At 63.1% G+C, this 135,093-nt stretch overlaps 6 protein-coding genes and 1 long non-coding RNA gene across 12 annotated transcripts; 4 read left to right on the top strand and 3 right to left on the bottom strand.

Moving 5' to 3' along the window:
- Window positions 1-8,200: 8,200 nt before the first annotated feature.
- TP73 (tumor protein p73) lies at window positions 8,201-28,072 on the top strand (the record flags this gene model as incomplete). Of its 2 annotated transcripts, XM_081085300.1 has the most annotated exons (11): window positions 8,210-8,437; window positions 18,724-18,910; window positions 19,230-19,345; window positions 21,435-21,544; window positions 22,429-22,571; window positions 22,775-22,863; window positions 23,502-23,623; window positions 24,098-24,246; window positions 24,446-24,584; window positions 24,905-24,998; window positions 26,903-28,072. In XM_081085300.1, 11 exons carry the CDS (start codon window positions 8,210-8,212, stop codon window positions 27,236-27,238), a joined length of 1,713 nt encoding a protein of 570 aa, XP_080941426.1. In that variant the 3' UTR covers window positions 27,239-28,072. The 2 variants fall into 2 exon arrangements, with proteins under 2 accessions (XP_080941427.1, XP_080941426.1); XM_081085301.1 differs by lacking the exons at window positions 24,098-24,246; window positions 24,905-24,998 and having other exon boundaries at window positions 8,201-8,437; window positions 26,903-28,057.
- A 6,061-nt stretch (window positions 28,073-34,133) lies between these two features.
- On the top strand, window positions 34,134-48,665 carry CCDC27 (coiled-coil domain containing 27; the record flags this gene model as incomplete). The annotated part of the gene is made up of 12 exons (XM_081086128.1): window positions 34,134-34,319; window positions 35,310-35,442; window positions 36,784-36,894; window positions 37,266-37,420; window positions 41,174-41,344; window positions 42,555-42,647; window positions 42,918-43,263; window positions 43,514-43,644; window positions 45,220-45,297; window positions 45,466-45,678; window positions 47,197-47,301; window positions 48,485-48,665. 12 exons carry the CDS (start codon window positions 34,134-34,136, stop codon window positions 48,605-48,607), a joined length of 1,845 nt encoding a protein of 614 aa, XP_080942254.1. The 3' UTR covers window positions 48,608-48,665.
- Window positions 48,666-52,166: 3,501 nt separating this feature from the next.
- Window positions 52,167-54,168, top strand: LOC308517122. The gene is made up of 3 exons (XR_013995806.1): window positions 52,167-52,229; window positions 52,451-52,526; window positions 54,123-54,168. It is a non-coding gene; the product is annotated as an uncharacterized lncRNA (long non-coding RNA).
- A 2,864-nt stretch (window positions 54,169-57,032) lies between these two features.
- LRRC47 (leucine rich repeat containing 47) lies at window positions 57,033-63,783 on the bottom strand. Its single transcript, XM_081087880.1, has 7 exons — window positions 62,778-63,783; window positions 60,619-61,059; window positions 59,643-59,759; window positions 58,919-59,034; window positions 58,326-58,428; window positions 58,019-58,108; window positions 57,033-57,926 (listed from the first exon to the last, which is right to left on the bottom strand). The coding sequence occupies exons 1-7, from the start codon at window positions 63,390-63,392 to the stop codon at window positions 57,678-57,680; spliced, it is 1,731 nt and encodes a 576-aa protein (XP_080944006.1). The 5' UTR covers window positions 63,393-63,783; the 3' UTR covers window positions 57,033-57,677.
- A 1,578-nt stretch (window positions 63,784-65,361) lies between these two features.
- On the bottom strand, window positions 65,362-88,529 carry CEP104 (centrosomal protein 104). 3 transcript variants are annotated; one of them, XM_081087877.1, is made up of 22 exons: window positions 88,354-88,529; window positions 86,743-86,869; window positions 82,485-82,658; window positions 82,015-82,153; window positions 80,995-81,057; window positions 80,654-80,730; window positions 78,470-78,638; window positions 77,895-78,050; window positions 76,602-76,826; window positions 75,803-75,997; window positions 74,238-74,405; window positions 73,505-73,678; window positions 71,713-71,889; window positions 71,001-71,207; window positions 70,589-70,696; window positions 70,233-70,269; window positions 69,958-70,024; window positions 69,371-69,479; window positions 68,987-69,125; window positions 68,788-68,855; window positions 67,738-67,828; window positions 65,362-67,110 (listed from the first exon to the last, which is right to left on the bottom strand). In XM_081087877.1, the coding sequence occupies exons 2-22, from the start codon at window positions 86,853-86,855 to the stop codon at window positions 66,995-66,997; spliced, it is 2,772 nt and encodes a 923-aa protein (XP_080944003.1). In that variant the 5' UTR covers window positions 86,856-86,869; window positions 88,354-88,529; the 3' UTR covers window positions 65,362-66,994. The 3 variants fall into 3 exon arrangements, with proteins under 3 accessions (XP_080944003.1, XP_080944005.1, XP_080944004.1); XM_081087879.1 differs by having other exon boundaries at window positions 71,713-71,853; XM_081087878.1 differs by having other exon boundaries at window positions 88,253-88,496.
- Window positions 88,530-88,650: 121 nt separating this feature from the next.
- On the top strand, window positions 88,651-97,673 carry DFFB (DNA fragmentation factor subunit beta). Of its 3 annotated transcripts, none has more exons than XM_081088348.1 (7): window positions 88,651-88,870; window positions 91,503-91,629; window positions 93,142-93,330; window positions 94,432-94,511; window positions 95,015-95,185; window positions 95,916-96,016; window positions 96,398-97,673. In XM_081088348.1, exons 1-7 carry the CDS (start codon window positions 88,751-88,753, stop codon window positions 96,630-96,632), a joined length of 1,023 nt encoding a protein of 340 aa, XP_080944474.1. In that variant the 5' UTR covers window positions 88,651-88,750; the 3' UTR covers window positions 96,633-97,673. The 3 variants fall into 3 exon arrangements, with proteins under 3 accessions (XP_080944474.1, XP_080944473.1, XP_080944475.1); XM_081088347.1 differs by having other exon boundaries at window positions 88,654-88,870; window positions 94,393-94,511; XM_081088349.1 differs by lacking the exon at window positions 94,432-94,511 and having other exon boundaries at window positions 88,660-88,870.
- A 1,259-nt stretch (window positions 97,674-98,932) lies between these two features.
- On the bottom strand, window positions 98,933-106,750 carry LOC308516614 (UPF0688 protein C1orf174). The gene is made up of 4 exons (XM_081087651.1): window positions 106,634-106,750; window positions 101,182-101,292; window positions 99,792-100,235; window positions 98,933-99,464 (listed from the first exon to the last, which is right to left on the bottom strand). The coding sequence occupies exons 1-4, from the start codon at window positions 106,646-106,648 to the stop codon at window positions 99,357-99,359; spliced, it is 678 nt and encodes a 225-aa protein (XP_080943777.1). The 5' UTR covers window positions 106,649-106,750; the 3' UTR covers window positions 98,933-99,356.
- Between the last annotated feature and the right edge of the window lie 28,343 nt (window positions 106,751-135,093).

The raw sequence follows: 135,093 nt of genomic DNA, 5'->3' as shown, positions 1-135,093 counted from the left end.
AAAGCAGCACCAGCACCGGCTTCTGAGGGCGAGGGGTCACCCCATCCGCTGGCTGCTGCCCCAAGTCCCAGCACCGACCCCACCCGGCCGCCTGGATGTCTGCTGGGACCTCCACTCCCGCCCAGGCGAGCACCCGCCTGCCCTGGCACGTCCGGCTCAGCGAGGGAGACCCCTGTCTTCCCTCGGCGCTGTTCTTGACCCCCTTCCTGAACCCCACATCCGGCTCACCAGGGCCCTCCCAGCCCCACCCGGTCCCGCAGCGGCATGTTTTCCCTTGAGGGTCACCTCGGAGCCACTGGCCGAGCGCCCCGCCTGCCCCCTCCATTGCTGGCCTCTTTGTGTTGCGGCCACAGAGATAAAGGGAGGGCGTGGGGGCTGCGTCTCCAGCCCCTGGGAGGGCCCGGGAGGGGTTTGCTGAAGGACAGAGCGCCCTCACCTGCCTGTCACCCCAGAGCCCTGAATTGGGGAGCAAACGCCCGAAGCGGGGACCCCGCTCTCACCATGTGCAGAGCTCTCCCAGCCCTGCCCTCCCTCCTCCACCTGCAGTCCCCGCCTCCGGACCCCCGGAGTCCAGATCTCTGAGCTGCTGTGAACTCCCCGCTGCAGAGGCAATCGACCCCCACCTCACCCTCCCGCGCCCTTCACCCTCGTCACCATCGAAGGCTCCTCGAGGGCCCACTCTCTCTGCCCCCAGCGAAGAGGGCACCGCCCAGGCCACCGGCCCCCGTGTCCTGACTCACCTCTGCCAGATGGACAGACGGATGGACAGAGGGACGGGTGGGTGGAGGACGTCAGGGTGACTCCTGGGGCAGCTCTGGGGCAGCAGGCAGGGGTGGGAAGGCTGCGGCGCCGGAGCCGTGCTCGCGGAGGAGGGGGAGCAGCCCCCACACCCGCCGTCCCCCCACGAGCCGCCCTCGCCCATGTGATCAGAGCGCCCACCTTCATCCCAGCCCCCGGCGCCCCGAGAGGCAGGGCAGGCCCAGGCCCATTTCCTGGTGTTAGATAAGATCCATGGTGCCCGGCCGGCGTGGCTCAGGGGCTGAGTGTCGACCTAGGAACGGGGAGGTCAGGGTTCGATTCCTGGTCAGGGCACAGGCCAGGGTTGCGGGCTTGATCCCCAGTGTGGGACGTGCAAGAGGCAGCCGGTCCATGATTCTCTCTCATCATGGATGTTTCTCTCTCTCTCTCTCTCTCTCTCTCTCTCTCTCTCTCTCTCTCTCTCTCTCTCCTTCTCCCTTCCTCTCTGAAATCAATGAACATAAATGCACCCCGTCGGCCTCTTGCCTACTTGTGAGCAGCTCTGAGGAGCCTGGGGGGGCCCAGAGACGCCACCGGCCTGGATACCGGTCCTCACTGTCCCAGCGGCGCTGTCTGCAGGTGGGGGCAGGCAGAGCGCCCTGGCTCAGCCTCGCTCCTGCAGACACACGCCTGGGGGGGCCGGGGCCTCCGGCGCACGTTCGGGGGTGCGAGGGGTGGAAAGTTCCACACGCACTGGCACGGGCCGGGCCGGCTCGCCTCAGCCCGGTGAGAGCGGAGGGTGCGCGGCTTTCCGGGGAGGGAGCCGGTGCGGCACAGGCCGGGTCTTGTCGGCATTTCCATCCGTTTAATCACAGACGCAGCGATGCCGTGGGAAGTACTGGGACGGAGGTCCTGCTCCGAGGGCCGGGTTAGCGGAGCCGCAGCCAGACGGCAGCCAGGCACTCGCGGGGGGCGGGGGGGGGGGGGCGGCCCAAGCCCGGGCACGCCTGCACCCGCTCAGGAGCGGGAAGTTTCCTTCTCCCTTAAAGGTCTGGTCGTTAAAGGTCTGGCCGCAGTGCTCTCCCGGGAGCATGGGGTGCGGGGGTCAGAGCAGACACTGAGGGGTGCCCTGGCTGACCTCCCACGATGCTCCAGGCAGAGCGCTCGGGACTGGAGCCGGCGCCCGCCCTGCGCAGTGCCGCGGCCATAGGACGATCCGCCAGACGGGGCGCCCCCAGAGCTCTGACCGTCCCCAGTCCCCTTGGTCGGTCTCTGGAAGGAGGGCGGGCTCTGACGCCCGGACTGGCAGCCACTGCCCTTCTGGGCGCTCGGGGATCCCTGCCTGGTCCTCCGGACCTGGCTGAGGTCACAGTGACGGGAGCCTAGCAGGAGCCCAGGCGGCTCCCACCTCCGCCTCCGACATCAGGGTTAGTGTGACGCCTGGGAGGAGCTCCCCGCCCCCCGCCCCCCGCCCCCCATGGACGCTGCTCCCCTCCCCTCTGGGGGGTGGGATTCTAGAATTCCGTCCCGTCCCTGCTCACGCTGCCTGTCTGCTGCCTGCCGTCCCTGGGACAGGTCCCCGCTGCTGTTCCAGTGGCTTTGCCACTTCTGTTCCTCACTGAGTCCCTTCCGTCCTTCCCGGTGTGCAGGGCCGGCCACACCCTGACCCACCAGAGCACCCTGTGCCCGCTCACGCAGCCCTGCCGTGGCCAAGCTGCCAGCAGAGGTCAGAGGTCAAGGTCCTTGTGCGGTCAGAGCTCAGGGCCGCCCGGGCCTGGCTGGGCCTCCAGGGAACAGCGGAAACTCGAAGAGCGTGAAGCGTGAAGCGATGCAAACGAGCGCGGGCCTTTCCCGGCGCATCAAAAGGCAACCGGAACCCCTGTTTCCTCGACCGCTGCCCCCCCTCCCCAGGCTGTGCCCACGGGGCCTGCACCCCCTGTCTGCACACAGGCTCTGCGCCCCAGCTGGCCCGGCCTCAGCTGTGGGTGATTCTGGCATGGCCCCCAGGGGCTGTGTCACAAGGGCCACTGCTCCACGCAGAGGAGTGGAGAGCAAGCCCGGGAGCACAGGGCGGTGGAGAAAGCCTGGGGGCTTCCAGGAGGCGGTGAGGAGGGGAACAGTATGAGCCAAGACCGGGTGCAGACGGAGTGCCCAGGGCGGCTGAGAATGGGGCTCCCTGGGGGGCAGTGCTCACTGCCCAGAGGTGCAGGACTCCGCTTCCCATGTGTGTGTCCCGGGGCAGGAGTGGCACCAGCATCCCGGCCGCTCTGCTTTCTCTTCAAGTCCAGTGCCCGGCCTGGCAGTCAGCGGGAGCCGCCTCTGGGACCTGCGCTGAGTCGTGCCCGGGCCACCGGCAGGTGCTTCTGGGCCTGTGGTCACACACAGCTCCTCCGGAGACCCCCAGGGCCCATCGGAGCGGCTCCCTGGGAGTGTGACCCAGAATGACTTGACTCTGCTGGCAGCGTGGCCTGCTTGGGCCCCTAGAAGAATGGTGCCACTCCCAGGCACCGCGGTGGCACCGAAACCCACATCCATTTCGCAGTCAGGACGTCCCGGGGGAGCTGCCGCGGTGGCGTGGACGCTGGGAAGCGGGCCTTCAGGAGGGCCTCGGGGCACAGCGCTAAAAAATTCACTTTCCAGCTCCATCCCCCGAGTCATGTGAGCCGATCTGCACACTCTCCATAGAGAAGCGTGTGTGGGGTCGTTACAGATGCAGCTCCCGGGAGGACCGGCTGGGAGGGAGGGCGCCTGGCAGGGCAGCAGCGGGTGCAGATTGCGCCTCACCCGCACAGGCAGGTGGCCTGGCCCAGGCGCCCAGAGCAGGAGTGGGTGTGGTGGGTCTGCACAGTTTGGGGTCTGTCTGAGTTTGGGGTCTGTTTCATTCCCCCCGAGTTTCTGAGCATCCAGCGGGGTGCTGGGTGCAACAGGACAGGTGGGAAGTGACCTCACTCACCCTTCCCCGTGCCTGGAGCTCGGGGACTGTCCCCTGAGTGAGGGACTGGGGGCGGGGTCTCCCACCTGCTCCTGGGTGTGCAGGCCCAGCCCCAGTTCCCTCATCTGCAGCCTCAGCCATCGGGCTTTTGTGAGAGGTGGGCTCTCTGGGTCGCTGGGTCGGGGAGACCCCAGGCGGGGGGCACAGCTGCAGGGCTGGGAGGGGTGGGAGCTGAGATGGGCCTCGCCCCCTCCCCCTGCTCCTGGGACAGCACCCTCAGTCCCTGGGGCTGGAGTCCTTGGCAGAGGCCAGCCCCCTCCCTGGAGACGGGGGAGGGTTGGAGGGGTATGAGGGGGGCGGGGGAGAGGGGAGGGGGAGGGGCACTGCCCAGACACATGGGTGCAGGGAGCAGCCTCGGCTCACCCTCCCCACGCAGCAGCCCCCCCCTCCCCTCCGCAGACCGTTGGCCGAAGCTGGATCTAAGCCCAGCCCCGTCTGTGTGGCTCTGCCCTGGGCGAGCACCTGGTGCCCGTGGCCCCTGGAGGCGGCTGTGAGCACCAGGCTGCAGGGCGAATGGGACGGCCTGGAGGGGCCCGGGTCCTGGTGGAGGCGGCTCTGGGGCATTGGCTGCTCCACAGGAGGCAGCGAGGACCTGACCGGCCCGGCCCCTCCTGGGCCTCAGGAAGGCCTGGTGCTGGCCCCTCTGGGTCCCTGCGGGGAGGCCACCCCGGCTTCGCCCGCTCCTCTCCTCACGGCCCTCCTGGGCTGGGCCCAGCAGCCTGGCAGCACATGCAGGCACATGTGGGCGCCGCGGGCCGGGCCTGTCCCAATCAGCCCACTCTCCCGAGTGGAGTTCTCGCTGCAAACACAACAAACCAAGAAAGTCCTGGTTCCGCCCAGGTCCCTGCCTGCAGCCAAGTGGGTCTCACCGGGCTGTGGGGCTCCTGGCCCTGCAGGGACCCCGCCCCCGCCTGAGGCTCTCCGCCTGGGGTCCCGCCCAGCCCCCCAGCTGCGAGGAAGGGGATGCAGGGGCCCCCTGTGGGCGGGCAGCCATGCGTAACCACACCTCCTCATGGGGGGGCCACGCAGAGCCCAGCCACACGGCAAACAGGACGGAAACCTGTGCCACCTCAGCATGTGGGCAGAGGCCACCCTGGGGAAGCAGGGCCACCGGGGGCAGTGCCCTCGGACGGAGCGCAGCCAGATGCGTGGTCTGTTCCCTGGGGAGGAGGGCCCACTGCCCGGCACCAGGGCCCAAGGTGCTGCTGAGCCTGCCCCGTCCACGGGCCAGGGGGCGGGGGCCGGGGCCGGGTGCAGGGGGCTGCAGAGGAGGCCAGAGGGGACCCGGGCTGCGGTGCGAGGGTGCTCGCTCGCCTGCCTGCCTGCCTGCGACTCCCGCTGCAGGGCTGCCGGGCGCAGAGATCCTATCAGCCGTCAGGCTCAGTGACTAAGGCCCTGGCACCGCGGCTGGTGAAGAATGTGGACAAGTTAAAATCTGAACAGGGCTGTTGTGGGGCGGCCTCCGTCTCCTGAACAGGCGGCCGGGGCGGGCGCCAGGCCTGGAGCCCCCCTGGGCGTCCCACTCGGGGACACGGGGACACGGGGACGCATCTGAGGCTGCAGCTCTCACGCAGCCCAGAGCACCCCCCGCTGGGCCTCCCGGTCACCTGGAGAGAGGGGAGCATGGGGACGTGGGGGGCCAGGGCAGGAGGGGGCCCCTGCCCTCCCCACCCAGGACCCACCAGGCTCTCAGCCTTGTGCCAGAGGAAGGGGCCAGCTCACACCTGGTCCTCAGTCCTGGTCATTCCTACCTATGGGGCCTGTCCCATCTTCAGCCTCCCTTCCTTCCTTCCTTCCCTCCCTCCCTCCTTCCTTCCTTCTTTCCTTCCTTCCTTCCTTCCTCCCTCCCTCCCTTCCCTCCTTTCCTTCCTTCCTTCCTTCCTTCCTTCCTTCCTTCCTTCCTTCCTTCCTTCCTCCCTCCCTCCCTCCCTTCCTTCCTTCCCATGCCTGCTAGCCCCTGTCCAGCCCACCTCTGGAGTGAGTGCTTTGCAATGAGAAACGCACTATGCCCTGCGCAGAGGGTGCTGGGAGCAGGAACAGGATGAGAGCTTCCCGTCCCCGTGTCCCCGTGTCCCCCTGTCCCCGTGTCCCCGTGTCCCCCGCAGCCACATCAGAAGGGAGGAAGCGCAGGGGAAACCGTGTACTTCATTACCCGCCGTGCTGGTCCCAGAGTGTCCTCAACATGACACGGGGGAGGGGAGTTCCTCACGTCCTTTCGTGGCCTGGAGGCCTGGGCCCCGGGTGCCCTCACGCCCACGGCACGGCTCGCGTCACCCCGGCCGCGCTGAGCGTGCCCGTGTGGCCGTGGCTGCGGGTGGGCCGTCCCAGCCTGGGTGGCTCGGTGAGTGTCTGTCCCTGCGGGGCCCGCAGCCCAGGGCGGACAGAAACCTCGGGCTCACAGAGCCGCGCCCTCCCACTCGGGGGCCCAGCTGCGTCTTCGGGGGGCGCCATGGTCCCCCTCGCGGCAGCCGGGCCGGGAGAGCAGGGCGGGCCTCCACCCGTGTTCCATGGCTGCGTTGAGCTGTGGTTCACGCGACACGCAGTTGGCCTATTTCAACTCGTGCTTTTAGTGTGTTCACGGGTCTGGGTACCCAGCCCGCAGCGGGTTTCAGGGTGTTCCAGCCCCCCCAGGGGAGACCATGCCCCTCAGCCATCAGCCCCCCCCCCGCCCCCCGCAGCCAGAGGCGCCCCCGCCCCCGCCCCCGGGACCGCGGGGCACCTGAGCGAAGGAGCCGCCTTTTCCTGGCGGCTTGGCGCTGCCTCCCGGTCTCAGCACGCGGCGCTCAGCCGTTTGTTTTCCTGGTGGAGAAAGAAGGTTCCTCCGAACCCCCGCCCCGTAGCTTGTTCGCCATTTGCCTGCTGGCGGGTGTGGGCTCCTGGTTTACAAGTGAAGGCGGCGGGTGGGGGGAGGGGGGGCACTGTCAGCCAAGGTGGGAGGCGGGTCCTGCAGGAGTCCCCTATCCCGCTGGGGTGGGTCCCCCGCTCAAGATACACCTGGGAGCTGGGTCAGGAGGAAGGCAGCGGCCTGGCCTCGGGGCGCAGGGTCGTGGCCTCGGGGCGCCCCTGCCTCCTGTGCCCCTCACTCTGTCATCACCTGAGTCCCCGTCAGAGGCTTCAGGGCAGCATCTTCTGGGCAGGAGGGGCCGGGGCTGCAAGGGCCTCATCTTGGGCACCCAGGGGGGGGTGCCCTCGGCGGTCGGAGTAGGGGGTCAGGTCATGCAGCCCCATCCCCCTGGGGGCAGAGAGAGCCGGGGTGCAGCGAGGGCTGAGCCTGGGCATGCGTGTGTTTTTGCACTTGGAGGAGGCAGGGAGACCCTGACAAAAGCCCCCACAATTCCCCGTCCCCACTGACCCCCGAGGTCTGGCTCCACCCCCCATGGACGTCTGGCTGGTCTCCCGTGCCACCCACCAGGGCCACTCTATCGCCCACACGTCACCGCCACTCGTGCCTCAGTTTCCTCATTTGTAAAACGCAGACACTAACAGCGCCCGCCTCGGGTCTGTGGGGAGGGCCCACGCGGACCTGGGAGCCGACCAGGCGCAGGTGGGGCTGTGGCAGCGTTGGAGGCCACCTGCCCAGCCCCCTGGTCCCGCACCACCTGCTCGGAGCCTCCTGGTCAGGGAGGGCCTTCCCTGCCGGCCACCAGGGGGGATCGGATCGGCCCTGGACTTGAGGCACCGTGGCATGGGCAGTGCCCCCTCCCTTGCCCTTAAGCTCCTGGTGGGGGCTGCCCCGTCCCTGGTCCCTGGACCCCACAGAGGGTGGCCCAGGGCCACACCCACAGGAGCTCGGAGCCTGTTCCCCGCTGTGTAGCCTGGGGAGGAGCCGGCCTGGGTGCGGGTGGGCAGAGGGTGTGCCCATGGGGAACTGCCAGCAGGAGACACAGCTGGGGGGGCAGGGTGGGGGGGCGGGGGGGGGGCGGCGGGTGTCCCCGCAGGAGGCAGCCCAGCTCTCAGGGCCCTGGGAGAGGCTTTGGCTCAGCCTCTGGCCTTCAGTCCCCACCCCAGCCCCACCTCCTGCATGCGGACCCAGGGGGCAAACCTGTTCCCCAGCGCCTCCCAGGCACCCCCCGCCCCAGAGCCCGGGGTGTGTCTACCCTGTAGGATGGGGGCCCCGACGGCCTGGTTCCGGGGCGCTGGGGTCTCCCACGTGAGCTGTGACAGGGGGACAGAAGGGAGGACAGCAGGGCTGGTGCCGGGGCTGGGCCACCCCCCAGGCAGCTGCCTCCAGGTGCGCGGGGAGCCCAGGGCCTGGCACCGGAGCGGATGGAGGGGAGGGTGAGGTGAATATGTCAGTTTATCCCCACACAAGTAGTGACCTGTCGGGGGGGGGGGGCCGGGGAAATATTTGGGATGACGGAGCGGCTGGCCCTTTAAGGCTGCTGTAACAGGACACCTCCCAGACGGGACGGGCGCGCTCTCCAGCCTGACGGCGGGCCCCCTCCCTCCTCCGCTTCCCGCCAGGCCCAGTTCAATCTGATGAGCAGCACCATGGACCAGATGAGCGGCCGCGCAGCCCCGGCCAGCCCCTACCCCGCCGAGCACGCGGCCAGCGTGCCCACCCACTCCCCGTACGCGCAGCCCAGCTCCACCTTCGACACCATGTCGCCCGCGCCCGTCATCCCCTCCAACGCCGACTACCCCGGGCCCCACCACTTCGACGTCACCTTCCAGCAGTCCAGCACCGCCAAGTCCGCCACCTGGACCGTGAGTGCCCCGCCCCCAGCGGGCATCGGGGGGCGCGGGGCGGTGGGAGACACGTCCTGGGCGCGAGGGAGGTCGAGCGGGGTGCTGGCGGTCCGGCTGTCCACACAGGTTCCCACCTGGCCCGGGCCGCCCCACGGGAGGAGCGTCGGCAGGAGGCGTGTCTCGGGGCTGGGCAGTGTGGGTGTGCCCACCCCTCGGACGTGCGGCCAGAGCCGGCCAGCCTCCCGAGGGCGGGGGGAGGGGGCATGGATGTGGCTCCCGGGGAGGTCCATGGGGCGGAGGCTGACCGCCCTCGCCGAGACTGTCGAGGCTGTCGGGCCGGCATTCCTGTGCTGAGGTGGGGGCTCTGGTTTGCACCTGTCCGGGATGGGCAGGGGGCATGCGGCTCTGCTGCCAGGAGCCACCTGGGCCGGTGCATGGAGGCTCCTCCTCCGGGCAGTGGGAGGTCGGCACCGGGGAGCTGGTCGTTGGCGGATGTGGGCTTTGCCCGGCGCGTGGCCTCCGGGCTGTCATCTCCACGCACGGCCGTGAGGCAGGGACATCAGGAGAACCCGCTGCCACGGACTCCAGGTCTGACCAGGGGGAGTGAGCCAGAGTGCATACCGTCCCGCGCACCTGACCCCGCAGCTGGGCCCTGGCTGAGCGCCTGAGTTTCCATGAACTCATGAAACCACTCAGCAACCCACAAGGTAGAATCTGCCATTGTCCTGTTTTACAGCCAGGGAAACTGAGTCATGGGGAGGGAAGACGCCTTCCCTGGAGTGTGCAGATGGTAGGTGGGGTGTCGGCCTGGGGAGCCAGGGACTGGGCTCAGCCCTGAGTTCCTCACCACATTGCGGCCGAGACAGGAGGGGCTGCCTGCCAACAGGGATGCCAAGCCCCCAGGCAGACCTCAGGCCCCCCTCCAAGGGCAGGGCACACAGGGCATCGGGGGAGGGGGGAGGCAGCCGCAAGGCCCTCTGGGTCTCCTGTCCACCCCCCAAAAGGGGGAGAATGAGTCGGGCCCTGGCACCCATTCCGGGGACACCTGGCAACGCCACCTCCTCCAGGGAGTAGGCCGTGCTTACACCACCTGGAAACGGGAACCGATCAGGAGGTCTATGCGGGGTGTCTGTCCTGCCCCCCAGGAGCAGTGAGCAGGTGACCCCATGCTCTGCCACTTTAAGAACCCACTGCCCTGAGGGTGAGGCTGTGGTTTTCCCACGCTCCTGGGGGTGGGGGAGACGATGCCGGTGGGGCGGGGCCACAGGGACCCTGGGTCAGGCTCTGTGGGGCCAGTCCCGGGTCTGGTCCCCCTGCCGCTGTTTCTGGCCCCTGCTCGGGCTGTGGCCTCCCCCGGGGGCCAGCCCCTCACTGAGCTCAGGCTCAGGCCGACGCCAGGGCCGCCGTGGGCTGGGAGGGCAGGGCCCGCTGTGCCCGGCTCCTCACCTGTAGATTGTCTCTCCCACGCTCCTTGCAGAGAGGGCGACGAGGCTCAAAGGGGGCTCGGGGCAGGCACAGCTGGGTGCATCCTCACGCTTGCACGCCTCTGGCAAGAAGAGGTTCACTCCCCTCCGGTTCCGAGGTCACCCTTGTTCCCTGAGCCCTTCTCTCCCCTGGGAGGGGCAGCATCCCGGTCCCGTCCGCACTCATTCTGCCATCAGGGCCTGAGCAACTGGTCCCTGGGGTCCCGGCAGGAACGGGGCGGCTGGGGGGGCGGGGGGCCCTGGCTCCCTGCCTGTCCGCTGTCTGAGGATGCGGGAGGGTGTCTCCTGTGTGTGCGGCTTGGAGGGCCGCGAGGTCTGTGCTGGCCCCGGGGGGACAGGTGCTGCCCGTCTGTTGGCTGCCTCCCCATCTGGCCTCTGCCACCCTCCTGGGTGCCGCCACCGCCGCTGCCAGCGGAGTGGCCCCCGGAGGGCATGGCTTGGTCATAGTTCTCTCAGCAGTAAGTGTCCTCAGGGGTGGTCCGCCCAGAATGGAGGCAGCCCCGCCAGCCACACCAGGGGCAGGCAAGGCAACCTGTGCCCACTGCTCTACCTCCGCGCGACAGCCCCTGTCCCCCGTCCCCGTCCCCTGTCCCCCGACTCCCACGCAAGGATGTCACCCCATCCCTCCTGCTGGGCTCGAGGCTCCGCTCTCGCAGCTGAGCTGCTGCTGCTGCCAGGCCCAGGCGCTCCGCCCCCCACCCCCCGGCCTCAGGGGTGCAGGGGCTGTGGGGGGACAAACATTGGTAATGAGATTTTTGGCACCTCGGCCCTCAGGGAGCAGACCCCCCACCGTTCCCTCGCTGGCCCGGGGAGGGGTGGGCAGGCCCACGCACAGTTCAGGGCCGCCAGGCTGGCCGCCTGCTCACAGCTCTGGGGGCTCGCTGAGCGGGCGCTGCCCGGACTTGCTGCCTGGGCCCCGCGCCACGCCGGCCGGCTGGTAACTGATAGATAACTCATATTTTTCTCAAGTGCCATTCCGATTGACTGCTGCCTTCACTCCTCTTCCTGCGCAGGAAACACACCCTCGCCGCCCCAGGGGGCCACAGCTGTGAACCGGGCCTTTGGCCTCTGCCTGGCCCCGGGGGCCGTGGGGGGCATCTGCTCTGAGACTTTATGTCTCACGCCTGTTCCTTAGGCACCAGGGGTCTGGAGCCCGCAGCTCACAGGCATGTGCGTGTGTGCACAAATACAAACAACGCACACGTGTGCACACACGCAAACACCACTCAGGTGCACGCACGTGCAAGCACCGTGCATACATGCAGATGGACACATGCACACGTGCGCAGGCCTCTCCCGGTCGCTGCCCAGGGTTCTGACAAGCCCACCCTCCGCCAAAGGCCGGAAGGAGGTGGTTTCAGGCAACAGCAGCTGGAGAAGGGACTTGTGCTAACAGGGACCAGGGCCAGGGCCAGGGCAGGGCCAGGTGGGAGTTAGGCCGTGGAGGGGGCTGCTCAGTGCAGGGGGAGCACCTGCTCTGAGCCGTTCTGGCTGAGGCTTGTCTGTTTAGGTGCATCTGGGCTGAGGGGTCTTGGACCGGGGGCGGGTGGAGCCAGGTGCCGGTCCCCATTCCCCACCCTCCGCCGGACTCCCCGCGGGTTGGCCGTGATGGGGACAGAGGCGACAGGAGTCACAGGAGCAGAGGGAGGAGCAGCCGTGGGGGGAGGCGTCTGGACGCCGCCCAGCCCTGCTCACCTCTGCCTGCTCCCGGCTGTGCTGATGCTGAGATGCGGGGCGGGGGCTCTGAGGGCAGGCGGGAGCCTGGGTGAGGGTGGAGGCCCCGCCCAGCCTTGGGCCGCCTCCGGGCGGCGAGGGGTCCTGCCTACAGTCTGCAGGGCAGGCAGCCGGGGGCACAGCCGTGAGGTTTGGCACAGTGTGGCCCCTTGGGGGGGGCAGCCTGGAGCAGCCCTCACGTGACCTCCAGCTACCCCAGACCTGGCGCACTTGTGTGTGTGTGAGTGTGCGTGTGTGTGTGCGTGCGTGTGAGTGTACATGCGTGTGAGTGTGCGCACGCGCAAGTGTGCAGTGTGCGCGCGCACGCGTGTGTGTGCACGAGTGTGCGTGTGCGAGTGTATGAGTGTGCATGTGTGTGAGTGTGTGCACGAGTGTGCGCACGCGTGCGTGTGTGAGTGTGCATGTGTGTGCGTGCGCGCGCGCGAGTGTGCAGTGTGTGCACGAGTGTGCATGTGTGTGAGTGTGTGTGCGTGAGTGTGCGTGTGCGTGTGTGCGTGTGCGCATGTCCATCCTTGGGGCAGCACCGCACTCCCAGCCCAGGAGGAGCGTGTGGAAGGCGGCGGGAAGCTGAGGCTGCGGGACTCCGGGGTGGAAGGCGACTGAGTCAACGCTGCTGGATCCGGGAGAACACGTTCCAGCCGCTGGGAGGTTTGCAGGCGGGAAGCGAGCGCGGAGGTGCCCCAACACGACGCGCCCCAGTGCGTTATCCTGGCGTATGGAATGCGCCCGTGGAATTAATCCCTCCTGGCACCGGCGGCGGTTATGCGCACTTGAAGCCAAGGGAAGCGTCCGTTCATGTGGAGACAAACGTGGGTCATTAGGGGGACGAGAGCTCTCGCTGTGGGCGCGGGCTCCCTGCAGGCGGCCCTGGCGGGGATAGGACCCGGCTTGGGGCCTGTGTTGGGGTCACCCCGCCTCTCGGGCAGCTGGGGAGCCCCTGGGCCTGGGGGTCACAGAACTTACAGCCTCCCGCACCCCCTGGTTTTGGCAGGGGACACGCGGGACAGCCCTGGGAGGCAGGCGTCAGCCCCATAGTTTGGGGCTGTGGGTGGGACATGGCACAACGGAGGTCTGATGGAAAAACATCTATTTGCTGGGTCTTTTTGTTGTTGCTGTTGAACCCAAAGATATTTTCCCGTTGATTTTCAGGGAGAGTGGGAGAGAGGGAAGGACAGAGAAACATCGATGTGAGAGACACATCGATGGGTTGCCTCCTGCACGAGCCCTGACCAGGGCAGTGGCCGGGGAGGAGCCTGCAACCAAGGTCCATGCTCTTGATGGAAATCGAACCTGGGACCCTTTGGTCTGCAGGCCGATGCTCTATCCACTGACCCACACTGGCTAGGGCTGCAGGGTCTTGTTTCCCAAGAGCCCCCACGTCACAGGTCCGTGCCACAGGGATGAGGACACCGATGCTCAAAGGTCAGGTCCCTGCTCACAGTCACCTGTCAGCGAAGGCGGGGCCACACCCGGCCCATCAGCACCTGGCTCAGCAGCCAGGGGCCCCCTATTTAGAACACGGAACTCTGCTGGCCCCAGGGCTCCCGGGACCCTGATGAGGTTCAGCGAAAACCTCGGTTGCCTCCACCTGGAATGAAAAGCTGAAAGGACCGCACAGGTCCGGGGTGTGCGGGTCCCCAGGCTCACAGAGACCCCGGGCCTCCCCCGCTGGCCGGGAGTGGGGCTCATCTACTGCTTCCGCACAGAGGGGGGCCCTGAACTAAGGACTGCCCTGCAGCTTCCGGGGCAGGAGGGACAGCGGTGGGAGGGCCCTGCGCATCGGCCACGGCATCGCCATGGCCCGGCCCCCTCCCTCCTCTCCCACAGGCACCTGCCCTGGGCCAGCGCCAGCCCCGGAGCTGCAGGACACGGGAGGGAGCTGGCCCTGTGGTGCCCGCGGGCACCGGGCCCAGCAGCAATCAGAATGGCGCGCCGCAGCCAGAGGCTCCGAGCCTGTCCTGCAGGCAGAGGTGCCCGCCAACCCCAGCACCTGCCCAGGTGGGCCGGCCCTCCCAATCCCCAGGGCAGACGAGGCCAGGCCAGCCAGGGAGCATGTGCGAGGTGGGAATGAGGGCCGGGCGGCAGGGGAGGGCCCAGTCTGCGGCGGGCAGAGCCACTGGCCACCAGCCTCCGCCCCTCTGCACCCAGGGAAGCTCTGGGGCCTGGCCCACAGCCCCCACCGGGTCCCTGCCAGGACGTTTGCCCACGAGGCCCACGGCGGGGAGGGCGGGCACCTGCCTGCCTGCCAGGGCAGCTCTGTGGGCGCTCAGCTGGTGGTCAGAAGGCAATCTGTGGGCAGGGTGACCCCTCTTTGGACCTGGCTGAGCCTGCGGGACACGGCCACCATGTTTGCCTGTGCAGTGGGAGCTCTGGGCTTCCTGCAAGCCCAGCCCTGTCCCTGAGGCCTCGGGACACACCCTGCTCACCCTCGGCCCCCCTCGGGGCCCAGAGGAAGCCAGAGGAGGTGCCTGGCCTACAGGCTAAGGCCGTGGTCGGCAAACTGCGGCTCACGAGCCATATGCGGTTCTTTGGCCCCTTGAGTGTGGCTCTTCCACAAAATACCACGTGCGGGCGCGCACGTACAGTGCGATTAAAACTTCGTGGCCTGTGCGCAGAAATCTCGTGAGCCGCAGTTTGCCGACCACTGGGCTAAGGACAGAGGGAGGCCCAGACCTGCGGCCACCACAGCCCCTCCCCGCCCTGGGCCAGGCCATCTCCTGCTGCCCCAGCTTCTGACGTGGCCTCTGACCTGCTGGTGCCGTGGCCTCTCTCCTGGGTCAGCTCAGCGTCCACCTGCTGCCCCCCCCCCACCCCCAGACCTTAGCCCAGCACTGAGCATCCCAGGCGTCGCTGCTGGCTGAGCCCAGCGGGATGAGCAGGCCTGAGGGTCCCTGAGGCGGGGCATCTGGGCGGGGGGGGGGGAATTTGGGGTCAGGCTGCCAGGCTCCCTCTCCCCAATGGGCAGCTCCTGCCCCTGCCTATGTGGTCTCCCCTGGACAGGGCCCTGCTCACTCAGCGCCTGTGTGTTTCTGTGTCCCACTGACCCTCCTCTGGGCTCTGGTGAGGGGACCCGGCCATCAGCCTGCGTGGGGGTGTGTTAGCATGTCCCCTCCCAGCCCCGTCCTGGGGATCACAGCAGCCTCTGTGAGCTGGCATGTCCGGGGCCAGGCCTGGCTCTACAGGTGATGGGGGTCCCTGCAGGCCCCAGCCACCGGCCCCGGGCACTTTGGGCGCTGCCTGTAGGCTGTCTTGTGCGTGCTCTGAAGCAGGCTGGGTGGTTGTCTCAAGTGGCCCTGCCTCCTCTCAAGGCTGGTGGCTTCCCTGTGACCTTGTCCCAGCTCCTGGCCCCTGTCAGAGCCCAACCTGCACTCCCGCTGAGCAAGACAGAGCTGGGCAGTGAGGCTGGGAGTGAGGCTGGGAGTGAGGCGGGGAGTGAGGCTGGGCAGTGAGGCTGGGAGTGAGGCTGGGAGTGAGGCTGGGTGTGAGGCTGGGAGTGAGGCTGGGAGTGAGGCTGGGCAGTGAGGCTGGGAGTGAGGTGGGGAGTGAGGCTGGGAGTGAGGCTGGGAGTGAGGCTGGGAGTGAGGCTGGGCAGTGAGGCTGGGAGTGAGGCTGGGAGTGAGGCTGGGCAGTGAGGCTGGGCAGTGAGGCTGGGAGTGAGCTGGGCAGTGAGGCTGAGAGTGAGGTGGGCAGTGAGGCTGGGAGTGAGGCTGGGAGTGAGGCTGGGCAGTGAGGCTGGGTGTGAGGCTGGGAGTGAGGCTGGGAGTGAGGCTGGGCAGTGAGGCTGGGAGTGAGCTGGGCAGTGAGGCTGAGAGTGAGGTGGGCAGTGAGGCTGGGAGTGAGGCTGGGAGTGAGCTGGGCAGTGAGGCTGGGAGTGAGGCTGGGAGTGAGGCTGGGTGTGAGGCTGGGAGTGAGGCTGGGTGTGAGGCTGGGAGTGAGGCTGGGAGTGAGGCTGGGCAGTGAGGCTGGGAGTGAGGTGGGGAGTGAGGCTGGGAGTGAGGCTGGGCAGTGAGGTGGGGAGTGAGGCTGGGAGTGAGGCTGGGAGTGAGGCGGGGAGTGAGGCTGGGAGTGAGGCTGGGAGTGAGGCTGGGCAGTGAGGCTGGGAGTGAGGCTGGGAGTGAGGCTGGGCAGTGAGGCTGGGAGTGAGGCTGGGAGTGAGGCTGGGAGTGAGGCTGGGTGTGAGGCTGGGAGTGAGGCTGGGAGTGAGGCTGGGGAGTGAGGCTGGGAGTGAGGCTGGGAGTGAGGCTGGGCAGTGAGGCTGGGCAGTGAGGTGGGGAGTGAGGCTGGGAGTGAGGCGGGGAGTGAGGCTGGGAGTGAGGCTGGGAGTGAGGCTGGGTGTGAGGCTGGGAGTGAGGCTGGGAGTGAGGTGGGTAGTGAGGCTGGGAGTGAGGCTGGGAGTGAGGCTGGGAGTGAGGCTGGGAGTGAGGCTGGGCAGTGAGGCTGGGTGTGAGGCTGGGAGTGAGGCTGGGAGTGAGGCTGGGCAGTGAGGCTGGGAGTGAGCTGGGCAGTGAGGCTGGGAGTGAGCTGGGCAGTGAGGCTGAGAGTGAGGTGGGCAGTGAGGCTGGGAGTGAGGCTGGGAGTGAGGCTGGGAGTGAGGCTGGGCAGTGAGGCTGGGTGTGAGGCTGGGAGTGAGGCTGGGAGTGAGGCTGGGCAGTGAGGCTGGGAGTGAGCTGGGCAGTGAGGCTGAGAGTGAGGTGGACAGTGAGGCTGGGAGTGAGGCTGGGAGTGAGCTGGGCAGTGAGGCTGGGAGTGAGGCTGGGAGTGAGGCTGGGAGTGAGGCTGGGCAGTGAGGCTGGGAGTGAGGCTGGGAGTGAGGCTGGGAGTGAGGCGGGGAGTGAGGCTGGGAGTGAGGCGGGGAGTGAGGCTGGGAGTGAGGCTGGGCGTGAGGCTGGGAGTGAGGCTGGGCAGTGAGGCTGGGAGTGAGGCTGGGAGTGAGGCTGGCAGTGAGGCTGGCAGTGAGCTAGACAGTGAGCTGGGCAGTGAGCCGGGAAGTGCCGGGTGACAGGCCCCATGAGGGCTGGAGCGAGTGTCCTTGGCTTCTGTCACCTTGGAGAGCCCTCCCCACCAGGAAGGAGAGACGATCCCTGACCCCCGCTTGGGTTTGGGAGCTGGTGGCCTGGGCTCCCTGTGGGCCGCGTGCTGCAGCCGTGGGCGTCCCAGGGTGAGAGGGTCTGGGCCCTGGGGAGGGGGGTCCACAAAGGGGCCTCGGCTCCAGAGTGGAGAGAAGCGTGGCTCTGAACACGGGCGCACACGCGCACAGAAAGCAGATAAAAGTGGGCCCTAAAAAACATTAAAAAAACAGCCCCCCCACCCCCCCCACCCCCCGCAGCCCGGTCTTCCAGAATCTGTTGTAACAGATTCGCCCGAGCTGGTTAACGGTATTTGCGGTTTGCAAGATGCTGCATGTCCCTGGGAAATGACAGACAAGTTATTATCACCTCCCCACTCGCCTCCTGCCCGAGCCTGCCCACGGCGGGCGCTGGGCACCCCGCTACTGAGGAGTGGGCGCCAGGAATTAACAGCTCCGTGCCTCGCCCGCCACCCACCACCGCCGCCTTCTGCCCAGGCCCCATCAGCCCTGCCGGACCGACCTCAGCTCCCAGCCAGGCCGGCCCCTGGAGGACTGGGCGTCGGGGAGAGGGGTGGGGTCAGAGGAGGGAAAGGGGGGCGCGGAGAGGGCAGGGTGGGCATACCCCAGCGTGTGGGCACAGCATTTCCTGCCAGCGTGGGGGATGCGCGCCCCACAGCAGGCAAGTCTGGGCGGCTCCGTGTCAACAGCCGAAGATAAATAAGATTTTATCGGCTCCGAATCTGTTGAAACACATCCATCTAGCGGTTCCGGGGAAGGAGCGGAGGGAGGGCGGGCGGGAGGGCGTGTCTCCACGGGACCTTTCCCACAGGCCGGCGGGGACCTGTCCCTTCTGCCCCGTGTCCTCAGCGCCCACCCAAGGCCCGGAGCTCTGGGAGGAGGGGCACCCGGCGCCCGGGTGGGGGCTCCTGCTGGTCACACCGGCTCGACCCCAGGCTTGGCCCTCCAGGCTCCCCTGCTACCCACCCCCGGCCGCCGATGTCACACCTGATGCTGCCAGGTGTGGGGACCAGGGCCGCGTGGCCCTTGTTGGGTGGGCAGGCAGCTGTGTGCCCGAGAGCCCGGTGAGCAGGCGGCAGGGAGCCCAGTGGGGAGTGGGCCGGCCTCGGATTGGCGGTGACCTCACCAGGACGCAGCGGGAGGGAGGGAGAGGTGCTCCCCGCGTTCTGCCTGCGCCTGGCCCACCCGCTGCTTGCCCAGGTGAGGCCCTGCCACCCCTGGCAGCCCCTGCTTTTGCCGGCCCAGCCCCGGGAGGGGCGGGCGCCTGTGGGCCCTGCAGCACCAGGGACAGCTCCCCGCTCCTCCCTGGGACGGGGTGACCATGAGCGCCCCCTGCCCCCCTGACTGCGCCATGGCCAGCTGCCGCAGGTCCCCGTTTCTGGGACTCTGACAGGGAGTCCAGACCCCATGAGCACCACTGGGGCCCCGCCCCCACGAGCTTCCAGGGGGCTTGTGTACGGAGCTGGACTCGGCTGGGAGCGGCCCGAGTCCCATCCTCACGGCCCGCCTGGCCGGACCAGGCTCCTAAGGCGGGAGCCCCTGCGGCTCAGACCCAGGTCTGTCTGGGGGCTGCGCGGATTGGGGGACCATGGGCACGTCACTCAGCTGCGCTTGGAGCCCGGCTGCACCCCCGTAGGCTGGTGAGCCCCGGTGGCCTCCCTCCCTGGCCTCTCCTGCCCCCTGTGCTGGGGCTGCCGAGGCCCGCGGCCCCACAGTCCCCTGTCACTCCTGGCCCGGCACAGAGGTTCACGGCAGGAAAAGCCAGGCGGGCAGACTGGGTGGATCGGCTCCCAGCTCCACTCTCCCCTGCCCCGGCTCCCTTCCTGGCCTCGACTGTCCTCATCCAAGAAAGGGACCCAGTGGGACTTGTCACCCCAGGGTGGGGCCCACATAGAAAGCCCGTCCTCGAGAGCCTGGGGAGGGGGCGCCTCGCGGGCACACAGGGAGGGTGTGGAGCTGGGACTGTGGCCTCATCCCCCCCTCCGCCCCGCCCCGTCCAGTACTCGCCACTGCTGAAGAAGCTGTACTGCCAGATCGCCAAGACGTGCCCCATCCAGATCCAGGTGTCCTCACCGCCGCCGCCGGGCACCACCGTGCGCGCCATGCCCATCTACAAGAAGGCGGAGCACGTGACCGAGGTCGTGAAGCGCTGCCCCAACCACGAGCTCGGGCGGGATTTTAACGAGGGTGAGGCCCCAGCCCCAGCCCGGTGCCCGGGAGCAGCAGGGCTGTGGCGGTGAGGGTGGGGGGTGGGGGATGAGCTGACGGCGGGCTCAGCGTCCCCCCATTTCCTCCCAGCTCGGCCGGCTGGGGCCGCAGGGGCAGGTGCCTGAGCAGAGCCGGGCAGGGCTGCTGGGCCTGGCACCCCCAGGGCACCAGGGCTGCTGGCCTGCGTCCCACCCCCTAGGCCCAGGGGCCAGGCCCTGAGGTGCTGAGTGCGGGACACACCTGGCCTGGGGTGGCCAGACCCGCTGGGCACCTCTGAGGCCGAGTCCCCTCCCGGCAGGACAGTCTGCCCCCGCCAGCCACCTCATCCGCGTGGAGGGCAACAACCTCTCGCAGTACGTGGAAGACCCGGTCACGGGCAGGCAGAGCGTCGTGGTGCCCTACGAGCCCCCGCAGGTAGGCCGGGCAGGTGGGCAGGGCCACGGGCACCTGTGGGGGGCGGGGCAGACACTTGCAGTCACCTCAGCCGGCAGACTCGTTTGTCCTGTGTACCCACATGAAGTCCACGGCACCGAGCGCCCCCCTCACCCCAAGGTCCTGCTCCTGCGGCCCCCTTGCCCTCAGGCCGCTCTGGGCACTGGGTCCCCATCTATGGGGTGGGGGTGGCTAATGATCTCTGAGCTCAGCCCTCCTCTGTCCCCCTTTTTTTAAAAAAATATATTTTTATTGACTTCAGAGAGGAAGGGAGAGGGAGAGAGAGATAGAAACACCAATGAGGAGAGAGAATCATTGATCGGCTGCCTCCTGCCCGCCCTCCACTAGGGATGGAATCCACCCCCGGGCATGTGCCCTGACCGGGAGTCGAACCGTGACCTCCTGGTTCATAGGTCGACGCTCCACCACTGAGCCCCACCTCTCTCCTCTTCCCACCTGTCTGTTCCCACACACAGGACTCAAGGGTGGAAGGGCCGAGGCCGGAGGACGGGGGTTCGTTGGGTACAGTGGGAGGGCAGGGGCATAAGAGAGACCCCAGTCAGGACACAGCACCTGTGGGGCCTGGAGATGAGGGGTGACCGCTGGAAGGTGGGGGGTGGGGGAGGGTCTGCAAGAGATGGGCAGGATGCAGAGACCCTGGGGGGTTGGACCTTGACCTGGAGGCAGCGGTTCTGGGGGTGCCATTTTGGAGCCGATGTGGGGCCTGGCTGGGATGAAAAGCTGGGGGTGGAGAGAAGTGGGGGTGGGGGCCGAGGGTGATGGTGGGATGGGGGCCAGGACGGGGTGGACAGCGAGCCCTCCTTTCCTCTACCTGCTTCTGAAACCAGCCGAGACCCTAAAAGCTGTTCCTGCCCCCCCCCCCCCGCACGCCTTCCAGGCCTAAGAGCAGCACTTCGATTAGTGGGCCCAGGGCCCAGGTTGGGTGTGATTGCCCTGCCCTCTCTCCCCCTTCACCCTGGCCCCACCTTCACCAGCCAGGGCTGGCCTGGCCTGGAAAGCAGGGCTCTCCTGCCCCCTGCTGGCTGTTCTGTGAAAGGCTCAGTTTTCCTAAGCCAGTGACCAGCGGTTAGATTCTGAGCCGGGAAACCATGACAACCTCCCATTTTGTGTTGCCGCATGGTCAGGAGTTCTGGGTTCAAGTCTCAGTCCTCCACACACTCCCTGTCAGCAGCCTGTGTGTCCACTTCCGTTAGGCGGTGTGTGCTGGGGCCGGGGGTCTGCCCGGCAGTGCAGGGCACCCTTGTGCCCAGGAGAGCCCACACCGTGCACATACACACCTGTGCCCACTCGCACCCAGCCTCCAGGACTTGACCTCCAACCTGTGCCAGGAGCGATGGTCAGGCAACCAGACCATAGCACTCTGTGCCTCTTGGCCATGTCTGAGCTCATTTGGTACCCAGAGCCAGCACAGTGCTTGGCATTCACATGAGTGAATAGTTGCATGGATGGGGGAGGGAGGGAGGGATGGATGGATGGAAGGATAGATGCAAGGATGGATGAGTGGATGGATGGATGGATGATGGATGGATGGATGGAAGGATGGATGAGTGGATGGATGGATGGATGGAAGGATGGGTGGGTGGATGGATGGATGGATGGGTGGGTGGATGGGTGGATGGATGGATGGATGAGTGGATGGGTGGATAGAGGGTGAATGTATGGGAGGAAGGAAGAATGCATAAATGGATGATGGATGGATAGATAGATGGATGGATGAGTCGATGGATGGATAGATGAGTGGATGGATGGACGGATGATGGATAGAGGGTGGGTGGATGGATGGATGGATGGGTTAATGGATGGGTGGATGGATGATGAATGGATAGATGATGATGGATGGGTGGATGGATGGATAGGTGGATGGGTGGATGAATGGGTGGGTGGATGGATGGGGGGGTCGATGACAAAGGACCACAGAGCATGCCCCCCTCCCCCAAGCCTCCCCAGGGCCAGGACCAGCTGTGAGGGATGGTGCTTTGAAGGCCAGGAGTCCCCACCCCAGTGGGTGGGGCCCACGTGCTGACACTGAGCCCTTGCCCCACCCCTGTAGGTGGGGACGGAGTTCACCACCATCCTGTACAACTTCATGTGCAACAGCAGCTGCGTGGGGGGCATGAACCGCAGGCCTATCCTCGTCATCATCACCCTGGAGAACCGCGAGTGAGCACACGGGGGCGGGGGGGGGGGGGGGCTAAGGGACGCAGCCCTGCTGCCGGGGCGGGGGGGGGGGAGGTTGGGGGGGGATAGACAGGGAGGCAGAAGAGGTGGGCCCGAGGGGGGGGGAGACAGGGAGGCAGAGGAGGTGGGCCCAAGCTGGGGGGGGGAGACAGGGAGGCAGAGGAGGTGGGCCCGAGGGGTGGGGGAGACAGGGAGGCAGAGGAGGTGGGCCCGAGGGGGGGGGAGACAGGGAGGCAGAGGAGGTGGGCCCGAGGGGGGGGGAGACAGGGAGGCAGAGGAGGTGGGCCCGAGGGGGGGGGGAGACAGGGAGGCAGAGGAGGTGGGCCCGAGGGGGGGGGAGACAGGGAGGCAGAGGAGGTGGGCCCGAGGGGGGGGAGACAGGGAGGCAGAGGAGGTGGGCCCGAGGGGGGGGGGACGGGGAGGCAGAGGCGGTGGGCCCGAGGCGGGGGGAGACAGGGAGGCAGAGGAGGTGGGCCCGAGGGGGGGGGGACGGGGAGGCAGAGGAGGTGGGCCCGAGGGGGGGGAGACGGGGAGGCAGAGGCGGTGGGCCCGAGGGGGGGGGGACGGGGAGGCAGAGGAGGTGGGCCCGAGGGGGGGGGGAGACAGGGAGGCAGAGGAGGTGGGCCCGAGGGGCGTGGAGACAGGGAGGCAGAGGAGGTGGGCCCGAGGGGGTGGACAGGCGCTGGCAGAGGGTGCGCGGGGAGGGAGGGCCTCCGGGGCTGCAGGGGCTGCTGGAGCAGAGCTGGGCCTGGGGAGGGCAGTGGATCGCTCAGTCCCGACCCCTTGGCCCCTCACAGTCCGAGCTGGGCGGGGAGGGCGGGCAGGGCTGGGGCCTGGAGCTCACGGTCCCGGCTGCTCCCCGCCAGTGGCCAGGTGCTGGGCCGCCGGTCCTTCGAGGGCCGCATCTGTGCGTGTCCCGGCCGAGACCGCAAGGCCGACGAGGACCACTACCGGGAGCAGCAGGCCCTGAACGAGAGCGCCGCCAAGAGCGGGGCCGCCAGCAAGCGCGGTGAGCAGGGCTCCGGCCGGGGGGCCAGGGGCGGGCGGCGGGGGCCACCCCGTGTTAGTGCGGCCACCCCCGGGTAAAATGCAGGCCCGGGGGCGTCGTGAGCCTGTGTGGCCGCCGGGTCCAGCTCCATCCAGCGGGGGCGGCGGCGGGGGTCCCATTGGCCGGGTCTGCATTGTCCCGCCTCCTCCCCGCCCGCCCTCCAGCCTTCAAGCAGAGCCCCTCTGCCGTCCCCGCCCTGGGCACGGGCGCCAAGAAGAGGCGGCACGGGGACGAGGACATGTACTACATGCACGTGAGTGTCCCGGCCTGCGGGGCCCAGGCTGGCGGCGGGGGGGACGCTGGGGCCACCGGGCAGCCCGGAGCAGCCTGTCACCCTGGGAGCTGAGACCGGGCTCTGCAGGTGGCAGGGGCATGAGGGGAGAGCAGACGGGCGGACGCAGGGAGAGCGGACTCCGCCAAGTGAGGGTCTGCGCCTGCAGCTCCGAGCTTGGATTCAGCCTGTGGAGAGGCAGCTCCTCGGGGAGGGGGCAGGCATTAGGACCGCCCCCCCCCCCCAGTCTAGGTCTGGCAGGCTGCTCACTGTCACCCACGGCAACACAAGTATCACGTGATCTGAACCATCCAGTTGGCGGATTAGGTCACCACGTGCTGGGCTCGGACTGGCCTTCCGTTAGGCGAGCTTTGCACTTTTGAGTCAAGAAGGAGTCCCTTCTTCTAAAACCCCCTATTCGCTGAGTTCTTTGCCCCTGAACCCCGAGTGTGCTGAGCGCTGGGGAGGGGTGGAGAGAGGCGGGGTGAAGGCTCAGGGGCAGGGGAGGGGCGTGGCTGTGTGGACAGAGGACACCAGCCCACCCTCCTGGGAAGGAGGGAAGGAGGGCCTGAGGGTCCGAGGCGCCCGGGCTCCTGGGCAGAGGCTGCCTCCCGTCGCAGGTGCGGGGCCGGGAGAACTTCGAGATCCTGATGAAGGTGAAGGAGAGCCTGGAGCTGATGGAGCTGGTGCCCCAGCAGGTGGTGGACTCCTACCGGCAGCAGCAGCAGCTCCTGCAGCGGTCGTGAGTGCCACCGCCGCTGGGGGGGGCGGGGGGGCGCTGCCCGTGGCCAGACATCCCTCCCGAACTGCGGCCTCTGCACAGGCAGCGAGGCCCCGCTTGGCATCCCCTCCTCCAGGAAGCCTTCCCTAACTGCAGTGGCCACGGCCGGCACTGATTTCTCTCCCACCAAGGGGCACCCTAAATGCCTGCTGCCTGGAGGGTGAGGAGGGGTGGTCAGAGCAGCACCAACCCACCAACACCGAGGGCGACTCCAGTGGCAGGAGCCGCCCCACCGCCCTCCCCGCGGCCTGGGCCCGTGAGCAGGCACCTCGTCCTGGGCAGGCTGGGTGAGGAGGGAGGTGTCTCTGACCCTCCGCTCGGGGTCAGGGGTCAGGGCCCCCACCCCCGCCCCCTGGCAGGGGCACCAGGCGGAGGTGACTGATGGGCAAGCGGCGGCCTGAGCCCTGGCCCACACGGTTGTCACTTTCCGAGCAGGAGCCACCTGCAGCCTCCCTCCTACGGGCCGGTCCTCTCGCCGGTGAACAAACCCCACGGGGGCGTCAGCAAGCTGCCCTCGGTCAACCAGCTGGTGGGCCAGCCGCCCCCGCACAGCTCTGCGGCCGGGCCCAACCTGGGGCCCATGGGTGAGTCGCTGGGCGGTGGGGCCCCGGGGCGGGTTGGGGAGGCCCAAGGCTTGGCCTGGCTCCGGACAGGACGCTTCCCCCCAGCTCAGGGCCCACACGGGGGCCTCCCGCAGCAGCTCTGGCCACGGGAGCCCCCTTGGCCCAGTCCTGCTCCGGGGAGGCTGTGCCTCGCCTCAGACAGACCCCCGCCTCCCGCCAGGCCCCGGGATCCTCAACAGCCACGGCCACGCCCTGCCGGCCAACGGCGAGATGAACAGCACCCATGGCTCCCAGCCCATGGTCTCCGGGTCCCACTGCACCCCGCCTCCCTCCTACCACGCCGACCCCAGCCTGGTCAGGTATGTGGGCCGCTGCTGGGCCCTGACACTAACCCACTGGCCCTGCCCCTTCGTGGCTCCTGGGCGGCGGGCCTGGACCTGGGCCGGCCTCTGCGTGCTGCCCGCCGTCCGTGTGTCAGTCCCTCTGCCGTGTGGAGAGCAGGCAGAGGCAGAGAACTGTGGGGAGTGGGTCCCCCACAAAAGCTGGGGTTCCCTTGGAGGCTGTGCCTCAGGGGAGCACGGCCATGACGCGGTGGCCGCGTGGCAGGGTGGCCGGTGGGGTGCCCAGGAGTCGCCTGGAGGGGGCAGTGCCCACCCAGCCAGGCGGGTTCTCTCTGCAGTTTTCTCACAGGCCTGGGCTGTCCCAACTGCATCGAGCGTTTCACCTCCCACGGCGTGCACAGCATCTACCAGCTGCAGAACCTGACGCTGGAGGTACTGCCCGCCTGCCCGGCCGCCCGGCCCAGGGCTCTCACCTCCCTCTGGGGTGGGCTCTGGCCAGTTCCTGTTCTTCAAGTGTGGGAAGGGGGCTGTGAAATATGGGAAACCTTTTCCCCAAGTCGGTCCATATCCCCACCTCTGCCTTTGGCTGAAGTCCACTCAGGAGCGTAGGCAAGTCTGGCTGTGCAGGCGGTGGCTGAGGGTGGCACAGGTGGTGGGCTGGGGTGGCACAGGGGTGGGCTGGGGTGGCACAGGGGTGGGCTGAGGGTGGCACAGGGGTGGGCTGAGTGGAACAGGGTGGGCTGGGGTGGCATCGGGTGGGCGGGGGGTGACAGGGGTGGGCTGGGGTGGCACAGGGGTGGGCTGGGGTGGCACAGGGGTGGGCTGGGGTGGCACAGGGGTGGGCTGGGGGTGGCACAGGGGTGGGCTTGGGTGGCACAGGGGTGGGCTGGGGGTGGCACAGGAGTGGACTGGGGTGGCACAGGGGTGGGCTGGGTGGAACAGGGTGGGCTGGGGTGGCACAGGGGTGGGCTGGGGTGGCACAGGGTAGGCTGGGTAGAACAGGGTGGGCTGGGGTGGCATAGGGGTGGGCTGGGGGTGGCACAGGGGTGGGCTGGGATGGCACAGGGGTGGGCTGGGGTGGCACAGGGTAGGCTGGGTAGAACAGGGTGGGCTGGGGTGGCATAGGGGTGGGCTGGGGGTGGCACAGGGGTGGGCTGGGATGGCACAGGGGTGGGCTGGGGTGGCACAGGGTAGGCTGGGTAGAACAGGGTGGGCTGGGGTGGCATAGGGGTGGGCTGGGGGTGGCACAGGGGTGGGCTGGGGTGGCACAGGGGTAGGCTGGGGTGGCACAGGGGTGGGCTGGGGTGGCACAGGGTAGGCTGGGGGTGGTGCAACTGGAGATCACTGGCCCAGCTGCCAGGCTATCCTTGGTTTGGGGAAGAGGGGCTGCCTCTAGGGCTTAGAGTTTCAGACGGCAAAGGCCGGGGGGGGCTGGGCACTGGTCAGCGTCAGCGCCTCGCACATGGGAACGCAGCCTCTCAGGGCTGCCGGCATGCTGAGCTCAGCACAGACGGGCTAACCCCAAAGCCGGCCTCGAGTTTCTCCTAAACCACAAAGGACTGCCCCTGCTCTGGGCGCCGGGCCGGAAGGCGCTTTAGCCAAGGGAAGGGCAGGCTGAGGCCCAGGAGGCTCGGCTGTGGCCGCCGGAGCCCAGCCCAGAGCCACAGGCCAGGCACAGGGTTTGTCAGAGGGACCGGGGCCATTCGCTCGGAGGGCGGCCCTGTCAGCAGCCTGTGTGTCCACTCACGTCCCTGGTGCCCCGCCGTGTTAGCCCTCACGGCATGATGAGCGGGCAGGGGTGGGACACCCGGTGCTCAGCGGTGGTCTCAGCGTCCGGGAGCCAGGAGGTCCTCCAGGGCCCCGCGCATTGGTCACGCGGGTTGTAGATGGGCCCCAGGCCGTGCACAGCTCAGCAGTGACCACACGCTCCGTCCTAGCACATGCCTCACCCCTTAGCTCTCCTGGCACCTCTGTCAGGGCCCCCAAAACAGGGTGTGTCCAGGCCCCCCGCAGGGAAGGGGGGGCCCAGACTCCGGTCCTTGTGGGCCTCGCAGAGCTGCTCTATTGTGCCCCACTGTCCAGTTCCAGGGCGTCTGGGGCCCTTTAGGACAGGGGGTCCCTGGCCTCCTTCCTGGTCTTGGGGGTCCTACAGGTCAGGGGGTCCCTCGTCCCTCCTGGTCCTGGGGGCCCTGCAGGTCAGGGGGTCCCTGGCCACCGTCCTGGTTCTGGGGGCGCTGCAGGAGCAGGGGGTCCCCAGGCAGAGGGCGCGCTGGGAGGGGATGGGCAGGGCCTGCGGCTCCGCCTCCGACCAGGCCGCGCCCCCGCCGCTCTCGCAGGAACTGGGCGCCCTGGAGATCCCGGAGCAGTTCCGGCTGACCATCTGGAGGGGCCTGCAGGACCTGAAGCAGAGCCACGACTGCGGGGCGCAGCCGCTGATCCGCTCCAGCAGCAACGCGGCCGCCTTCGCCCTCGGCGGCGCCGGGGAGCTGCCGCGCCAGCGCGTCATGGAGGCGGTGCACTTCCGCGTGCGCCACACCATCACCATCCCCAACCGCGGCCCCGGCGCGGGCGCGGCGCCCGACGAGTGGGCGGACTTCGGCTTCGACCTCCCGGACTGCAAGGCGCGGAGACAGTCCATCAAGGAGGAGCTCGCGGAGGCGGAGGCCAACTGACCGGCCAGGGCGCGCGGCCCGGGGCCCGCGGAGAGCGCGCCGGGGCCTCTGCGGACCGAGGCGGAGGAGCCTGGCTTTGTCTCCTGCTTCTGCTCAAAACCTGCCCCGGGAGGCCGGACCTGGGGCCGAGCCCGGGACAAAGCCAGGCCCAGCCTCCAGAGCCCGGGAGAGGCCGCCCGTGGGCCGTGGGCCGTGCGCCTGGCCCGGAGGGGCTCGCGGAGCTGCTGCGCGGAGGGTGTGCGGAGCCAGCGATGCCGGAACTGCCAGAACGGCCGGCCGCCTCCTCCCGGCTCCGCAGAGAGTGGTCCTTAGAGATCAAAGGAGCCCAGCGGATGGACGCATGGACGGATGGACGCATGGACGGCCACACAGTCTCCGGGTCGCTGGCCGGGAGCCACCACGCAGGGTTGTGTCTAAAGCATTTCTTTCCAGGAGGTTCTCCAGACTGTGTCCCAGGCTGGGGCCCTCGCTGGACTCGAGGGTCAGCCCCCGCCCCTCGCACACTTGACTGCTCGTCCCACCCCCACTCTGCTGCCCGCCACCTCCTGCCCCCACGAAGGCCAGACTCTCGCTGGACTTGGCGAAGCTGGGAGGGGGCATTGCCAAGCGCACCGTCCCTCCTGGGGGCCCAGGGAGCTCCTGGCGGGGGGGGGGGCACCCCCAAGGCCCTGCTGTCTCCCCCAGGCCCTGCTGCCTCCCCCCCAAGGCCCTGCTGCCCCCCTCCCCCCCCCCCCCCCAGCCTCCTCTCTCGGGGACCATCAGTAGATGAGGAAGGCGGGCTCCTCAGGGCAGGGCGCCGTCGCTGCTTGATAAAACGATACCGTCTACATGGTGGATCGGCCTTCTTTCTTAAAGAAACTCGCTTTTAACATTCCCTGTGGGAGTCAGCCCAGGGGGCCCAGGACCTCGCAACAAGCAGGGCTAGAGGCTGAGGGGCTCCCCCGGGGGCCCTGGTCTGGCTTGAGGGGCTGAAGCCGGATGGAGAGGCCGCCCGGAGGCGCTGGGGCGGGGCGGGGGGAGCCCTCCTGTCCAACAGCACCCCCTCCCCTGGGTGACCATGCAAGTTGGAGGCTGGGTCAGGGAGACCCCCCTCCCCCGTGAGGGAGCCTGACAGGAGGGTCCCTCCTGGTGGCTTCTGCGTGCCCGCCTGATGGGGGCTGCTGGGAGCTGGGCTGCAGGGTAGGGATGAAGCCAGCCCCTTGTTCCAGGCAGGGGTGGGGGGTCCTGACCAGTGGGCACGCTGAGCTGAGACCCCGCTGGGGGCAGGCGTCCGGCGCTTCCCAGTCAGCAGGTCCCTGTCCCTTGCCGGGTCCCTGCGGGTCACTCCGGGCTCAGTGCCCCTGTCACTGATGGCTGCACAGAAGCAGGTGAGGCCCCCGGTGGGGGAGGTGGACACAGCCCTGGTGGCCCTGGCTTTGCTCGTGGCTGGGGACTCCTAGCTGACGCCCTTGGGTCTGGAGCCAGGGCGGCTCCCTCAGGCGCAGGGTCCACTCTGAGGAAGGGAGGTGGGTGTCACCTGCCAATTTCCTTGTAGGTTTCCAGGCGCAGAAGTCCGGGTGGGGAGGGGTGTCAGCAGGGGGGTGGGACCTCCAGTGGCTCAGAGCTCTCCTGACCGGTGAACAAGGCCGCAGGCCTCCGCCCCAAACCCTACCTCAGGGTCCCCTCCAGGCCGCGCCCTCACCCCAGGGGCGTAAGCATCCCGGCCTCCCCCGGGTTAGAAGCAGCTTCCTCCTCCGCCTGGCACCTGGGTGTGAGGCAGTGGGGCCCCCTCCCCTCCCTGCACGCGGCCCAGACCCACACACCAGCCCCTCCCTGCACGTGGCCCAGACCCACACACCACCCCCTCCCTGCATGTGGCCCAGATCCACACACCACCCCCTCCCTGCACACGGCCCCAGACCCACACACCACCCCCTCCCTGCACGTGGCCCCCGGACCCACACACCACCCCCTCCCTGCACGTGGCCCCAGACCCACACACCACCCCCTCCCTACACGTGGCCCCAGACCCACACACCACCCCCTCCCTACACGTGGCCCCAGACCCACACACCACCCCCTCCCTGCACGTGGCCCCAGACCCACACACCACCCCCTCCCTGCACGTGGCCCCAGACCCACACACCAGCCCCTCCCTGCACGCGGCCCCCGGACCACACACCACCCCCTCCCTGCACGTGGCCCCCGGACCCACACACCACCCCCTCCCTGCACGTGGCCCCAGACCCACACACCAGCCCCTCCCTGCACGTGGCCCCAGACCCACACACCACCCCCTCCCTGCACGTGGCCCCAGACCCACACACCAGCCCCTCCCTGCACGCGGCCCCCGGACCACACACCACCCCCTCCCTGCACGCGGCCCCCGGACCACATGTCAGGGTTGTCAGGGCCCCTGGAGGCTCTGACTGGCGGCCAGGGGTGTGAGCCCCAGGTAACAGCACAGCTCACTCCAGCAGGCACCAGCCTTTGCCAGTAGCTGGAGGTGCTCAGCTGGGGGTCTGCAGTCTCCCCAAAACACCCCCCCCCCATCGAAAGTCCAAGGTCGCAGTCACGGTGGAAGCCGCTGGGCTCTGGGCCCCTGGGGGCTGGGCGTGGCGCCGCCCCTTCTCACTCACAAGGCCCTCGCACGTGTTGCTGCCATTTCCCAGATGGGGAAACTGAGGCCCAGCAAAGCGGTGGGAGGGACGCTGCTCACCAGACCTCGAGGACGCCTGCCTGCCGACAGCCAGACACCATCAGGGCCCACACGGGGAGGCCCCAGTCGGCTACCCACCCTCGACCCCGTCCCCGCCCCGAGCCCACCCCGTCCCCCAGCTCCAGCGGCTCCAGGACGGGCTCTGGCTGCGTCCCCGTCGGCCCCCAGGGCTGCGCTGCCGGGAAGCCGGCCTTTCACCTGCCCGGCGGCCAGGTCCCCAGCACGGACCAGGGACAAGCTGGGACGTGGTGTAACTTGTCGCCACACACACGCGCGCGCCTCTCTGTGGCCGGTCAGGCGCCTTCCTGCTCACGTGGGAGAAAACGCCGTCGCTGGTGAACGGCTGCGGGGACAGGCGAAGGGACAGGCGAAGGCCCCGCCCGGCGAGGCGCGCCCGGTGCGTCCTGCGGGAGGCGCGGTGTGTGTAGCGCGTGTTGGTGCGGATTGTGTTTCTGTGACAATAAAGCACGTGTCCCGGTGACTGTCTCTTCCGAGTCAATCTGACCGGAGCCACGCGGGCTCCCGCTGGGCGAGGGAGGCGGCAGCCCCACGCGGGTCGGCACCAGGCGGGCTTCTCCCGTGTCCCCGTCATGCGACTGACCCCGGCGCCCTCCCCGCTGCTCCGCGGACCCCAGACGAGAAGGCCCGGGGGCCGGGCCCCGCGAAGCCAGCCCACCTCCCGGGCTGACCAGGGCTCCGCCCGCGTCCGGCCTCCCGGCCATGCTCTCCCCAGCCCGTGAGGCCGGGTCTCGGCCTTAGGGACGTCCCATGTGGTACCGTGGGGAGCACACCCCCCTCCGTGCGGTGGGAGCCGCGTTCACGGGACTCGGGGTGCTCCCCCCAGGCTGTGCCTGTCCCCGAGGCTGGCTGCTCGGGCCCTCCCGGCTCTGGAGTCACAGCGTTTGCTCTTTCGGGTCTGACCTCCGTCACTGAGCAGAGTCCTCAAGGTTCGTCCCGCTGTGGCGGGCGTTGCAGGGTCCTTCCTTTTATTTATTTTTAAATGTCATTTTATTGATGTCAGAGAGGAAGGGGGAGGGAGAGAGAGAGAAACATCCATGATGAGAGAGAATCATGGACCACCCGCCTCCTGCAGGCCCCGCACACCGGGGATGGAGCCCGCAACCCGGGCCTGTGCCCCGACCGGGAACGGCATGGTGACCTCCTGGTTCGTAGGTGGACGCTCAGCCCCTGAGCCCCGCGGCGGCCTGAGTTTTCTTCCGTCAAGGCTGAGCCGCCCTCCCTGTGCATATGCTCCGCGTGTTGCTCCTCCGCCGTCTGTCCACCGGCACGGCCGCTCCCACTGCCGGGCGAATCCTGCTGCGGTGCACGTGGCTGAGCGGTCCCCGCACGCCTTTCCGGTCCCCCCAACGCGCTCGCACTTCCACCTGGAGCGCTGCCTCGCCAAGCAGCCGGTGCCCGCGTCCGGTGTGTCGCACGATCTCGGGAAGGCGGCCACGAATTCTCCCCGCATCCCAGCGGGAGTGCTGAGCGGCCTGGGGACACACGTGTCCGTCCGTCCATCCGTCAGGGGAAAGGGAGCTTGATGCGGGCTCGCATAGATCAGGAAGAACACGGTGTGTGAATTTGCATGTGTTCTGGTCAGTTTCACTCAAACATCCTTCAGGAGTGCAGGCAACTCAGCAAGTGTCTGGGAGGACACCCCAGAGCAGGAGCCACCACCTGCCCACAGAAGTGCTCAGTGGGCCGGCCGGTGTGGCCCAGTGGAAACCAGGAGGTCACGGTTCGATCCCCGGCCACGTGCGAGGGTTGCAGGCTCGATCCCCAGTGTGGGGTGTGCAGGAGGCAGCCGGTCCATGATTCTCTCTCATCATGGATGCTTCTATCTATCCCTCTGTCTTCCTCTTTGAAATCAATTTAAACATATACATATCCTCCTATATAATAGAAGGGTAATATGCAAATTGTCCCCTCGACTGGGAGTTCCACCTGAGTTTGACCACAGGGCGGGGCCAGCACACCAACCACCCAGGGCCACTCCTCCGAACCAGCCCCACTCTGATTGGCCCCCCACACCCTGATCAGGGGCGGGGCGTGCTCGCCAACCTCCCGTGTCCCCTCCCCCTGGCCAGCCTCTGATAGCTGATCGGCCGTTGGGGCGGGCCAGACCCCACCCGTGCACAGCTTCGTGCGCCAGGCCTCTACGAAGGGAAACGTACAAAAGGCCGCTTCTCTTCTTTTCTTTGAAATACTGCTAAAAGCAAAATGTCTAGCATTGTAGGCGGATGGAATACTTTTGACAACTATAGCTTCTTTATTAAGATAAAAGTCACCATTTTAGATTGTGGCATCAGTGGCAGGTAGCAATGGACCCTACAGGCAGCAGTCACCACTATCTTGTCCCCCCAAAGGGACCTGCCCATGAGCACCCCTCCACCCTCCATCTCCCAGCCCCTACCCCACCCCTCCACCCTCTATCTCCCAGCCCCTACCCCACCCCCATGAGCATCCCTCCACCCTCCATCTCCCAGCCCCTACCCCACCCCCATGAGCACCCCTCCACCCTCCATCTCCCAGCCCCTACCCCACCCCCATGAGCACCCCTCCGCCCTCCATCTCCCAGCCCCTACCCCACCCCCATGAGCACCCCTCCGCCCTCCATCTCCCAGCCCCTACCCCACCCCCATGAGCACCCCTCCGCCCTCCATCTCCCAGCCCCCCACCCCCGCCCCTGCCCCCACCACTGCAGATTTGCCTGTTCTGGACATTTTACATAAATATAATCACACGCCATGGGGCCGTTTATGCCTGTTGTTCCTTTTGTTTCTGTTTTTTTTTTTTAAACTGCAGCTTTAAAACCATGAAATGGCCATAAAGAAACTTCAGCCTGATGCAGAGACTCAACAAGGCCACTTCTTCTCTTTTCTTAATGTTTTTATTGATTTCAGAGAGGAAGGGAGAGGGAGAGGAATAGAAACATCCCTGACAAGAAGCACTGATCAGCCGCACGCTCCCCACTGGGGGTGGAGCTCGCAACCTAGGCATGTGCCCTTGACCACAACTGAACCCCGGACCCTTCAGTCCATGGGCCGATGCTCTATCCACTGAGCCACACCAGCCGGGCCAAGGCCACTTCCTAAAGTCCTCTGTGAGCCCAAGGCCTGGCATCCACGTGTCTGGGACAGTGGCCCAAGCCAGGGTGACTCAGTGAATAGCGCGCCGGCCCATGGACTGAAGGGTCCTGGGTGTGATTCCGGTCAAGGGCACGGACCTTGGTCACAGGCTCATCCCCGGCCCTGGTTGGGGTGCTTGCGGGAGGCGATGAATCGATGTGTCTCTCTCACATCGATGTTTCTCTCTCTGTCTCTCCCTCTCCCTTTCCACTCTCCCTAAAAATCAATGGAAACATACCCCTGGGTGAGGCTTAACAACAACAAACAAGGACCCGGATAGCGAGGTTTTAATAAAACCACAGCGAGCGTTTCCCTAGGCCGCAGCCGCCAGCCAGGGGTCCGCGTCCATTTTTTAAAAAGAACGACATCCGGGTTAAGAAATGCTCCAAACTGTGGATTTGAACCCAGGGCATCCGTTTCCATGTCAGAGCCCCTGAGCCAGTGTCAGGTTTAAATAAGGTGAATTATGGACGATGGGAAAACAAACAGACAAAAATAAAAACCCCAGGAGCCCGGCCGGCCGACGTGGCTCAGGGGCGGAGCGTCGACCTATGAACCAGGAGGTCACAGTTCGATTCCTGGTCAGGGCACACGCCCAGGTTGTGGGCTCCATCCCCAGCAGGGGGCGTGCAGGAGGCAGCCGATGGATGGTTCTCTCTCATCATTGATGTTTCTCTCTCTCCCTCTCCCTTCCTCTCTGAAATCAATAAAAAACATATTTTTTAAAAAAACAAACAAAAGCAGGAGAATGGCCGCCGATGCCTGGGGCCCTTCTCGCTGCTCTGAGCACCCTGAGGCCCAGCCGAGCGGCTTCACGTCCCCGCCCGATAGAAAGCTCCCAAGGGGCTCGGGACATTAAGACAATGACTGCTGTTTCCATGGAGACATCTGTGATGCCACACTCTGCTCCCAGGATCCCACAGGACGGGGAGCTTTGGAGGTGGCCTCGCGTTAGTTAGGTCTCCGGGTCCGCGCCCGCCTCGCCGCCCTGTCTCGGACGAGGGGCACCCCTGCGCTGCTCTGTCAGACAGCAGACAATGCGGCTCGGCCCTCGGCCCTCCCCCAGATGTTGCCCGTGGGACCCAGGAGGCCTCAGAGACAGAACCTGCTGCTCAGCCCAATGGAGAAGGGCCTGACGGTGCTCCGCAGTGTGGCCGGCCACGCCTGCCAGCCCCCAGCGTGGAAGCTGCACGCCAAGCAGCAGCCCCTCTGCAAGTCGGCTCAGGCCATCAACCTCTACTGCAGGAGGAAGGTAGGCGCCCGGGGCCGCCACTCCGCCCACAGGCCGTGCGGCCACCCCAGCTCTCCAAAGAGCTGTGTGTTTCTATAAATATACTAGAGGCCCAGTGCACAAAATTCGTGCACGGGGGAGGGGGGGTTGTCCCTCAGCCCAGCCTGCACCCTCTCCAATCTGGGACCCTTGGGGAATGTCCGACTGCTGGTTTAGGTCCAATCCCATCGGGCCTAAACCGGCAGTCGGATATCCCTCTCACAATCTGGGACTGCTGGCTCCTAACTGCTCACCTGCCTGCCTGCCTGATTGCCCCCTAACTGCTCCCCTGCCAGCCTGATGGCCCCCAACTGCCCTCCCCTGCTGGCCATCTTGTGACAACGTCACTGTGGTCATCTTGTGATGACGTCACGTGAGGGCGTCACGCGATGCCACTTAGGCTTTTATTATATAGGATGTTTATTGATGTCAGAGAGGAAGGGAGAGGGAGAGAGAGAGAGAGAGAAACATCAATGATGAGAGAGAATCATGGATTGGCTGCCTCCTGCATGCCCCACACTGGGGACCGAGCCCACAACCGGAGCATGTGCCCTGACCGGGAATTGAACCATGACCTCCTGGTTCAGAGGTGGACGCTCAGCCACTGAGCCCTGCCGGCTGGGCTCTAAGTAGGTTTTGATGGAGGCGGCGTGAGCCCCAGCCTTTGCTGGGGGCGGGGGGTCTTGGGAAGGAGCAAAAGGGGAGAAGAGAACTTGGGAAGGGCAACGCGGGGTTCAGGCGGCCGCCATGTGCCGAGAGCGACTGGAGCGCCCCCCACCCCGGGGCTCACTACACGGACGGACGGCACCTGGGCTCGGCCCCGCAGTCACTGGAGCAGGTCGCCCGCGTGGCTGTCAGCAAGCGAGTGGCTGGCGGGGAGGGGACAGACGGCTGCCGCGGGCCCGGGCGGGACCAGGCCCCGGCCACCCCGCCTTTCTCTCCGTGACTGTCTCCCTGTCCCCGCTCCCCCAGAGCGAGTGCCTGCCGGACGCCAGCCCCGAGGACAGCACCTTCCTGCTGGAAATGCAGGAGCTGCGCAGCATGTTCCTCCAGCGGCCTGGCTGCCCGCAGTTCTGCACGCGGGCCACCTCCATGTCGCGCTCCGGTGAGAGCCCGCCGGCCCGGCCTTCCTGGCGGCCAGGGGCACAGGGCAGAGTGCGGGGCGTTCAGGGGGAGGGAGTGGGAGATTCGGGAGGGACGCTTCTGGAAAGAGCCCATGAGGCTGAAGACGTGCTGAGGACCAAGCCTGTGGGCCGAGACCGCGGCTGCCGATGGCCGGTGAGGCGCCGGGGCCCCGTCGCGTCCACCCTGTGACTGAGGCCCAGAGGCCGCTGAGTGCGCGGTGGGCACTGCAGGCCTCCGTGCAGCAGGCTTCACCCCGACCTGCGGGCCCCGGGCCCCGGTGGCTCCCCTTCCCCAGGCCCCGTGGCGATGGTGGGTCTCAGCCAGGACCCCACCCGCCGTCCTGGCTCTAGGTGCCCCCTCAGGGCCAGGGCCTCGGAGAGCATGACTTGTGGGCAGGTCATGGGAAGGTCCTGAGGGCGGGTAGGGGGTGGAGGGGGGGTGTGTGCTCACAGGGCCCGTCAATTAGGGCCCCAAAGGCTCAGATGAAGCAGGCTCTGGCGGGAGGGGGGCAGGTTTTGGCGGGACCTTGAGGGGAGCCGTTTCTGCAGAAGGGCACTCGGATCTGCCCTCCCGGGAGGGGGTGCGCCGGTTTGCAGAAATTCCCTTGTGCCCGGCGCGCTGTGGGGGACGCGCTGTGGTGGGCAGCAGCCGCCATTGCGTTTGAATTGATCCCCGGGGTTCAGCCCCTGCGGCCACAGAGACAAGTCGTCTTTCTTCGCAGCTGAGGTTTATAGAGAAATGGCATAGAGCCCGGCCGGCAGGGCTCAGGGGCTGAGCGTCGACCTATGAACCAGGAGGTCACAGTTCCATTCCCGGTCAGGGCACAGGCCCGGGTTGTGGGCTCCATCCCCGGTGTGGGGCGTGCAGGAGGCAGCCGATCCACGATTCCGCTCATCATTGATGTTTCTCTCTCTCTCCCTCTCCCTTTCTCTCTGTAATTAATTTAAAAAGGATGAAAAGAAAGAGAGAGAGAAGTGGCATAAGGCCCTAGCCAGTGTGGCTCAATGGATAGAGCATCGGTCTGCGGACCGAAGGGTCCTGGGTTTGATTCCTGTCAAGGGCACGTACCTCGGTTGCAGGCTCCTCCATGGCCCAGATCCTGGTCAGGGGCGCGTGCAGGAGGCAACCCATCGATGTGTTTCTCTCACATTGATATTTCTCTCTGTCTTTCCCTCTCTCTTCCACTCTCTCTAAAATGAATGGAAAAATACCCTCGGGTGAGGATTAACAAGAAAAGAAAGGGCATAAAAGGCCTGCACCCCCCGCCCGCCCCCCCCCCCCCAGGGCCTGGGGAAGCCGTCAGCGCGCTCTCACCCTGCAGGGATGACCTCCACCATGACCTTGCCCGTGGAGAGCTGCCTGGGCTCCAAGGCCTGGAAGCCGACCAAGGGCTCAGTCTCCAGCCAGCAGGACTTGGACAAGAAGGCGGACGGTGAGGGCAGCGCCTCCTGGTCACAGGGGTCCTCCCCTTGGGCCCCCAGCCCCAGGGCCTCTGCCTGCACCTGCTGGGCCCCTGCTCCCCAGCGCACCTGCTCCCGTGCCAGGGAACGCCCTTCCCGTCCCCCATCCCCTGCCACCACCTGCCCGGCCATCCCCTGCGTAGGGGCCCAGCAGTCTGCAGGCTGCTCTGTGCCTCCCCCCACTTCCTCAGTGACACACGGCTGGGGCGGGGGGCGGGGTTGGGGTGGGGACAGCAGCCCGGGCCCTGCAGGCCTGGGGAGCCCAGCTGGGCCAGGAAGGGTGTCTCAGGGGTCGTGAAAGGTCGCACCGCCCGGGAAGAGCCCAACGCCTGCCTCCCCGCAGGGCCCCTGCTGCCTGGTAGCCAGAGCGCCGGGGAGCTCGAGTACCTTCGGAAGAGCCAGTCCCAGCAGCTGAGCCCGGCCGGCAGCAGCCCGGCGCTGGACCAGAGCCACCTGAGGAAGCGGGTGCCCTGGTACATCTCGGTCATCCACGAGAAGGTACCGCCCGCGAGCAGCTGGCCTGGTGCCGCCCAGCTCCGTGCCCCTGTCACCCGTGGCTGCGCAGGACAGCTCCGCTCCTGCCGGAGGCTGCTCCGCCGCGCCCCAGGCTCCCTTCTAGAATCTGTCAGCTGTGCGCGCAGGTCCCCAGACGTGTTCCCGCCGACCCCCAGGCCCCTTCTTTGGCATCTGGGACTCAGAGGCTCCCCACATGGGCTGGCCCCTGCGCCTCCACAGCCCAGAGGGTGGCTCAGAGCCTCGCCCTCACCAACGTGCAGGCAGCGTGCCAACACACAGCGTCCCCCTCACCCGGCGGCACAACCTTGGCCCAGTCCTTCCGCTCCGGAGAAGATGCGCTCAGAAACCGCTGGGGGCGCAGCGTCGGCCTGCGCCCAGCTCCTGGCGGAGTCGTTATTTCCCACTCGACTGGGAGGGAGGCTGGCCCGGGCCTTGTCGGTCTCGTAATTCCTTTGTTTGAATTTGGTGGCAGAGTTCATCTGATCTCAAATTCAGAGGCGGGATGCGCTCTCCTCTTTCCTTTCCCCGTTCTCTGAAAGAGCTTGCTAAGACTGGAGTCCTTTCTCTGAGAAATTCTGGAGTTCGTCACTGAGAACGTCTGTGTGGAGATCTGACAGGGTGGGTGTCAGTCCGGCCGGTGTGGCTCAGTGGTTGGGTGTCGGCCCATGAACCAAGAGGCCACAGGTTTGATCCCCAGTAGGGGGCACGCACGCGGCAACTGATACACGATTCTCTCTCATCATCGATGTTTCTCTCCCTCCCTCTCCCTCCTTCTCTCTCTAAAATCAATAAATAAAACGTGTGTTAAAACAAGGAATTCAATTCCTCTTAGGATGTTCAGATTTCCTTTTCCCCTGGCTTCAGGTTGGGTGAGCTATGGTTTTCTAGGAATGTGCCCCTTTCCTGGCAATTTTCAAATGTATTCACCTGACCCCTGCGTCATGTCTCTCGTTTTCCTCCCCACGCAGGCGGGAGATTGTGGGGGAGCGGCCTCTGTCGGTACTGACACCGCGGACCCAGGCCCGCTCTCATCTCTCCGTCGGTCCTGTTAGAAGTTTGACCGTCTTTTCTTAGAATCCACTTCTGTTTGGTTTTTTAAGGTGGTGACGCGTTGATGATGGTCATGGCCGTGAGCAACAGGAAGTGTTGGGTAGTGGGCGGGTCCACAGGGGGGCCTGGCCGGGTCTGTTAGCGAGGGCCCAGGAGGACTCACTTTACATGGATTCCCTAAATTCTGCCTCTACATTTCAGGAGAGCTTTCACCACTCAGGAAGTGTTGCTACCCCTTGACCAAGCCATCCCACTCCCGGGAAGTAGCCCGAGGATATAATTAGATAGAGTCGCACAGATGCAGTGAAAGGATGTCCTTCTCAGTGTGGTTATTCATCCCAACTGGGGAAGGAAATGACCAGCACATGCATGTGAGCTGGCCCAGGAAGGGCTGCAGGCTTGGCTATCTCTAGGAGCTCCATCGGACCTCTTGGGGTCTCCTCCTCTCATCTCTGCCTTCCTCTGAGCTGTCACAGGTGAGTCTGCCTCTTCTGGAGGCAAGACAGCCACGTGCAGCAATCCACGCCTGTGTGCAAACTCAGCGGCCCCAGTGGAAGGAGCACCTCCTTCCTGTATCAGTGTCTGATGTGGGACACGTGTGTGTGTCTAAGTCACCCTGTTGTAGAAGACCGGAGAAAAACCAAGCCACGCTTTAGAGAAATGGAGTTACACCGTTTATTCTGCCAGCGGACTCAGAGGAGTCATTTCCCAAGTCTGAGCAAAGAAACATGCAGGGAGCTTCTCCTTTATATCTTTCTGGTGTCTTTGTCCCCCAGATATGGATTATGCCTCCGGTCCTTTCGCGGGCTTTGCAAAGAAGGCCCCAGGTGTTGGGGGTCTTGAGACCATATCTAATGGTCTGGCCTGGCACCAGCACTAATAACCCCCCTCTCTGGGGCTGTGCACTGTTCATAGTTTATGGCCTCTGTATTTAGGCAACAGGTCTTGCAAGACCAGTTTCTGGGAAAGAGGCAGTGAGTTAATTATAGGTTATCAAGAATGAACACTGGACTTGCTGGCACAGATTCAGATTGCTTGCCCCCCCCCCCCCCCCCGCCCCAAATATCAGGGTTACATTGGAATTAGCCTTTTAGACTTCTCAACCAGGGCCAGGGTGAAGACACGATTTCTGTATGACTACTTGCCCCTCTAACCTAATAGGACCAATGATTCCCACATGCCCTTCAGATTCTCCAAGTGTTAAAATGCTGCCATGTTTGCTTCGTCCTCTCCTCCCTCTCCCTCGTTATCATTCATTCTTGTACTTGATTTACATCCTTCCTTTCCCTCTTCATTCTTTAATTTGCAGTTCTTTTTCAAATTCTAGAGATGGATACTTAGTACCTAATTGCCTTCCATTATTTTCTCTAATGGATGTATTTTAAGGCTATACATTTGTCCTTAATTACAGCTTTAGCTGCACCCCACCAGTCTCAATATGTCCAAGTGTTCATTATTGTTCAGTTTAAGATGTTTTCTAGCTTCCTCTGTGACTTTCTCTTTGACTCGTGGGTTGTGTGGAAGCCTACCACCTTGTTTCCAAACATTGGAGGATTTTCTAGTTCCCTTTCCTTCCAGAATCCTGTCTGGAAGAATGCTCTCTAGTGTCTCTAAATTCATACACTGTGACCTGCGTGGCGGGTTTCAGGATGACCTGCAGGAGGGCCGACGCACCATGAAGAGACTACACAAGAAAGATGAATTTTTAAGGCACGGGAGGCCAGGTGGAGCCTCTTGCAAGAAGAGGAGCCCACAAGTCCGGGTCCTGCCTGCTTTTATTCAGTTTGGTTACACACTTGCTCTTTAGCAACGCATGCAGGCAGAACAGAGAGAATGGAAGGCCAGTAAAGCTCAGTGAAGTTTAGGAAGCAACGTAAAGACAATCAGGTCAGGAAATCGCCCCGAGCCATCGCCATCGCCGTCGCCGTAGCCAGAGCAGCCGGAGTGACCTATGCCGGTGGCAGCCCTGCTTTTATGCTAACGCGGCTGTGGGGGCCCCGCACTCATATCTGCTGGGGACCAGATCTTTCTGTCCCCGCGTGTCCCAAACACCCCATCCGTATTGCGTCTCCAATGTTGAAGAATCTAGGGCATTGGGGTGTAGAGACGGGAAGTTGAGGGGCGGAGGAGCCCTGGGGTGGCCTGTGGAGAGAGTTTCTGGTCGAGTGTGGGCTGCACAGAGGATGTGTCCGCAGTCACAGTGGGCGGCTGGCCAGGAGCCAGGATGACTCTCCCCGGGAAAGCCTGTGGGCAGGACCCGGCTGCAGTAAAAGGCACACGTCTTGGGCTCAGGGTCTTGGGGCCCCAGAACAGCAGGCCGGCTCTACCTGGGCCCGGAGCTGCTGTCCTGCTGATGGCTGGAAGGGGTGAGGAAGAGTGTGGTTGTGGCCCTGGCTGGTGTGGTTCAGTGGATAGAGCATCGGCCTGTGGACTGAAGGGTCCTGGATTCGAGCCTGGTCAGGGCACCAGCCCAGGTTGCAGGCTCAATCCTCAGTAGGCGACGTGCAGGAGGCAGTCGATCAATGATTCTCTCTCATCATTGATGTTTCTCTCTCTCTCTCTCTCTCTCTCTCTCTCTCTCTCTCTCCCTCCCTCTCCCTTCCTCTCTGAAATCAATGAAAATATATTTAATTTTTTAAAAAGCGTGTGATTGGTGGGCACTCAGGGCTGCCGTTCTCTGCCCAGGACTACTGCCTGTCCACGCTGGTGGAGGAGGTGCAGCGCCTCGCCAAGCTGCAGGGGGAGGTGCAGCGGAGGGACGAGGAGATCCTGGCGCTGCAGGGGGAGCGGGAGGCGCTGAAGAAGCAGCTGAGGTACCTCCTCAAGAGCAGAGGCCGGGAGCTGTCCGTGTGCCAGGTGAGCGGGGCCGGGGGCCGTCCCTGTGCCAGGTGAGCGGGGCCGGGGCCGTCCACGTGCCAGGTGAGCGGGGCCGGGGCCGTCCGTGTGCCAGGTGAGCGGGGCCGGGGCCGTCCGTGTGCCAGGTGAGCGGGGCCGGGGCCGTCCCTGTGCCAGGTGAGCGGGGCCGGGGCCGTCCACGTGCCAGGTGAGCGGGGCCGGGGCCGTCCGTGTGACAGGTGAGCGGGGCCGGGGCCGTCCGTGTGCCAGGTGAGCGGGGCCGGGGCCGTCCGTGTGCCAGGTGAGCGGGGCTGGGGCCGTCCCTGTGCCAGGTGAGCGGGGCCAGGGCTGCCACAGCGTCCACACCTCCCGGGACCCTCAGGACCCTCGCCCCGCCCATCCTGCTTGTCCTGGACGGTGGCCAGGTCCTGGGGGCACTCAGGCTGGGGCTCAGGGTTTGAGCCAGAATCTGAGGCGAGGCGATGGGAACACGACGCAGAGGAAGAGCCACGCGCTGCACAGGGCCCTGCGCTCGGCCGCCCGTCTCTCCAGGGACAGGCCGCGGCGCTCGCTGGACTCAGGTCCGTCCCTGTGGGGTGAGGGCCGGCTCCTCTCATCAGGAGGGAGGGCGCCCTGCAGGCGGGGCCCCCAGACTGGCCTGGCCGTGCCCTGAGGCCGCGTGACTGGGGTTGCCCTGACCTGTCCTGACTGTGGGATGGGAACACCAGTGTCCTGCCTGTCCAGTGGGCTTGGGGGTGCTGCCTCCCAGGTCGGGCCGAGGGCTGACCAGGGCAGGTCCAGGGGGGGCCGGGTAAGCAGCCCCTCCCTTTCTAAGACCTCATTTATCTCATGCCCGAGGCTGCAGCCCCACTTGACGCCGGGGCACACATGAGTGGGGAAGGGGGTGTTCAGACCATCGCCAAATCCCACGAATGTCGCCAGAGAAAACTGCCCAGACGCCGATGGTGGGGTGGCCGGGAGGGGGCGCAGGAGTCCAGGGAGGCCTGGCAGCATGGCCCCGCCTCCTGGGGCTGGGAGGGGGTGCGAGTGGAGAGCTGCAGGGGAGATGTCCAAGGCTGCACCTCCATCCTCCAGCTGCTCCCTGGCTGCTGGCGCGGCCCCTCCTCCGACACGCAGGGGCTGCGGCCGCCTCCGGGAGGGCGGGCTGTGGGTGCATCACCTGGGAGCGGAGGGGCGTGTGCGGCCCTGAGGCCCGTGGCGTGTCCTGCAGGAGTGGCCCCCGGAGTCCGGCTCGCGGCCCCTGGGCAGGCTCAGCATCCTGCAGGACTTCTGCAGGGAGGACGAGCTGCAGAGCTGGCGGCAGGTGCGGGCGGCGCCCGGGTGTGTGACCCCGGCCTCACCTCCAGTCGCGGGGTCCCACCTGAAGCCCCACCTGGTCCCCCCCTGCTCCCCCCCCCCCCCCCCCGGTGCAGCCCTCAGTCACCCTGTAAGGGAGCAGGTGAGGGTGGCGGGCAGCTCCCACCTGGAAGAGCAACTCCAGCCCCCGCCCGGGGTGCGGGTCCCTTGCAGTCCCCCCAGGCGGTGAGACCAGGGCCTCCCCCACGGCCCTGCCTAGTGGCCCCTCCGTCCCCAGTTGCAGGAGGAGTTCGTCCTGGAGGACAGGGCCGGGGGCCTGGAGTCTGGAGGCGAGGAGGAAGAGGCGGGCCTGGAGGGGGAAGGCCAGAGGGCGGACCAGGGCGCTGTGGGCAGGAAGGAGGCTGAGGGTGAGGAGGGTGAGGAGGAGGAGCCGCAGGGGCTGGAGCTGGACGAGGAGCGGGAGGCGCAGCAGGCCCAGGAGGGCGGCGGCCTGAAGAGGTTCAGCTGCGCGGACGACGCCTTCGAGGAGGAGCTGATAGCGCAGCTGGAGGAGTACGAGCAGGTGATCCAGGAGTTCCAGCTGGAGCTGGGGGTCGCCAGGACCAGATACAACCTGGCCACAGGTGGGCGTGCGGGCGCCAGGCCGGCCAGCCCCGGCCGAGGTGGGGTGTCCTGCCCCCCACCCCCCGCCCGCAGGCAGGAGGGGCTCAGCTCCCACCCCCGCCCGCAGGCAGGACGGGCTCAGCACCCACAGGAAGTCCCTGAGCCGGGAGCCCCGTGGGGAAGGGCGGGTGGGGTGGGGAGTTGGACGCCCGGATCAGGGTCAGGCCCCCCACTGGCCCCGTGACCCCGGCCCCCCCCCGCCCCCCGCAGGAGCCTGCATCTCTCTGCAGCGGCAAGTGGACCGCCTGGAGTCGCAGCAGCAGAGGGTCAACATGGAGCACGAGCTGCTGCAGAAGGAGCTGCGGGAGCGGAAGCGTCAGCTGCAGGCCATGACCGACAAGGTGCGTCTTGCCTCCCACCGGCGCCCCCACAGCCCGGGGCAGCAGCTCCCGGGGAGACACGGAACTTAGGGGGCCGATGGGACTCTCCCGGGGCTCCGGGGCGGGTAGGTGCGGTGGCGGCGGGGGCGGGGGGGGGGAGCGCCCAGCAGGCCCCTGCCTCCCCTGCCGCCCTCCGGCCCCAGCAGCCACCCTTCTCCTGGCCTCTTGGCCCCCAGCCGTTCCGCAAGCACCTGCAGGCCGCGTCCCGGGGGAGCCCCGCCGCGCTCAGCGAGGTCGCCCCCTTGCTCAGCGCTTTGAGTTTTGTAGTTTTTCACCCGCGTCGCTTAGAGCACCCGAGTCCCAGCCTCCTGACGGGAGCAGGAGTGTCCCGGCCCCCCGCTCCCACTGCTCTCCCGCGAGGCGACCACCTTCACCGCCGGTTTCTTGGGGACCCTCCCCGCGTCCCAGGTGAGGTGGCTGCACACCCATGGCCCAGGGCCCACCTCTCAGCATCGCCCGGCCCCCGCCCCCTCCCGGCTCCTCGCTGTCGGTCAGAGTTGACTCGGCGCTGACACCTGTGGGCAGTTACTGGTCGCGCAACGAAACGGGTATCACCATGATTCATAAAGCGTGTTAAGGCGGCTGCATCCTCACTTCCCCCTCTTTTCTCTGGGGCACATCCTGCTGTCATTTTTAAAAATATACATTTTATCAATTTCAGAGAGGAAGGCAGAGGGAGGGAGAGAAACATCCATGATGAGAGAGAATCATGGATCGGCTGCCTCCCGCACGCCCCACGCTGGGATCGAGCCCCCAGCCCCAGGCCTGTGCCCTTGACCGGAGTCAAACCCAGGCCCTTCAGTCCGCAGGCCGACGCTCTATCCGCTGAGCCACACCCGCCGGGGCCCTGCAGTCCTTTGAGAAAAGATGGGGGTGCGGGGGATCGGGGAGGGCCTGTCTGGAATCTCTTATTCTCCCATCAGCAGTTCCGTTGGCTCCGGGGCCGGTTTGGGAAGGGCCTTCCCTGGGGCGGCTCAGATGCCCCTGGACACAGGAAATTGGGGGCTTCGTGCCTGGGACGGGAAGGCCTCGCGGGAGCCCAGTGAGGAGGAGGGTGTGGCTCCACCGTCAGCACCCCCACCCCCATCTGGAGTCTGGGGTCTCTGCCCCTAACCGAGCCCCGCATCTCCCAGGCCAGACCCCCGCTGGACCCACACATCTGGGCTCCCGCCGGGTGGGGAAGGGGCGGGCACCTGGCAGCTCACAGCTGGGGGTGTTTCTGAAACTTCCTCCCTCCAAGCTCCAAAGGAACCGGCTCCCCCACTTCCCGAGACTTTTAGGGGCTTGGGAGGGCAGACGGGCTTGTGCTCGGCTCTCCCTGCCATGGTCTTAGGGTTCCGTGTTTTGGGGTTCGCTTTCCAACACCCTCGTGTTATAGTCCTCTCCTCCTCCTCCTCCTCCTCCTCCTCCTCTCCTTCCTCATCAGAAACCCTCCTGCTCTCACCTTCCTGAGGCTCAGGGAGGGAGAAGCCAGAAGTGGGGTTCCATCCACCATCTCCTCCCGGAGCCCCCTGAGCCACCCACTCTGCCTTGCAGTTCTCCAACCTCCGGGAAGAGAAGAAGCAGAAAGAGGTGATGGGGCTCATCGAGAAGGACAACCTCCTCCTGCGACAGGTGACCGCGGGGGGGGGGACCCCTCCCGGGGGAGGCAGCACCCCACTCGACACACTCAGGGCGCAGGGGCACACAGAGGCCGCGCCAGCCCTGGGTCCCGATTTGTCTTTGGGGGAGGCGGGGTGGGGATGAGTGGGCCTACTCCTCCGCCCCCGGCCCCGCCCCCAGCAAGTGTGGGAGCTGGAGCATGAGCTCGCCACGCGGGAGCACGCCATCGCGGAGGCCGAGGCCAAGGCGGGCCAGCTGCAGGCCCAGGTGAGCCAGTGCCAGGACCACCTGGAGCGGCGGAAGCAGCTGCAGGAGCAGGCGCAGAGTAAGATCGAGGCGGCGCAGCAGGCGGAGCAGCAGGTCCGGGTGGCGCTGGAGAGCGCGCAGTCCAGGGTACGCCGCTCCCTCGCCCCCGCCAGCAGCAGGGCCCCGAGCTCCAGGGCCCCTGCCCACCTCATCCACCGTGGGGACCCCAGGGGCTTGTGATGTCCACAGCGAGAGGGTGGAGTTCGCAGGAGGGTCAGGGGTCAGGGAGTCTCCCCGGGTCAGAAGGGAGCTCCTCTGGGGAAGGAGGTGGCTTGGGGTCCTTCTCAGTTTTATGATGTTTTATTTATTTATAAATATACTAGAGGCCTGGTGCATGAAATTTGTGCACTGGGCGGGGGCGGGGGCGGGGGGGTGTCCCTCAGCTCGGCCTGAGCCCTCTCGCAGTCGGGGAGCCCTCGGGGGATGTCTGACTGACGGCTTAGGCCCACCCCCTGCCATCAGTCAGACATCCTTAGTGATGCTGGGGCTTCTGGCTGAGCCATGCTCCCCCTGTGGGAGCACACTGACCACCACGGGGCAGCTCCTGCATTGAGCGCCTGCCCCCGGTGGCCCCATGATGCACATGGGACCGGTAGTTCTGCCATTTGGTCAATTTGCATATTAGCATTTTATTATTTATAAATATATAGTTTTATTGATTTCAGAGAGGAAGGGAGAGGGAGAGAGAGACAGAAACATCAACAATGAGAGAGAATTATTGATCAGCTGCCTCCTGCACGCCCCCCACTGGGGATTGAACCTGCAATCGGGCATGTGCCCTGACCAGGAATCGAACCATGACCTCCTGGTTCATAGGCCAGCGCTCCACCACTGAGCCACGCTGGCCGGGCTGATTTTATTTTTTAATCATGTGCAGGTTTTACTTGTTTAATTAAAAAAGTTGATGAGGTCCTGGCCAGTTGGGCTCAGTCGGCCTGCAAACTGAAAGGTCCTAGGGTCGATCCTGGTCAGGGCACAGGCCCGGGTTGCAGGCTCGAACCCCAGCAGGGGGCGTGCAGGAGGCAGCGATCCATGATTCTCTCTCATCATGGATGTTTCTCTCTCTCTCCCTTCCTCTCTGAAGTCAATAAAAAAATATATATTTTTTTAAAAAAGGGGCCCCTTTAAAAGAAAAAGGTTGGCGAGGCCCTGGCTGGTTGCTCAGTGGTTAGAGCGTCAGCCTGCACACCCAAAGGGTTGGGAGTTTGATTCCCAGTCAAGGGCACGTACCTGGATTGCAGGTTCAGTCCTCAGCCCTGCCTGGTCTGGGCACGTGCAGGAGGCAACCAGTCAGTATCTCACATCACTGTCTCTCTCGTCCACCCTCTCTAAAAATCACCTCCACTCTCTCTATAAATCAACGGGAAAAATATCCTCAGGGGATGATTAACAAACAAACAAACAAACAAACAAACAAACCAACCAAAAGCTGGTGAGGTAGAGGGTCCTTGCGTGAGGCCACCCCAGGCCTGTCTAGCTCGCAGGTAGACGCTGTCCCTCCAGCCTCAGTTTCCGGTTCCTAAGCTGGGAAGGAGGGGGTCCCGGCGGTGGGCGGCCCCTCCGCCCCCCAAGGCCAGCGGTGACTGTCCCTTCGCTCGCCCGCAGCTGGAAAGACTGAGGAACAAGGTCATCCAGGCCGCCTTCAGCACCCCCGGGATCAGGTCCTTCGCCTCCGAGATCTCTGACAACGACATCCTGGAGGCCTTGCAGGTAGGACAGCTCCGCTGCAGCCGGGCGGAGGGAGAGGTCGGGACGGGCGCTGGTGGCCCTGCTGGTCCCGCAGGGTCTCTGTTCTGGGATGGGGACTGTCCAGGCAGAAGGGACCAGGTCTCCCAGGGGTTGCTGGTGTCCTGAGCCTGAGGCGGGGCTGCTCTCAGCATTGAATGGGCAGCAAGCCCTCCGGGCATCGGGCAGGGCAGGCGCGGGGCCCGGAGGGTTCTGGAAGCAGGAGCCGCCAGGCCACGCCCCGCTCAGCCTCCTCCGGACGCTTCTTAGCACCTCAGTGGGGTCTCCATCTGCCGAGCCAAGGCCCTGACCCGGACCCCCTTCCATGGCTTGGGCCCAGGCTATCCCTCATCCACCCCCACCCCCCACCCCAGGACTCGGAGGCGGGCTGGGCCTCAGGGAGCCACCCCCCCGCCTGCCTGGCTGGAGGAGCTGAGGGCTGGTCACCGCCCCGGGAGGGAGCGCCTACCTCAGGTGCAGGGCCAGACGGGGCGAAGAGCCCCCGGCTGACTCAGCTCTGGGGAGCTGGGCACCTGTCCCTAGGTGGCTGCGCCCCAGGCTCTGCGGGCTGAGCAGGTGCCGTCGGCCTTGGCCTTCTAGCACCCTCAGTTCCCGGAGACCTGGCTCCTCCCCTCCGATTGTGGGGGGGCGGTGAGGGGACGCTGGCCAATGGTGCTCCTGTCAGGTGGCAACAGGCCTCAGGGGAGAGGGAGACCCTGTGTGGGGCCTGGGCAGGGGCCTCTGGGGCCTGGGTACTGTTTGGACTAAGGGAAGGGGGGTGGGGAGGGGAGAGGATGAATAGAGGAGGGAGGGAGGGAGAAAAAGAAAGGGGGAGGGAGAGGGTGGGAGGGGGAAGGGGAGGATGGGAAGGGTCACCAGCACCACCCAGGAGCCGGGGAGCCTTTCCTTGGTCCCCGGGCCAGAGGAGGCCTTGGGAGGGGGTGGGGCCGCCTCCGTGGGGGACGGACCCGAGGCCCCAGGGCGGTCCCTGCGTCACCAGCTCCAGGGCCCCTGGAGCCCGTCATGGCTTCTCCTCCCGGTCAGCCAGGAGGAGGGTTTCCCCCGAATAGACTGATGCTGCCCCCAGAGCTGCCCCCCTCGGAGGCCGTGGGGGTGGGGGGGGAGGGGGGGCGAGGAGCAGCCTGGGCAGCGGTGCGTCCTTCCCCAGCGGATCATCTCGGAGCGGATGGACTACTACAACCAGCTGAAGCACAAGGGCGTCAAGGTGCCGCCGCTGCTGATGGCGGAGGTGTTCTCGTCCAGCAAGTCCAAGAAGGTGACCTCCAAGTAGCTGGGCGGGCCCCCCGCTTCGGCTCCGGTTCAGAATTAAACTCTGTTGTTGGCCACGGGCTCCGCTTCCTCTCCCGGCACTCACACGGGGCTTGGGCTCCGGCGACACCCCCAGTCCAAAGCCCACTCTCCGGCGACACCCCCAGTCCAAAAGCCCACTCTCTGGCGACACCCCCAGTCCAAAGCCCACTCTCCGGGAGTCCGCACCGCAGCCGGCACCGCCCTGGAGACACCCGCACCGAGCAGGGGCCCCGTGGCCCAGCTTTCGGAGCCACCGGCCCATGCAGTTCGGACCCGCAGGGCTCCTTCTGGTTGTGGGCGTGGGAGCGGCACCGGGTGTCTGACCCGAGGGGTCTGCCCGGACCTGGGTTCGGCAACCCCGGTTCTCGGGTTCTGGCTGGGGCAGAATTAGCCCAGACGCAAACCGTAAGGGACCATCCCCTTGGGAAACCACAGGAGAAATGGGCTCAGGAAACAAGCTATGGAGGCGAAGGAAGGGCCCTGGGGCTTGGGATGCGGACGCTGAGGGTAAACGCCCGGTGGGAGGAGGGAGAGGGAACGGCTGGGGGGAGGGGGTCCTCCTGAGGGTTTAGCGTTAGGGGGGTCCTGGGGGACGGTCTCAGGAGGACATTCGCAGCCTCCCAGGGCCTCGGTCTCCACTTGGGGTTGCAGTGAGGCTGACGGGAGCAGAGCCAGGACAATGGGCCAGCTGGAAGGTCGCCAGGGCGGACGGGCCGGACCGCTGGCCAAGGAAGGGAGAGGGAGAGCAAGTCCTGGGGACACTGCTCATCAGGACCCGGCCCCTGAGACCCTCCCCCCGGGCACGCCCCGGCACGCAGGTGGGGTCCTTCTGACCTCTCCTCCCCGCCTCGGGGTGTCCTGTGCACACCCCACCCTTCCAGAACCGGGGCTGGAGGGGAGGACCCGGCAGACCCATGGGTCAGTCTGCAGGAGAAAGCAGTCACCCCTCCGAGGGGTTAGGGAGCCCTGCCCACGCCCTGAAATCTCTCTTCAGGGGTCCTTTCTCTCTGCGCGCCCAGGAACCCTTCCAGCTTGAGTCTCGGCTCTGAATTCTTTTCTCAGCCAGAACTCAGGTAGGTCAGACACCTGGTGCCGTGCCTTCCGGGTCACCAGTCCGGCCACTGGTCTGGTTTTACTGCTTTTCTGGGCCTGGAGCTGAAATACAACTGCGGCGTACATGTTGTTAACATAAAACCATGGAAACCTGTAAAGAATTGTTGTGAGTTTATTTGAGCCAAACTGTCGACATATGCCGGGAGGCAGAACCTCAAGGGATTGAGATAATGCTCCGGAGAATGGCGGGTTACATCTGTATTTATACATTTTAATCAAAGGAGGGACATAGGTGGGTTACATGGAATCTATTGGTGATAGACTAGAGAGGCGGGAGAAAGCCAAGTGGGAAACCCCTGGGATTGGATACAAAGTAAAATGATGGACACATGCTTAGGTGGGTGCAGGATCAATTAACATGATAGTGAAGGGATTGGTGGTCTCTGTCCTGGCGTCCTGCACATGTGGTTGTGCCCCAGGGGCTCCAGAAAAAGGGAAGTTACAAGTTACCCAGACATTTCAAGGGTGTGTTATCATAGATGCAAAAAGACAGGTAGGCTCAGTGAAGGTCAAGCTTGACCTTGACAGTGAAGATACCGGCCTAGGACATAACTGCCCACTGTTAGGTTAGGTGGCTCAGGAGGCGGCATAGGAAATAAAGAGAGTTGATCAGAAAAGGGAAGAGAGGTTTTATTCTGTGACCCACGAACCCCAAAGACAGGGCACGTGGATCCACGCCAACAGGGAGGGGGGCGCTTTTTTTATACAGCTGTTCAGTGAGGGCGGGGGAGCATGGGCTGTGGGAGTTCCCGCCACGGGGGTCGTCACGGTTTTTCCAGGTGTCCTCATCTGTCTGGTAGCTGACCTGTTAGGAATTCCAGGGCGGGACCGGCATCTGCGTCACCATCTACCTGGTGCCCTGGCCTGTTACGGATTCTAGGAAGGGCCCAGTATCTGCGTCACCATCTGCCTGGCGGAGGCTGCATCCGCTCCTGGACCCCCTTTCAACCTAACACCCACCATCACTGCTTTAGTTTAAGTTTAATGTCAGACCATCCTTTGTGGTCACGTAGGTCTGAGTTTGCAGGGCCGCCATGCAGGCCTTCCCTGAGCTGTCAGGTCAGCACGTGGCCCCTTCCGTCCACCATGTCATCTGTAGGGAGACAGGTCAGGGGGTCCCACCCTCAGGCCCAGGGAGATGCTAGGGGAGGAGAGGTCCCCTGGGGGCGAGGTCCCGCCCTACGGGCTACCACAGGGAGCTTTCCACCTGGTGACCTTCTGACCTTCGCCCTTGCTCTGCCCACCACACTTCCCTCCCCTGCCCCAGCCCCAGCCCCAGGGGCTCCCTGCCTGGGGCCGTTGTCTTGCAAGGGCGACTCCTTCGGAGGAAGGTGGCCGGGCTGGGTACTCTGTTCCCACCGTGGCTGAAAAGGGGCCACAACTAAACCCCACAAGCTCGCGGGAGGCCTGCGGGGCAGCCTTACAATCCCAGACGGAAAGCCACCCCATGGGAGGGTGTGGAATGGAAACTTGGTAACTGAAAGCTGTCCATGGCCGGTCGTCCAGTCCCAGGCTAGAATCCCCCTGCAAAGGTCAATCTTGACCTTCACCGGCCAGTTCATTGCCTTTTGCATCTCAGATAACGTGCCTTCGAAATGTCAAGGTAACTCCTCATTTTCCAGACCCCAGGGCCAACCCACACACCGGCCGAGACCCGGAACCCTCTCGCTGCTGCGTTAATTGCCGGCCTCACCCAGACCCACTCGTGCGGAAGGTGCATGTGTCAGTCATCTTACTTTCATCCGATCCCAGAGGCCCCGCCCCCTGACCGACCCCCGGGGGTTCCATGCAGCCCCCCTCGATTGTAATGAGGGAAATAAGGGGCACGACTGCGCTCTCCCGAGAGAACGTCCACCCGGTGAGACGCTGCTCCTCAGCTGGGCTCAGATGACCGCGCACACGGTCCCCGGGTTTGACGGGGCGGCAGGCTCCTCCCAGAGGCCCCAAGTCCAGGCGCCTGAGCACGTGCGGACGCGGGAGGCGCTGGGGCGTCGCTCTGCCCCGCGCCCGCCCGCCCGCCCGGCCGGCCCTGCACCCGCGCTGAGGTCCGGCTCCCCGGCCTCTGGTTCCAGCAGCCCGCAGCCCGGACGGCCGACCGCAACCGCGCCGGCGCGGGGAGACCCAGCCCAGCGCCGCGCCTTTGGGTGCAAACCCAGGCGCCCCGGGGGCTCCGGGGGCCCCGCTCTGAGTTCGGCTCCCCGAGTCTCCCCGCTCCCGCGGGGTCGGGGTCCTGGGGAGACGCGCCCAGCCGCCCCAGTCCCGGAGGCCCGTCACCCCAGCAGCCCCGACCTGGGGGCCGCCCCCCGCTGGCCCCGCCCCTGTCCCGCCCTCGGGCACGGTCCCGCCTCCAGGTCCCTCCGGGCTCGGACCTCCCCGTCCGCTCCCCACTCCCGCCCCGCCCCCGCCCCCGGGCCCCGCCCCCGGCTCCGCGCCCTCTGGCCACTTGGACGGTCCGCGCCAGGTGATGCGAGGTCGTGTGCAGCCTCCTCGTGCGTCCGGGGCTGGGGGGGGGGGGGGTTGGAGCGGGTGTGGGGGGCCTTGGCGGCGGCAGCCCCCGTCCCTCCGAGGCCGCGGCCTCCCCGGCCTGAGACCGGTCTGCGCGGTGCGGGTCGGGGCCCATGCGCTGTCCCGGTCCCACGGGTTCTGGCCTGACCCCTGGGGAGCCGCGGGAGGCCCGGGGCCGCCCGTCACCTTCTCTTTCCTATTTAAGGTTGAGCTCCGCCGCAGGCTCCGCCCAGCTCCCTGGACCGCGGGCTGCAGTCGGCCCCCCTGGCCAGGACCCCTTTGTAAGTTGTGGGCTGCCCAGAGGTGCTTCGGGGTGAAGGGGGCTAAGGTACGTGGAGCTGCCTCAGGCTCCCAGGAGCTGGTGGTTGGTACCCGGGCTCCCAGGGCTTGGCATGTCGCCGCCAGGTGGCACGGCCCCAGGCCTCTGGGACACGGTGTGCCCGGTGTGTGGGCTGGACAGCCGATTCCGAGCAGGCGCCGCCCGGCTCTGAGCACCTCACCCGCTCCTGGGGCTTGGTCCAGCGGGACGGCTGAGCCACGGCGCCTGTTTGGAACGCGTCCTGCTGAGTGACAAGAACCCCCTGGCCGGCCGCGCGAGGTTGGGGCGACTCTCCTGGCATCAGAAGCCCCCAGTGGGCAGTGGGTGTGGCTTCGGGGAAGCGCCCCTCGGGTTGCTGTGGCATCCAGGTCACAAGGCAGCTGCCAGCGCTCCGGCCCTCACATGAGGGCAGCAGGAAGGAGGTGGCTGCCTTTCAGGAAAGCAGAAGCTCCCCACTGCCCCCCCCCCCCCCCCCGCACCCCTGGCCCAGGAGAGCGCCGGCCCACCCCTGGTGACGGGACGGCAGGGGCAGGGGATGGGGATGAAGCTGGCCTGAGCCCGGTGTCACTGGGCGGCAGCAGGCACAGTGCTGCAGGGAAGATGAGGATTCTGCCCACAGGAGGGAGGGTGGTGTGAAGCCCTCCCTCAGGCCTCCCTTCCTCCCATGCCTGGGCCCTAGAAAGGGTGACTACCAGCGAGCCGGGGGTTAACCGCCTGGGGCTGGCTTCTCCCAGCAAAGGGCCCTCTGTGCTTTTTTTAAATCCTCACCTGAGGATAGGTTTTTCCTTGTTTTTTCAGAAAGAGTGGAAGGGAGGGAGGGGGAGGGAGAGAGGGAAAAATGGATGCGACACGTTGACTGGTTGCCTCCCACACGTACCCGTACCCTGACCAGGTCCCATTCGAAACCATGACCCTTCAGTCCTGGGGCCTGTGCTCAAACCACTGAGCACACGGGCCAGGGTGCCCTCTGTGTCCAAGACTAGCTGGGACCCAGTCAGCGTCTCCCAGGCTGGTGGGGGCTGAGCCAAGTCTCAGCCCCTAGAAGTGAGGGGCCAACTGCTGCAGCCTCCCCAGCAGGCCCGGGCGCCCCCAAGCCCTGGCTCCTCCCGCAGGCAGTGCTGGGGGAGGGACTAGAGAGCTACAGGCCAGAGCGTAGCCACTGTGGGGCCCGCCGGGGCGCCCCCACCCCCCACAGGGCCGAGCTCGCCAGCCACAGCCCCCTCCCTTTCCTTCCCGACCTCCAGAGACGGCCGGGCCTTATCTGTCAGGGACGGGCAGCAGGAAGTGGTCATCGGCCCTGGCCCGCGCCGGAGGCCCAGGGCTGGGTGGATGCGCGCATTCCTGAGCACAGCGTTCTTGGACTTGCAGCCTCCGGGGCAGGAATGTCCACTTTGCCCCTCCCACGTGACTGGGCCAGTGGCATAGCACTCTGGCCCTGGTCACCTCGTAAGGCGGGTGGGGGGTGTGGGTAGAGCCGCCACCCACCTTAGTGTCTCTCCCCCCTCCCCGCGCCCAGGGAGACTCCCCCTGAAAGCACCCCTCCCCTCACTGTCCGCAGGGTCCTGCCCTACAGTGAGCCCAGCGAGGCTGCCACGCCCCCAGCCACATCAGCTCCCCACCCAGCATGGAGCCCCAGGACCCCAGTGTGCAGTACAGCAGGTGGGATGAGGTCAGTGTGGGGGCTGCGTCCAGCCCGGAAGAGGCCCCCTGCTGCGAGAGGTGAGTGGGGGCAGCCTCCGCTCCACACCCCGGGTGCCTCCCTCCCCTGGCCTCTGAGCACACCTGGGCCCTCGGCCTCTGCTCCTTCCCCGCGGGCTCCCTCCTGTTGCCCACATCAGCAGAGCGCCCCAGCACCCCCACTTCCTTTGGGGCCCACCTGCCCTGGGGCTCCCCCCACCCAGGGGCTCACTGCTGCCCTCTCACCCTAGGCTCTCCCGGAAGCTGTGCTCGGGCCGGCTGGGGGTCACCATGAGGATGCTGGGAGGAGTGGCCCTCTTCTGGGTCATCTTCATCTTGGGCTACGTGGCCGGCTACCTAGTCCACAAGTGCAAATAGTGCTGCCGGGGCCACGGCCACGGGCACAGGCCAGGGGCCTTCATGCAGACCCCGCAACACACATCCTATACAGACTCCCCCATACATGCATCTGTACAGGCTCCCCCCTTATACACACCCCCCCATAGGCCCTCCCATGTACATGCATCTGTATACAGACCCTCCCACAAACATGCATCTGTATGGACTCCCCCCATAAACACGCATCCCCCTATAGACCCTCCTATACACACGCATCTGTATACAGACCCACACATATGCATCTGTACAGATTCCCCCATATACACGCATCCCTATATAGATTCCCCCAACACACATCCTATACAGACTCTCCCCACAGACATGCATCTATATACTGGCCCCTACATACATGCATCCCTATACAGACCCCCACATACACGCATCTGTATAGACTCCCCCCAGATACACGCATCCCTATACAGACCCTCCCCTATATACGTGCATCGGTATACAGACACCACCCCCCATACAGAGGCCCCCAAGCGCGCTGAGGGGAGCTGTGTGTGCCCCTCTGCCCGCCCTCCCAGGGGCCGAGACCTGTTCCTGGAAGACACTTCCGAGGCAGAGCAGGGAGCGGCCTCCACTCTCACCCCTGGTCTGTCCGCTTCTTTCCTTCCGCTGGGGAAGAGTGTGTTAGTCATTAAATTAAATGTCTGTTGAATGAAAGATGCTGGTGGCCATGTTCCCCCAGGCCAGGTGTGACTAGTGCCTGGACAGCTGTGAGGGGGCCTGTGGTGAGGCTGCCTGGCTCAGGGCCTTGGGATGTGCCCTCCTGGCTGGGCCTGAGGGCCGGGGTGTGGCCAGACCTGCTCCTGTCCCAGGGCAGGCATCTCAGGACGAGGGTGGGAGATGAGGAGTCACTGTCCTCGCGGGCCCTGTGTTAAGTCCCCCTTGTCAGGCCAAGCTGCCTACAGGGGCACCCGTGGCTGGTGGGGGGACGTCAGGAGTCTGCATCCAGGTGGTGTCCGGCTCTGACCCCAAGGCGGGCAGGGACCGGGTCCTGTGGGCCTGCTGGAGGGGCCTCAGGGAGGGTCCTGTCCAGCTCTGGTCTTGGCCTCCGCACCCTTCTGGCCCCATCAGGGGAGGGAGGGGGTGCAGCTGGCGCACCTCTCCCAGCCTCACCCTCTGGCGCCGATCCAGGAAAGGCCGTGGGGTGGGGGCTGCGGGGAGGTGGGCAGGGGCATGGGCCTTCATGGGGCCAGTCTGCCCTGGGGGTACCGGGACTGGCAGAGGGTGAGGATGGAAGGGGTCCTGGTAGCCCTTGCCCAATCCTCCCCGACTTCCCAGGTGCACTGCAGGCTCCGGCCTTGCTGATGGATAGGTATGAGTGGCCTGGGGCAAGGCCGACAGTCCGGGGCAGGTATCCAGGGCAGGGAGGGGCGAGCAGGTGGCAGGTGACCCACGCTGAGGGCACTGCTGGGAGCCAGCACTGCCTGGACACGGAGGACCTCCTCCAGCCTCCTCCTGGGCTGACCAGATGTCAGGCCAACACGATGCCTGCTCGAGCCGGGCACATGCACGCACCCCGCGGGTCTCAGGAGCCAGTGTCCCTGCCCCGGGGGCATGAGGCCTCTGAGACTGATCCCCCAGGGTCCCCAGCGTACAGGGAAGTCCTTAGGGCCCCTGCTGAGTCGGTGCCCAGCCTCCCGACAACAGGCACAGGAGAGTGGGCAGGCCCGGGAGGCAGGGCTGCAGGTGGGCCGAGCAGCCTGGGGTCTGTTTTGCAGACCTGCCAACCCCCACTGAGAGCGGCCGGGGAGGAGCAGGCGCTCCCACTAAGGTCGCTGGAGATGCAGGATGGGGAGAGTGGCACCAGGAGCAGCAGGTGGGGGCGGCCTCGTCAACGTGGAGGTCGCACCAGGTGCGCTGAGCCAGGGGCCTGGAGGACAGCTGGGCTCTGGCCCCCCTTCATGCTCCACTGTGACCCGCAGACCCCACGCCTGCCAGTGTCAGCGCTGACTGCCCGAGGCCCTGTGTGTGAGCCAGGCACCAGCAGACACTGCACAGGAGGCTCGAGGGTGGGGTGGGGGGAGCAGGGCAGCAAGGAGTGCCTTTGGCGGCTCACCCACGTCAGCCCAGGGACAACGGTGGGAAGGCCTGGTGATCGAGAGCCAGGTCGGGGTCTCAGCCACCCACCCCGTCCCGCAGAGCAGGCTGGCTGAGCTCCCAGGCCCCGTGCGGCTGCTTCCGATGGCTAAGCGCCCCTCCCCCAGACGGACATGGGCCTCTGCAGGTTGGGGCCGTGGAATCAACGGCCGCGAAACACGGAAGCTGAGGAGGCCCTCCCCGCTCCAGCCAGAGCCTGACGGCAGTCGGCCCCGCGGCCGCTCCTGAACCCAAGCACCTGGCCCTGGGAGGGCACATGCGTGTGCTCACACAACACACGCAGACACAGGCTTCCTGCCGAGACATTTAACACCAGAAACACCTACAGTAAGATGCTGCAGCCCCATCCACCTGCATGTCCCCCTGAGACTGGGGTCTGCCATCTGCTCGTCACCACAGGCTCACTCACCAGCGGCTCTAAGTCCCGCTGACTCCTCCCCCGGCAGGCACCCCTCTGAATCGCCACCCCTAAGCGCCCACCAGCAATGCGTTCAGCGCAGGCTGAGGAGGAGGCTGCGCGCTCAGTGCCCCGGCAGCGGTGGGAGAGGCGATGCCCGCGGCGCAGGCTCCGGCTGGGACGGAACGCCACGTCCACGGAGTCTCCCGGGAGCAGCTGGCTGTGCCCACATGACCCCAGCGCGTTCTCACAGTGCAGTGCGCTGAGGAACGCCGTCCAAAGCCTTAGTGAAAGCTGGAGGCAGGAGAGTGTAAGCACGTGACAGCGTGGCACACGTGACAGCGTGGCACACGTGACAGCGTGGCACACGTGACAGCGTGGCACGTCTTCAAGGCAGGATCTTCTGCAAACTGGACAAAGACTGCAGACAGCTTCAAAACCGCCAGGGGGCAGGGCAGCCAGTAACTCAGTGCCCCCACGCGTGAGCCCCACGGGGGCAGAGCTGTCCAGGTGGCTGGAGGCGCTGGCGGCGTCTCAGCGGATGACCGTCACGTGGGCAGCGGTGATGTCCAGGTCCGTCTTGGACGGGTACACCACCTTCAGGTGCCCCTCCTCGTCCACCACCCGCACCTGCTCCACCAGCAGGGGGGCGCTCCCATCTCGCTCAGGGCTGGGGTGCCTTCCAGGCTCCGAGAGGTGTCCGGAAGCGGCGTCCGCTTCAGTGTCGGAGACAGAGCCCTCCTCCTTGTTTTCTAAGGTGTACTTGTTGATTTCTGCCATTTTCTGCAAATGACCCAGAGATCAGAGGCAGCCCTGGGAGGCGCCCGGAGACCCACGCGGCCCTCTGCCCGTCGCCTGGAGGCGGGGCTACTCACCAGAACGAGGGCGTCCATGATGTCTTTGCAGATCTGCAGACTGGTCGCACTTGTCACTTCCAGAAACAAATCGCAGGTTGTTTTCTTAATCTTAAAGAGAAACCAGGAACATGTCAGAAAAGAGTCAAGTTACCAACAGCGACACCAGCAACTGCAACACTGAATCTGGGGAAGCCTCACACACGTGCCACTCAAGCCGACAGACACAGACCGCGGGCTGCGCGCACCCTGACATGGTGTGGCCCAGGCTGGGCCGTGCGCGCCTGACGTCGCATGGAAGACGCAGGGACGCCTACTCTCAGCCCACCTTGGTCTTCTCGCTGTTGGTTATCGGCGGGAAGGAAATGACGTCGCCATCGGCGTCCAGGAGGCAGGGGTACTGCTCCTTCCCGTCCAGCAGGTGGAGGTATCTGTGCAGAGAAGCCGTTAACAGTGAAGCTGCCACAGCGCCCGCACGTTAAACCAGGCAAATCAAAGCCCTTGGCCCCAAGAAAGACCTAGGCACGTCCCACAGCTCAAGGCACAGAGTGTCCCGAAACCGTGTTTGCGGGGACGGCATCTGGGCTAAGGAGGCAGGGCCAAGGCCCGCGGTCATTCCCAGCTGTGAGACCTGGGAAACTGCTGGGGGTGTGAGGGTTCGTCTCCCTCGGGCTGTGGGTGACTTGGTTCCCCCACTACCTGCGTCCTTGGTGCCAAGAGCCACCCTCCCGAGGCAACACAGGCTCCCTCGGAAGTGGCGTCCACGCCACACGGTCTCGGGCACTGCCTTTCACCCCACCCGCAGGGAGGCCCTCGCAGGAGAGGGATGGACTCCGGGAGAGGCCTCAGTCCCTGGCAAGGTCAGGCACTTCCTAACTGGCGGTGGACGAGATGGAGGAGGGGGCCGGGACCAGGGGCCACCTGTGCAGGCCCGAGACAGTCTGCCTCTTCCTCTGCTTCCGGTGCTCCTCCGCCTCCGCCTGCAGCTGCCGCACCAGGTCCTTGGCCTTGATCTCCTTGCGCCCCAGGGGGACGATCTTTGGGGTGAAACCTCAGGTCAGCTCATGTGGAGACGCTCTCGGCCACTCACTCCAGCAGCCCCGCCCCTGCCCCCTCCTCCTTCACGACGGGAGAGCCGGCTGCCCCACGGCTGCCCCACGGCTGCCATTCTGCCCCCGCATCACGCGTGCTCACATGTGCCTCAGAGGTCACCTAGGAGCCCCAACACCCAAACACCCCAGTGCTTAAACTGAGCTAAACCTCAAACCCAACACACAGCTGCGTCTCCAAGACTACAGATCCTGTAAGGCCAAGGGCCGGCCAGCAGCGCCCGTCGAGCAGGCACAGGACGCGGCCCACCCGGGACCTCACGCCCGTGCAGAGGCCAACAGCATGGCCGGACCTGCCGGGACAGCCGGCCAAGGTCAGGCCCCACTGGGGCTTTGCCATTGGGATGCAAAGCAGGAGTTTCTGGTTTAAAGCGAGTCAGCAAGTGAAGGAACCCCTTTACTGGTCCCACTCCTGAGCCTGTGCCGCGGCGTGAACAGGCCCCTGCTGCCCCGGGAGCCAGAGGGCGAGGAGCTGCCGGCTACCTGCAGATGCTCCGGCACCAGAACCACCCTGGACAGCCCGGAGGGGGCGTCACCTTGAGGTCCTGCGGGGGGCGGGCGGTGTACAGCAGCGGCCCGCGGACGGCACGGAGGTCGTGGGTCGCGATGGTGGCTGCCGTCCGCTTCTCGCAGACGTCCTCGTGCAGCTTCGTCTGCAACGCGAGATCGCAGGCGCTCAGAGCCAGGCGTGCGCGGGCGGGAGCCGCCCACCCGCTCGGCACTGCCACCTCCGGCCAGTAGCATCCGGTAAAACCGCCCCCGGCAAACAGCTTCTGCCCGTCACCAGGGCTTTCCTCGTCCCTGACACCAGGGCACAATGTGGGAGGCGTCCGTCCGAGAAGCCACGGGAACCACACTCCTGGCTGCGCTCACAGCAGCAAGACTCAAACATGGCCCCACGGCGTTCCCCTGAACGCGAGCTCCGCGCTGGACGCCTGGCCCGGCCTCTGCCCCTCCCAGGGCAGGACTCCTGACCCGCGGGAGCCTCCGGAAGCCGCCTGTCCCCGGGCCACCCCAGGGCCTCCTCACGTCAGAGACGCGCCTGCTATTTTAAAAGAGGGGCATGGGCACGGAGACAACCCATCGGGACGTCTGTCTCGCTAAAACCTAAACAAACAGCACGACTCGCGTGGGAATGTGCTGGTGGGAGCTGCTGACTCCGACACCATCTTCTGTGGAACTGAGTGTGATTCACTGCGGAACCAGAAACTCCAGCAGCTCGGGAACTGGAGGAGCACTCAGGCCCAGGGCGACAAGGCCGCCCGCGGAAGCGCGGCTCACTGTGAGCTGTGGGCGAGGAGCAGGAGCCCCTGCCGGCTCCGCCAGGCACACCGGCTCTGTGTGCGCGAGGCGCCCTCGACGTGCCCAGCACACTCGGCTGCCCACGGCCCACACGCCGCTCACCAATATCCAGAGCAGGGCCGCTGCGTTCCCATTTCCCAGGAGAGGAAACTGAGGCACTCAGAGGTGGTGTCTCCTCACCCCACCCACCCGCTGGCCGCCTGCACCCACCTGAGAGGTGAGGAAGCGCTTGAGTGCGTTGCCCGTCTGCAGGTCCATGCCCCTCACGACAGCCCCCACGAGGAACGGCCGCACGCCCTTGACCTCAGGGCCGGCTGTGATGGTCAGCGGGGCCGGGTTCTCTGAGACGTGCAGCACGCGGAGCAGCAGCCGGCTGGCCTCGGCCACCTCCTCCTCCTCGCCCTCCCTCTTCCTCCGCTCCCTCCTCTGGCGCCGGCTCTCTTCCTTCTCGGGGTCGGCCCTGCCCTTGGCCCTGCCGCGGCCCCCAGCCCGCAGGTACTCCAGGATGGACTTGGTCTGGCAGCTGCCCAGCATCTTCTCCAGGCGCCTGTCCTTCAGCTGGTTCCCGTGGAGGTTGAGCTCCCTGAGCTTGGGGCAGTCGGCAAGCTCCGCGGGGACCTCGCTCAGCTGGTTGTTGGCGAGGTCCAGCGTCTGCAGGGCAGAGCGCGCGTCAGGCACGGAGCACCCCACGCGCCGGCGACGTGGCCAGGGGTCTCCATGAAACACCTGCCCTGACCCTCAGGCTCCTCGGGTCACAGCTATAGCAACGTTTCAGGGGGACGGTTAGGTCAGGGGACAAGGCAGCAAGGGGCAGGGGAAGGCGCAATCTAGCTGTGACCCCTGGTTCTTCAGGGGCCAACAGGTGCCCCGCACAATGGCGCTAACAGCTCTCTCCCCCCACTGACACGCAGTGCAGGACGCACTCACATCCGCGGGCCCACGGGGAACAGGGCTGACACTGCAGGGCCGCTGTCTGCCCGGAGAGCAGGGGCAGATCCTGCCCTCAAAACAGGAATCAAAGAAAAGGGGCCCAGGAAGCCAGACGGGTCTTCAGTTCCCAGGGTCCGAGCAGCGGAGGGGCCTCTGCTGGTCACCCCGCCACAGGTGGTGTGTCTCCTCACCCCACCCACCAGCTGCACCTGCGTCACCCTCATCCCGGCACCAAAACACGCTGGCTGCGTGGCTGGGACGTGTCTGCTCCAGAATGAAGAGCCGGCAGGGGAGGGGGGTGAGGGAGGGGCCCTGTAGAGCACGGCAGAATGGAGGCACCCTCAGGACCCGCAAACGCGCTGGGGCAGGAGGCTGAGCAAGGCTCTCCCAGGGGAAGCTGTGCCCCAACCAGAGGACGTGAAACCCATATTTCCTCAAAGGGGGATGAACGTGTGGGAGTGGCCCCAGCAATAGCCTGGACCTGACACACGGAGGGGAGGGGATGGGGGGAGGGGGGGAGGGGACTCAAGCTGCTCCCCGCTCGCTGGTAACAACCCCCACGGGCAGAGCAGGCCAGTCTCTGAGCCCAGGCGGCGCCCTGTTCCCGCTTGGGACCTGCTGCTGGGAAAGGACCCTGAGCTCCTGGGGAGCGACCGAGAGCCCCCCCTGGAGGGGTGCAAGGACCGGTCTTGGTTGCAACAGACGACTGAGGGCACCTGGCGACACCCGCCCCCCCCCCCTCCCCCCGTGAGCCCCACCTCCGGCAGCAGCTCAGGAAAAAAACAAAAAACGGGATTTTCTTTTAACGTCCATTTCTCTTATCACTGCACAAAGGGTTTCACTTCGGAGCGTAACTTCCCTCTGAAACCTGCGTGGGGAGCCCCACACTGAGTCGCACTGGGTGACAGAGCGACAGGGCTCCCGGCAGGAAGGCGGACCCTGGATGAATGGTCCTGGCTAAGGAACGTGCGGCTCGTCCTCTGCCCGCCCCTCCCTCCACCCGTCCCAGGTGGGCAGCACCTCCGGTCCGGGTAGGAGTCACGAGGAGCGCAGGCAGCCAGAGCCATGAGGGAGCCACCCCTCCTTGGCCTGCTGCGGCCCTGGCAGTGGGGCCCGGGCCAGGGCAGAGAAGCCCGCGCCGCACTCTCAGGTCTCCCCGGGGGCAGCCAAGCTGATGGGTCAGAGGCCCGGGGTTGGCAGAGCCCGGCGCCCCAGAGGGAAAGCGGTCAACGGCGCCGCCTCTCAGCGTCCCCGCCCCCGGCCTGGAGTACGGGGCAGGGTCTGGGCCCCTCCTGGGCTCTCCCCGCTCTGGGGAGGGGAGTGGAAGAAGCCGAGGCTGGGGTTACTTCGGGGTGCGGGGGACGTGGGGGGACGGATCGCTTCCCTGCCCCTGGCCCGGGCCGAGGCCGCCCGCCCGCCCGCCGGGTCGCCCTGCTGACCTTGAGCGAGGCCAGGTGGGCGATGTCGGGGCTGAGCTCCCGCAGGCAGTTGTCGGCGGCCGCCAGCTCGCTGAGCAGGGGCAGCGCGCCGGGGCGGAAGAGCTCGGCGGGGAAGGAGTGCAGGCAGTTGCCGGTGAGGTTGAGGGTCTGCAGGCGCGGGGCGCAGCGCGCCAGGTCGGCGGGCAGCTCGCGCAGCCGGTTGCCGCTGAGGTTGAGGGTCTGCAGCTGCGGGAGGCCCGGCGGCTCGGCGGGGCCCAGGCCCTGGCCCGGCGGCAGCGCCTCCAGCGCGTTGCCCGACAGATCGAGCACGCGCAGCGCGGGCAGCGGGCCGAGCTCGGGGCTGAGGCCGGGGCCCAGCGCGTTGCGCCGGAGCACGAGGCTCTGCAGCTGCGGGAGGCCCCGCGCCAGGCCCGGGCCCGGCTCGCGCAGGCTGCCGCAGCCGCTCACCTCCAGGTAGTGCAGCAGCGAGAGCGAGAAGAGCCGCGGCGGCAGCCGCCCGCCCGCCGCCCGCACCCGCTCCTCCAGCGCCGGCCCCGTCAGCAGCAGCTCCCGCCGCCGCTGCCGCTCCGCCAGCTCCAGCTCCGGCCAGGCCTCGGACACCGCCGCCGCCGCCATCGCGATGCCGCTCCCGCAGCCCGCGGGCGCTTCCGGGGCGCGCGGCGTCACTTCCGGCGCGGACCGGAAAGAGCCACGCGGCCAGCCCTCCGGCGCCTGGACCACCTGGGCGCCCGAGGTTCCGGCCGCGCCTCTGCTCGGAGAGTCCGGCTCCGGGCCGAGGGCCGCCTGGCCCGCCTGGCCCGCCTGGCGGGGTCCGCACCGCGGAGTCGCCCTCGCAGAGACTGGGGAGCAGCAGGGACCGCCCCGCCGCCTGGGACCCTGTGACAGAGGCGGAGTGACCAGTCCATCGGCGATGCCCGCGGAGGAGTGGCCCGAGGAGACTTAGAATCCGGGCTTCGCCGCCGTCGGGAGGACGGCCGGGTGCGCCCCTGTCCTTGAGCGAAGGGGCGACAGTCTGTCGGGTGTGCATCTCGAGTCCCCTCCCGACCACAGCGCCCCCTCCTGGCCCCGACACTGCGAGGGGCTGGTGGCAGTGGCTCCTTTGGGGGGAATGTGGGGGCAGCGGGGTGCCGAGAAGGCGCCCCCCGCATCGGCGGGTTTCCCAGAGCCCACGGGTCAGAAGAGCCCGTACACAACCCGGCAAATTTGGGGGGTCCTGTCGCGCTTCCCTCCAGCGCGGTCAACAGGACATGGATGAGGCCACTGCCAGGGTAGAACAGAAGCTGTAAAAGCGGGTGCCAGGCGCACACCCCAAAAAGGCGACGGAAGTACAGCAGACACACACCAGCAGCAGTCGCCGTGGGCACCATGCGGTGGGTGGCACCCGCGTCCCCACGAGCCGCGAGGGGTGCGCGGTGCTCTGCGGGCACCAAGGCTATGACGTCACTGCTCTGAGGGCACCAAGGCCATGACGTCATTGGAGACAGGCTTTTTCCTTCCATCACGCCCTCCTGGGACCACCGTCCCCAGTCCTCCCGAGAGGCCATTGCAGCACACCGCCCCCCGAAGTAGGATAAGACATTGGAAGCCACTTTGCTGTTTTCAGCTGCGATACCCCAAATTTCAAGTTGGTACCCATTTGTGTAAAGGAAAAAGCTGTACATAAGTTAAAATAGAGACAATTACAAACTTAGCGGTGCTGATGGAAGCTTAAACCCGCTCCACACACTTACAGAGAAGCGCTGCCATGTTTCCTATTTGAAAAGCTGAGGGCTCACTGGCTGGCTGGAGGGAAACGGGTGACTAGAGGGAAACCGGCCGGGCCGCGCATCCCTGGACACCCTGGTTCTACTCCACAGGGTAGACGTGGCCAGTAACGCCTTCTAATTCCTCTGCAGTTTAACATCTTCGCTTCTTCAGCACTAAATCCGTTTTGACAGATAACTTATTTTAGGGCCAAACTCTCTACTGGCAACTTACCATTCAGAGCCCTGGTCAGCCCCCGGCTGCCCTCGGAGGTGCCTGCCCTGCCTTACCCCCCTGTTTACAGATGGAAATAGAACCTACAAATTGCTTTTAAATTATCGAAATAAAAGTGAAATGTTCAGTGACCTTTTTATTATATGAATATTCTTGGGGTGAATTAACTAAGTCCTGAATAGCAACAAAAATATATTACTCAGATATTTTATGATACCTAAAATAAGGATAAATAGAAAACTATGCTAAAACATTAAAAAATTGTAAATTTTCATGAAAAGGATTTACATTTGTATCCTAATGCCAATTTATACATATAATTCTTTTAAATTAGATATGCTATTCTGATATGAAAATAACAAATATTGTTAAATACCCACAACATACTCATAAATAAATTCAACTATTACTGTTCCAAATTCAGATGCTTACGTGAGGCTGACAGAGTACTCAGTTCCTTTTACATTTTTACTGATTCTTGGTTCAACAGTACATAACTCGGTAAGGCTTTCATGGCCACGAACCACTGCCACGGATCATTTCACCACAAATGCATGAAGCTTCTATAACCAGCAAGACTAACCTTTTAATATTTTCATTTTAAAAATTTTTATTGATTTTTAGAGAGAGAGAAGGACAGAGAGAAACATCTATGTGAGAGCAGAACATCAATCGGGTGCCTTCTGCACGCCCCCTACTGGGGATGGAGCCAGCAGCCTGGGCATATGCCCTTAAGGGGAATTGAACTAGCAAACCTTTTGGTGATGGGACAACGCCCAACCAACTGAGCCACACCGGTCAGGGCAAGACTAACCTGTTTTAAATGCACCCAATTTTGTCAATCATTAAAAACTAAACATTTTTACAAATATTTTTAGGTTATAATATATAGAAAACATTATACCTATTCAAAGTTTTGGAGAGAAAATAATTGCTTAGTTAACTTTTCTCATTATTGTTCTGTTTAAAAAAATGTTTTATCTGTATTTCAAAAATGGACTAGAAAACAGCCAACATCTTTTGAAGCCGAAAAAGATCGTTGAGTGATCATCTCGGCAGCTGTATTCCACTTGGTCGAGGAGCATTTTACCTCGTCTCCCCACATTTTAGTATTTTTTTAAAGGTAATTCCATTGGTCAGTCTCACTCAGCATTTCTAGTCAACCATACGAAACGGTGTTAATTTACCAAAAACGGTGATAGATTAGTGCGAACCCGTGGTTGCTAACGTGGCCGGGGAGTATACCGCTCACATAGCTATTAGTTGACGTGTTCTTGTTCCCCAGGCTGGGAACTAGAAAGAGCGATACACTAGCTGTGTGGTACAAATGTCATCCCTTCCGGCGGCATTCTGACAGCCCGCCGTACGCTCGGCAGTGGGCGTCGGGCCCCTGGCCACAGGAGGGGACAGAGGGGGCAGCCGCTGGGGTGCTGTGGGGCACCACCTGGACGGGAAGACCTGGGCGTGGCCTAGCAGGTCTCAGACACTGCCCCCCCCCCCACCCCCGCAGATGAGGCAGGCGGAACCACTGGTGGGGGAGGGGTTGGGCAGGAGCTGGGAGGAGACTGGGTTTGGAGGTTTGGTTGTATCACTGTGAGTGATGCTTTGGGTTTAAGTATCTGGAGTGTTTGAGAAAGTGCCTTCAGCTCCAATTCCAGCCTGGCTTTGAGAGGGATGGGGACGGGGACAGGCCAGCCCAGATGTGAGTGCTGGAGGGACCAGTTCTTGGTGACCGCCATTGCCTTTAATTAACCTTTATTCTGTCACAAAGGAAAACACAGGCTCTGCAGCCGCTGCCTATGGCGAAGGCGCGGGAGAAGGCATGGGGGAGCTCGAGCCACCCCGCTCTCCTGTCCTGTGACCCGCAGTGACCACAGCCCTGTGGCCGGGACAGATCACAAGCGAGGTTACTGCGAAGGAAGAGGGTTCTGTGCCTGCGGGACGCCCTCGACACGCTGGCCCGACCTGGCACCTGCTTCCGGGCGCTTCCTCGGCACTGGTTTTGGGGTCTCTTCCAATAGCACGGCTACGTGTATGGCTCCCGGCCCGAGAAAGTCAGACCTGCCAGCTGGACACGGGAGGGAGCGCCGGTCGTCGGGGCCACCGCCTTGGCCATCCCCACACACGTGTGAGGACAGCGGGCGGAGCATGGCCGCCGGCCGCAGATGGCTGTTCGGAGACGTGTGCATGATCAGGAACTGGCTCGGTCCGCTCACACCAAGGGGCTTGGTCCCGTCGGGTCATCGCTTCCTGTAGGTCCTGCCAGAGCACCTGCTCAGGCCGCCCTTTGGGGTGGGGATCTTGCTTCCAGCCTTCAGCCCCGAGGTCCCTGGCTTGGCCGTGTCTGGGCCTTTGCCTGCGGTGGACACGGAACATAAAGCACAGGCACCGTGTCACAAGGAAACTGACGCACGAGGGGAGCGCACAGCACCTGACGGTATGGAGGCGGCGTCAGCAGACACGGGGAGCACAGCAGGAGGGCTGGGACCTAGGCACTTGTCCACAGGAGCTGGCCTGACCGTGGGGGGTCAGCAGAGGACAGCGGTCACCTGGTGGTGACGTGAGGTGGCCGCTGCAGACGCACCGGGATGGCAGGAGTGGAAGGACCCTGAGCTCAGAGGAGAGACCGAGCCATTGGCCTGCTTTTGGCCTCATCAGTTCAGCTCCAGAACAGAATGAGCAGCCATGTGACTAGGGCTTCCTCCCTGGAGTGACCTTGGCCCGCCCTCCCCGCCCTCAGCGTCCTGGTATGGGACCAGGGTGTGCCGCCCAGCACAGCGCCTGGCACAGACGCGCACATGCCGCTTACTCCCATCCTCGCCTCTCTCACCCTGACGTAGGGGTGCACCCGCGCCTCCGGCCAGAACAGTCTTCTAATGAAAAGCACTGCAGGTCTGACCAAGCCACTGCTTAAGGAACTGGCGCCTGGCGGGAAGCCGTCAGGCTGAGTGGCCGTGGAGGACGCGACCCGGCCCATCCTCACCCTGCAGTGGAGCTGGAGCCTTCAGCAGCAGGCACGTCCTGCGCAGATTCATCGCGCAGCCCACGGGGCCCATCAGGTGGACTTTCCACGCCTGAAACGAGAGGCTGCGGGTGTAACCGGGGGGTGGGGCCTCCGCTTCGGTCCCAGCCCACACGCCTGTCATGAAAGACGCAGCCAGAGGCAGCGTGCGGAGTTGGTGTCTGTGGCCTCAGGGCTCACTTGATCATAAGACGCAGCCCACCTCCCACAGCCCTCCCTGGGCAGCGCACAGTGAGACCGTCACAGGAGGGTGTGCGGAAGGGTCACAGTTCAGGGAGGGCACGGTGGGGCCAGGAGCCGGGAGCTGAGAGCATGAGCACAGTGCAGCCCCTGGCCGACAGCCGGCAGGAAAGGGGATCCGTCCTCCGATGACCAAGCAAGCAGCCCTGCCCGCCCTGGAGGGAGCTTGAAGAGGATCTTCCCTGTGGAGCCCTCTGGTGGGAACATGGCCCCCAATGCCCGCCACCACTTGTGGGGCCCCAAGAGAGGGCCGGCGGGTCCCATGCCGGCTCCTGAGCCACAGCGACGGTGAGGTGCTAAGGGCCTGGAAGCCGCACGAGGTCACGGGTGCAGCACGGACGGGCGTGGAGAAAGCCATGGCCTCGGAGCGTGTGCCATGAGAGGCCGCCAGCTCACAGCCGTGGGACGAGAGTCTAGGAGCACGGAGGCTTCAGCCATGTCTGCAGGGCTCAGGGCGAGGAGAGAAGGCCTGAGCCCACTCCACCTGTGCAGTGTGGCTAACGCAGGGGAGGGAGGAGCGCCTGGCGTTGGACAGGAAGTAGACTCTCCAAACCCGACCAGCTGACCCACTTTCATGAATCAAAGGGACCAGAATGTGAGCGAGGGTGGCCACGCCTCCAGGTAGGGCCCACATGTAGGGGGCAGACGGGAACGGGCTCCCTCGGCGCGCCTGTCCCCGGGGCTGAGCCTCCTCACAGTGGAGGGACACGGACGGCACTAAACAGGCACGAAACTGCTCAGCCCCCCTGCGCTGGCCCCGGCGAGCCTCACCTCCTCTCCAGGGGCGAAGTTCTCGTGGCACAGAGGGCACCGGTTGGCCAGCTTCTCTGGTTTGGCAGCTGAAATGGTGTCAGTGAGACAAGACTCAGTTGCCCGGTGGGTGGCGGGTGAGGCAGGGAACCAGGGGGTGCCCGTGGACCTGTTGCTGGGCCTCCCCGGCAGCTGGGGCCCGGGCCCCGAGGGCACTCACGGTGGCAGTCCTTGGATGCGACGTGCCTGGGCAGCTCCTCCTTGGGGACAGCCTCGCTGCAGCGGCAGCACCTCCCGAACCCGTCCCTCTTGTCGCACTCCGTCAGCAGGTGGTCCGTCAGGCCGGCGATCTCCACCACCTGCAGCCGAAATGCAGGTCCTGCCCCAGCCGCCGGCAGCCCCGCACTCGCGCCCGTGCCTGGTCCTCAGAGTTCCCAGCGCCCAAGGTGAAGGTCGGCACGTACTGTTACCTCTGGGACCCACCCCGCTGAGCTCGTCACTTAGTTCCTCGGCTAAAGACCCACGTCCTGCTCAATCCCAGTCTTAAGGGCCTTAGCACCCGGGCGGCCGCTCAGGGCGGAGGGAGCGCGGCCGCCGGCCTGACCTGTCTGCAGTAGCCGCAGCGGGTCAGCATGAGGCAGTGCTTCCAGTAGTGCAGGTCCAGGCCCTCCTCCGTGAAGGCCGCGCTCCGCTCCCCGCAGAAGATGCACAGGCTGCAACGGGAGGCGGGCGTGAGGCTCGGTCGGCCTCGCTGGCTGTCGGCCTTGGTGGCTGTCTGTGCCTCCGGCAGCGGTGGGCCTCCAGCGAGGGGTGGGGCACTGGGGGCTTCTCTATTAAACTGCCCTGAAGAGGCTCCACGGAGTCGGGGTGTCAGCTTCCCCAGGACCCCTTCCAGCAGGAAGGATCCCGAGTCACAGCAGAGGCAGAGACGTGCCTGGCTCTGCAGACGCGCTGCACCGCCGGGAGCCTCTGGGGCTCTGACACTGTGAGCCGGGACCAGCACTTGTGACCAACGGGCCGTCTGCTGGGCGCAGGGGCAGCCGCCTGCCTGGCTCAGAGTCGAGGCTGACTGTGGGGGGCAGGTCCCAGCTGTAAGGTACCGAGAGGGGCGGCTGGTCTACAGAACCCTGGGCAGCGTGTACGCGGTGAGTCCCCCATCACTCCCCACGGGGCGAGGGCAGCTGTACGCACTTGTCCAGGCCCGGATTCTCGGCGGCTTCGGGGGGACTGCGGGGGGCCGTGCTCCGTCCGTCAGGGTCTGAGAATTTAAAGAGGAAGAAATTTAACTCACTTTTTGTGGGAACTATTTTCAAAGTTTTAGCAGCCGGTCTTTTAAAGTTGGTGACGTTTGATGTGAAATGTATTTAAAAACACCAGTTAACAGGGGATCTTCACAACCCGCCGTGTCTGAGCGCCGCCTGCGGTGAGCAGAGGTTCCCCACGGCTCAGGCCGCGCACTCACCTACCTGGACTCTTCGCCTTGGCAGCCTCGCTTCCTTTTTCCTAAAACAGAAGCAGAGGTCAGGCCAGTGCTCAGAGCGAGTCTATGCAGATGCGTCTCGATCCTGAAACTGTTCCTAAGTTTTGCTCTTGTTCCTGCCAACACGGCGCTGACCCGCCTGCACCCCCCCCCGCCCCCCCCCGGCAGCCACGTCCATCCGGCGCACAGGGCACTGCTCTGGGAAAAAGGCTCCACGACTCAAGCTCTGCGGTCTCCTCCTCGGGCCTCCCTCCAGGGCCTCCCCAGGACTCCAGGGAAACCCACCTTTGTCAAGGCCACCCCCCCCCCCCCGCCGCTCACCCGTCGCCAGCACCCGCCCACCTGGGCCCCGGCCTGCATTTCCTTCAGGGCTGCCAGCTGCCCCTGTAGAGCTTTAATTTCTTCTTTCTTCTGTTTCTCTGCTTCTTCTGTGGCTGCTCTTTTCTGTGCCTGGTAGGAAATGATTTTCCCGTCAGAACAACTTTTTAGAGTCGTCTTTGAATTGGGAGACAAGTCACAGGTGTCGGTGTAACAGTTGCTACGAATGGTCACATGGGGAGCGACAAAGGTCAGCTCCCGGTGACGTAAGAGCTTCTCCGGTGGCCCAGACGCAGGTGCTCGCGCCACCGCCTCTCCAGGCGGGAAGGCCTGGCAGGCACAGGGAGGCAGAGGCCTGGGCGGGCTCCTGCACCCCTTGGCGCGCTGCCCTGCCTGACCGCCTCCGCAGGACACGGCCGCACTCCCAGTCCCCTACCCTGATCTCAGCATCCGTGGGCCTGCCGTCGATTTCGGCAAACCCCTCGAAGATGGTTTTGAAGAGGATGTTCTTGCGCGAGGTGCTGTCGTCGGGGGGCAGGTACTCGAGCACGATGGAGCGGCGCTGCCGGTACAGGTCCAGGATCACGCAGACCGCCATCTCCCGCACCTGCAACACCCGGTGCTGCAGGGCGCGCACTGCGAACTGAACGGACAGGCAGGGCCGGTGTCACCCCCGAGAGCAGAGGGAACGAAGGGCGCTCAGGGCCGCGCGGTGAGGACAGCGCCCTCGGGAGGGACGCAGAGCAGGTTTTGCTCTCATCCACGCCCTGTGTCCACAATCGCTTTTCGGTGCATCCTTCCCTACGTGTGACCTTGCGCATCCCACACCGTGAGGCAGAGGAGAGGAGGCAGGATCAGCTCCAGGCCTCGCCACCTGGGTTGGCCAGGGTTACAGTTTCTGCTCTTAGCAATAAAGCACTGGCCTTCCTGGCGACCGGCTCCGCGGCCTCCCCGGAGGCGGGCTCTCTGGGAGGGCCTGCCCGCGCCTTCACCTCACCGTGCACATCCCCAAGTGTGTCATTCTGAAGCCATGCTTTGAACACTCGTGCCTGTCATTTGTCACAACCCATTTAGCTGCGTTACGGCGATCTGTCCCAGACGTGTCGCCAGGCATGGATCCCCTCTCCGACGGACGCTCCCACGCTTACCGTCATCACGTTCTCCACGGTGAAGCCCGTGCTGTCGGTGCCCAGGTCTCTCAGCAGCCGGGACAGGAGGGCCACCTGGCTCAGGGCCAGGTGCGCCGACGCGTTGGCCTTCAGGGGCTGCACCAAGTAGGACGGGACCATCTGTAGGGACCTCACTTCCTTACACAGGGCCATCTCCTGGAAGAGCCACAGTTACCCATCCCTCCGTCGGTCCTGAAAATGCTGGCGGCAACTTAGTCCCATCTGATAGGACCCACAGTAACCGGGCGGTGACACATGGGTGTGAGATCGCCGGTCCCTAAGCTCACCCTTCTGTGTAAGACACAATAACCCAGAAACTAGAGCAAAACCCAAAGGGGAAGAAATGAAGCCACAGCCGCCTGGAGCTTAGTGAGAGCATCAGGGAAAACGGATCCAAGACCCAGGGCTTCTCCCCGGAATTTCCCAAGGAAGGAAAGGGGTTTCTAGTCTCTCGAATCCTGAGAGCAATCAGCTCTGCTTTGTGGGTCATTTCAGCATTTATTAAAGGTCGACCCACGTGTAACCACGGCCTGTAGCCAAGGGGCTGTTGATGGCTAAGATGGGAAATGCAAGCTCCGCCACACATTTACCAAGATTACAGAAGGAGACACACCTGTCACTGAGTTACCCAGATCAGAGGAGAAAAGGGGAAATACTGAGCTTATAAGAGGCTGCACGGAGAGCAGTCTGCGTTTAGTCGCCTGCAGGGCCCAGCCCCAAACACCCTCTCTCCACACAGCTCCCTCATGCTGGGCCCGCCAGCGACTCAGCGACAAGCCAGCCCCATGCCCGGGCCCCAGCGGCCTCAGTGACAAGCAGACGCCTTGGGCTGGGAGCTCAGGGCCGCCCTGGCCGCGTGCGGAGCAGAGCCAGCCCCGTGCCCGGGCCCCAGCGGCCTCAGCAGAGGTGTCAGCACCCTGATACTTGGAGTCAAAGGGCTCAACCTTCCGGAGTGGACGTGTCCGCCCTCAACACGTCTCCCCAGGGGCCCCTCCCCAGCTGCGCTGTGTCCACAGGAGGCACCGCACGACTGGACTACGTAACTGCTCTCACCTGCGCGGCAGGACTGCATCCTCATTTACTGAAACTGTAGGTTTACTGAGTCACGAAGCTGACTCCTCAGAGGGGAGAGTGATCCCGGGGAGAGATCTGGAAGCTTTAGATCCCGTCCCGAGAAAGGCGTGCGGCTCACACGTGCGGATACACGTTTAAGAGATGCACAGGGTTTCTGAAGGCCACACGCAGGCCTTCGCTCCAGACCCCAGGCGAGCTGAGGCACCGCTGAGTTAAAGACACAGCTGCCTCCCAGGGCGGCCGCGCTCCCAAACTGGCACAGCTCCCGCCAGCTCAGCGCTCCCCTCGCCTGGCCTGGAGGCCGCACGCTCGTCCAGAGGGAAATGTTTACATCAAGACAGTGACACACTTGCTATCGTTTTTCCCGTGTTTCCTATTCTGATTTAGTTTGTCACAAATTTTTATTTTAAAAGTCAACAGCGTGTGTTAACTTAGAGAAACCCTAGAAAGCAGTGTCCCTTTCCCTCAATGTTCACGTCAAAGACCAACGGCCCTTTCAGAGCCCAGGGAAGTCCAGGCGGGGCCCTAAGGGTGAGGCAGGTGCTCCGAGCAGAGGGGACCTGCCACGTCTGAACCACGTCCGGCCCCGCAGGGCTGTGCCCCCCGCAGTGCACCTGCGCACGGTGTACCTGGATGAAGTTGGAGGCCATGGCCCGCAGGGCTGTGCCCCCGCAGCGCACACCTGCGCACGGCGTACCTGGATGAAGTTGGAGGCCATGGCCCGCAGGCGAGCAGAGGAGTCTCCGGTCCTGGCGAGCAGCACGGGGACGGTCCTCTCCACACAGTGCGTCGTCTCGAGCTTGCTCAGCTTGTGCTTGGGGATGTACTGGGTGAGGAGCATCTTCAGCACCTTCAGTGAAGCCTGGAAGACCTGGGGGAGGGGAGGAGACGGGCGAGCCGTGCTGATGGAATTCCGCGGCGAGGGAACACGAGCCTTCCTCTCAGGGATAAACAGGAGCCCGTGCCATGCCACGCCGTCTGCAGGGCTGGGACAGGCACCTGAGAACGACTGTCTAAATAGGTCGTCGCGGGCGGAGACCCTCGCTCTCACTTCCTGGTGCCCCCGTGCCCGGGTCACAGAGCCCCGCTGAGTTGGGGAAGCTCCCGCAGGCGGCGGCGCACCAGGGCGCTCACCGGAGGCCTCGCACAGTCCGTCAGCTCAACAGCAACGCCCAGCCCAGGTTCCCGAACGGTGAGCCGGGCCTGGATGCCCGTGAGTCCGGAGCCCAGGCCTGTGACCGGCTCTGAGGAGCACAGGGGAGGCTGATCAGACCGGACCGAGGACGGGTGCCTGGCGCACGGACACTCCTAGCGCCGCGGTGCTGGCCCTGCGGAGGGAGCCGGCCGTGACGGGGACTTCCTGTCTGCTCTCCCTCTTGGGCGCGGCAGGCATTGCGGCAGACACTGGCCCCAAGGGCCGGGGAACTCACTGGGGTCACGATGTCCCGGATGGACCTCCGGATGAGAAAGACGGCTGCGCGCAGCAAGCCCTTCAGGTCCTCCTTCGGGGTTCCGACCGGCGTGTCCACCAGCTGCTGGTACAGGGTGAGCAGCGCGTCTTCCCGGAACGACCACGTCTTGGAATAGGCCTGAGCCACCTGCGGGCGGGAGCCCTGCTCACTCCCTGCGTGTCGGCGACACCACCGCCAGCACTGTGCCACCCGCGCCTTTGTTTCAAATGAGAACGACACCTTTTCTACAACCAGGCCCCTACAGAGAGAGCACGCACTGTGCGATCAGAGAACCGCTTTTCTCTAGGAAAACCTGAGGGCGCTGAACCGCGGCGAGTGCTGCGGGCTGGGAACTGGTGAGGTGGGCGCCCTGTGCGAGGACACGCGCTGCCGTTCCCGCTGCGGTCGCTCCCGGGATCGGCTGGTGGCACAGGGGAGCTGGTTTCCTGGCCAGCTCTGAGCTCCAGGACACAGCGTTAAGTGAGTCCTCACTCGGGAGATCTGAAACCCTCGCTTCCGTTTCCCTGTCTTGTACGCTGAGTAATCAGCACAAGACTCGCCCCTCCCTCTCCCCGTCCCCCTCTCCCCTCCCTCCCTCCCTCCCTCCCTCCCTCCCTCCCTCCCTCCCTCCTTCCCACAGGGGACGAATTCAGGCAGATCCCCGAGGGCACAGACGTGCCATCAGAGACGAGCTGAGCCCGTCCATAGCCTCGGACCCCAGGGACTCGGCGCGGGTGCGGGAGCTGGACAGCGAGGGGGCTGCTGGGAAAACAATGGTTCCTCTGAAACATGGTGTTGGAGGAGGCTCTACGGAGACCCTGGACCAAAGACCAGCAAGGGGCTCCCCCAGCAAATGAGCCTGAAGCATCGCCGGAGGCAACGACAAAGCGAAGCCGCCCTCGGGGGGACGCGGCACGAGAAGGTAGGGTTCTTGGAGAAAGATGGTCATGCTGGGGAAGGGAAGGCAGCAGAAGGAGGGAGACCAAGTCTGCATGGACTGAGGCCATCACAAGCCACAGGCAGCAGGCTGCGCAGCTGAGCAGGGCCGAGAGGACAGGACACTGTGGTTGTCACTCAGTCACTCATGGGGTTGCCACGTGGGCACACGTGGGCACGCGCATACACACACACACACACACACAGGGGTGCATGCGCGAACACACACATGCACAGGGGCACACACACATGCACAGAGGTGCACGTGCACACACACTGGTGCACACACTCAAGGGTGCATGCACACACATGGACACACATGCACAGGGGCGCACACACATGCACAGGGGCACACACGCACAGGGCACACACACACACATGCACAGAGGTGCACGTGCACACACAGTGGTGCACACACACAGGGGTGCACGCACACACATGCACAGGGGCACACACACGCATGCACAGAGGTGCACGTGCACACACAGTGGTGCACACACACAGGGGTGCGTGCACGCACATGGACACACATGCACAGGGGTGCGTGCGCACACACACACAATGGTGCACGCGCACAAGCACACGCACACATTGTGGCATCCTCTTACCAGGGCTTCCCCCAGCACTTCGATGGCAGAGCTGGCTTCCCTCAGGGCCTTCTCTGTTAGGGGCTCGGGCTCGCCCACAGCACCCACTCGGGGAGCCTCACGGATGTCTAGGTCCCTCTTCTCCGGCTCCACGGCCGCCCCGGGCTGCTTGTGGACGGCGGGCAGGGGGCGCTCGTCATAGGGCAGGGCCTCGGGCTGCAGGGGAGGAAGGGGCTGCAGAGCTCCCGTGCGGACCCGCCCGCCACCCGTCTACACGGCAGGCTCAGTGCCGTGGCCTTCCCAGTCTGGACGAGGGTACGTGCTAAATCCCAGTGTCATCAGGACAGGTTATCCGACAGCAGGAGCAACTGACCAAATGCACTCAGGGTTCCTACTCCCCGACCCCATCGCAGCCTAATAAGCGATGCCGATGCTGCCTCCTAACCTTTACCTCCAGCGGGTCGGCTCACCGGGTAAGCAGGCCAGTTTCCCTAGTCACGGCTTGGAAGTGTCCTGCCCGAGCTCATGGGCTCGCTGTCCAGCGGCCTCCACGTCGCCACCCGCCTCCTCGCAGGCGTGGGCTCTCCTGAGCCGGCCTGGGCCCTGGGCTGCTGCCCCCGTGGAGCAGTGGGCAGGAGGCCCGCCCCCCGCTGACACCTCCCGGAGGACAGACATGCAGACAAGTCCACGTGACACTGACTTCCAGGTGAGTGAGCGAGGCCCTGCACCAGGACAGCGCCGCCGCCGCCCCCCCCCCCCCCATGCCGGCGCCTGGCCCGCCTGCTGAGTGAACCTCACGCCACGGGACTGAGGGACCTACGTGGGCCCTGTGGGAAGGGTGCGAGGGGGACAGCGGCTGGTCCGAGGGAGAGCGCTGAAGAGAAACGTCCAGGGAGTGGGACGAGGGCTGCTCCAGAGGGACGGGCTCTGCACGCTGGTTTTCGGTCACACTGTCGTCCTGAGGTGGTGGCAGTGCTGGCGGCAGGTGGCAAGAACTGCTGGAGTGAACGAGGGGCTGGAGCGGTAAATCCAACGGCCTTGGCACCTAGGGAGAAGGGAGGCGTGATCCCCAGGCCACCACCCCAGGCCCGCACCTTCCCCGGAGCACCAGCCTCAGAAGGCAGAGCCATCGCCGCCCTCACTGCCCGCAGGTCACTGTGTGGGCCACACAGGGGACACACAGAGGATCCGTGTCATCACGAGCACGTGGGTGAGTCACTAGCGTGGGGGCACACCTCGTGGTTGTGCCAGCGGAGAGGCACATGGGCACCTGGTGGCCCTGAGGACGCCGCCAGCCGGGCACCGCTCACTACCCCACGTCATCCTAACAAGTGCGAGGCACTGGGCGGGGTGGTCAGTGCTTCAGACAGATTAGCTCATTCAGTGCCCTCCACTGCCCCCTGGCAAATGTGACGGGGAAACCGAGGCACAGGTGGAGCAGGGGTTAGTCTGATCACACAACTAGAGCGGCACAGTGGGATCTGGACCCAGGCGGGGTCTCCCGTCTGCACTCAGCCTCCGTCTCCTCATCTGTGGCGGGCGCACTCCTGCCCGAGGGGGTCTGAGGATGGGGAAGCGCCTCCATGGAGGTGTTCTCAGCAGCGGAGGCCCCTGGGGTTTCTTTCCCACGGCTCCCGGGAGCAGGCAACTCCTTCTCACTAACGAGGAACACTGGGGAGCAAGTGCCCCTCCAGCTCCGCCCCTTCCTGCCCTACCGTGAGGCCTGCCAGAGCCGGGCGAGGCGGGAGCCACAGTGGTGGGCACAGGGGTGCTGATGTTCCTGAGCGCGGCCGGTCTGCCAGGCTTCACAGAACAGACGCCGGCGATGCAGACAGCACGGCAGACCCTCGCCCGAAGTCAGTGATGGCGAACCTTGTGAGCTCGGCGTGTCAGCATTTTGAAAACCCTAACTTAACTCTGGTGCCGTGTCACATATAGAAATTTTTTGATATTTGCCATCAGAGTAAAACAAAGACTTACATTTTTGATATTTATTTTATATATTTAAATGCCATTTAACAAAGAAAAATCAACGAAAAAAATGAGTTCGCGTGTCACCTCTGACACCGCGTCACAGGTTCGCCATCGCTGCCCTAGGCCAAGCCGCACCTACCAGCTCCATGTCCACCAGGCTGTGCAGCTCCAGCTGCGCGTACACCTGGGCGCGGTACTGGTCCATCTGCCGCTTCTTGTGCTTGGCCAGGTCGTAGTCCTCCTTCTCCACGGCGCAGCGCTTCTCCACCTCGTAGCGCCCCAGCCGCTCCCCGACCTGCACACAACACCCGCTGTCTCCGCGCTCCGCCCGCCCGGCAGACGGCGGTTAGTCATGCCCACTCGACGGAGGCGCTGACCAGGGTTCCGGGGGTCCCTGGAGCAGCGGGAGGCACAGCCATATGGCCACGCCCTGCAAAGTGAGTGCTGCCTCTGGCCACAGCAGCGCCTGAACCCCCGAGAGTTTTGGGATGTCTAACACGTCTGCGATGTGTCCCTACCCGGCGTCTGGGGTGACGTCTGGAGAGGGACCCAGGGGCTCATGACAGGTTTGCCCAGGTGCTCGTCGGCCGCGCTTCTATTTTGCCCGGGTCATTGAGCCCACGCCCACTCCTGCAGGCCAGGCACCGCCCACAGCTGGACGGCATATTTAGTGCGAGCCCCGGGCGCACAGGGGACGTCCCTCTGGAGCAGTACCTTCTGCAAGTCCGCGATCGCCTGCTTCAGCTTCTTGGCGTAGTCGTAGCGCTCCTGCTGCACGGCTTCGCGCTTCCTCTCGTCTAACTTGCGGATAATCTGCGCGACTTCCGGGTCCTGGTACATATCGAAGGCTAAGTCGTCCAGTGGGGAGATGTGGTCAGACTTCCTGAAGGAGAGAAGCGGACGCTTCAGCACCAGGTTCCCCTGTGGGAGGCGCGCGGAGGGCCCGGCTCAGTGCGGAGGCAGCCGGGAGAGCGTCCCAGCCCAGTTCCTGGAGGCGCTGCCCGAGGACTCAGTGCGGCTTCGGGAGCACAGCTGCAGTGGGGCGGCTGCGCAGCTCACACTCTGGCCCGTGTCCAAGTACACGCACTCGGCGTCCTCGTCCCCGCGCCCCACCCCCTCGTGCTGGCCATCCAGGCTCTCTCTAGGCACGCGGACAGCGATGTGGGGCAGAACCCAACCTCAGACCAATGCTGACCAGGCCCTTCACTGAGCCGACCTGATAGGCCAGGCAGCCAGGTGTCCGCTTCACACCAGCGCCCAGCACCCAGCGCTGTGACTGGCGAACATGACGGCCGGGCAGCTGCTTCCACGGCGCTTTTACCTCACAGGGTCCAATGCTGCCATCAGCCCTCCTGCCCGCAGATGAGAAACCCTTCGGGGGACACGCATCTCAGCCGCACAGCCCGCGCCTGACCAGGCATCCGCTCTACTTTCTCAGCTTCCCCGCAGGCAGGTCTAATGCTGACGTCAACATTGACGCTGACACTGACAATGCCCATCTAGGATCGCAGCAGAACCGTAACGGAGGACACCAGCGACAGGAAACGCCACTGTCAGCTTTGGCTTCACATATAGGCACATTTTAATTAAAGTGGTATTTGCCCTCAAATAAACCGGTTGGAAAATTGTATAGTAATGAGTTCAAAGAGGACACAGGAGACGTGCACTTCCGAAGGACCAAGCCCCCCATTCTAGGCCCTGGCAGCCCCGAACACGGTCAGTGTGCCCAGCGATGATCCACTGGGCCACCTTCTACTGTGTCCACAAAGCCACGTAACTACTTTCACCAAAAGGCAGGTTCCACGCTAAGTCTAAGTCACTCGGCCTTAAAGTCCCAGAGATGAAACAAAGACCTCATTTCATTATAGAAATCTAACAAAGAAAAAAGTGAGGTCATATGACATCCGCCCAGGGCTCCAGGGCCGTCCTGTCCCAGAATGCTCTCCACTTTCCCAGAAACCCGCTGGAGGTCAGCCACGGATCGCATGTTAGTGGTCAGTGATGTTCGCCCTCAGCACTCACACAGCCCCGGCTCGCCTCAGGCTGAGGGGTGTCAGAAAGGCCAGCCTGTGGGGCAGGGCGGCCTCTGCAGACAGCGAGGCTCACTGCCCACACTGGGCGAGGCCCAGGCTCCTGAGCGGCCGCAGACGCTTATCTGTGCAAACGCAGCGGTGGCTCGAGTCCCAATGGCTGTGCCGCAGCCCTGACTCTGTGCGGCCAAGGCCAATCTCACCTGCAGCTGTGCGGCGGCCAACCTCCTGCCACACCCGCATGCCGCCTGTTCCTGCGGGGCGTGCGGTTAGGAGGGGCCGGGTGGCCTCGGTTCCGCGTTTTGGGACCAGCCCCTCTGCCTGTAAACCGCAGGCAGGCCTGAGGGTGCGGAGGCGGAGCAGAGGGAGCAGGGGCGTGCGGAGCGGGGTCCGTAGCTCCCTCCACTCTGACCTACCAAGGCCCTACTTCCAAACAAGAGGCAGCAAAACCAATGCGCACGTCCAGCCGTTACTGTGAGGAGGGGGAGAGGAACTGGGAACACTGCGCGTACAGACACAGACGTGGCATCTACTTCTCACTTCCTTCAAACAGTCTCCACGCAGACGGACGGGAAGCCTCGGTAACTGACCGTTTCCCCTGTGCATGTGTCCGAGCCAATAAATACCCCCAGGCGGTGGCAGGCCTTTTCCCGAACGCACTAGAAGCCTCTAGTAAGAAACCCCTGAGCCAACGAGAAACGGTCGCCTCTGAAGGGCAACACCGGAGACGGCTACACCGGGCCTTCACCCATCAGAGGCGCCGGTGGCCGCAGGGCACCCGGAGGCCTGGGCCGGCCCCCCTGGAGGCGATGCTCACCTGGGGGGCGGCCCTGGAGCCCCGCTCACTGCCTGCGGGAGGGGCTCTTACCCAGAGCAGGTTCCTTCCAGGGCTGGGTCCTCCGGGCGCTGCCCCAGGTAGTGGTCAATCAGCTTCTCCCTCGAGGCCTGGGGGGCGAGAAGGCTGGTTAGCATCTCGGAGGAGAAAGGAGCAGCACAGAAGCGTAACTATGGGCGGCCGGAGGCCAGCAAAGAGGCCAGCAAGCGCCAGGGCCAGGCTCCCGGAGGGGCGGCCTCAGTTCTCGCGTCAAGGAAAGCCTGTTATTCATCCATCACTTCTGCACAGATTTTACGATGACGCCTTTTGTGACAATAATCCTTCCCTCCTGTTGGAAACAGTCTCTTCTGTAGAAATGAAACTCCCACACTCACAATGTTGCTCTCATCGCTGCAGCCCACGGGGTCCCCGATGACGTTCATGGCAACCAGGGCGACCTGGGGGAGCAACAGAAACCACGTGTGGAAGGTGGGCAGCCGTCGTCTTTGTCACAGCCGCCAGGGCGAGGCCGCCACGGGAGCGTGTCCCTGGTGACATGCTGTGCTAATGTGCAGGCTACCAGTGAGCACTGCTGTAAGTCACATAAGCTCACATTCTGAGGCTGAACCAAGTGGCTATTTTAATGTTTAGAGGATATGAAAACAATAATAGCTAAAAGCCTCCCAGTTTTTTAAAAAAATAAATATGACTTTATTGATTTCAGAGAGGAAGGGAGAGGGAGAGACAGACAGAAACATCCATGATGAGAGAGAATCATGGATCGGCTGCTTCCTGCACGCCCCCCACTGGGATCGAGCCCACAACCTGGGCATGTGTCCTTGACCGGAATCGAACCCGGGACCCTTCAGTCCGCAGGCTGACGCTCTAGCCACTGAGCAACACTGGCCAGGGCAAACCTCCCAGTTTTAACCCAGCCGCTCAGGGAACCCTCTGCTCGAGGCTCATGTGGGTCACCCCAACATGCTTGGTAAATTAGACAAAGAAATGAATGCCAAGGTTCCCACGGCTCATCGGTATGATTCTCACCGGAGGGGGAGGAGCCCCCTTCCCACCCACTTTCTGAGAATCACTGCAGCTGAAGTAGGAACCCACCTGGACGTCACTGGTGAAAACAAGTGGGGGAGGCGTGTAGAGGAAGGACAAGGTGAGGAGCCCTCCAGCTCCCCATCAGCACCCCCTCCAGCTCCCCGTCAGCTCCCCGTCCACCTCCCTGCCTGTGGTGGGACCAGTGGGGCTCCCTGCCTGCATAGCAGCTGGGCCAGCGGCTCCCTCTAGGGGAGCTTAGCATTCCCCATAGAGGTGCCACCTCACAGAAGACTGAAAGTGCCTCTTCGCAAAGACACGGGACACAGGGCCCCGCCGGAGCTGGCGGTCAGCACGGGGAGGCGTGTCACCTGATTGTAGACATTGTACTTGTTGGCGTGATTTTGGTGAAAAACGAGTTTCAGAAACTGCCCCTCGGTGTCCACATAGACCGACTTCAGCTCCCGCGCTCTGCAGCCCGTCTTCTCGTTGTCGCAGAGGGAGACGTAGCTGCGAGGGCACAGAGCAGGCTCGGCTGGGCGAGTGCGCCTCGTAGGAAACCCAGGGAGAGAGCCGGGGCGGGGGCGGGGGGGGCCGGGACCCGGATCCGAGTGTGGGGCCCGGGACGCGGACCCGAGTGTGGGGCCCGGGACCCGGATCCGAGTGTGGGGCCCGGGACCCGGATCCGAGTATGGGGCCCGGGACCCGGATCCGAGTGTGGGGCCCGGGACCCGGATCCGAGTGTGGGGCCCGGGACCCGGAGGAGGGGCGCTCAGGAGAGCCTCGGGCTTTCAGGAAGGGGTCCCGAAAGTGGCCTTCACACTCGCACCCTCCTGCTCACCCGAGCCGGCGGAAGCGCTCCGCCTGGAACGGGGGCAGGCACTCGGGCAGGCAGTGGCTGACGTAGAACTCCACCTTGCTGGGGATCATGTACTGGTGGGCCAGCAGCTGCAGCTTCCGGATGCGGCATCGCTCCACCATCTGCACCACGATCTCTTGTGGGAACTGGCAACACCTGAGAACAGATGGGCTTCGGTTCTGCAGGACGCCCGGCGCCGCTCTTCCCAGGTCCCCGGTGACGGGACTCGGGGGCGGGGACCGCAGCTCGGAGTGGGGCGGGCTCTGACCTGCCTGCCACCTGGGCAACAGCAGCGGGGAGAGGCTCCACGTGAAACTGGTTTATCACAAGATCAGCCCGTGCCTCCAAGAGGCTGTGCGGGCAGGCAGGCCGGAGCCTCGGACTCCCCGTGGGCGACACACGTCGGAGCCCGGCGAGAGGGCGTCCTGCCATGCGTGGCAGCAGCCTTCCTGCTCCATGTGTGCCCCCCGCGCAGGCGCAGCGGCCTGGAGGCGGCGCCTGCATCGCCCACGCCGCACCTGCGTCTTTCTGGGAAGTGACACTCACACTCAGCCCCAGAGCCGCAGCGCCAGCCCCGCCTCATGGGACGTGACCGTGACCGTGACCGTGACGCGGCCACGCAGCAGGGCCAGGACGGAGGAACCATGTGCGCTGAGCTGGCGACACTGGGCTCAGGACCAGCACACAGGGCGTCTGGAGCAGGGGACACGCTGCTAGTCACTGCCTCCGGCGTTCCTGCCCACTGGCCACACCGGCCTGTCCGTCACCCCCACCTCTCCTCCCAGCAGCCGCTCTTCACAAACCCTGCAATCCCGCTGAACCCCCCCTCTCCCCCCCGAGCCAGGGGCCCCGGCCAGACCCGCCGCCTCTCCTCCATCATTCCCATCAAGACTCAGACTCTCGAAATCCCCAGGTCAAGAAAAGCCTCCGGTGGCCCCTGCCCCCTCCAGTTCCCAGCATTTCTGAGCTGCCCCTGAGCCAGCATCAGGCAGGAGCAGGAGGCCCTCCCTGTGCCCCACACACAGGGCCCTGACCCCATGGTGCCGAGACCTCGCTCAGCCCACTGGCCTCCCGGCCCGTGACCTAGGCTGGGTCCCAGCCTCCTCTCCGCACTCACCACGGGGGTGAGCTGTCAGTCATGGCTTCAAAAACCTCTGATCAAGGACCCCCAACTAAACGTCGCCCTGGGCCCCATCCCATAATCCAGCTGGTGACTGGCCATTCCCAGCAGACATCTGAGCGCGGCATCATGGGACCATGACCTCGGCGGCAGCAGCGGCACCCTCCGGCGGCCCAGCCTATCCTGAGCTTCTGACACGGGGAGCAGGCCTCCCCCATCCAGGGGCCCCGCTTGGCTCCCTGCTGGGTAAACCCGGCACCACACCAGGCTGATGCCAGCTGGAGGCGGGCTCCCTGGGGACAGAGGAGGAGGACAGTGAAGGTTGTGAATGCGCTGCGCCTGCGGGTGCCGGTCCTCCCGCCCCTGCCCAGCGAGAGGCAGCCACTCAGGCAGCGGGCCCGGGCCCAGGCGAACGGTCACCACTACTAGCTCAGTGGCTCTGACGGTCGCTGTGATGCAGTGATGAGGGTGGTCCTGTCTCGGGCTCCTGCCCAGGGCCCCACAGAGGCTCCACTTTCTGGGAAACTCCTCCCTGTGGGTCGGAACATGCTTTCCGCTGTCTTCCACCCACAAACCCAATGCCGCTGCCCTCCTAACAGGCACTCATCCTGCTCCGTGGCCGGAACCCTCGTGGGCCAAGGCGAGATGCAAAGGAAGGAACCCCTCTTCCCCCCTCAGGTCCCGGGGGACAGGAGAGTCGCCCTCACCGTGGACCTCCCCAGACTCAGCACAGGGTTTCTTTCCATGAAGGCGAGACCTTGCCCCGCTCACCCACAGGAAGCACCTTCCGGCTTCCCTTGGGCACCTCTGAGCTGCCAGCAGCCCCCCCCGCGCGCTGGGCCCGTTGCCAAGGGAAACCAGGGTGGCTGGGACACAAGCGCTGAGATACGTGACTGGCGGGCGGAGAGTGTCCACAGTGCGGGACGCTGGACAAAGGGATGATTCACGTCCCTGGGACAGCTCAGGATTGCATCACGCGTCTCAGAACAGCAGGCAATTTCAAATGTATGCCCTGTTTATTTCTGGAATTTTCCATGAAATATTTTCATTCTGTGGTTGAACTGAGACCCTGGACGAGTGGGGACGACTGTATGTTGAACTCTGAGGGACATAAAGGGACGAGCGGGGTAGTGAGACGAGAAGGGGGGTGGTTGGCAACCAGGGGCCGGATCAGACGGGCTCTGGTTCAGGGCACCTCGCCTGGCATTTCCTGACACTGAGTTTTTGCAAAGCAGAGGTCGAGAGGTGCCGTGGGAAGGGCGGCGGCAGGAACACGGGAACCAGCAGCTGTGACACAGACCCTCTCCCGCCCCATGCGAGTCAGGAGGAAGCGCACACTCTGCGGTGAGAACGCGCGGCGGGGCACAGGCTCTCAGCAACCCGCGGGAGAACCTCCCGCACTGCAGCCTCCACAGCGGCTTAGAGGGAATGCAGACAACTGACCAGGTGTTAAAGTCCTTTAAAGTCTAGGATGCGGCTGTTCAAATGCAGGTTACAGAGATCATCGATGAAGCAAACAGCCTCCAGACCACTGCACAGGGAGCCGCCTCGGGTGGCGGATGGCTTAGGTTCCTCCAGGCCCCAGGCTCAGCGCGGGTGGGAGCTGCCCGCCTCAGAGCCGCCTCTGCCCTGAAGCTTTCAGACTCAAGGTCCGAGGTGGCCGGTCAGAGGGGCTCCCCATGCCCGGGTAGGACCCGAGCCCCACCCCAGTCTGTGCTGCAGGCAGGAGCCCCCAGCAAGCACAGTGTGAGCCCGTGTGGCGGCGGCGGGTCCACGTCTACTCGCTGTGCTGCAGGCTGGGCCTCACCACTAAGACGAGCCTGGGCTACGCCTGAGACAAACGCACGCCCGCGTCAGGGCCCAGAAGGCCCCATTAGCTACTTCCATGTGGTGACTTGTCCCCACAAAAGGGGAGCAAGTGCGTGAGCACCAAGGACTCTGCGGAAGGGAGAGAAGGGTGGGGTGGGTGCCTCTGCAGGACACGGGGGCCCAGGGAGAGCAGCACTGGGGTGACTGGGGCCTGGGGAAGGCACAGCCAGAGGCGTCCCTCCTGCTCCCCTGCGGCTGACCGGGGGGATGGGCGTGGCCGTGGGCGGCTGACCGGGGAGCGGGCCTGGCCGTGGGCGGCTGACTGGGGAGGCGGGCCTGGCTGTGGGCGGCTGACGGGGGGGGGGGCGGGGGGGGGCGGGCGTGGCCATGGGCGCTGAGTCCTGCGCCGTTGACTTGCCTGCAGACACAGCCCTGCTCCCCAGTATCAGCCTCGCCCACAATAGGAGCCATTTCGTCCCCCTGCACGACGCGTTCATTTCTCAGCTCCTCCAGAGCTCAGGCGGGGACAGGAGACTGGCTTATTGGGTCCCCTCAAAAAAACGCCAAGAGGAAAAATGTTTTCATTTAAAGTGGGACCTATATTCACCTTGTCAGCAGCACAAGTGAGTCGCAGGCATGTGACGGGATTTGCACTGTGATACGTGTTACATGTGTGTGTTAGGAGCAAACAGCACCTTCTGCTCAGACGGGGACAAGGAGTGGGGGTACTGAGGAGGTGACGGGGCTGGGGGGAAGGCCACCCCAGGGCACTGACGATGCTGACAGCCTGACCCAGCTCTCAACAAATATCCCCCCGCCCACCCCCGTGTCAGAAACAGAGCACCCAGTATCATCACTCCAGCAGCGAACACGTGCGTAAAGGCGCACAGACGTCAGGACACACCCCCGAGCCTTCCTTGGCTAAAGCTCGGTGTGATCTCCGAGCGGTCAGATGCGAAACCAGGAGCTCTGCAAACCCAAACTGCAGCTCAGAACAGACGCTGGCGAGAGCCGGGGCGGACGGCTGGGCTTCGACACCTGGGGGGGGGTCTCTGTCTTTCTCCTCCTCTCTCGTATTTGCACATTTCTTAAGTGGACGTGGGCCATGTTACGAGGCAAAAGGCCCAACAAGTTCTCTTTAAAAACCTAAGCCGCAGGACGAAGACGCACCACCACACCAGGCAGGTGGGGGCGCGGCAGCAGCTGACAGCCCGCGGCTCTGACGTCTGAGTTCTGACACGTGAGAACGAAAGGAGCCCACCTGCCTGCCAGCCCCCGCCGCCCCCACCCGAGGCCCCTCGCCCAGCCCACCTTGGCGACCTCCACCCGCGGACGGTCGGAGCGTGGATCATTAGTTCCCGGGCGCTGAAGCCGTCCTCGTGCCCAGATGAGCTGACGACGACGAATCCGATCTTGTGGGGCATCCTGTGCGCTGGGGCTGTTGGGAAGAGCAGGAAACGCTCCTTTAAAACACGGGAACTGAGTAACATATTTATAACAGGGATAAGTGATCGAGTTGGAGCTGCTAGTTCAGGCCTCGCTCACACACAAAGTAATCCTCAATGTCTTCACAGTGTTTCCACCGCCGGGACAGAATCCTGTTTCTCCTTAAGCACCTTGCTTCCTTTAGCCACACCCCAATATCTCACGTAACACATGGCGGTTTATAAAGGGGGCCCCCGGGTACAAGGTGGAAGGGCTCTGGAAGGGGGTGGCCAAAACGGAGTCCTTCTCAGACACCCTGGGAGGGTGCCCCTGCCGTGCCCAGGCATTTCCCCTGCCTGGTCCCTAAGCGCCAGTCCTGTGGTTTGGATTTATCCAGGCAACATGGTATCGCGGCCACATCCTCCCCGTGGGCTTCACAGGTCCTTTATCAGTCTTAGCGCCGCAGCGGAGGGTGTTGGAACCTGACCACCGACAGCTGGGCACCGACCCTGCCTGCGTGCCTCGCAGCTGGGTGACCCCGGCCTGGGCCTGGCCGTGCCTCAGTTTCCCTGTCTCTGGAGTTGGGGGGACAGCTGCCCCTGTGTCCGCTGTCATGCAGGTTTGAAGGACAGGCCCTCAAGGCCTTGCCCACCGTAGTGCCAAGTGCGGGGGGGGGGAGGGGGGGAGGAGGAGCGAGTCTACTGGGCGAGTAGGACTTCAAATCTGTACGGATTTGAGGTCCACCATCGCACTCAGCCGAGAACAGGGAGACACCCGGCTAGGAAGCAGCAGGTCCTGCTCCTAGAGACGAGGCCGGACCTGGGGGTCCCCGAGCTGAGGGATGCAACTTTGATGCCCAGGAAGTGTGGCCGGGCAGGGCCGGGGTGGCACATTGGGTGCAGACACGAGGTTGGCCTGGCCACCTGGACGGAGGGCCCCGAGGGGTTCCCGAGTCAGGACCGGAGGCCGCGACCCGCGCTGGGCTGCAGGAGGGCTCATCCGGGGAGCACAGGCTCCATAAAACCACCGATGATTCCGGGAGCACCGCCGAGCGCTCAGAGTGGCCCCGGGACCCCGACTGCCCCGTGCAGGGCAGGGGTCACCCCCAGCCAGGGCCGCCTGCAGGCGTCCCCAGGCTCCCCCACGACACAGGCCGGTCCCGCGGGGAGAGGTGACGCCGGGTCCCTTTCCGGAGTCTGCTCAGGGCGCGCCTTCCAGGGGCACTGGCGTCTCCACAGCAAATTGTAACATTTTAGCGGCTTCCGGACGCTTCGCTACAAGAAGATGTCTGTGAGCTCGCTTTCATTCTCCAGGAAACCTCCATGTCGCACAGCGAAGGGGTTCGGAAGCGAGGGGACCCCAAGTAACTAAGTCGGGGCCAGGACGCGAACCGAACCTGCGCGGGCAGCGAGTCACCGTCGCCGGGCGCCCCGCACAGACAGGTCGGGACACCGGGATGCGGCATCCGGCGCGAACCGCCAGGAACCGAGCGCCCACCTGTCAGGACGGAGGGCCGCCGGACCTCGGCGTCCACACGACCTCCGCGCCTTCGGCGGGGCTCAGGTAGCGCCGCCTCCGCCGCCCCGAGTCGCAGCGGCGGCGACCAGCGCCGGGGCCGCCGCTCTCATGACAACCAGACCGGGCCCGGCCCGGCCGGCCTCCGCGCCTGCGCGACCCAGTCCACGGCGCCGCACTGGCGCACGCCTTCCCAGGCCTTCTGGGTAACGGAGTTTCTGGGAAATGGCGCATGCCCACAAGGATAGCACCGCCCCTTTCCCGGGCATTCTGGGAAGTGTAGTTCCCAGGGGCGGCGCGCGGCCGTCTTCCTCTCCGGGTAAGGACTCCCTGAGCAGCGGGCCAAGCAGGTGCTGCCCGCGGGGCCGGGGCCCTGAAGATGTCTGCGCCCCGGAAGCCCAAGACGTTCAAGCTGCGGGCCTTGCACAGCCCGCAGAAGTTTGGGATAGCGGGGAGGAGCTGCCAGGAGGTGCTGCGGAAGGGGTGCCTCCACTTCCAGGTGCGCTGGGCAAGGGGCGGGAGCCTCCACTTCCAGGTGCGCGGGGCGGGGGGCGGGAGCCTCCACTTCCAGGTGCGCGGGGCGGGGGGCGGGAGCCTCCACTTCCAGGTGCGCGGGGCGGGGGGCGGGAGCCTCCACTTCCAGGTGCGCGGGGCTGGGGGCGGGAGCCTCCACTTCCAGGTGCGCGGGGCTGGGGGCGGGAGCCTCCACTTCCAGGTGCGCTGGGCAAGGGGCGGGAGCCTCCACTTCCAGGTGCGCGGGGCTGGGGGCGGGAGCCTCCACTTCCAGGTGCGCGGGGCGGGGGGCGGGAGCCTCCACTTCCAGGTGCGCGGGGCTGGGGGCGGGAGCCTCCACTTCCAGGTGCGCGGGGCTGGGGGCGGGAGCCTCCACTTCCAGGTGCGCGGGGCTGGGGGCGGGAGCCTCCACTTCCAGGTGCGCGGGGCGGGGGGCGGGAGCCTCCACTTCCAGGTGCGCGGGGCGGGGGGCGGGAGCCTCCACTTCCAGGTGCGCGGGGCGGGGGGCGGGAGCCTCCACTTCCAGGTGCGCGGGGCGGGGGGCGGGAGCCTCCACTTCCAGGTGCGCGGGGCGGGGGGCGGGAGCCTCCACTTCCAGGTGCGCGGGGCGGGGGGCGGGAGCCTCCACTTCCAGGTGCGCGGGGCGGGGGGCGGGAGCCTCCACTTCCAGGTGCGCGGGGCGGGGCGGGTGAGGACGGCCCCGCGAGCTTGCCCGGAGGCTCTGGGTGGGATGGGACTGTTTGGCCGGCCATCTGTCACCATCAGCACCGGCGGAGCCCCGTGTGACCCCGGCGGACCACGTGTGACAGATGCCCCGGGAGGCGGGGACCCCAAACAGGACCTCGGTGGACCCCCGGGGGCGGCACCGTCTGGGTTCCCCACGGTAACTGCTTCGGGGGCCACGACAAAACCCTGCGATTCTGTGCTGACGCCTCCACTTCAGGGCAGGAGCCAGGTGGCAGAGCCTGGAAGGGCGCGGGGGTGCTGCAGAGTGGGTGGAATTGGAGTCTGCAGATTTCTGGGGGTTCTCGGACTTTGGGGGGCCCTCAGACTTCCCCCGGCCCAGAGGTGCCGGGTCTGGCACCCAGCGTTAGCGAAGCCTCTGCCCTGCTCAGGTACTGACCCGCTTGGGAGAGATTTGGGAGAATCAGAGGTGCAGCGTCCAGGGTGTGTGTGTGTGTGGGGGGGGGGGGGGGCTGGGGTGGGGGGGAGAGGGGGAGGGTCCAGGGAAAAGCCATTTCCTGCCATTGGTCCCTTGAGACCCCGAAGAGGCACTTCCTCCCGCAGCTCCTCTGGGTGCAGAGTGCAGGCCTGTGGAGGGCTGGGGGCATCTTCCCTCCCCTGACTGTGAGGGTCCTGACCTCTGGCTTGAGATTCGGGGACCGTTTCCAGGGCACACCTGCCAGTTCCCTGCGAGCTAGGACACAGCCTTTGGCCTCCGTGGGGCTCGGGTTCCCCTCGTGTGGGATGAAGGGCTTGGGCTGGGAGGCCCTCCGGCCCTGCAGCACGAATGTGGCTCATCCGCCGTGGCTCTTGCTCTCGCTGACGTTGTTTCCATGGCTGGGCCTGGACCAGCGCTGGGGTGTGTACACGTGCGGTGGGGGTGACACAGGAGTTGCCCTAAAAATTCACAAAACCGACCAGGGTGGAGCAACAGAGCGCCCACCTCCGCCAGGGAACGGCCCGGGTGGCGGCCATTCTGGACGATGGCCGGCGTCATCTTCAGCGAGATGTCCTCCTAACCCAGGGGTCCTCAAACTACGGCCCGCGGGCCACATGCAATACAAATATTGTATTTGTTCCCTTTTTTTTTTTTTTTTTACTTCAAAATAAGATATGTGCAGTGTGCATAGGAATTTGTTCATAGTTTTTCTTTAAACTATAGTCTGGCCCTCCAACGGTCTGAGGGACAGTGAACTGGCCCCCTGTTTAAAAAGTTTGAGGACCCCTGTCCTAACCAATCAGCGCCCGGGAAACCAGACCCACGCCAGGCCCGTGGTCCTGGCCGTCGGGCCATGTGCCCTCACGGATGGGGGTGCGTTTGCTGGCTCCGGGGCAGCAGTCACGTGTCATGTGCGGGGACGGGTTTGGCTTGAAGTGCTCTGAGCAGCAGCTGGAAAGGTCCGTGTCGTGCCTCCCGCAGAGCGGGGACCAGTCTGTCTTAGAACGACCTGCAGGAGGCGCCCTGGTTCCGACAGGCTGATTCTGTAGACCAGCCTTGGGCAAACTTCGGCCCGCGGCCGGATCCGGCCCGTTTGAAATGAATAAAACTAAAAAAAAAAAAAAGACCGTACCCTTTTATGTAATGATGTTTACTTGGAATTTATATTAGTTCACACAAACACTCCATCCATGCTTTTGTTCCGGCCCTCCGGTCCGGTTTAAGAACCCATTGTGGCCCTCGAGTCAAAAAGTTTGCCCACCCCTGCTCTAGACACACGTGTCTGCCTCTGGTGTGCGCCCGCTGGCGTGCAGGCAGCGTGGTGAGCGTGATTCTTGTTCCTCGTGAGGCTGCTGTGGGGAGCCCTCGTGCTGCTGTGTGGAGGGGGGCCTGCCTAAGGCCCTAAGCAAGCGTCCTGCCTTCTCCTCTCCTCTCCTCTCCGCTCCGCTCCTCCCAGGTGCCCGTGCCCGGCTCCCGCCTGTGCCTCTGGGAGGACGGCACGGAGCTGACTGCAGATGGCTTCTGGAGCGTCCCCGACAACGCGGAGCTGGTGCTGCTCACCAAGGGCCAGGCCTGGCAGGGCTGTGAGTAGCGGGGCCTGGGAGTGTGGTGGGGATCGTGGCGGGGATCGTGGCGGGGATCGTGGCAGGGAGTGTGGCGGGCCCTGGGCGCTGAGGGGAAGAGTCTGGTGCGCATTCCTCCAAGCAGGATGTTCGAATAGTCCGTCCACGGGTGGCGTGATCATTAGCCATCGGGGATGTGCAGACCGAACCCAGGGTGAGACTGCACCTCGCCTGCTAGCGGACAGGGACTGGGGAGGAGGGGGAGGAAGTGGCCCTCACGCTCTGCCCGTGGGACATCAAATGGTGCAGCCGCGTGGGCCAGTCTGGTGGTTCCTGGAACCACAGACGCCCCCCAGGTGACCTGGCAGTGCTCCCCTAGGTGCGTACCCCAGAGAACTGAAAGCATCGGCCACACAAAGGGTTATGCCAGGGGGTCTCAGAATGAGTTATTTTTTTTTTAAATATATTTTATTGAGTTTTTACAGAGAGGAAAGGAGAGAGATAGAGAGTTAGAAACATCGATGAGAGAGAAACATCGACCAGCTGCCTCCTGTACACTCCCCACTGGGGATGTGCCCACAACCGAGGTACATGCCCTTGACCGGAATCGAACGTGGGAACTTTCAGTCCGCAGGCTGACGCTCTATCCACTGAGCCAAACCGGTTTCGGCAGAATGAGTTATTAATAGTGATTTTTTTGCATTTCTTATGGTTCTAGGCACCTCATATAGTATATAAATATATGTTGTGACATACAAATTTCAGTTCTCTAATATATTCTGAAACTTTATTTGCTACTTTTTCATATCACTTCATATTATTATTTTTTAAACAAATTCTGAGTGATTTCTTTCTCAGGACTTCAACTGTCCTTTCATTCTTTTATTTTTCTCTTTCATGGATGCCATGTTCTTTGGAAGCTTGGTTAGACTAAGTTCATGGCCTTTTAGGCTTCCTCCACATGACTAGGGGTTCACTTTTTTTAAAAAAATATACTTTATTGATATTTTTTACAGAGAGGAAGGGAGAGGGACAGAGAGTTAGAAACATCAATGAGAAACATCGATCAGCTGCCTCCTGCACACCCCCCACTGGGGATGTGCCCACAACCGAGGTACATGCCCTTGACCGGACTCGAACCTGGGACCCTTCGGTCTGCAGGCCGACGCTCTATCCACTGAGCCAAACTGGTCAGGGCAGGGGTTCACTTTTTGAATAATAAGAATTCTATGTCACGGGGGGGGGGGGGGAGGGGTGGCATCAGGATGTTAGAGATGCTTAGATGGGGTGTGGCCAAAGGAAGGCGGGGAGCCACTGGGTTATGCCCAGATGTGCACAGCAGCTTTATGCCCAATGGCCCGAAGGTGGAAACAGCTCTGTGTTCACTGGTTCCAACAGTGAGATGTTATTCTGCCCGGAAAGGAGTGAAGCCCCGCCTCCAAAACGTCACGTGGGAGGTGGTCAGCGCTGTGTCGGCCCAAGGCGGTGCCCAAGGACTGATGGCTCTTCTGTTTGTCCCCCTCCTGGTGGCAGACGTGAGTGACATCAGTCGCTTCCTCAGCGTGTTCCACAGGCCGCACGCGGGGGTCATCCAGGCCGCCCGGCAGCTGCTGTCCGACGAGCAGGCGCCGCTGCGGCAGAAGCTGCTGGCCGACCTGCTGCACGCGGTCAGCGAGAACATCGCGGCCGAGACAAGGGCCGAGGACCCGCCCTGGTTCGAAGGTGCCTGGGAGCTGGGGCCTGGGGAGCTGGGCGTGGGAGGGTTCCCCAGAGCCGGACACCCTGGGAGAGGCCGGGTTCTACTTCAGTTCCCAAAACTAGGGGCTCCGCAAACTAGGGGCTTGCAGCCTCCCTGATCATGGTGGGCTGGTCCCAGGCAGCCCAGGATGGTGGTGAAGTCCATATGACATACAGCTCCCCATCCTAGCCATTGGTAAGGGCGCAGCTCGGCCATTACATACATTCCCATTGCTGTGCAGCCCTCCCCATCATCAGCTCCCGAACTGTCCATCTTCCCACATTGCACCTCTGTCCCCACTAACCACTAACCGCCATCCGCTCCCCCCGCCCCTGGCGCCCACCCTTCCTTCCTGTCTCTGTGGCCCTGACTCCTCCAGGGACCTCACCGAGGTGCAGTCAGACTACTTGCCTCTGCGACTGGCTGCTTTCCTGAGCCCCGTCCACGAGGTCCCTCCTGGCCGTCGTGGGTGAAACCTGTCTCACTGTGTGGGGACCCCGTGTTCTTGATCCGTTCACCCGCCCATGGACAGACACCTAGGTGGCTTTGGACTAGCCCAGCCGTGGGCAAACTACGGCCCGCGGGCCGGATCCGGCCCGTTCGGCTGTTCTATCCGGCCCGAGGAGCCGAAAGAGTGGAGGGTTCTCTTGCTCTCCCCTCCGCTCCTTCACCAGCAGCAGTGTTAACATGTATTAGTTCACACAAACACTCCATCCGTGCTTTTGTTCCGGCCCTCCGGTCCAGTTTAAGAACCCATTGTGGCCCTCGAGTCAGAAAGTTTGCCCACCCCTGGACTAGCCTGTTGAGCAGCCCTGAGATGCTAGCATCTTGAGAAGGTGGCACCAGGCAGGAGCCCTGGCCCGGGGTGGCAGCTGAGATCCCTTCGTGGACAAAGACTCCCCACACACGCCCGGCAGGACATTTCTCAGACGACGCCCTGACCCCCACCTCCCGGCCCCCCTCCTGCCCAGGACGGCATGGACTACAGGGTCCCCTACCTTCCTCTTCACCCCCACCCCCCACCCCCCACCCCCACCCCCGCCCAGGACGGCATGAATGCAGGCCCTTGCCTGGCTCCCCTGCAGGTCTGGAGTCCCGGTTTAGGAACAAGTGCGCCTACCTGAGGTTCAGCTGTGCGAGCAGGATCCGGACCTACCTGAGAGAGGTGGGCCCTGCACGCAGAGGGCGGGGGGCGTGGGGCTCCGCTGTGGGAGGTGAGGCCGCTTGGCTCGGGCTTCCTGGAGCTCCTGGGTCAGCACTGGACGCCCAGCCCCGCAGTGCCTGGTGCTGCCTTTGCCTGGGGCAGCTCAGGAAGGGGCGCTGGTGCTGGGCACAGCCCGGAGCACCCCTGGGGCCAGTGTCCACCTGCGCTTGAGCAGGCGGTATGGCAGGCAGGTGGGGACGCAGCACGACGGTAGCTCCTCGTCGGCCCTCTTCCCCTCAGCCTCCTCCTGGGCAGCAGCGGCCAGTGCGGAGCCCAGGGGGGTGGGCAGGGTGTCCGGAGCCCGAGTGTGTGTCCGCCGCCTGAGATGTAGCTCCGTCTGTGGAGACTTCCCGGGTTGGATGGCGAGGGCCCGTCTGAACCCCGAAGGCTGTGGGCTGGGCTGGGCTCCCACTGCAGGCTTCGGCATCGCGCACCAGCCCCAGCCACGTCCTTGCCGCCTCCAGGTGAGCTCGCACACGTCCGTGGTGGGCGCGCAGGCTCGGGAGGAGTACGCACGGGCCGTGGCCGCCATGGCCCAGAAGCTCAGGGCTGCGCAGTACAACGGCAGCTACTTCGACAGGGGCGCCAAGGCCAGCGGCCGGCTCTGCACGCCCGAAGGCTGGTTCTCCTGCCAGGTGAGTGGGTGTCCTTTCCCCAGGGCCACCAGGCCAGTGCTGAGCTGCCCTCCCAAGGAGGTGGGCGGGACAACGCCCTGGGCCTCTGGCCAGCAGGCCTTGGACCCCGAGCTGCTGAAAGGCTGCTGGGCCCACCCAGGGCGCCTGCTCCAGTCGTACGGGCCTGAGAACCTGCATATCTGACAAGTTCCGGTGGTGCTCCTGCTGGTTGGGGCCCCCTGCTGTCACAGCTGCCGAGCAGAGCTCTCGCCAGCATCTGGGGGCACACGGTTCCTTTGAGGGGGCTGGGCCGAGGAGGGACATCAGGCGCCTCTGGGAAGCAAGCGTCGTGTCCCTCTGGGCAGCTTCCTCGGTGACAGCGCAGGGATGTCAGGGTCTGTGGCCACTGTGACGTCTCGGGCGCTGGGTAAGCCTGAGTCCCGGGCCGGGGGCATCGGCCGGAGCCGGCACTCTGAGCTGCATAGGCAGACCCTGCAGGAGCCTCCCCATCACCCGAGGGATCCCCGGGCACAGCTTCCCCCGGTGCCACCCCTCGGAGGACAGCGGGGACTCCGTCCCACCACCGTCCTGGCCTTCACGTCTGTGGGGTGTCAGGTGTGGTCCGGCCTCAAGTGCTGATGACAGAGCTGGGCTTTGCAGAGCTGGGCGGGGACTGAGGTGGCGCCTCCTGACCCGAGACCAGAGGGAACGGCTCCCTCCGCGGCGCTCACCTTGCTCTCTCTCGGCGCAGGGTCCTTTCGACATGGCCGACTGTGCGTCCAGACACTCCATCAACCCCTACGGCAGCCGGGAGAGCCGGGTCCTCTTCAGCACCTGGAACCTGGACCACATGTGAGTCCAGGGGTCGGGGGCTTCCTGTATTTGAACAAATAGGCGCCGGCCAGGGACACAGGCAAAGTTGCCATCATCGGGCCTTGCCAGGCAGCTGACCCGCAGCTGTGGCCACGCTCAGTGCGGCCCAGGGTCCAGTCAGTGAAGGGACATCCCCGAGTGCTCAGCCCGCGACAGCGCCGAGCCTCCCGCCCTGGTGCTGCTCCTGGGAGGCGGCCGCGTGTGGTTTCCTCTGAAATCGTCATTTCCCAGTCACCTTCTCCTGTCAGCGGCCAAGCGCCGTTCCGTGGAGCTGCCTGAGCCCGCGGTGTCAGAGCCTGTGGTGGACAGGCCGTGCCTCGGGGGCGCCAGCAGGCGTGACTGCCCTCCCCTCCCTTGCAGAATAGAGAAGAAGCGCACGGTGATCCCCGCGCTGGCGGAGGCGGTCGGCGCGCAGGCCGGGAGGCAGGTGGACTGGGAGTACTTCTACAGCCTGCTCTTCACCTGCGAGAACCTCAAGCTGGTGCACATCGCCTGCCACAAGAAGACCACCCACAGGCTCAGCTGCGACCCACGCAGGATCTACAGGCGCCAGGCCAAGCCCACGAGGAGGCGGGCTGCGCGCAAGCGTCCCTGACTCGGGCGGCGTCCTGGTGCCGTGCGGGATTTTAACTGGTGCTGTTTTTCTGCCACTGCAATAGCTTCTGAAAAACACGCTTACAGAATCTCCCTAGATTTCTGGCCTCAGCGCGTTTCGGCATGTTTCCTGCGCCTGAGAGCTGCGGACACCGGGGCCTGGGGCCTGGTCGGCGGGTCAGGGACCGGAGTCCTCCGACTTGACCCACTCTGCTTGCTTTGTGGCAGTTGCCACGGGAACGGCGTCATGGCCAAAGCCGCCGCCCTTGCCTGAGGGACAGCTCTGCCAGGTCTCCACTCCCCAGACCGAAGCTCCATCCTCTGGACTCTTCCAAATGCTGGGATCGTGACCCTTTCGGGGTGAACTGCTCACACCCCACAAGGAGCACAAGGGTGCTCGCTGCTGTGCCGTTCCGGCCGGAAGCGGGCCTCCCACGCCCGTCGGAGGGGCGTGGCGATCGTGGCCCCACGCTCAGCCACCAGATCGCGGGCTGCTAGGCCAAGCGGCCAGTGTTGTTGATTTCACGGTTCAACCTCACACGCGTAGCGAGGCCCCGCCGTGCACAGCGCGGGTGTTTGTGACTGGACACGGGAGCTGCCTGTTAAATGCACCGGCAAGTGGCCTAACGCTAAGGCCACGAGTGTGTCACACACGTGCTAGTGTGAGGCAGCTCGTCTGTGACAGCAGTGATCCTGGGGACGGTGGGTGCGCCGGTCACAAGGACTGATGTTCTAAACCGTGTTTTATGGGAGTCGGCTCCATGTCTGCCGGCTTTGTGTCGCAGCTGGGATCCTCGGGTGCGGGGGGCCGACGGCACGCCTGCTCTTCCTGTTCTACATCAGGGCCTGAGCATCCTCAGATTTTTGGTGTTGGGGTGGGGTTCTGGAACCAGCCTCCTGTGGGTACCGAGGAACGCTTGTACTTGAAGTTTTTAAAATGAGCATTTATTTCAGAATTTTTAAAACTTAGTTTTTTACCTTTTGTAACATTTGAATTTTCATATTTGTTGTAGAACCAGGAAAAGCAGTAAAGGTTTTTCACAAATAGACGTGTCAGAAACGTTTGCACTCACTGACAATGATGGAAATGAGGATAAAAAAAGGGTCAGTGACTTTTAAAAACCTGACCCAAATCGTCCCGTTCTCCTACTGGAGTACGGGAGCGCCGTGGCCTGAGCCAGGCCTGCGGGGTCGAGCAGTCTCATCTCACGGAGCTCACCTGTCTGTCAGGCAGTGCGGCAGGGCACTGTGTCCCCTCCGGCCTGTGCCTGGAGGGAAGGTGAGGGGCTGCCAAGGTCCTTGCACTCTGGGGGTGGGTTTTGGGGGTGGCGGTTCCATTTCCAGCCACAGAAGTGGGGGTTTCCTGCCTGTCGGTGTGCGCAGCCTTCTTGGTGGTGGGTGGTCTTAGGTGTTCGGATGCTCTCTGCGACACAGCATGGGTGACCCTGCCGCCCGCCTGGCTGTGGACACAGGGCCGCGTCCCTACCGCAGCGGGCTGTGTGACTGTGTATCACTCTGCAGACCAGTCTCAGAGCCTTTCCTTCCACTGGCAAGAATGCGGCACAAGATGCTCCTTGTGGCCAGGCGCCTAGGAGGTGTCGTCCTTGGGGGCGGGGGGGGGGGGCAGCTGTGCCTGGTAACTGCTACACCACGGAGGCCAGCTCGGAGAGCGCAGGGGGACACACTACTGGTTTAGGTAAAAGGTTAGACGCCAACAGCTCAGGAAGAGGTGCACAGGGCCAGGTAGGCGGGACCCGGCGGAGCTTCCGGCCCAGGCTCACCAGGCTCTCCGCGTGTTCACCCACCAGCAGGAAGGTCTCCGAGAGACCAGCGAGCTGTGCGGTCCTCCGGTTTCAGTGTGGCTTCATCACAGTCCCGACCGGCCACGTCCTTGGCCATTGGAGACAGATTCAACCTCCAGGCTCTCCTCTCCCCGGAGGCCCACCCTTGGGGCCCAAAGCCACCTGGTTAACATGGCGAGGAGGCCCCACCCTTGGGGCCCAAAGCCACCTGGTTAACATGACATCAACCAGTAAGGAAACTGCAGAGCTGCGAGCGGAGCCGAGGATGAAGATCTTATAAACCACAGGATAGCAGTGCCCACCTCAGGTGAGGAAAGTGCTGCTCACCCGCCTTAAACGCCCCCCCCTCCCTCCCCCAGGAGCCCTCAGGCCGCAGCGGCCAATTAGGGGGTTGGCTGGGTGAAGAGGCTGACCTGGACTTCGGGGCCAGGCAGGGCAGGACCCGCTTTGTCCCAAACACTTTAGAAAGGAACACAGCTTCAGGGACACAGACTTCTTTAAAATATTTTCAAAATATATTTTATTTTTTGCATATAACTCCTGCAAAAAGTCCATGGTCAACTTCACACAGAGACAGGGGTTCTCGGAACCGCCCGAATCAGCCCGAGTAGGGTCAACCTGTGAAGGGAGAGGCTGGCACATCACAGCTAACACTTACGGAGCGTTTCCTTTGCAAACCTCTCTCCTTCACCCCGGCCCACGGCCGCCTCAAACCATCCTCACGTCTGTACGGACGCAGACCAGACGCCTCGTGCAAGCAGCAGCAGCTTCCTCCCGCCAGGATGCCCGGCTCCCAGCGGAGCCCCTAGGAAGTCGGCGTAAGGACACATCCTCCCGAGGATCAGCTTCCTAAGTCCCGTAACCTTAACCTGTCAGCTGTAACCGCATCAATACGCAAGGCATTCACCGCGCGTACTTTATTCCTACATTTCGGCGTCCTCGTCGTCGTCGTCATCTTTGGCTCTGAAATGCATCTTCCGGAACTCCCGTCTGCTCACGGAAGGACAAGACGAAGATGCCGGTGGGAGGTCCTGGGGGGAGATAACACGCCCTCGTCAGTCACCCACCCTCTGCCTCGGCGCCTGCGGGGGCCACAGCGCAGCCCCCCTGCAGACAGAGGGACCACTGCCCACAGGGAGGAAAGGCAGGAAACGAGCCCAGGGCACATGGCCCGACCCACCCCTGGCGCAGGCCCTGCGGGGACGCCGCCCAGCAGCCATGCTCCCCGTGGGGGGGGTCAGGGGGGGTGTGCCCAGTGAGGAGCTGCCATCATCTGGGCTGAAAGATGACGGTGCACCTGCTACTGCGCTGAAGCAGTCCTCACACGCAGCCCCCGGAGGGGAGACGGCACCCCTCACCTGCATGAGCTCCACGTTCCCGAAGAACCGGCTCACGGGCATGGGCTGGTTGCTGTCGTCATCCAGGAAGGCGCTGCCGTCCATCTGCAGCACGGAGCCGCCCCCCGCGGTGGAGCTGCTGTCCGACTCCCCGCCGGGGAGGGCGCGGGGCAGGCCGTCCGCAGTCCTGGCCGAGCACGCGTCACTCACCACTCGGCCGTGACCGAAGGGAAGGCCTGCGGTCCCCCGTGGCGCGGAGATGCCGGCTGCCTCTCCCGGGGGGGACGGGCCGTCTCCCTCCGGCGCCAGGGGCTCATGTCCACCAGGGCTCCCCGGGGGCGCTCGGGGCGGGGCCGCACTCTCGCTCTTAGGGACCAGTTTCTGTGGTTCTGACTTCACAAGCTGACCCCGGTCACACTTGAACTTCTTGGAAGTTCGCCTGTCCGTGGCTTTGTGTGAGGAAGTCTGTTGAGGAAGAAAAATGCTGGGAAAGCAGGCCCGTCTAGGATTATGAAGCGGACGGCAAACAAAACAGTCTCACCCCCGCGGCCCCTTCCTCACACCTCAACCGGGACGAGCTGAAGCCCCGCTGCTACGGCTGGGCCGGGGCCAGGGCACTGCCGCCACCCAAGGGACAGCGGGAAGAAGCTGACCCCAACCCGCTCCCGCACGCCGTGTGCTCCGGGCTGCCCACTGCCGAGGCAAGTTCAGAAGCCCGTCCTGACAGACTACAGACTTGCAGACAGAGAATCCAGTTTCCGTTCGTTTCTGCTGGGGTGTGAGCAGCTGAGGGCAGGGACGGGGAGGTGCTCTGCAGCTCATACGTGGCTCCAGCCTGGCTTCCACGAGCCACACGGGGCTGGGACTCGGTGCCGCCGCACTGCACGGAACACGGACACGCTGGGTCCTCTCCCCTGCCCACGCTGCCTTTCTCTCGAAGCCTTAGGGGTGGACAGGAGGGTGCTATGCCACCATCACTCAAAAGGCTGCATTGAGCCCTGGCTGGCGTGCTCAGTGGTTAGAGCCTCGGCCTGCGCACCGGAGTCGCCAGTTCGATTCCTGGTCAAGAGCAAGTACCTGGGTTGCAGGTCCGACCCCTGCTCCCTCCCCACTGGGGGGGCGTGCAGGAGGCAACAGGCCAATGTGTCTCACATCATTGTTTCTGTTTCTCTCCCCTCCCCTCCATTCTCTCTGAAATCAATGGGAAAAAATCCTTGCTCCTTGGTGAGGATTAAAAAAAAAAGGCCACATCAAAGGCGACAGGACCCGAGCCAGGCCTGCTGACGGCCAGACACTCCCTGGACCACCCAACCTCCTGTTCCGGTCCCCAATCAGCACACCGCAGAACGCACGCTGTGTAGACACAGCGGACACCCGAGCCCTGGCCCGTGTCTCCCTGGCAGAGGCTCACCTGACATGCTGTCCTGCTGGACGGGGCGGTCCTGCCTTCCTGGGCAGAGGTCAACTTGGCTGAGCAACTCCGGGCTCTCAGACGCTCTGAAGACCGCACTGCCCCTGTGAGCTGGACGGAGGCAAGGCTGTCAGAGGCCGTGCCCTGAAATGTGGGCACGGAGGGGCTTCCTAACCAGGAGGACAATGGACACCGTCCCCCACTTTCCATTGTGTGGAAGGACACTGGACACGGTCCCCCACTTTCCATGGTTATGGAAGGACATGGGACACGGTCCCCCACTTTCCATGGTTATGGAAGGACACTTGACATAGCCCCCCCCCCCCACTTCCCATCATGTGGAAGGACACTGGACACGGTCCCCCCACTTTCCGTCGTGTGGAAGGACACTGGTGGCCTGAGTGTGGGAATCCAAACAATTCTGGGCTTAAGATGCAAGACCTCCTCTCCCCACTGTCTTGGGAACTTGGGGTGACTTGCCCTATCACCCGTCTCTAGGAACCTCCATTCATAAGGTAACTGTTCTGAAGCAGCAGCACACAGCCTTCCTCAGAAGCTTCTCCAGCTTCCATGTGGTGCCAGGTTCTGGGTGAAAGGCAACATGAACAAGCCCCCCAACCCCAGACCCTGAGCCCCTCAACAGTAAGAAACGGGTCGCCTCCTATTTACTCCGGATGCTAAAGACGCCTTCTAATAACAAGGAAGAAGTTAGTTAAGATGAAAACTTGGACGAATGGTACTTAGGAGTGGGTGTAGGCCTTGGCACAGGGAGTCCTGTGTGTGCTGCCCTCAGCTGCCCCGACGTCACACCACCGCACACACTGGTTCGCAGGCAGCTCGCCTTGGACAGCACTGCTCACCGGGCTGCTGGCTTCCCCGGAGGTGCAGCAGCTCTTCCTGTGACTCCCCTTTCCTGGCCCAGACGCTCAGGAACTGATGGGAGCGAGTAAGAAAGAGAAGGAGCACCCCAGGGACACCGGGTGACAGGCCTGAAGCTGTCCTCACCTCACGCCCTGGGGCTGGGAACCCACAGGGCAGATGAAAGGCCACACAGAGGGAAAGAGATCAAAGAGGAAGAAGGTCGCTTAGAAGCTTACAGGAGCATCTCATCCATCCTGCCCCGGCTCCTGGGGGCTCAGGGCTGCTGCCACACCCCTCCCCGAGCCCCAGCTCCACTGGCTGCTGCCACGCCCCTCCCTGAGCCCCAGCTCCCCTGGCTGCTGCCACGCCCCTCCCCGAGCCCCAGCTCCCCTGGCTGCTGCCACGCCCCTCCCCGAGCCCCAGCTCCCCTGGCTGCTGCCACGCCCCTCCCCGAGCCCCAGCTCCCCTGGCTGCTGCCACGCCCCTCCCCGAGCCCCAGCTCCCCTGGCTGCTGCCACGCCCCTCCCCGAGCCCCAGCTCCCCTGGCTGCTGCCACGCCCCTCCCTGAGCCCCAGCTCCCCTGGCTGCTGCCACACCCTGCCCGAGCCCCAGCTCCCCTGGCTGCTGCCACACCCCTCCCCAGCCCAGCTCCCCTGGCTGCTGCCACGCCCCTCCCTGAGCCCCAGCTCCCCTGGCTGCTGCCACACCCCTCCCCGAGCCCCAGCTCCCCTGGCTGCTGCCACACCCCTCCCCGAGCCCTCAGCTCCTGGGGCAGGGGCCTCACACTGAGGCCTGTCCCTGTCCCGGCTAAATGGAGCCCTGGCTCAGATGTGGCCTGGGGGACAGGCAGCATCCAAGCAGAGCTCTTCATCTCTTCCCAGAGGAGCTGACTCCAGTGCCGCACAGTGGGCAGCCCGGCCTCAGGGCTCCCAGGACAGTGGCAGCCGGGGTCCTGGAGCAGCTCCTTGCAGGGGGGCCCCCTGGGACCCGAACAAAATCAGGCACTTGCGTAGAAGCTATTCCCTCAGAGAAGCCAGAATGTGACTGGATTCGTTTGTGGAGCAAGTTATGCCCCAGGTCACAGCTGAAAACAACTGAGCAATCAGCCGGTTTACCAGCTGGGTGTGGTCAGAGGAAGGCAGTCCTAGGAGCAGTCATCTGGGGTGACTGGGTAACCCAGTGCTGCTCTGTGGGAGGGAACAGACTCTCACAGCACAACCCACTACGTCACTGAACTAACAGCACACCAGCACCAGCAAGCTGGGCGATCAGCATGCAGAACAGCGACAAGATGGTACCTAAAATACCCAGTTTCAACAAAAAGGTATGGCATGCAGGGAAACAAGAAAGCAGATCCAGGCCCTGGAATAAAAGCAGACAGCACTGCCTGTGAGAGGGCCCAGATCTTGCATTTACCAGAAAAGACTTTAAAGTAGCCGTTATAAACTTGTGAAAAAGAGATGAGACCGGGAGTTAAAAAGTAAAGGCAGATCTGATGATAATGTTTCATCAAATACAAAATATCAATAAAAAGACAGAAATTATAAAAACGAACCACATGGAAGTCCTGTAGTTGGAAAATATGACTAAAATGAAACCTTCACTAGAGGGCTCAACAGCGGGATGAACTGGCAGAATAATAAGCAAACGGGACGACTGGCTGATAAATGTGCAGCCCTGAGAGAAAAACGAATGTAGGGTCTTAGAGAAATGCTGGGCACACAGCATACGCGTCGTGGGAGTCCCACCAGGAGAGAGGAGCAGGAGGCGAGTCAGAGGAAGGATGGCTGGAAACTCCCCAAAAGACTGAGATCGCCACCTGCACATCAGGCGTCTCCAAGAACCGAGTTCTGAGGAGGACAGATGTAAAGAGCCACAGACATCACTGTGAGAAAGCCGAGAGCCACAGACAAGGAGACATCCTGACGCAGCAAGAGGAAGATGACCCAGGCTTACGAGGGCACCAGCTGCTGACTCACCAGCAGAGGCCTGGAGGCCACAGCACGCGGGTACATTCAAACGTACTCAAAGTTCGCAGCCAAGATCCCACAAGCCAGCAAAGCTCTTCTTCAAAAATGAAGGCAAAATAGACGCTGTCGGCTAAACAAGCACCGAGAGGACTTGCCGCCAGCACACCCACCGTACAGGAAACACTGGACGCTTCAGGCGGAAAGGAAGCGATCCCGGATGGCGATCCGGATCAAGGGAACAGAAAGCCCCCGAATGCACCTGTGTCCCAAGTGGACAGCAGTCCTTCTCTTACCCGACTTAAAAAGCAATCACACAGAATAACATGCACACAACGCATACAGAAACGTGCCAGCCTATCTAATAAAGCGGGAGTATGCAAATTGACCGTTACACCATAACAAGATGGCTGCACCCACAGCAGAGGCAGGGATCCCGCAACGAGCCTTAACAAGCGATCAGCGGGGACCTGAGGCTGAGCCCCCCCACCACCCCCAACCTGGTGGTGCTTGACAGGGAACCTTGGCCACACCCCCGCCCCCACGCCAGGCTGGGAGACCTCAGGCCGTGGCCCCTGCCAGGCAGGGCTTGACCGGGGTGGGGCTGGCCAGGTCTGAATCTAGCCCAATGGGGGTGGGGCCAGCCGGGTCCGGGTCTCGAGCAATTTCAAGGAGCATATGGGTGGATGGGGACTTGACTCTGGTTCCCATGGTGCACCTCAGACTCTGACAGGAGGAAGGTTTTCATATACATTTTACTAATTTTCTTTCATCTCTGACACTTCTACTCTAGAGAAAGGGCAAATAGCAATATTAAAATATTTCCTCTAATTAATTCCTTTTTTAATTTTTATATTTTTATTGATTTCAGAGCAGAAGGAAGAGGGAGACAGAAACATCCATGATGAGAAAGAATTATGGATTGGCTGCTTCCTGCAAGTCCCCCACTGGGGATCGAGCCCACAACCCAGGCATGTGCCCTTGACCGGAATCGAACCTGGGACCCCCCAGTTTGCAGGCCAATGCTCTATCCACTGAGCCAAACCGGGCAGGACATTAATTCCCTTTAATTAATGTGCATGAATTTCGTGCACCGGGTCACTAGTTTGCAATAACAGCATAAAGGAGGTGAGTGGGAGCAAGGCTGTACTGGGCTAAGAAAATGGCTACCAATGGAAAAGCAGGCACGGCATCACACTACTGCGCTTGTAACAAGAAATGTAACATTCATAAGCGCACACCATGAAAGCGGGTAGAGAGCATAGAGCTATCCGGGCCTAGCATTTCTGCACGTGTGGAACGAAGCTGGTACAAATCTGAAGTGGATTCTGCTGTTACGAAGGACACATTAAACCTACAGAGGCCACTGGAAAAGAAACCTTTTAAACCAGGGGGAAAAATCATTAGTGTTATATTAAAAAAACATCCACTTTGCCCGGCGGGTGCGGCTCCGTGGTTGAGTGTCAACCTACGAACCAGGAAGTCACGCTTCCATTCCTGTCAGGGCAGGTGGGGGTTTGCAGGCTCCATCCCCAGTGGGGGCGGGTGTGCAGGAGGCAGCTGATCTATGATTCTCTCTCATCATTGATGTTTCTCTCTCTCTCTCTCCCTTCCTCTCTCTGAAATCAATAAAAACATTTTTTTAAAAATTTTAATAAAAAGCATTCACTTTAACCCATTTAAATGAGGAACAGAACAAAACAGAGACCACATGACGGGAGCAAAAGGAAAACAGCATAGGTGTGTGCACCCACCTACACCAGTAACGTTACATGTGAGCTGCTGCACAACGTAATCAGGAGCAGACAGGTCAGCCTGGGACCCACCACCGCTGCCCACAAGACCCAACCGCATGCCGCCTGCAGGGGGACCTCAGGCTCGAAGCCGCTCGGGGTAAAAGGAGTTGGGATTCGCTCCTGAGCAAACCCGGCTGAGGCAAACCCGGAGAGCCCAGGTGCAGCGCCCCCTCCGCAGGAGGCCCCCCTGGTCGGGTCCCCCGGGAATAGGGGTGACTTGTGTCCCAGCCCCTTGCCTCAGTTCACACACTGCACCGTCACCAAGTGCCAGGAACCGGGCATCTTCAGTCCTCACCCCTCTCCGGGTGGATTCCACGTCACCCCACTTTGCACAGGGGATAACTGCGGCCAAGCTGAAGGTCACCCAGGCTTGAGTCGTGGCAACAGAAAAACACGAACCCCTGGCGTGGCAGCACCGGAAACGCCCGGGGTTCAGACCAGTTCCGGAGAGGGAGCTCTGGTCCCCATTCTGGGATGTAGCCTGCAAGGCCCCTTCCGGGAGGCGTGGCCTTAGGAGGCGTGGCCTGAGAATCCCCTCCCAGAGGAGGCGTGGCCTGCGAGCCCCTTCCCTTCCTCACGTCTGCGAGGAGGCGTGGCGTGCGAAGCCCTCCAGGAGGCGTGGCCTGCGAGACCCCAGCCAGGAGGCGTGGCCTGGGAGCCTCCTCGACCTGGGAGCGTGGCCTGAGCGCTCACGGAGGACCAGGCCCAAGCAGAGGTACCCCCCGAACCCGAGACGTCCCTCCTCAGCTCCCAGGCCACCGGCGGCCGGCGCCCTCGCCTCGGTCCCCGCCGCACCGACCCAGCTCCCGCCCGGCCGCGGCCCCTCACCTTCCGGCTCCTCATGAGTGTGAGAGGCGCTCCGCACCGCCAAGCCCCTGGCTCCTGCCTAACGCTTCCCAGCGCCGCGGCACCCTCCAGCCCTCGGCCCGCGCGGCGTCGTCTGACGTCACCAGAGGGCTGGCCAATCACAGCCCGGGGCCCTCCGGCACGTGACCCAACAAAATTGGCGCCTCGCGGAGCTGGCGGTGTCGGCCGTGATTGTGACGGCACTTCCGTCGCTGCTCTGCGCCGCCATCTAAGAGGGGCGCGGCCCTGCTGGTGAGGGCGCCTCCCTGCGGCCCCGGGCCACGTGTCGGGAGGGGCGTGGGGGTGGCCGCGGGGGCCTCGGGCCCGCTTCCCGCGAGCGGTGCCGCAGCCCGTCCGGCCGAGACCGCTTCCCGTCGGTGGGGCGGCGGCCCAGAGGTCCCGCACCTCCCGCGGGTGGAACGTGGCCGGAGGCTCCGCGCCCTGGGCCGGGCTGCACCCGCGCTGCAGGCGGGCGAGGTGCTGGGGGGCCGTGCGGGGTGTCGGTGGGGCCGGCCCAGGACCCGCGTGGTTGCCGGAGCGAACCCAGCCGCCGGCCGCCCGTTGCTTAGCCTTTGGAGGAAGGATTGCAGCGGCCCCTCCGCCATTGACCCCCATCCCGTCCGGCGTCCACCTAACAGCCTCCCCGCCCGCGGGCCAGGAGGTCTCGCTTAGGTTCCGGGGCTGCGGGCTCCATCCTCAGCAGGGGGCGTGCAGGAGGCAGCCGATCGGTTCTCACTGATGCTTCTCTCTCCCCTCCTCTCTGAAATCGATAAGAATATATTAAAAAAACAAAAGGCCTTTCAAAGCCAAGGAGGACCAGCATTGATATGCGATCAAAGAATGGCATTTGGGGAACGCGAACGCGAACTCGGTGTGCGGCTCCGCTTGTGCGAGAGGGAGGGCGGCCATCGCATCTATGGGCGGGGGAGGCGTTTCCACAGGTGCAGGTCAACTGACGCGGCGATGCTAACTGCGTGTTTAAAATCAATACAGTTTCGTTGGTTTCAGAGAGGAAGGGAGAGGGAGAGAGAGAAACATCCATGATGAGAGTCATGGACCAGCCGCCTCCTGCACGCCCCCCACTGGGGATGGAGCCCAGGACCCAGGCCTGTGCCCCGACCTCCTGGTTCACAGGTCGGCGCACAGCCACTGAGCCAGGCTGGCTGTAGACAAGGTTTTGACTCTCAGCCCTGTAGCCATCAGCCCCTGGGTCATAGTGTCTGTGTTGTCACCCGCTTTGCACGCAGTTCTCTGGGACACGAGCTTAAGCCCCGTCCAGAGGTTATTTTGCTCCATTTTAACATCCCAAAGGCTGGAGGCACAAGGTGTGCAAGGCAGTTTTTCCATCTTTAAAGAGGCTCCGTGTGTATTGTGTTTCAGAGGAGGGGACCTAACCCCTTCACCCCCATCCCTCCCCTCGCCCCTCCTGTCCCTCAGGGAGGCCGAGCCACGCGGCCCCCTTTCCACAGCCCCTGGCGAGGTGCTGGCTCCTGTCAGCCCAGGGCCAGCGTTGGACATTTTCCAAAGGCGCCGTCCAGCCTTGCCCTCAAACACCCCAGGCCCCAGCTCCAGCTCCTGGGCTCTGGGACGTGCCTCCGAAAAGGGCACAGCGGGCTCCAGGGCCCATCCAGGCTGCAGGACCCCCAGCCCTGACTGAGCGCAGAAGGCCGGCTGCTGCTCCTGGAACCAGCCGTGCTTTGCCAACAACAGAGCCTGGGCTGCCCTTCCTTCTGCTTTCTCTTCCAGTGAGAACATTTAAATCAGGCAGTTTCGTCAGAAGCATCAGCTTTTCCAGTTGAAGCTGTAAAGCTGCTGGAGGGCCCCTCTGTACATTGTTTCCCCGGGAGGCAGGCGAGGCGAGGCGCGACTCACATCCTCCCCTGGAAGCTTGAATGTTCGCTGCTTGCAGGGCATGACTCCCTCCGAGCCCGCGAATACCGCTGAGGCCTCTTGAGGGCAGAGCAAGTGAGGGCACCTGAGGACCCGCCAGCTCTTCCCCCTGCAGAGAACCTGCAATTAGACGGCACCTGGGTCGCTCTTGGCAGTGAGTGAGGGCACATGCAGTCTTCCTGTGTACACATGCATGCACATGCACGCGTGTGCACACACAGAGGCATGACGTGTATACACCTCCCCCCGCATGCACACACATGCACATGCATGCACACACGCAAGCATGGACACACAGCCACCTCCCTGGCAGTCGTACCCTCTCCCTCCCCAGGCCTTGCTTCTCCGCGCTGTTTCACACGGAGGGAGAAGACGGCTGTGGCCTGGCAGGCAGCCCATCGGACAAGAAGCCAGTCGACTGCTGGCTGTTAAGAAACAAACAAAGCAAAACTGTGTTAAACGCCACCCGCCCGTTCGCACTGGACCTGCCTTCAGGACTGGCTGGGGCAGTGGCTCCATTACTGTGGAGCCCTTCAGAGCTCAGAGCTCCCATAACCAGCGCGGGCTGCCAGCAGGCAGCTGTGCTCGCCGTTGTTTATGGCTCTGCCTCAGTGTGCCTGGCGGGGCCCCCGGAGCTCAGCCTCCTGAGGGGCTCCTGACTGCCCACAGGGACCCTCTGCTCCCCGCTCCCCCCTCCCATCCCAGGTACCTGTGTATTTCCAGCTGCTCAGGCCTGACACTCAAATTTGTACTCCTCTCTCTCTCTCTCTCTCTCTCTCTCTCTCTCCCCCTCTCTCTCTCTCCCCCCTCTCCCCCGCCCCAGCTCATACAGGGCACACAGGAAAGCTCAGCAAACATGTTGCATGAGTGCACGCGTGAATCTGAGAAAAGGGCATCTGCTGCCCGGTCCTGACGTGTCAACGGACGCACCCAATCAGCAGCCTCTCCTGCTGACTGGGCTGCAGAGCGTCCCAGCTTTCTCCTCCCGCTCGAGTGCCCCTGGCAGCGGGTGACCCCTTACCGGTGGTGGCCTGAGCCCGGCTCACGCTCCTCAGGGCTTCCCCACTCTCCAGGGTCAAGACCAGAGGTTGCAGCATGACTGGCAAGGCCCAGCGCGGTGCGTGTGTGTTGAGGGAATGTAGACCAGGCCCGTGAGGTTGCCCCCGGCCCCTCCTCCTGACGCACCTGGTCCCACTGCCCTCCCCTCCCTCTCTGCATGCTGTGCCCTCTGCCCCGCGCGGCCACAGAGCCCCTTCCCCCTGCATGCACTGCTCCCTCTGCCTGGAGACCCGCCTCGCCCTCCCCCATTTTGCTGGGGAATCTATTCTTCAGACCTCAGCTCAGCTTTAAGTTCGTGTCCTGGGGGCATTACCAGAGTCGCCCTTCCCCACCACACACACACACACACACACACAATGAAATCTGCCCCTTCTCGCTTTCTTTCCATTCGGAACTTTCCCTTTAGGACATGGGAGCAGGTGGCTCTGTTCTCCCAGGCTCACTCACTCACTCAGCACGTGTGCTGAGCTCCCCATGCACCTGGCCCCAGCTGGGCCCGGGGTGATGGTGGCAGTGAGCCCCAGCCGGACTCCGGACCCGCCTGGTCGGTGCTTGTTTTCCAGGGATGGGGAGACGAGCGTCTGTGGGACCATCTCAATGGGAGGAGTCACAGCACGGGCCGCGGACCCCCCGGGCATCAGACCTACGCAGGGAGGTCAGACCAGGCTCCGCCAGAAGTGCCAGTGGGAGGGGCCCGGAGCCGCCTCTCCCTCTAGGATGCTGGCAGGTGTAGGTCGGGCGTCATTTGGTTCCGGGTCAGGGCGGCAGCTGACTGATGCTTAGTTCTCACGTCGATGTCTCTCTACTTCGGTGGCACCTTCTAGATCAGACACTCACATCAATTTATTTAATCTCCAGGGCGACTTGAGGAGACGGTGCTCACACCTCCATGCTGCAGGTGAGGACATGAGGACCCCGCGAGGCCTACACAGGCAGAGAGCTGGGCTGGGGTGTGGACACACGTCTGTCCCATGGACGGCCCGCCTCCTCGCCGTCATGCCAGGTATATCCATCCTTTCCATCCAGACGTGTCTCGGAGGAATTCTGGAGGGAAGAACAGCGAGTGCCATTGGGCGGGGCAGACAGACGCACGTAGGTGGTGTCTAGAGGGTCAGCTCTGACAATGCTTGCCCCCTCTGCCTTCGGGAGGTCACCTGGCAGATTCCAGAGGCACTGGCAGCGGCGGAAGGGAGTCTGGCCTTTTGGAAAGTGGCTAATGGCTGGGAAGTGGCCAGTGGCACTGTTCCCAAGCCCCCAGCCGGTGGGCTGTTGTCCAGGGGTCCTGTGGGAGGCGGCGGCAGCGGCGGAGCGCCTGGCCCAGGGTTTCTGCAGTCAGTGGGTGTTCATGGCAGGAAGATGGTCCTTGCTTCCTTCCCAGGCTGGACACGCTGTGGCTGGTGCTGCTCCAGATTCAGACCTGGCCCTGTGCCCGCTGGGCCGGAGCCACCTGGTTGATCTGAGGTCGCCTCTCTCCAGAGAAGGCAATTCCGTGCACATGCTGTGCAGTGAGGAAGGACGCCTCCCCTTCCAAGTCCTCTTTGGGCAGAAACACCTGCAGGCATGTTGCAGGGGCTGCTTGTTCCGGGGGAGGGGCTCATCTGCACGGCATCTGCGCCTCAGCACCTGTGAGTGTGGTTATGGACGTGAGAGCACGTGGGCGTGTGAGTGTGAGAGTGTGTGCGCATGGGTGTGAGAGTGCATATGTGTGTGTGAGGGCGTGTGTATGGGTGTGTGTGTGTGTGAGGGTGTGCATATATGTGCGTGTGAGTGTGAGAGTGTGTGCATGGGTATGAGAGTGCATATGTGTGTGTGAGAGCGTGTGTATGGGTATGAGTGTGTGTGAGAGTGTGCATATATGTGTGTGAGTGTGAGAGAATGTGCATATGGCTATGAGAGTGTGGGAGTGTGTATGGGTGTGTGAGTGTGTGCTTGAGGATGTGAAAGAGTGAGTTGTGTATGTGACTGTGTGAGAGTGTACATGCGCATATATGTGAGTGTGTTTGTGAGTGTGTATGGGTGTAAGTGTGTGAGAGCATGCATAAGTGAGTGCGAGAATGTGTGTATAGATGTGAGCATGGGGTACATGGCATTATGGTGAGAGAGAGAGAGAGAGAGCGCGCGCACGTGTGCGAAGCAAGGGAAGACCATCGAGGCACCATCACAGAAAAGCAGCTGCAGGCCTGGGACTGAGTGTAGAAGTGAAGGAAGGCGCTGTCAGCCTGTGGGAAAGTTGAAGGATGATGGCGGGGGCGGGGGTGGGTTCCCTCTACCTGTCCTGTCAGATCCTCCCGCAGCCCCGAGTGCCCAGGGATACATGGAGGCTCAGAGAGGCCACGTGTGAGTGGAGGGGGCCTCATGAGGGAGAACTGCTGAGCTCTCTAGGGACCAAGGGCTTAAACCAGTGGTTCTCAACCTTGGCTGCACATTAGAATCACCTGGGAATCTTGTTAAAATCCTGATTTCTGGGCCTCATCATTAGTAACAAAGAAACAGAATTTCCGGAGGATGAGGCCCAGAACGAGGGGCCTCTTTAACGGCAGGGCTTTTGTATGATGTTGGGGAGTTTACCAAGAGCGCTCATAGCCCCTCAATCTTTCTCAAGCGGCTTAGATGGTGGAACACACGGTCTGCTCCTTGTGCAGAGCCTTGGGCCAGCCCCTAAGGTTGGGGGGCGGGAAGGGGGTCTGAGTATCTTACCTCACAGAGCTGCTGTGAAAATGGAGAAAGAAGGCCTTGTGGGGGGAGGTGTTGGGCATTTGCCTTTTTTGTTGTTATTTTCATTACCTGAGGATATTTTTTTCCATTGCTTTTCAGGGTGTGTGTATGTGTGTGTGTGTGAGGTGTGTGTCTACCTGTGTTTCCTTGGCTCTGTGTGTGCCTCCATCGAGCTGTGTGCATGCATGTTCATTGTCCCTGACAGGTGACATCCTATCTACATGGGGATTCCTGGTGGGGGGAGGTGGCTCCTCACCCCTCACCACCTCCCTTAGTGCCTCCATCTCTCCTGTTTATAGGCCTTCTATCCCCCTTCTGGAAACGTCCACCTCAGCTCTGCACTTAGTTCCCGGACCGCAGTGACTGGCTCCCCGCCTCTCCCAGCTCCTCCCGAGGCCTTGCTCTCTGCCTTGCTCCCCGCCCAGGGCCATTTCCTGCCAAGGTCGTGTGCATTGTCTGAGTGGCAGGAGCTTCTATGGGGCCTGCACGTCTCTGGCAGCCAGATCCTCTTCATTTCATAATTGCCCGTTCTAAATGGATTCATCTAGGACGAGCCCTAACCGCTGGAAACAGAACTCTTTATTTGTCCTCTCTCATAAAGAAGCCGCTCGATTAATTATGCCAACTTGCATTTTATTAAGTGTGGCATTCATTTTGATTTAAGAATATTTTTACCTCTTCAAGTGCTTTTAAGAAAGGTTATGGCCAAAAAAAAAAAAAAAAGGTCTATTCATCTCTGCAGTATATTTGGTTGCTTTTCATAAATTGTCTAGATTGCATTTTAAGGGAGTGGAAATTGAATCTAGTCTTTTTTCTTTAAATTGCTGAAGCCAATTAGCAGCTAATGTGTTCAGGAGGAGAGAAGCACTCAGATCTATAATTGAGCAGAGCCTTCCGAACGCTGCATTTCAGCTCAGTCCTGCCCGCTCTTTCAGTCTTCCCCCAGTCTCATTTCCCAAAGAACAGCTTCCCTTACCAGCCCCCTGTTGAGACCTGGGCCATTGGGAGGAGAGTGGGGGCGTCAGAGCTGCTCCCCCCCCCAGGATGCCAGGGAGGGATCAGCCCCCGGGGATTGGCTCCCATTCCCCCAGGAGCTCTCTGTGGCCCCAGGAGGACTGCCTGGGGAGACGGGGGAGAGAGATGCTCACTGGCATCTTGAACCTTCTTTATCCTTTCAGTTCTTCTAGTTGTCGAGGATGTAAAGCAAAGCTTACGAAGTTCAAATCGCAGGAGAACTAAAAAAACACACCCTTTATTGACATACAAAGCTGGTTTCTTACTGGGAAGTTCCTGGGGAGTTGTGATCTGACCACACAACCAGAGACACCCCTAGATTTCCAACTGTTTGACACCCCTCACCCCTTTCTCAGCACTGCTTCTAACTTAAAGTAGGTGTTAGCAGACCACAGCCCACAGACCAAATCTGCCTTTTGTAAATTACATGTTTTTGGGGTGGGGGAGGGACATAGCCACACCCATTAATTTAGCGGCTTTGGGCTACAAGGCCGAGGAGAAGTTTTGACAGAGACGGTATGGTCTGCAAAGCCAACATGTTTACATCTGGTCTTTTCAGAAGACATTTGTTGACTTCTAGTTTAAAGCATTGCAAGAAAAAGTGTGTAATTTAGATTTAACTTCCCCCTCTTTTTTGGGGAGGGGGGCAGGGGAAGTAGTTAAAACTCTCTTAGGAAACTTGGGGGAATCCAATGCTCTGTCCAAGGCCCCTGCAACCTGGCGCGCTGTCCATGGTCCTGAACGCTCCGCCCTTGAAAAAAAGCCTGGCGCTGTCCACCGGACCGAACTCGCTTGGTCTTCACTCGTTAAAAGCATTGTTAACGGGAGAGAAGAGAGGATTTCTAGGCAGGTGGAGAATAACGGGAGAGAAGAGAGGATTTCTAGGCAGGTGGAGACCAACCCGCATGCGCTTCGTGTGGGCGGACACGCTACTTATGCTCAGCGTCTCTCCAGGCTTCTCGGAGTGAGCAGGCGGAGGTGGCTCTTGTCGAGGGAGGGTTCTGTATGTCTCTGCTTTTTAATGAAGAGGAATGGCTTGGAGAGCGCGTTCCTAGCCAGCGGATATTGCATTGCTGATGAAAGGAGACTCCAATCCCGGCGAGTCCACGCGTGCCATCTACTTTAGGTGCCTGAAGGTCAATTAAAAGTATGTTTATGTTTTCACTGCCGCTCTGTGACAGGGAGGTATAACATTTAGACAGCGTGGCTGTATTTATGTCCGAAATGTGGACATAAACTTCCTGTTTTACACGGGAACTAAAATCAATAATGACACAGAGCAGCATTTCATCAAATGAATTCTGAAAGGTTCCTGAAGTCGATCCAAATTGCAGGAAGAGAGATGAATGTAGTAAAAAAAAAAATATTCAGGCCAGCTAATTTTGCCAAGTTTGGGAGAGGGTGTACATCATAAAAAATAAGGGTAGTTCTGGGGTTTCTTTTAATAATTCTGGTCTCTTAAAATTGATCTCGTTTTCTCCGAGGTGACATATGGAATGGGGCGTCACCACGCTCTGCTTATTTTGATATCAAACCTGCCAGAATGTAGAGAGAGGCAACCTGAAATATGCCTATGTTGATTTTTTTTGTTAAAAGATATATAAAACCTTGGTTGTCTAGCCTCAGAATTTAAAAAATCGACACATAGCAACATTTGACACCTCATTTCCTAATACGCTTAAATTATTGCTGTATTCCTAGGGGAAAGCTGGGACTGGGTGTTACTCAATGTCTTCGTGACCTAGAATTGCTCAGTGGCTGCCTCGCCAAGGTCAGGTGGGAGGCCATGTTGACGCTGTTGGATGGTCTCATTTGAAGGAATGAAATGCTATGGTGCAGGCCGAGTGTGGAGGGGCAGGAGGGAGCCCAGTGAGAGTGAGGTCTTCAGGGTCCGCTGCTGGAAACAGGATGAGGTTTCTGAGAAAATCTTAGCATTTGCTGCATGACCTGCCCCCAGGCTGTTCCAAACACAGTGATAATCCTGTAAGAACTGGGTCAAAGAGGAACAATGTGGGACTATTCCAAACAACTCTTTTATTGTTGAGATATGTAAAAAAAATAGCCTCTCTCTCTCTCTCTCTCTCTCTCTCTCTCTCTCAAAAGGAAACTCCAGGGTCTAGTCTTGCATTTTTTTTTTTTTACCACTGTTTAAAACTGCTCTCTACAACCATTTGAAGCTTGAATTCTAAAGTACAGATAGCAGGTTGATGTGTCTGCATTTGGTGAATCTCCTACAAGGACCAGGGTGCTGTGGGGAGCTCCAGTCTGCATGCAGAAACCTTGGGGAAAGATTCTGTGTGAACCAAAGAAATGGAAAGACGATGAATGAGTGGAAGGATGGGTGGATGGATGGATGGGTGGATGATGAATGGATGATGGATTGAAGGCGAAGGATGCATGAATGGATGGATGATGATGGATTGAAAGGGAAGGATGAATGGATGGATGGATGGATGGGTGGAAGGATACATGGGTGGATGGGTGGATGGGTGGAAGGATGCATGGGTGGATGGGTGGAAAGAAGGAATGGCTTCTTTGGTGGACTATAGTAACTGCATTACACCCCAAGGTTCTTATGAAAACCTGCAAGTCCTCGACTCTTGCCCCTCTCATTGTTTCTCTTTTGCTCTGAGAAAGGGTTTGCTGGAGGTTGGGGAGGCTCAGCTGTTAGCATCTGATAAGCACTGACCTCTGTCGGAGGAGGGCAACCGCCTCTGCTTGGTGGAGGCTCCAGCAGAGAAGGGGGGCCTCGGAGTAGGCTCACTCAGCTTCCCTTAAACTGGTCACGTCTAACCTGACGAACTTGGCATTTTCAGAAGCATCATGTGGTGCCAGCTGATGTCTACGTGCATGTCACTGACAAGAGTTGGTCATTGTGGGGGTCAGAGACTTGGGTGGCATTTGGTTGTGACAGGCCAGAGAGAACATGAAATGTTAAGATGTTTTAGGTTATGGCTCTAATTATTCCTGGGCTCCTTGACCAAGGGGGTGGTGTGTGTGTGTGTGTGTGTGTGTGTGCATGCACACACACACACGTGCACATGCATGTGTGAGTTTACAGTGGTGGCGGGTGGCGGAAGACTGAATGATTAGAGGTCAGGGGCACAGTCGCTACAGTGGATGTTTTCTTTTGGTGGGGATTGGTTCTGGTCCACTGGGGCCTGGGGCTGTATGCCTGGATCCTGGGGAACAGATGAGCCCTAGCCCTTCAAGACAGAGAGGTAGTGAGCCCTACATTGAGGAAGAGGTGAGACTTCCGGATCATGGAGCTGAGAACTGAACGGAGAATATCCTAATAACAGTGATACAGGATTTTGAAATCTATTTTTGAGAAGCTGTGTTTTGAGAAGGGATTGAAAGAAACAGCTTAACTTTCTTAGGGGTTAGAAATGGTAAAAACAATGCATTTGTGAGGTTTTCATTTCAGTGGCCTTCCCTCAAGCCCTGTGAGGTCCATGGGAAAGACACCACTGTCCCCGATGGGTATGAATAAGGAGATGACTACAATGATGAGAGTGGTGACAGTGATGATAACGAGGGTGATGATGGTGGTGATGGTGATGATGGTGGTGGTGATGATGGTGGTGGTGATGATGGTGGTGGTGATGATGAGGATGATGTGAGGAAAGCGATGGTGATGGTGGTGATGATGGTGATGATGATGGTGGTGATGGTGGTGATGATGGTGGTGGTGATGGTGGTGGTGGTGGTGATGGTGGTGATGATGGTGGTGATGGTGATGATGGTGGTGGTGATGATGAGGATGATGTGAGGAAAGCGATGGTGATGGTGGTGATGATGGTGATGATGATGGTGGTGATGGTGGTGATGATGGTGGTGTGGTGATGATGGTGGTGGTGATGGTGGTGGTGGTGGTGATGGTGGTGATGATGGTGGTGATGGTGATGATGGTGGTGGTGATGATGAGGATGATGTGAGGAAAGCGATGGTGATGGTGGTGATGATGGTGATGATGATGGTGGTGGTGATGATGGTGGTGGTGATGATGGTGAGGGTGATGATGGTGGTGATGATGAGGATGATGTGATGAAAGCGATGGTGATGGTGGTGATGGTGATGGTGATGATAGGTTGTAGCTACTCTTTAGTGTGGATTGTGTTCAATAACCACCATACCTCATTTCATTTGCGTCTCAAGACAATTCTATGCTTTTATAGAAGGGAAAGCAGAAACTCAGAGAGTGTATTTATTTATTTCTAACTTTATAAACATTAAGGCATCCCCACAACAATGCTGTGAATCGGTATTATTATCATCATCACTTTCAACTTATAGATGAGGAATCTAGGGCAGGAGAGAGTTGTAACTTACCCAAGGTTACACAGCTGGTAAGTGGCTGAGGCAGGATTGGACTCTTTGCCCCATGTGCCGTCTGCATGGATAGACCAGCTCCTGTCCCCGCTCGGCCACCTCGTGCTGGCTGGCTCTGCTCAGCTCACTTGGCGCCCCACGCCCCACGCCCCACACCCCACGCCCCACGCCCCACACCCCACGCCCCACGCCCCACACCCCACGCTCCACGCCCCACGCCCCACACCCCACGCCCCACGCCCCACGGCGTATTCCTTTCCATGGTTCTAATAACCCGCTCCTCCTGCCTCGCTTTAATTAGGTTCCATAAAACATCTCCTGCTGTGAGTTCTGGTTCCATAATTACTTCATGTTTCAGCTTCAAAGAAACCTGGATCTGCCCCCTCACTAATTTAAGAGGACGCTTCGCTCTGTGAGCTAAACGCCCTCCAAATCCCTGAGCCGGCTCCAGAGGAGCTCTGAGGGTTGTGTTTTCACGGCCGGAAAGGGCAGCTTTCCCGTTCCTCTCGCCAGCCAGTGTCTTCTGGATGCAGCCCTGGGCCTGGCGTCCCGTGCAGGCGACAAAAACCCCCACGTCAGCAGCATAGCCCGTGAGCCTAGGCCGGCACCTCCCACTGTGCACCTGGGAGCTGGGACCAGACCCCCGCTGCTCTCCACGGAGCATCCCAGGCGCAGCGGGACCTCGGTTCTCGAGCCTCATCCCTCCGGAGGCGACGCGCTAGGAAACCGACTCACTGCCTCCCGTTAGAAAGAGCCCTTTCTGAACGCCGCGGATCCTTCCGGAAAACCCTTGAACCTGAGGACAGTCAGAGACCCCCGCGAGCAATGTGCCTATGGGGGCGGGCAGAACCTCGAGAGATTCCCGTAATGTCTAATCCTCACGTCATTCCAAATCGATACCAAAGGTGCGAGCACAGTAAGGAATTCTCATATTCTCCCTCCCAAGCCAACCATTGTGCCCATTTTGGCTTTATCATCCCCTATCTATCTATCTATCTATCTATCTATCATCTATCTATCTATCTATCTATCTATCTATCTGTTATCTATCATCTATCTATCTATCTATCTATCTATCTATCTATCTGTTATCTATCATCTATCTATCTATCTATCAATCATCTATCTATTATCTATCTATCTATCTATCTATCTATCATCTATCTATCTATCTATCTATTATCTATCTATCTATCTATCTATCTATCTATCTATCTATCTCTACCTACCTTCCTTGATAGATAGACATATATGTTCAAATTCCTTCAACTGTCCCAATAATGTCCTTCAGACCCGCTTCATTTTCCACTGTCCAGGGTCTAATCCAGCTCACGCAGTGCATTTGGTCACCATCTTGTTTAGTCCCCTTCTACCTGGCTGAGTTCTCAGGGATGTTGACCTTGACATTTTAAAAGACAATAGGCCAGTGGTGATGTAATGCCCCTAAATGTGGGTTTCCTACCTTTTCCTGGTGTTTGGCTTTGACGATGCTTTCTGGGCCAAGACGCCTGAGGCGATGCTGGGCTCTCACTTCCCCACAGCAGAGGCACAGCGACCTCAGCCTTGGTGACGCTGACCTTGATCCCTGGGCGCCCACTAGGTCTTTTATTACTTCCTGTAAGTGACTCCTTCCCCTTTATACTTAATGGGTCATTTGCGGGGAGACACTTTGAGACAGGTCAGTATTGTACTTCCAGACTAAGCTTTGTAGCCACTAGGTTTTTGTTGTTGTTAATCCTCACCTGAGGCTATTTTTTTCACAATTTTTAGAGAGAGTGGAAGGGAGGAAAGGTGGGGGGGGGGTGTGTGGAGGAGGTGGGAGGGTGAGGGCCCGGAGAGAGAGAAACATTGATGTGAGAGAGACACATGGATTGGTTGCCTGCCACACATGCTGACTGGGGCCGCTGATCGAACATTCAAACCTGGTATGTGCCCTTGACTGGGAATCGAACCCTCGACCCTTCGGTGCATGGGCCTGCACTCTAACCACTGAGAAACACCAGCCAGGGCTATGTCCTCTAGTTTCAGCGTGAGTCGATGACTTCTAATTCCAGCGTTCCTTCTACACTGAGTAGCAGGCATTCTCCCACGAGGAAGAGCCTTCTCTTCTCTCCCATTAATTTATTAAAATTACCACATTAGTAGTTATTAAATCTGTTTATGCCATCTAAAATGTTTATGCAGTTCATTTATTTTTTCATTGATTTATATGTTCATGGTCTCCTGGCTTACCTATGTTTTCAATGGGCTATCATCCGTTCTTATCATTATTTTTCTGCTCAGATTGTCCCAGATTTGGCTCCTGGGGGGGACCACCCGAGGGGATGGTGACCTCTGCCTCGCGGGCATCAGGATCGGTGGGAGAGCGTTTGCAGATCCCCAGAGCGACTGACGGTCCGACTCAGGGCTGAGGCTCTGGGCGCCTTCACGGTGAGTCGGCTGCCCAACCCTCCACGGTCTGGACACTGGACGCTCCTCGGTGTGACCCCCTCGACTCGGACCCTCCAGGGTCTGCAGACGTGTCGCGCCGACTGGCTGACTGAGAGCCTCGAAGTCCGGGTGGTGGTCATGCACCGCGACGGGCCGGCCGTGGCTGCCCCGGATCTGGCTCCAGCGGGTCTGCTCGGGCCAAGTCCATCCCGTGCCGGACATGTCACACCCGCCCCTCCTGAGCCCCTGGTCTCTGGCCTGGTCGCTGCCCCCTGGCCGTGGGTGACGTGGGCCCGTCCCCCCCAGAGGGCACACCCTGCATGTTTGGAAAAGTGCCGGGGTGTCTACATGGGCCCATCACCTGTGGTGCGGCCGGCTCCCCCTAATGGATCCTGAGATTAAAGGATCAACGAGCAGACCCTGGGTCCACACAACACGACGCCCTATCACGCGCTCAATCACAGCCAGACCGAGGGGCCCGGAAACGAAATCTTGGCTGAACCCAAGCGCATGCGACAAGTTGCCAAAAGTAAAAAATACGCGTCGGGGTGGAAATGACAAAGCCGCAAACTGACGGTGTCAGGATACGACGTGGGCGAGGGGCCGGCGCGGGGAGTGAGGCCGGGTGCGTGTCCTGGTCCCACGGGAGAGGGAGCCGGAGGTGGCCGCCCCGCCATCCATCCCTCCTGCCAGTTCCCATAGACGGAGCGTGAGGGATGGCGAGGGGGCGGTGAGTCAACATCACACCCTTCACCGCCCCAGAGCGCGGCCGGTTCACTCCCGAGTCTCAAATGAAGACAGATCACCCAGCGGCAGCAGCAGCGGCGGGTCTCCCACAGCCCCAGAGGTTTCAGGGATAAATGGAGAGAAAATGTCCGCAGCTTTTTATAGCCTCAAATGTTCAGCCTCCAGCTGGGGGAGGCCCCGGCCCCTCTCCCACCCGGCACCCGGCGCAGCCACAGTGCGCGGCTGTGTTTCCAGGCCCATTTCCCCTCCCGAGCGGCAGGTCATCTCCAGCCCCGGTGCCCGCAGAGCGCCCCGCACGCGGAGGGTCTTTAAGAAATGGTTGTGCTCCCCTGGGATCACAGCAGCACAATTCACCACAGCTGAGATCTGGACACAGCCTGCGTGCCCATCAGTGATGAGTGGATTAGAAAACTGTGGTACCTCTACACCGTGGAACACTGCGCTGCTGTAAAAGGAAGGAACTCTTACCATTTGAGGCAGCATGGAGGGACCTGGAGAGCATACGCTAAGTGAAATAAGCCAGTCAGAGAAAGAAATACCACATGACCTCACTCATTTGTGGAAAATAATGAACAACATAAACTGATGAACAAAAATAGAACCAGAGACAGGGAAGCATCGATCAGACCGTCAAACCTCAGAGGGAAGGCAGGGGAGGGTGGGGGGAAGGGGGAGAGATCAACCAAAGGACTTGTATGCAGGCATATAGGCCTAACCAATGGTCACAGACACCAGGGGGTGAGGGTATGAGGGGGGAACAACCGGGGAGAGGTCAAGGGGGGGAAAAGGAGACATACGTAAAACTTTAAACAACAAAGAAAAAAAGAAACAGTTGTTTGCCTGGCTGGCATGGCTCAGTGGTTGAGTGAGCATCGACCTGTGAACCAGGAGGTCACAGTTCGATTCCCGGTCGGGGCACAGGCCCGGGTTGTGGGCTCCATGCCCAGTGTGGGGCATGCAGGAGGCAGCCGGTCCATGATCCTCTCCCATCATTGATGTTTCTCTCTCTCCCTCTCTCTTCCTCTCTGAAATGAATAAAAATATATTTTAAAAAAAGAAGCGGTTGTTTAACGAAGGACTGAGCGACGGGCTGAAAGGGACACAGTGCTGGGGGGGCATGAAGGGCAGGAAGGCCCCAGTCCAGGTGCTGAAGTGCACGTGTGTGCGCGTGTGTGCGCGTGTGTGCGTGTGTGCGTGTGTGCGCGTGTGCGTGTGCATGTGCGCGCGCGTGCGCGCGCATGTGTGTGCATGTGTGTGCGCACACACGTGCCCGTGTGGGTGCTGCGGTCTGAGTGTTTGTGTCTCCCCAAGTTCATATGTTGACGTCCCCCCTCCTGCCCAGGGTGATGGCATGAGGCAGTGAGGCATCTGGGAGGAGATTAGGGCACAGGAGGGGTTCTTATAAACGGGGTTCATGCCCTTGGGAAAGGGACCCCAAGAGACACGGGCAGAGGCCAGAGCAGGGGTGGGAAACTTTTTGACTCGAGGGCCACAATGGGTTCTTACACTGGACCGGAGGCCGGAACAAAAGCATGGATGGAGTGTTTGTGTGAACTAATATAAATTCAAAGGAAACATCATTACATAAAAGGGTACGGTCTTTTTTTTTTTTTTTTTTTAGTTTTATTCATTTCAAACGGGCCGCATCTGGCCCGAGGGCCGCAGTTTGCCCACGGCTGGGCCAGAGGCTGAGGTGCTCAGGTTCCTGATGGGAGGGCGGCTGGGACCCCGGCCCATCTGGGCCCATTGAGTTGGAGTGAGGCAATAGTGAGCTAATGCAGAGTGAAACGGGCCTGCCCTCGCCGACATCCGCTCCAGGCAGGTGCCCTGGCCCACCCTCCAGCAGCGGCCACGGGACCAGCTCCGTGTCCCACCTCCGGCCACGCCGGGGCCTGCCCGCGCCTCCTCAGGGGCCGGGCGTAGCGACTCTGAGTGACAGGGCGTTTGGGCCAAGTGAAAACCAGTGACCTGCACACGGGGGCCGGATCCACCGCCCGCCGCCCAGGGGCCCCGTCCGGCCTGTCGTCAGCGGTGGGAGCCGCCGGGTGGTGGGTGGTCACGCGGCTGGGCACCCGGCACCATTTTCCAGCCGATCTGTCTCCTGTTTACAAAAGTTCTTTCTCTTTAAAGTCATTCCCCACGTTGCCCGCTCTTCCTGTCCCTGGCGCGGATGTTCTCATTGAAAGCGAAGACGGGAGCTGTTGTCGGCCCAGAGGCGGATCAAGGGGCCGCACACTCGTGTCAGACGCGCCGTGGCGAATCCGGGCTGTTTTCCTGCAGATGTTTGCAGGCCTGGACCCAGTTCGAGGCGGCTTCAAAGTGGGAAATGTTCAAAGCGCTGTCATGGTCTTTGATATGAGCAGCGTCTGCTTGGAGTCTGACGGGCAGCCTGGCAGCGGGTGACGGCTGGCCTGTGTGTGTGTGTGGCGATGGGGCGGGGGCACTGTGGAGTCCAGCCGGCTTCCTGGAGGAGGGTGCGCGCCGCTCAGTCCCCTGCAGCCAGGAGGCGAGGCCAGGCGGCGTGCTCTGCGGTGGGCCTCTGTATGACCTTGGGCCATGACCTTCCTCCGTGGCCCTGTCCCCATCTGTGCCACGGGCAGCTGGTGACCGAGGGTCTCAGCTTTATACTGACTCAGTGCCAGGCCTGGGGGCAGGAAGGACCTTGATGCCTGAGACACAGCTGTGCCCACAGAGGCCGGAGCAGACCCTGGGGAACCAGAAACCAGGACCCTGGGGGCTCAGGGCTCCGGGCGGGGCTGCGGTGGGCCTCACACTCCCTCTCTGTGGGTCCCATGAGTTTTCCAGAACTTTGAGCTGCAGTTCAGCCAGCACACTGAGCATGTGCCAAGGCCCTGGGGCAGAGGGCCCGCCCCTCCTTCCCGATGATTCTGGGTGGACGGCTACCCACTGCCCACCTGCCCTGCTGGGCACTCGTGGTCCTTGGGGGCAGGGGGGGCCAGGGCTGGGCCAGGTGCTGCTCCTGCAGAAGCTCAGGGAGGGAGGTGTGGCGCTCAGGGGTGCGTGGCCCGTCTCCAGGCTGGAGCTGCAGCTCAAGGCTCTCCCACCAGACAAACTGGGCTTCTCGCAGGGGTTCCTCAGAGAGCCAGGGGGGCAGAGCCGGGGCCCCTGTGCGTGGGGATTTGGGTCCCCCGGCGTCTCTCCCACTGCAGGGATCCCAGGTGTGGGTCTGAGTGCCAAGTCTGACCCATAGAGGGTTTTTCATACATGCATATACATACATATATATGCACACACATATGTATATATATGTATATATACATATATATGTATACATATGTATATATATACATATATATGTCATTCTGTGTTTTTAAAAATTCAAATAATTTTCCAGCATTTACAAACCGAAACAAAGTCTATATTTTTGTTAAGAGGAAGGTCTGGCCACAGTGACCTGTGTCCCCCGCGGCCCCAGTTACCTGACCTGAGAAGCAGCTGTGTCCTCCCCCCTGGACGCCCACTCTGTTTCACATGCGGCCACTGCCCCATGGCACCCCCATGGCACCCCCATGCAGAGCCCGTTTGTTGCACATTATCACCTGGCCTGGACCTGTCCTTGGCGTGGCCGGCTCTGTGGCCTGTGAGCTCTCAGCTCCCCATATGGAGTCGGGGTGAAGCTGAGCCGCCCCGGCGTCCGAGGGCCTGGGGTCTAATTCTGCGAGAGCCGGCGGGTGAGACCAAGGACATATCCCTGACCTTCTGGAGCCTCAGCCTTGATCCGCGCAATGGCCCCAGGCTCCCAGCGCAGAGAGCTGTTGGGACGCCTACGTGAGACCATAATTCGTGTAAACAGTTAGTCTTCTGTCTGCCACATGGTAGCGATGATAACTATGTGTTATGGTTATCGTTAACCACATAATTTATGCGATAACACGGCAATACATAACAATTACAATGTGATAACATGATTTATATGATAATTACCTGACATACAACATAGTAATTGTGCTACATCACGTAATGCGACATGAGTGAGAATGTAACAGCAGCAGCCAGCACGTGGGTGGGCTTCCTGGGCAGGCGCTGTCCTGGGTGCTGGACCCGACCCGACCTCACTCATCCATCCTTCCCAGTGGACCTGGGATGCGGGTCCCATATCAGCCCCCTCACCCCCATCTCACAGATGATACCACTGAGGCCCAGAGAGATGAACATGCTTGACTGTCATCCAGGAGGAAGTGGCAGAGCTGGGACTTGAACCCAGGCCTCTGTATCCTTGGCACATACTCACCTGTATCCCAGGACCCAGTCCCCCGGCTCACCTGGTTCTGACCCAACTGTAGCATCCGGGCCACCATGTCACCTGTATCCCAGGACCCAGTCCCCGGCTCACCTGGTTCTGACCCGTCTGTAGCGTCCGTGGCTTGAAGCTGCCTAGGGTTTCCGTCCAGCTCGGTGCTGGGTCCTGATGGGCTGGGGCGGCGGGAGGCGGGTGGTGTGCAGAGGCAGGTGACCTGACCCTCAGTGACGTGACCTCCGGGGAGAAGCCAGGGGCAGAGGCAGACGGGGCATGTTTCCTGCAACTTCACGGGGGGCTGGGCTCCCTGGGACGCGTCTCCTTCCCCGTCCCCCCCATGTGCGGAGAAGAGGCGCAAGTGAACGGGAGAGCCGCGCCTCGCCTGGCACACAGCCAGACCCTCCTCCAGAACCTCGCAGCCCCACGCACTCCTGCCCCTCCCCGGAGGCCAGTGTGCGAGCGGGAGGCGGGACCAGGCACTGAGGGCCAGCAGTGCTTCCCAGTGTTCAGACACCCACTGGAGCAGAATGTAGTCCCTCAGTCACCGTGATTGGCTCAGGGGCAGACACATGACCTAGGCAGGGCCAATCAGATTCAGTCCTGGGATCTTATCCTAGTCTGCTGGTGGCCATCCTGCTGCCGTGTGGGGAGAACCTGCCTGGAAATGCAGCCACCACAGAGGAATGGGGAGCTGGGAGATCCGAGAGAGCTGGAGAGAGAGAGAGATAATTAGAGAGAGAGAGTCTGCACGTGCGCGCGCACGCACACGCACACGCACATGCACACGCACACGCACACACGGTGGCCTTTTTGGAACCCTCCAGGCCAGTCCCACCCCTTGTTGGTCTCAATCATGGAAGCTGATGCACCCCTTTCCCGCCCAGCCTGTCTGGGGGGCTTCTGTCATTGCCCCCGGGGGCTGTGCTACTTCCCGCTCTCACGTGACCCCGGGCACCTAAGATAGTCTAACTCCTGCTTTCACTGAGGGTGGTTCCGTGGCTCAGAGGGCTCCCGCCCAGAGCCCACAGCTGGGGCCACTCCTGGACCCTCCCAGGGCGCAGCCAGCCACCCACCGACGGCATCGGATAAGCGAGTGTTCAGTGACTCAGACCCTTCCTGGCTGCTGGGAGTTGAGTTCAACTTCCCTTCGCTCTGGGCACCTGTGTGTCCACAGGGGACGGGCCACCCGCTCCTGGGCATTTGCAGGCGTCGAGCTCACTGCTCCGTGTGCCCACAGCAGTCCAGCCCCAGACGCGCGGCCACGAGGCCCCCCCACACGTGGGAACACGCCCGGGACAGTTTCCGTGCACTGTGGGCGCTGGCGCTGGCTGCACCGGGGAGCCGCTCAGACGGAGCCTGTGGGGACGGTGCAGCCTTGGCGTGAGCTCGCGTTGGAAGTGAACTTCCAGTCTGATGGGAGCAGCACCAGGCCAGCCTGTTCCGGGGAATTTTAACAGAGGCCGGAGTGTGCTCTGAAGAAAGGGAACCCGTGCGGCTTCCTGGCCCCAGGGGTGAAGGCTGGGCGGCGGGGACATCAGACGCTGCCACTTTTGTTCCTGGCGGGAGGGACCACAGCCACGGTGGCGACATCTCCGGAAATGTCCCTCAGAAAGTGGGGGGCTGGCTGGGGACCAGGGAGCCTTTCCTCTGCTTCCAGTTTGTGGAACCTTTGGCTCCCTCTCTGTCCTGCCCTGGGGTCCAGGCAGGGCCGAGCGAGCGGTGGGGGGGGTGGGGGCGGGGGGTGGCGGGGCAGAGCTGGCCCCGGTTAAGACTTTTGAAAAGGGAGGACGCAGGGGTGATGCTGGGAAGGAGGCAACTGCTCTCAGTAGCTCATGCTGAGCCCTGCCTCTCACCCAACCTCATCTGTCCTCCAGGCCCTGTGTCTGTCCCCGAGGCCCTGTGTCTGTCCCCGAGGCCCTGTGTCTGTCCCCGAGGCCCTGTATCTGTCCCCGAGGCCCTGTGTCTGTCCCCGAGGCCCTGTGTCTGTCCTCCAGGCCCTGTGTCTGTCCCTGAGGCCCTGTGTCTGTCCCCGAGGCCCTGTATCTGCCCCCAGGGACCTGTGTCTGTCCCCAGGGACCTGTGTCTGTCCTCCAGGCCCTGTGTCTGTCCCCAGGCCCCTGTGTCTGTCCTCCAGGCCCCTGTGTCTGTCCCCAGGCCCTGTGTCTGTCCCCGAGGCCCCTGTGTCTGTCCTCGAGGCCCTGTGTCTATCCCCAGGCCCCTGTGTCTGTCCTCCAGGCCCCTGTGTCTGTCCCCAGGCCCTGTGTCTGTCCCCGAGGCCCCTGTGTCTGTCCCCGAGGCCCTGTGTCTGTCCCTGAGGCCCTGTGTCTGTCCCCGAGGCAGTCAGCTCGCCTGGTGCTGGGCCGAGGGAACTTTCCTGGAGGGAGGCCCCTCTTGGCCTCTCTCTTCCATCCAGGGCCTGCCTGGAGGAAATAAGACCCTGAGGGCTTGTGTTGGGGCTGGGCTGGCAGCCGTGGGCTGGGTTTCTAGAGAGGATGGGGATCTCGGGCACCGCCCTGGGCCCTGCACCCTGTCTTAGGTGGGGTCTCCAGGAGCAGACGTTGAGACAAGGATTGATTTTCCCCCCAATATATTTTTATTGATTTCAGAGAGGAAGGGAGAGGGAGAGAGCGATAGAAACATCAATGATGAGAGAGAATCATTGATCCTCTGCCTCCTGCATGCCCCTTACTGGGGACCGAGCCTGCCACCTGGAATGAAACCCAGGACCCTCAGTCCGCAGGCCGACGCGCTATCCACTGAGCAACACCAGCCAGGGCGAGACAAGGATGGATGGATGTGATTGACGGGGAAGCTGACCTCAGGAGGGCCGCAGGGAGGGGCAGCACTGGGTGTAAAGCTAGGACTGTGGGCCAGAGGTGACACGGTCACTGCTGAGCACAGTGAGGGGTGACACGGAGCTTCCTCCCCGAGTTCCCGCCAGCACCTTCGAGGAAGATGAGCTTCGAGGGCCGCGGGTCAGCTGGCAGGTCCCTCGTGTCCAGGGAAGGGCGCCCGGTACCTCCCGGCGGCCGGAGACTCCCCTCCGGCTCCTGCTCGGCTCCCCTGCCGTTTGCTTTGCGCCAGGATGTGCCGAGTCTCTTTGGAGCGAGAGGCAGGCGCTTGCCGGGCGGCCGTGTTATTGACTCACGCCTTCGCCAGCGCGCCTCTCCCAGGTTCATATTCGATCTACACCCGGGACCATCCTGGTTCTGATCTCTTTTGGACTCATTAGATCTCCCTTAACCGGCCACTCGCTTTACCCTGTGGGATGCACCCTGCGGTACAACCTCCCAAAACACAAAACACACGTGGCTGGAAACAGCCCTGGAGGCCAGGGCGTGGGGCTGTTAACTGCCACAGCCGCCCTCTGCCACGGACGCTTCTCCCACTTTACAGATGAGGAAACTGAGGCACAGAGAGGTGATTTAATTTCCCCAAAGCCACACACCAAGAAAAGTGGAAGAGCCAGATTCGAGCTCAGGCAGGGACTCTGGTGCCCACAGGCCGACTCCAGGGATGTGTGGGAGGCGGGGAGGGGCCGGGGTCTTGCTCTGAGTTACAGCCATTTGACTAGAGGCGCCTCTGGTGTTCGTTTCTCTTCCGGATTTAGAGGCTTAGCATTATTTTTACGTTAAGAAGTATGAATAGATGAGGAGTGAAATGCAAAATGAGCCTGAACTTCAAAGTTCAAACAGGAACTTTAAAGGTGGCTGTGTTTGAACCCGGCTGGGTGTGGCTCAGTGGTTGAGCATCGACCTATGAACCAGGAGGTCAGGGTTCGATTCCCGGTCAGGGCACAGGCCTGGGCTGCGGGCTCGATCCCCAGTGTGGGGCGTGCAGGAGGCAGCCGATCCATGATTCTCTCTCATCGTTGATATTTTTCTCTCTCTCTCCCTCTCCCTTCCTCTCTGAAATCAATACAAATACACATTAAAAAAGATGGCTGGGTTTGGGGTTCCCCGGGAGTCCCTGAGCCACTGGGGTCCCGCTCTTTGTGGCCTTTGGAGTTTCTCTAAGGGCCGCAGGGAGCCGAGCCGGGCGTGGGAGCCGTGGCGAAGGTGAGGTCCCCGTGTGCGGTGTTTCCAGCGGCATTTTTCTCACTCTGGCTGCTCCTCCACGTCCCCACTCTGACCACCCCTATCCGGGAGGTTGGGGGACCCTGGCCTCCAGCACCTGAAGCCTGGGCTCCGGGCTCGGGTGCAGTGGCCGGCAGGTGACAGAGGGGGGAGCTCTCGTCCCTGGAATGGAGGCCAAGGCCGCCTCTCATGGCCACGCTCGCTCTCCCAGGCTCTGTAAGTAGCTGGTTTGTGGGGAGAAGAGGCGCATCTGCGTGGAATTTGCAAATATTCACGCTCCCCCAGCCCTGCAGCCCTGCAGCCCCTGCCGCTTCTCTCTGTGGCGGAAACACGCGCCATCAGAGGGGCCGGATCCCAGCGGCAGGCGCGGCCCTCCTTAGAATAATCCAGATAAACAGCTCGGTGACCCGTCACTGCCGGTGCTCGAAGCTTCTCCATCTCCCTCTGGTTTTGAAGCACCGCTTCCCAGCCTGGGCCGTCGCCCCCGGGAACGCGCCTCCGCCCTCCCAGTTCTCAGCGCCTTGGAGATCCTTCCCACGCAGCCCCTCAACCCTGCTGGGCCCCCCCGCCCCCTGCAGAGCGAGGGCTGGGGCCGTGGGTGCTCAGAGGACACTGGCTGGCTGGTGAGGCTCCTGGTCCGAGTGGCCACTGGGTTCTGCTGGTTCCAGAAACCTGGGCTGGTGGCTGGGGTGCTGGGTGGCTGCCACAGCGCCCCGGGCTGCATCGGCGCCAGCTCTGTGCCTGAGACAGGAGGCCAGGCCCGGCCCCTGCCTATGGGCATCAGTGGCCCGGCCAGGGCTGGGCCTGGGCAGTGTCCTAGGCAGTGTCCTGAGGTGCCACCTGCTGCCCTGGGAGAGGGACCCTGAGCCGCAGCCCAATTACTGGCGGACGGGGGTGGCGTCGAGGTGCCCATTGGATGCCTGGTGCTAATGGGCTTCTCTCGCCTGCTGCTGCCTCTCTCTTCACTCCTGACCCCCTGAAAAGGTGCTGGGAGCTGGCTAAGCTGCCCCGACAGCCCTGCTCCCCCTCCTGCTCCCCCACTTCCCTGAGGCTGTCCCTAGGGGCCTCCTGGACCAGCACATTCCATGTCTGGGATCTGGGAGAAAGCCCACGTCCTGGTGCAGCGCCCCATGGCTGCCACCAGGGGTCACCAGACCCCCGGCGGGCTGGAGGGTGGATGCTGGCGGCCCAGCAGAGGGAGGCGGTGGGGCCAGCAGAGGGGGGTGGCGGGGGGCCGGCAGCCTGGGAAGAACCCAGCAGCAACCTGGAGGCAGGCTTCTGGGGTCAACCTGCCTGGGCCTCGGGGTAGCCAGGCTGTGGGCGCTGGCGGCTGTGAGCCCAGAGGTGCCAGCTGCCTCAATAAAGCTGCAGGCTCTGGGGGTCCCGGACCCCACCCTGGTGGCTCTGGGGACAGTGCTTCCGGACCTGGCGGCCTCTGGGGTCGTTCTGGGTGGGCTCTGAGTCGGAGCCTCAGTTTCCCCGTCTGCACAATGGGAGGCTGGTGGAGGGGCTGTGGCAGGACTCAGTGCTGAGCACGGCTGGGGTGGCGCTGCCACTCACCGTGACGGTCACTGTTCCCATCAATAGTTTCCAGAGGGTCCGTCCGCCAGGACGCCCGTGGCTCCTGCTGGCGTGTAATGGCCCTAATCTCCTGTTGACGATTCCCGGGGTTTCAGCTAAATAAGCATTTCCAATTAAAGCTCTCGCTGCAGCTCCGAGGTGGGTTGCCATGGCAACAGGAGGGGGCCTCGACTTCTCCCCGGAATGTACACACGTGTGTGGGTCTGTGTGGGTCCCGCCCGCGGGCCCGGAGCTGGCAGGTGAGGCGAGAGGGCGGAGGGTGGGTGCCAGCTGCGACGCCGAGGCCGCCTCTGCGTGAGCGGCCGGGCTGGGGGGAGGTGGGTGTCTGTGTGCAACCCCGGTCTCCCCAGCCAAGGCCTCAGGCCCTGGTCCGGCCAGGCGGAGGGTGATGTGCGCTGGGCGGCGGCTGGCCCTGCGGTCTCTAGAGCCCCTCAGGGTGTGCGCGTCTGCCCGTCTGCGTGTGTGCCTGAGTCTGTGTGTCCTGGGTCGTGTGTCTGTATATATATCTGTGTGTGTGTCTGTGCCCATGTCTCTGCATGCCTGTGCCCGTGTGTCTCTGTGTGTGTGTGTCTATGCTCATGTCTCTGCATGCCTGTGTCCGTGTGTCTCTGTGCCCATGTGTCTCTGTGTGTGTGTGTCTGTGCTCATGTCTCTGCATGCCTGTGTCCATGTGTCTCTGTGTCTGTCCATATGTGCGTCTGTGCCTGTGTCTGTGCATGCCTGTGTCCATGTGTCTCTGTCCATATGTGCGTCTGTGCTGTGTCTCTATGCATGCCTGTGTCCATGTGTCTCCGTGACTGTGTGTGTGTCTGTCCGTGTGTGTGTCTGTGCCTGTGTCTGTGCATGCCTGTGTCCGTGTGTCTCCGTGTCTGTGTGTGTGTCTGTCCGTGTGTGTGTCTGTGCCTGTGTCTGTGCATGCCTGTGTCCGTGTGTCTCCGTGTCTGTGTGTGTGTCTGTCTGTGTGTGTGTCTGTGCCTGTGTCTGTGCATGCCTGTGTCCGTGTGTCTCCGTGTCTGTGTGTGTGTCTGTCCGTGTGTGTGTCTGTGCCTGTGTCTGTGCATGCCTGTGTCCGTGTGTCTCTGTGTGTGTGTGTGTCTCAGGTGCCTGAGCTGAACCTCAGACAGAGAATCTGGTTGGGGTCCCGGGAGGCGCTGAGTGGAGAGGACCTGTTTCCCTGTCTTCCGAATGTCCTCGCCTCCTGCACAGACACAGCTGGGCACGGAGAGGCACGCGTGTCCCTGGCTCTCACTGCCGTGGCGCAGGCTGGTGGATGGGACACCGGGGATGGGGGTTTCCCAGTGGCTCATATGTGCTGCTGCTCAGCAGCCAATGGAGACAGCGAGCCCCCCTCAGCCCTCCCTGGCCCTCGAGGGGCAGCCACGCAGCTCAGTGGTGGAAGTGCGGTGGGTCCCAGGTGGCTCAGAGCCGTGTGTGGGCGAGGGCGTGGTCTCAGTGTGCCCGGGGCGATGGGGGGGATGGGGAGTCAGGGTGTCATCTCCAAACGGGCTACATGCTACCGACTGTCCCCTTTCCTCGTGGCCAGCAACTCGAGGACGTCCCCGGTCTCCCTCGCAGCCACGCGGCCACATGACTGCGCTCTGGGCACCGGGAGGAGATGGCAGAGCCAGAGCCCCTGCCAGGGCGACGTCTCCCGGACGCCTTTCCTGCTCCATCGCCCTGGGTCCGAGCGAGACCCGCTAGGACGCCAGGCCACCCCTCCCCGCACAGCGGCCAGCCTGCTGGGCTCAGAGAGAGCCGCACGCTGCTGTGAGCCCGGGTTCCGGGGTCTCCTCGGCAGCACACCTGGCCCCGCCTGGCTGCCGATGCGAAGTGACAGCTTGTGTTCCAGATGGTTATGCCCGTTAGCATCCTCCTCAGTGCGGCCGGGCCTGTCTGACTCCTGACTCACCCGGGATCGAATCTTCGCAATTTATTCAAAAAACGATCCATCGGAAAGCTGAGAGGAGTCTCACTGTCATTTCCATTCCTGCGATTAGTAGGGAGGTCGAACATCTCAGCCTACCCCTGGCCCACCTGGGAACCCCAGGGTTATGGACCTCCACATGTCTCCGTGGCTCCCCTGAGGACCCGGAGTCTGCGGGGTCCCCATGGGCCTCCCTTGAGGATCCTGAGCCTGTGGGGTCCCCATGGGCCTCCCCTGAGGACCCTGAGCCTACGGGGTGCCCAGCTTGTCCGGCCGCAGGGCTGGGGGTTAGTGTCTGCTGCCTCTGGTCCTGGCCCTCAGCCTGCTCCCTCCTCGTCAGGGTTTCCTGGGCGCCTTCGTGTGCCGGCACTTTGATGTGCGTGTCCTCTGCACAGCGACGTCCAGCCTGGCGTCCCCCGGAACCCTGACCTGCCAGCTCTCTGTGACGGCGCAGGACCGCTCACCGGGCCCCTCCTTCACACTCCCTCCCCCCTCTCTCCCACGGGACCCGCTGCCAGGCCCTACCATGTGGGGGAAGGTCTGTCCGGCCAGTGGGCACAGTGCAGGGGGCGTGGCTGCAGGGGGCACTGTCCAGGACCCTGGGGTTTGCCTGAAGAGCCCCCACCCCAGTCTTCATCTTCAAGAGCCTGTGGCCTTAGCCCCCTGCCCCGTCCCCTTCTTCCCTCTTGTGGGCGCCGCCTCCACCTCTCCCTCCCTTCCCTTCCCTTCCTCCCACAATTCCAAGCACCTCCCGTGTGCCAGGCGCTCTTCTAGGCCCGGGGGATTCGGCAGAAAATGAAACAAAACACAGTCCCGCTGTGTTTGCTACCAGGATGGGTTGGGGTGGGTGGCAGAGCCCTGTGCCAGCTCGCGTCTGGGCCCCGGGCACGGCCAGGGCTTGGGCTGTCCCGGCAGAGGCCGGGCCTCCACGTCACACTGCAGGTCTGCGGTAGCACCCGCTCACACCCCGAGGGCCGTGCGTGTGCCCACAGATACTGGGGGACCCTTCTGAGCTGAGATGGGGGCGCTGCTTGGGAGTGAAGTCTCCCGGGTCCCAGAGAGCCATCCTGGAGGTGAGCGGTGGGGCCTCTGGTCTGGCTTTTCATAGGCCCCCCACCCGGCAGTTGTCAGATGCAGGGGTCCCCCGGGCACAGCCTGAGAAACGCCGTCGGGAGCGGGTGGTGTTGACAGTGTGGATGGAATCCTCCCTTGTGTTTCTTCTTTTCTTTTTTTTTAATGTTTTTATTGACTTTTAGAGAGAGAGGAAGGGCGAGGGAGAGAGAGCGAGGACCGTCATGAAAAAGAAACACCATCGAGCGTCTGCCTCCTGCACGCCCCTGCCTGGGGATCAAGCCCGCAATCCGGGCGTGTGCTCTGACCCGGCATCGAGCTGACCTCTCCGTTCAGGGCCGAAGCTCGACCACTGAGCGCACTGGCTGGCCTGGCCCTTATTTCTTGCCTGAGACCTTGGGCGTGTCAGCAACCGGGGCGGCCTGAGATGCCCCCCTCCTTGCAGGCTAACAGGCCGCCTGCCCTGCCTTCTGCCCCTGCCCCTGCCCCTGCCCCTGCCCCCTGCCCCTGCCCCCTGCCCCCTGCCCCCTGCCCCTGCCCCTGCCCCTGCCCCTGCCCCCTGCCCCTGCCCCCTGCCCCCTGCCCCTGCCCCTGGCCCTGCCCCTGCCTCTGCCCCTGCCCCTGCCCCTGCCTCTGCCCCTGCCCCTGCCCCTGCCCCTGCCCCCTGCCCCTGCCCCTGCCCCTGCCCCCTGCCCCTGCCCCTGCCCCCTGCCCCTGCCCCCTGCCCCTGCCCCTGCCCCCTGCCCCTGCCCCCTGGCCCTGCCCCTGCCCCTGCCCCCTGCCCCCTGTCCCTGCCCCTGCCCCTGCCCCCTGCCCCTGCTGCGGCTGCGGCTGTGGCTGAGACACGCCCAGGACAGGGACTGGAGCAGCTCCCGCTGCACAGTGGGAGGCACAGGCTCCGTGATCTCATCCCCAGGTGTGGCCCTAGGCGAGGAGAGCTGTGTGTGCGGGGTAGGGGTGCCTTCAGCTGGGGATCCTGATCTTTCCCGGTGGGCTCCAGCCAGGGCCTCTCCAGCTCCAGGTGTTTGCTGCTCAAACCCTTGAAAAGGCCGCCTGGAGCAGAGTCTAAGTGCCTCTCCAAGATGCAGGAGCGCCAGAGCCCGAGGGCGGCCCAGCGGGAGGAACTGCGCCTGCTGAGCCCGCTGCTCCCTCTGCGTCTGAGTCCCCAGAAGGCGCCAGTGGGGGGGCCTGCCCCAGGGGGACACCTGGCCATCCTCTCTGCTCTGCCCCCCTCCACCGCCCCGTCCCACCCCAGAGAGGGGGGACAGGCTTGGGAGGAGACAGGCGGTGCAGACCGGGAGGTTCTGCCGATTTCCCTCATTTCCTCCATCCTCCTGCTGGTCTG

This window comes from Myotis nattereri, assembly GCF_964212035.1.
Source record: "Myotis nattereri genome assembly, chromosome: 3".
Lineage (NCBI taxonomy): Eukaryota > Metazoa > Chordata > Mammalia > Chiroptera > Vespertilionidae > Myotis > Myotis nattereri.
This window is presented reverse-complemented; position numbering and strand designations above follow the sequence as displayed.

Bases quoted from the DNA above. Each gene is read 5' to 3' on its own strand.
- DFFB (XM_081088347.1), top strand. From the start codon at position 88,751: ATGTCTGCGCCCCGGAAGCCCAAGACGTTCAAGCTGCGGGCCTTGCAC. The intron at 91,630-93,141 runs GTGAGTAGCGGG...TCCTGGTGGCAG, and splicing joins GGGCCAGGCCTGGCAGGGCT to ACGTGAGTGACATCAGTCGC. The intron at 93,331-94,392 runs GTGCCTGGGAGC...ACCCCCGCCCAG, and splicing joins GGACCCGCCCTGGTTCGAAG to GACGGCATGAATGCAGGCCC.
- LOC308516614 (XM_081087651.1), bottom strand. The intron at 100,236-101,181 runs GTGAGCCTCTGC...CTTCCTCAACAG, and splicing joins CCAGCAGGACAGCATGTCAG to ACTTCCTCACACAAAGCCAC. The intron at 99,465-99,791 runs GTGAGGGGTGCC...ATCTCCCCCCAG, and splicing joins GGAACGTGGAGCTCATGCAG to GACCTCCCACCGGCATCTTC.
- LRRC47 (XM_081087880.1), bottom strand. From the start codon at position 63,392: ATGGCGGCGGCGGCGGTGTCCGAGGCCTGGCCGGAGCTGGAGCTGGCG. The intron at 59,035-59,642 runs GTGACGCCCCCT...TTCACCCCAAAG, and splicing joins GCCCCCCGCAGGACCTCAAG to ATCGTCCCCCTGGGGCGCAA. The intron at 58,429-58,918 runs GTGGCCCCTGGT...TTCTCTGCACAG, and splicing joins ACTGTCTCGGGCCTGCACAG to ATACCTCCACCTGCTGGACG.
- CEP104 (XM_081087877.1), bottom strand. From the start codon at position 86,855: ATGCCCCACAAGATCGGATTCGTCGTCGTCAGCTCATCTGGGCACGAG. The intron at 76,827-77,894 runs GTAGGTGCGGCT...CCTTCTCCCTAG, and splicing joins GCCTGGTGGACATGGAGCTG to GTGCCAAGGCCGTTGGATTT. The intron at 67,111-67,737 runs GTGAGGATGGGC...TGTCCACCGCAG, and splicing joins GGCTCCAGCTCCACTGCAGG to GCAAAGGCCCAGACACGGCC.